The sequence below is a fragment of the Abrus precatorius genome, unplaced genomic scaffold, assembly GCF_003935025.1.
Source record: "Abrus precatorius isolate BTA unplaced genomic scaffold, Abrus_2018 Scaffold11, whole genome shotgun sequence".
NCBI lineage: Eukaryota > Viridiplantae > Streptophyta > Magnoliopsida > Fabales > Fabaceae > Abrus > Abrus precatorius.
In genome coordinates this window covers 1,518,796-1,638,045 of record NW_020874303.1, presented here as the reverse complement: position 1 = coordinate 1,638,045, position 119,250 = coordinate 1,518,796, and the positions used below count along the sequence as shown (strand labels likewise).

The 119,250-nt window shown below is 29.8% G+C and overlaps 10 protein-coding genes across 21 annotated transcripts; 4 read left to right on the top strand and 6 right to left on the bottom strand.

Moving 5' to 3' along the window:
• The first annotated feature begins 7,079 nt into the window (after positions 1 to 7,079).
• On the top strand, positions 7,080 to 15,110 carry LOC113856209 (LEAF RUST 10 DISEASE-RESISTANCE LOCUS RECEPTOR-LIKE PROTEIN KINASE-like 2.1). The gene is made up of 4 exons (XM_027487942.1): positions 7,080 to 7,962; positions 8,399 to 8,431; positions 12,751 to 12,774; positions 13,713 to 15,110. Exons 1-4 carry the CDS (start codon positions 7,092 to 7,094, stop codon positions 14,927 to 14,929), a joined length of 2,145 nt encoding a protein of 714 aa, XP_027343743.1. The 5' UTR covers positions 7,080 to 7,091; the 3' UTR covers positions 14,930 to 15,110.
• A 2,086-nt stretch (positions 15,111 to 17,196) lies between these two features.
• Positions 17,197 to 23,225, top strand: LOC113853958 (glutamyl-tRNA(Gln) amidotransferase subunit A, chloroplastic/mitochondrial). Its single transcript, XM_027484697.1, has 10 exons — positions 17,197 to 17,817; positions 18,974 to 19,285; positions 19,474 to 19,653; positions 19,775 to 19,869; positions 20,007 to 20,082; positions 20,220 to 20,297; positions 20,746 to 20,839; positions 20,928 to 20,977; positions 21,487 to 21,600; positions 22,580 to 23,225. The coding sequence occupies exons 1-10, from the start codon at positions 17,266 to 17,268 to the stop codon at positions 22,670 to 22,672; spliced, it is 1,644 nt and encodes a 547-aa protein (XP_027340498.1). The 5' UTR covers positions 17,197 to 17,265; the 3' UTR covers positions 22,673 to 23,225.
• A 2,720-nt stretch (positions 23,226 to 25,945) lies between these two features.
• LOC113854515 (transcription elongation factor B polypeptide 3) lies at positions 25,946 to 29,228 on the top strand. Its single transcript, XM_027485531.1, is given in 9 exon segments — positions 25,946 to 26,155; positions 26,967 to 27,156; positions 27,247 to 27,384; positions 27,679 to 27,757; positions 28,032 to 28,100; positions 28,229 to 28,304; positions 28,783 to 28,839; positions 28,996 to 29,053; positions 29,055 to 29,228. Coding segments are annotated over 8 exon segments (699 nt in total). The 5' UTR covers positions 25,946 to 26,155; positions 26,967 to 26,973; the 3' UTR covers positions 29,094 to 29,228.
• Positions 29,229 to 30,918: 1,690 nt separating this feature from the next.
• Positions 30,919 to 37,651, bottom strand: LOC113854514 (citrate synthase, glyoxysomal-like). The gene is made up of 13 exons (XM_027485530.1): positions 37,329 to 37,651; positions 36,475 to 36,655; positions 36,152 to 36,237; positions 35,395 to 35,499; positions 34,416 to 34,478; positions 34,102 to 34,211; positions 33,695 to 33,814; positions 33,462 to 33,537; positions 33,232 to 33,305; positions 32,929 to 33,049; positions 32,403 to 32,500; positions 32,172 to 32,295; positions 30,919 to 31,105 (listed from the first exon to the last, which is right to left on the bottom strand). The coding sequence occupies exons 1-13, from the start codon at positions 37,578 to 37,580 to the stop codon at positions 30,974 to 30,976; spliced, it is 1,542 nt and encodes a 513-aa protein (XP_027341331.1). The 5' UTR covers positions 37,581 to 37,651; the 3' UTR covers positions 30,919 to 30,973.
• Positions 37,652 to 50,242: 12,591 nt separating this feature from the next.
• LOC113853921 (protein MAIN-LIKE 2) lies at positions 50,243 to 55,923 on the bottom strand. Of its 7 annotated transcripts, none has more exons than XM_027484636.1 (7): positions 55,850 to 55,923; positions 53,676 to 53,825; positions 53,110 to 53,225; positions 52,347 to 52,991; positions 52,064 to 52,231; positions 51,578 to 51,967; positions 50,243 to 51,482 (listed from the first exon to the last, which is right to left on the bottom strand). In XM_027484636.1, the coding sequence occupies exons 3-7, from the start codon at positions 53,215 to 53,217 to the stop codon at positions 50,538 to 50,540; spliced, it is 2,256 nt and encodes a 751-aa protein (XP_027340437.1). In that variant the 5' UTR covers positions 53,218 to 53,225; positions 53,676 to 53,825; positions 55,850 to 55,923; the 3' UTR covers positions 50,243 to 50,537. The 7 variants fall into 7 exon arrangements, with proteins under 7 accessions (XP_027340437.1, XP_027340432.1, XP_027340436.1 ...); XM_027484631.1 differs by having other exon boundaries at positions 53,705 to 53,825; XM_027484635.1 differs by having other exon boundaries at positions 53,654 to 53,825; positions 55,850 to 55,899.
• A 1,392-nt stretch (positions 55,924 to 57,315) lies between these two features.
• Positions 57,316 to 67,817, bottom strand: LOC113854004 (serine/threonine-protein phosphatase 5). Of its 5 annotated transcripts, XR_003502717.1 has the most exons (16): positions 67,637 to 67,817; positions 66,608 to 66,757; positions 66,238 to 66,407; positions 66,079 to 66,150; positions 64,429 to 64,579; positions 62,520 to 62,693; positions 61,554 to 61,662; positions 61,346 to 61,463; positions 60,250 to 60,397; positions 59,754 to 60,002; positions 59,471 to 59,596; positions 59,297 to 59,397; positions 58,736 to 58,810; positions 58,390 to 58,537; positions 57,941 to 57,988; positions 57,316 to 57,748 (listed from the first exon to the last, which is right to left on the bottom strand). XR_003502717.1 is itself a non-coding variant. In XM_027484779.1 (14 exons), exons 2-14 carry the CDS (start codon positions 66,675 to 66,677, stop codon positions 58,478 to 58,480), a joined length of 1,623 nt encoding a protein of 540 aa, XP_027340580.1. In that variant the 5' UTR covers positions 66,678 to 66,760; positions 67,637 to 67,817; the 3' UTR covers positions 58,043 to 58,477. The 5 variants fall into 5 exon arrangements, 4 of the variants coding, with proteins under 4 accessions (XP_027340580.1, XP_027340582.1, XP_027340583.1 ...); XM_027484779.1 differs by lacking the exons at positions 57,316 to 57,748; positions 57,941 to 57,988 and having other exon boundaries at positions 58,043 to 58,537; positions 66,608 to 66,760; XM_027484780.1 differs by lacking the exons at positions 57,316 to 57,748; positions 57,941 to 57,988 and having other exon boundaries at positions 58,045 to 58,537.
• A 4,041-nt stretch (positions 67,818 to 71,858) lies between these two features.
• Positions 71,859 to 72,554, bottom strand: LOC113854212. Its single transcript, XM_027485103.1, has 2 exons — positions 72,291 to 72,554; positions 71,859 to 72,200 (listed from the first exon to the last, which is right to left on the bottom strand). Exons 1-2 carry the CDS (start codon positions 72,552 to 72,554, stop codon positions 71,859 to 71,861), a joined length of 606 nt encoding a protein of 201 aa, XP_027340904.1.
• A 9,563-nt stretch (positions 72,555 to 82,117) lies between these two features.
• On the bottom strand, positions 82,118 to 84,365 carry LOC113855382 (ATP-dependent DNA helicase PIF1-like). 2 transcript variants are annotated; one of them, XR_003502847.1, is made up of 2 exons: positions 84,250 to 84,365; positions 82,118 to 82,284 (listed from the first exon to the last, which is right to left on the bottom strand). XR_003502847.1 is itself a non-coding variant. In XM_027487005.1 (2 exons), exon 1 carries the CDS (start codon positions 84,068 to 84,070, stop codon positions 82,439 to 82,441), a length of 1,632 nt encoding a protein of 543 aa, XP_027342806.1. In that variant the 5' UTR covers positions 84,071 to 84,338; the 3' UTR covers positions 82,118 to 82,284; positions 82,391 to 82,438. The 2 variants fall into 2 exon arrangements, 1 of the variants encoding a protein (XP_027342806.1); XM_027487005.1 differs by having other exon boundaries at positions 82,391 to 84,338.
• Positions 84,366 to 86,648: 2,283 nt separating this feature from the next.
• Positions 86,649 to 88,301, bottom strand: LOC113854211 (ATP-dependent DNA helicase PIF1-like). The gene has a single exon (XM_027485102.1). The coding sequence runs from the start codon at positions 88,299 to 88,301 to the stop codon at positions 86,649 to 86,651; it is 1,653 nt and encodes a 550-aa protein (XP_027340903.1).
• Positions 88,302 to 111,816: 23,515 nt separating this feature from the next.
• On the top strand, positions 111,817 to 114,021 carry LOC113856631. Its single transcript, XM_027488548.1, has 2 exons — positions 111,817 to 111,956; positions 112,090 to 114,021. The coding sequence occupies exons 1-2, from the start codon at positions 111,925 to 111,927 to the stop codon at positions 113,282 to 113,284; spliced, it is 1,227 nt and encodes a 408-aa protein (XP_027344349.1). The 5' UTR covers positions 111,817 to 111,924; the 3' UTR covers positions 113,285 to 114,021.
• The last annotated feature ends 5,229 nt before the right edge of the window (positions 114,022 to 119,250 follow it).

Below are 119,250 nucleotides of genomic sequence, written 5' to 3'. Positions count from 1 at the left end.
ATTGTTTTATAAATTTAACGGTTAAAATAAACATATAATAAAGAAATGTTGATTTATATACCACATAAAATATATTTACTTATATAGTGTTTTATTAACATAAATTTTATGATAAAAAAATTAACAAATAATAAATGTAAAAATAATTCAAATACAAAATTAATAATATTTTGATAAATAGATCTGAAAATAGAACACAATTTTTTAATGAATGACGTAAGTAAAACGGTAAAGAAAGTAATACAATCAAAATAATTTTAAAACTATTTTATTTTATTTTCTAGAATCATTAGACAATTACTATTTTAATAAAAAATTATTATAATTGATTAATTTAACTTTTAAAATCATTAAATTACTGTTATAATTTAACTAGCATTAGCTTGAACTCTTGATTTTGCTTTCAGATTTATTGACTCACTTACTTTCTTGGGTTGATGTTAGTTATAGTAAAAGAGAAGAGATGTGCTTATTAATTTTTTGAATAAATATAATGTGATCTTTGTGTTTATATAGAAATAAAATAATATTTTTTAATGGTATTTTGGATGAGAGAGAAGTCCTAGATTCTATTATTCTGAGGTCTTGAAAATGATTATAACTTGTTAATAAAAAAAAAAGTTATTTTGTTAGCTGATTGGTATCTGAATCCACAAAATTGCATCCATTTTAACATTTCATAAGTATGTTTTTGCTTTTTATTTTCTTGAGTAAGTATTTTTTTTTTTGTATATAAGTTTTGAGTTTTCTTTGAACTCTATTTGATTATATATGTTTTGCTTCTGAAAAAAAAAAATTTAATACTATAAAAAAATATTAGAACTATTTTATTTTATTTTCTAGAATCATTAAACAATTATCATTTTAATAAAAATTATTACAATTGATTAATTTAACTTTTAAAATCATTAAATTACTGTCATAATTTAATTAGCGTTGGCTTAGATTTTCACTGATTTTACCTTTAAATTTATTTACTTACTTGTTTTCTTGTGTTGGTATTAGTTCTAGTAAAAGAGAAAGGATATGCTTATTAATTATTTAAGTAAGTACAGTATGGTCTTTATAGTTACATAAAAATAATAGTATTTTTTAATAGTATTTTGAATGAGAGAGAAGTCTTAGATTCTATTATTCTGATATCTTGGAAATGACTATTACTTATTAGTAAAGCTTATTGGTATTTAAACCCACGAAATTGCATCTTTCTTAGCTTTATATAAGTATGTTTTTACTTTTTTTTTTAGTAAGTATTAGTTATTTTTCTATATAGGTTTTTAGTTCCCTTGAACTTTATCTAATAATATATGTTTTGCTTATGAAAAAAAAATCTTTAATGTTATAAAAAAAGATATTTTTATCTTTAAAAATATCATATTAAATAGTTTATTAACTCAACTTTCAGGACCCTTGCTGGTTTCATTAAAATGGAAAGAAAGTTTTCCACAATTTTAATTTTTGGATTATATGAAAGGAAACATGTATCATGGAGACATTGGGATGAAATGCATGATTTTAAGTATATGTTGGATGATAACATGTTTTTGTTATGTTTGAAACATGATTTGTGATGTTTAATGATGTGTATGATCCTTGTTTTGAGTTTATATGTATGTATGTTGTGGATTGAGTTTGAGGGTGATTAACCCTTGGCAATGATTGATTGATATATGACGTAGTAATGAACTTGAATAAAATGGAGAAATGAAGGGATGAATAATATGATAGGAAACAGATAATGAGTTCATATTATAGTAAATAATGAGTTTAGGCCATAACGACTAATAAGAAGAGTAAATTCATAATGAGAAATGTAGAAATGAGATAAGTATGAAAAGAGAAATGAAAAGAGGAAGGAACATGATAAGAATAAGTATGGATAATTCAGAAGTACATTAGGGTGTAGAAGATGGAGGCGATTCAGAAATCTTGGAGAAATGAGGGTGGTAGATGCTTTTCTTGAATTGCGCATAACAAATGAGAGTAAGAGCACCACAGGCCTCACACTTATTTCCTGACTTATTCTCCTGATCATGTTTTTGCTAAAAAAGGTCAGGTCGGCACGCGTTGTATTCGTGTAGCTGCGGCTATCCAATAATTATTTATGCTAAGAAAGACCTTGAGAGATCCTAGGAGCAGTGAAAGTGTGAAATGAGAACTTTGAGTATAATAGAAAGAAAATATAATAAGCTGAATAATAAATGATTATTGTATGTATACGAACAAGATTGATTATTGTATTATCTTTGCTTGTCCTATTTAATGTAATTGTGAATGTATGCTTGATAATAATAATAGAGACTCATCCTTATAAAAACCTTTCAGGAGACCAAGATGACAGCACCCAGAAAGCATTAGGCTCATAGATAGCTTTGTACAGTATAAGTTAAATTATGTATTTAACGAGTACCATAGATTTTGTTATTTTAAATTGGCCTTGCATGTTGATAATGTATCTCATAACATTATTATGCTATAAATGGAACTATCCTATAGTGTACTTTTTTATTTTCCTGTAAATAATAGAATTTACTATACCCTGTATATGTACTTCTATCAAGACATAGTTAGGGGTGTTCATGGATTGGATTTTCAAAACACTAATATAAATCCATTTAAAATCCAATTAAATGAATTGGATAAACCAATCCATTTTATTTTCCTAAAACCAGTTTAAATTTGGTTTTAAAATTTAGATTTGGTTTAAAACCAGTTTTAAACTGTTTTTACATATGGTAAAAATATACTATAACTATCTTTTAATTATTATTAAATTATTATATTAAAAAATAATATAACATTATTTATTTATTTATTTATTTGTTAAGCATCAATATTTATTAAAGATAAAATATGAATACAGAGAGTACTCTAGTCTATTATATTAACAATACATGTCTAGAGAATATTTACGTATATTTTAATTTATTAATAATATTTTTTATTTTTATATTTTATTAAAGTAATAAATATTTAGATATATTCTACTTTTTATCATCTATTCATCACACAAATTAATTATATGAATTAAATTTTAAACTATTTTATTTTTTTAATCAGTTCAAAAATAGTTTTAAAATTTAAATTTAGTTTAAAATTGATTTTAAATTTAGTTCTTGTTAAAACTAGTTTTAAATTTAGTTTTACGTTGAATTAATTTTAAATCTAATTTTAAATTTAATTTTTAATATATTTGTGAATTATATTTTTAAGGTAAAACTAATTTATTATACAAAATATTGCATGAAATTAGTGCATTTCAAAAATATTTTAACAATATTTATTAATATATTATATTTTATAGAAGTATATAAAATATTTATTATTATTTTTAACTTATTTTTAATAAAAAGAGTTTATAGTAAAAATTTAAATTAAAATCTATAAAAATAAAAATTAATAATATAAATAATAAAATTTTTTATGTTATAATATTTTAAAAATTAAAAAAAATATAAATATAAAAATAACAGTGGTAATTAATTTAAAAATATTTGTTATATTTTAGTATCTTTAATTATTTTAAATATTTAATTTTAATTATAAGAATTAAGATTAATAAAAAAATATTAGTGGTAAAATATATTTACAATAAAATTTTGTAAACTAATATAACAGTGAAATTTAATAAATAAAGATATAAGGTTGCTTCATACATATGGATTTGTATAGCTAAAAAAAATCTAGTTTTAGAAAATAAATTTATATACTAAACTGGTTACACAAATATAGTTAATAAAAAAATTGATTTAATATGGATCTAGATTTTTAAAATCAATTTGACATTGGTTATGGATTGGGTTTATAAAATTAGATTTTTTGAACACCCCTAGGCACAATTAGAACTCCAGCAACTGTGACCTACCTGTTTACATATCATGATCACGATCATCTCAGAAAAATCAACTCGATGAACTTTTGAGCGAATTACTGGTAGGCAGGCCACTATAGATTCAGGTAATCGTTATCTCAGATCTAATGATGATCTAGATTCTGAAGACCTTGCGATGATAGAGAAGTGGCATGGAGATGACTAATATCTTTTTTTCAGTCTTTTGATGGATAGACTGCTCGTTAAGAGTTGTTATATTTTGTATTTTGTATTTTGTAAATATTGTAAATGAGTCATAATGTATTTTGATGTATATTTTGCTAATATCAACTTTTTATAAACTATTTAGAACAATATATATACGTTAATGTTCTTTCATGTTTCCTTTTTAATTTGTCTATTCTCATTTCTTGCTATTTAAATTTTCATGTTTCCTTTTAAGTTGAGTAGGACTAATATGGGGAGCAAAACAACTACAAGTTAAGCTGAAACATCTCCTTACCAATTGATCATGTAGTCAATGACAAACGTATTATATTATATTATATTATATTATATTATATATATATATATATATATATATATATATTTGCTAGAAGATTTTAATATATTTAAATTATAATCATTATATTATAAATGAGAGTCTATTATTTAAAAAATGAAATATTAGTAAATTTTTTCCTTTATAGTTCATCACATGTATATTTTAAGATTAAAAATGATTAATAAGTGATATGTAGAAATTACATTTTTTCTTGCTAAAATAATTTTTTTCCCTGATATCTTTACTAATCTTATTCTAAATTTTTTATATTGAAATTTATCCTTAATTTTCCCTTATTAAATTATATAAAATTTTCATAAATACTTATTTTTATATTTATAAATATTATTCTAATTATTTTTTTCTATTTTTCCAATTTTAAAATTTACTTTTGAGAGTCTCATCTCTTTTTTATAATAATAATTATTATCAATAAGACTAAAAAAAAAGCTCAAAAACACAAAGTAAAATTAACTAATCATTTTAAGAAAGCAAATTATCCTATTATCCTCTCTAAAACGGGACACAAGTTAGGAAGGAAGAAATCTAAAAACAAATAATCTACAAGTACTTGAAATGTCCAATTGACTAAAAAGTCCACGCAACAATTAGGTTCCCTGATCATAAGCTAATAATTCTACTAATTGAACTAAAATTATACTTTTCCTAATAATAAGATATAATTTATTAATTCAACAACCAATTTAGAATCTATCACTACCAAAAACTTCTTTTAGATTAGGGTTCTTAATTAATTTAAGACTTATTTATAAATTAAGCTATCTATATTGAGTTTAAATTTAAAAAAAGGAGGTGAATTTGATCCAGTAAAATTCTTATCCTTACAAGTTGTATGAAAATAGAAAGCGATATAACATATTTAAAGAAAATAATTAGAAGAAATATACATAACTCGACAATTCAGTTTATAAAAAAAAATTACAAATTCAATAATTTTTTAATAAAAAACTTGATCATTTGAATAAGTTTTGATAAAAATATTTGTAAGAGAAAAAAATTATATATCAAAATTTAATTTATGTATTTTTATGTTAAAATTTTTAATTAAAAATAAAAAATATAAATTAACTTTAACTATAAAAATTTATTTATTTATTTTATTCTATCGTTCGAATGTGTATAAGTCAATGCCCAATAAAAGTCTTCGGCGACGCCGTGTTGTTCCAAGTTTCCAATTATACGATTGAGATGTTTGCAGGACCCATATTTCTTCTCACATACTAATAATTACATTAATTTTAAATACTAAGATTATTATTTTTAAAATAATTATATTTTTTTATTTTTATAAATACTTTTAATTTTTAAATAAAAAATATTAAATTTATTTTATATTTTTAAAATAATAAATATATGTTTTTATTTTTACTATTTACTTTAGAAAATAATAAAAGTAAATAAATAAGGGGATATAATAAAGTTGGCTAGTAAAAGTGGTCGGCAACTCCAACACAATTGAAATGTTGCTAAGGTTATTCTCAATACATAATTGTTGAAAAATACATATTCTACTTTAATGGATTTATAGTACTAAATATTATATTTTTTTAATAAAAATATAATATACATACACTATTCTCAAGTGTATTGTTATATAGATTAAAAAAATTGTTAATAAAATTATTACCATCGATTAATTCAAGTTTTGAATTTATTATATAATTATCATTTTCATATTTAGCAATATAATAAATAATTACTGAAAAATATTTATCAAATTAAAAATGTCAGAATATAATAAATATTTTAATGAAATTTAATTAAATAAGTGTAATTACTTAAATTAAATTTTAAAGATTGAGATTTTTTAAAAATAATTATAAATTTTCATGCTTTTATTTTTATAAATATTTCTAATTATTAAATAAAAATATTTAATATTTTTTATATTATTATGATAATAAATACATATATATGTATATATTACGAAATACAAATAAAAGTATGAGAATAAAGTTGTTTGGCTTGACTCATCCCTTAAAATTTTCCAAAGTCTAAGTCATTGGCTAATAAAAGTCGTTGGCCACAGATATGTCCTTCCAACACGGTTGAAATGTTAGATATATTATTATTCTCAATACATAATTATTGAAAATGTACATTAATGTATTTATAATATAAATACTATATTTTTTAATAAAAATATAATATGTAAAAATTATTCTCTAATGCCATATTGCATAAATTAAAAAAATTAATAAATTATTATCATCGATTAATTTAATTTTTAAAATTATTATATAAATTCAATTTTAATATTTAATATTATAAAATGATTTTTATCGAGAAACATATATCAAATTAACAATTATAAAAAAATTAATTGAAAATTTTATTATTAATTACTTAAATTTAATTTTAAAGATTGGAGTTATTTTTTAAAATAATTATAATTATAATTTTTATTTTTATTTTTAAAAATATTTAGAATCACTAAATCAAAAATATTTAATTTTTTTATATTTTTAAGATTGTGAATACATATATTTTTTATAAAATAATAAAAATAAATAAATAAGAAGATATTTCTCTTGACTTGGCACTCAAATTTTACCAAGTGAAAGTCAATGGCTAAGTAAAAGTCCATGGGAACAGTTTTGGCATTCCAACACGATTGAATGTCTCGAAAACACGTAAACGAGAAACATAAGAAACCAAACCAAGCTTGCAATTCTCAGCATCAATCGATCAATCATGTGGACACGGAAATTCTTCTCTTCACACACTAAGGTGTTACTCTTATGGGTCCTTCAAATAATGCTGACACTACCACAACACAAGTGCGTGGCAAATAATCCCCAAACATGCGCACCTTCTTCATGCGGCAAAATCAGCAACATAAGACACCCGTTTCGGCTGAAGGGTGACCCAACAACATGCGGGGATCCCAGGTACGAGTTAGCTTGCGAAAACAACATCGCTGTGTTGCCTTTGTTTGCTGGTAAATACTATGTGCAAGCAATTCACTACAGTAACTTCACTATTCGGGTGGTGGATCCTGCTGTTCATGAGGCTAATTGTTCCTCTGTTCCTCGCTTTTTCTTATCCGCCTCCAATTTCACTGATTTCTACAACCGTTCTTCCGCCTATTCCACTACTCCTTATCAAGCTACTCGAGATACATCTCAAGGGTCTAGCATTCTATTCCAACACATAATATACTTAAATTGTAGAAATCCGGTGAAGGATCACAGATACGCGGATACTGCTCCATGCGTCAATTGGGGTTCCAAGGGCCATGCTTATGCAATTGTAGGGGACATTTGGCCTATGGTTTTAAAAGTTGGTTGCCAAGTGAAGATGGCTGCTGCCACATCCGTTTTTGGTTTCCAACCCTTTTATTATTTTGATGATTATGATTTGCTACGGCAGAATTTTTCCTACGCTGAAATTCATAGGATGTTGGGCTTTGGATTTGAAGTTTCGTGGATGACTGTTCCTTGTGAACATCTCTGTGAAAACACTCCAAACTGTTATTGCTTCTTCAACGAAACCAGCAAGCGTCCTCAAAGTTATTCCAGGTCTGACTACTGTTATAGTCCATTGGGATTTGAAGTCAGATGTGGTAAGGAGAATTCAATCCTCTTTTATTTGATATACGCACTCAAATTTATCGTCGTATAATTGGTGATTTTAGGAATTGATAAGAAAGATAAAATGATCAAATATAAGAACTGAGAATTGATTAAGAATATAGAGGATAAGGCAGGATACACACTTCTTTTTAGTCATCTACTACTTCAGCTTGAAGCTATCATCATCATCATTAGAATGTGTTAAACACTGAATTATATTTTATTCAAAGCCACTTGATAATTTTTTGGAAGAACTAAAATCCAATTGCAATATCCTTTGAAAGACCAAAAATATATTCAAATATTTTGTAAAATAAAAAATCTATTCACTGAAATAAACAACTGCAACAAAGTTCTTGTTTATTTTGTTATTTTTTATAAATTTGAAAAGCTAACATATTTTTTCTCTAACTGTTTACTTTGCAGGAAATATATCAAAGCAACGCATATTTGTAGAAGGTGATTAAAGAATTAATTTATACGTCTCTGAAGTTTTATTCTGTTCTATAACCCACTTTTTTTTTTTTGAATAATTATTATGAAAGTATTTTAAAAAATTATGAAAAAACTTAAATTTTGTATAATTTTTTAATATATGTTAATAAATTTATTAGTAAAATTGTGATAATATATTTATTTTTACAGTTATTTTTTGTTTTTTTAACTAAATATTAGATAAATATTTTAGTTTTTTCGTAACAAATATTTTACTTATTTTTATTTTATTAAGTGTCATTTTTTAATTAATATTCACTTTATAGTTATTATTGGCAAAGGTCATTTTTTTCCACCAACAACATTCAAATATAATCGTTGTCAAAGCTCTCCAATGGTTGCTATTCTGAGAATCCTCAATAGCTGTCACTAGCATTTTAACGTGAAATTTCAATTCAATTCAAAATTGGGATTATATATCTCAGTTGTTTATTTATCCTTTAGTATAGTTCATGTTAAATTCAAAATATAAATTTCTTAATTAGTCAAATTTAAATTCTTAAAAAAAATTGCAATTGAATATTTCACTATGTACTATTATGCTGTGGCATAACAATTGTAACATCCTAATTTTCTTTATTAAAAATATATAAATTTTTATAGTGAAAGGAAAAATAATTTTATTCTATTTTATGGATTTAAAAATTAAATAAAGATAAAATTTATATTTTTTCTTATAAAAATTTTATAAAATTCTAAAAGATTTAAAACTTTTAAAAGAATAATTTTGAGACTTTAAATAGTAAATAAAACTTAAATTTATTTCTAGTAAATAATGTGGTTCACTTGAGTACATATAAGTTTAAAATATAATTAAGAACATCTCTAAATTATTCATTATAACAATATTCACCGAAATATTATAAAATTTTAAAATATGACAATAAAGTAATATTTACATAACTTTTCAACATGAAATGTACTTAAGATAAAAAATCATAATTTATCAAACTATTCTAATTTTTAAAGAGCAATTTTTCTTTCAATACTACTAAATTATGATCTTAGAATGGCCAAATATTTTTATTTTTTCACTTTCATTACCTGAAAAATATCAATAAGGGTAACTATTTTTCACCTCACTAAATCTCTTATTTGATATAAAAAATGTATATTTATAAATATAATGCTGAAATATTATTTAATATATATGTATTGGATTTTCAATAACACTTAGAACATACACAAAGCAACCAATCAATCATCTTTACAAATATTTATAACATACATCTTTCTATTAATTTGTACATTATAATACATGTATTATATTACATCAATCAATATGTCACGATACATGTGTCCTGATCACACCCGTCGATGTATTATAACATGTATATCATGACAACATCAACTGATAAGTTACAATGCATATATTATAATCGTACAACTTCTATACTACTTCCTATTCATCACATTTCACATTAATTTAACTTTCATATTCAATGCTCCTAGGATCCTTTGAGGACTTCATAGTATAAATAACTGCTGATTAGCCGCAACAACACATATTACACACGTGTGTCGACCCAGCCCTTTTTAGCAAATGTGTAATCAGGGATTTAGGTCAAGAAATGAGTGTGAGACTTGTTGTGTCTTTTCTCTCAATTTTTTTATTAATTTTTGCGCAATCATAGAAAGACATCCACAACTCTCATTTCCTCCAGAGTTTGCAATCACCCCCGTCTTCTACACCCCAAGTGTATCTCTGTGACTATCTATACTTATTCCATTTCTCTTTCTCTTTCTTTTTCTAAGCATTTCTCATTCTTCTCTATATCCTTTTCATAAATTAACGTGTCATAATACGTGAATTTTGATTACATAACTTAATGTATTACAATACATGTATTATGAATACACCTTTTGATGTTCCACAACACCTGTATCCTAATAGCATCCATTAATCTATTTAACTTACGTATTACAATCACATTTCCATAATTCCTTCATCATGTCATATCATTTACTTTTATTCATAAAAACTCTTTCTTCTTTTGAGAACAATATAACATTTTTCATCAATAACTTAATTTCACCCATTTCAGCATACATCAATCATCAGCAAACATTCATCTAACACAAAAAGTCCTCAAACACTTTCACACCACACTGATGAATATAATGTGGCAGAAGTCAAACACCTTCAGACTCAGCCCAATCGTACAATCTAGCAACATACACACTTTTTCAGTAATAACAAAGTCGTCTATCCTAAACTTCAATGTAAATATCACTTGTTCATATATAAATAATAGTAAAATCTTAAAAATCTCTATAAGCTTAGTTACTCATTTTTTCACTATAACAGTTAATCTAAATGATCTTGTGTATTAAATTATTGGTTCCTCGTACCCAAAATTTCATTTGTAATAATAGAATTTAGAGAATCATTGGGGTTCTATTACCTAAAACAAAATACCAAAGTTAGGGTTCAAAAGGAGTTTTCATGTCAAACTCTCTATCACTACACACACACACACAAACACATATATATATATAAGAAAACTTTAGTATTCTAGAGTTCCAATAGAAAACTTAATAATTTTGAACCAAAATACCAAGAAGGAGTTAGGGTTTAGGATCAACTTCCTTTACCTGAAAATGAGTCTCTTAGATCAGGTTTCCTAGAGATCCAAGGAAAAGGCACGACGTCTTATAGAGAATAGCATCTTAAAGGTGAAAACTTCCTTGAGTATCACAAAGTACAAACCTTTAGATCGGATAAAATAGAAAAATAAGAATGAAGTTGGAGAACCAAGCTCAAATAAACTTACTTGGATTCAAATGATTGAGCTCCCAAGCCTAGATTCGAAGGAAGATTGAAGTTTAGAGAAGAATTTCTGAGAAGAGAGAGGAGGTCAAAATTTTTAGATCGTTATCTAAGTTTTCTAGGTTAAAGGTCCTTAAGTACCCCTTAATTCGTGATACTTTCGCTACAGCACGAGATTCTCACTATAGTAAGCCCTCCTCTCGTTATAGCAAAAAAAATCAGACAAAATTTCTCTTCGTTGTCTGTTATTCTAGCTACAGTGAGAGGATTCTCACTATAACGAGAGAGTATCAGAATGTCTGATTCTAAATGCTCTTTTTCACTACAGCAAGATACCTTGCCCCCAAAACTCATATTTTTCTATACAAAAGTCACAAAATTAAGAGTGTTATAACTGTCTAAATCTTATTTGATTAAATTTGTGATTTTGATATTAGGATACTAAATTATGATATCATCTAAATAAAAGTCTCATTATCTAGGACAAAAGTGATTAGAGAAAGACATAATTTTTTATTCAAAATACTAAATATAATTGTTCTCACATAAATGTCAATAAAGTTAAAACTTATTTAATATTTAGTTAAATTATATTTTATTTAATTTCATTTTAAATTTAATTTAATTTTTATTTTTTATTTTTTATTTTTTAAGTCATAATTTTTCTTTGACTTTACTTTGTCTTTTAGTTTAATATTATTTTTTTAAATAATAACATTTATTACCAACTATTTATTTTTATTTCTTTCTCTGTTGTGAATACCTAATTACCAATATCAAGTCATTATTATTGATCAAAACTCATATATCTATTATTTTTATTGTCAATTATCTTTATTATGAATTCATATTTACATCAAACCCCAAAATAATTGAATCAATAAAAATAGAAAGATGAGGTAAAGTTAGAAAAAAATTAAATAAAATTAAAAAAATTAAATTTAGAAAACTAAATTAAATAATAAAAAATTAGAAAGTAAATCAAAACTTTACTTAAATAAAAAAAATTATTTTAATCTTAATATTTTTAATGTGAACATCATGATAAAAAAAAAAAAAAAGAGATAAATAATCATTCATAACATCTTGGCTGGTTAATTAACCTTTTTCCTAATCAATTATCTCACTAATTTACAAAGAAGAGAAATTTCAACCATTTATTATTTATTATTATACTTAAGAAGAATACTTCTACCATGCATGTATTTAAACCAACAAAGGATTTGAATTTTACATGTAAAACCAACATTTCTAGCTATTTGTTTGTCCTGAGATCCTAATTCCTTTCAATTAATACTCACAAAATTTATCAAAGGTACGTTAATATATAAAAGAAGAAGAGGAAAAAAAAAGTCATATATATATATATAAAAGCTTTAATCAACATTTAAATTTAAAAAATTTGACTAAAATTTATGTATAAACCAGTTGTGTGCTATTACCTTTTTCTTATTAAATTGTAGTCATTTATATTTTCTTTTGCATTTATTGATTTTAGTATATTTTCTTGCAGATATTGTACACGGCATTGCAAAAGGTAATATTTTTTCCACATTGCATAGACTGCATTTTAACCTCAATAATATAGCATTTTATCTGCATTTTCTCAAATAAAGATGGTCATTTAATGTTCGATAAGATTTTTTTTTAATTGATTGAGTGTTACATAAATATTGAAATACTATGTAAATGGCATAAAAAAAATGTTTGAGCTTAATTATGTTTTTTATAAATAAGTGAAATTTTATTTTAATTACATTTTTATGAAAAAATTGTTTGATTTATTTATAATAATTTTTAAATTATTATTATTACTTATCACTAACATTTCTGCTACCTTAGTATGTGATGTAAAATGTCTAAATGCATTTTAGACCTGCATCACAACTTTTTAGCTATATATATTTTTAATGAATTTGATATATATTTATAATGAATTTGTCTAAGTTGTCACATATAATAAATAGCTTCAGCTTTGTTGAACTAACAAAATTTTGATAACATATAAAAATTTATATTAATTGTTTATATATAAAATATGACTTGTCTATTAATAATGAAACTATTTATGTATCAGTTAACTTAAACAAATCTATTTTTTTACGTTCAAATTTATGTTAATTTTAACAATTGGATGTATTAAATTATTATAAAAATATTCTGCAAGTGCAATATGATAATAATACTTATATTTCTTGACAACTAAAAAGAGAATTCACACGTGTACAAAAATTGTATATGAAAATTATCCCTTTTTTTTTAAACTAATTATATGTTTGATTGCTAGGATACCTTTAAAACTTTTTCATATAATCTTTACATTTTTTAGAAAAAAATATTATTTGCATGATTATATCGTTTCATTATTTAAAAGATAATTTATCTTTGTGCCATTTTATCTAGTTGTATGAGTGGTACATACTAATATTATGTACATGTATTTATTGTTTTGCAATTATATATTATTATACTCAGGCTTTCTACAAATAAGAGGCGTGAAAATAGGTCCCTCCACTGTGGGCTACGTTGATTCTAAACTTGCTATTGAGATAGGAAGAATCACAGGAAGATATGTCTTGCCACCATGCATTATTATAAGATTGATATTGACTTTCATAGTTCTCTTTGCAATCCTAATATATAAATGGCGAAGAAGACATATATCCATGTATGAAATTATTGAAAATTTTCTTCAAGGAAACACATTGGTGCCAATAATGTATTCTTACAGAGAGATAAAGACTATGACTAAAGGTTTTAAGTACAAGCTTGGTGAAGGAGGGTACGGTTCTGTGTATAAAGGAAAGTTACGCAGTGGATCTTTTGTAGCCATAAAAATGTTGGGTAAACCTAAGGCTAATGGACAAGAATTTATTAGCGAAATCGCAACTATAGGAAGAATACACCATGCCAACGTTGTGCGACTTATTGGATTTTGTGTTGAGGGGTCAAAACGTGCTCTTGTTTATGAATTCATGCCCAATGGCTCTCTAGATAGATACATTTCATCCAAAGAAGATAATATTTCTTTACCCTGTGATCAAATGTATAAGATATCTCTTGGAGTGGCTCGAGGTATTGCTTATTTACATCAAGGGTGTGACATGCAAATTTTGCATTTTGATATCAAGCCTCATAATATCCTTCTTGATGAGAATTTTGTTCCCAAAGTTTCAGACTTTGGTCTAGCAAGGCTTTATCCTGTTGATAATAGCATTGTTACTTTGACAGCAGCAAGAGGAACAATTGGTTACATGGCTCCAGAATTATTCTACCAAAATATAGGAGTATCATTCAAGGTTGATGTTTACAGCTTTGGAATGCTTTTGATGGAAATGGCAAGCAAGAGAAGAAATTTGAATCCACATGCAGATGATTCAAGTAAATTATTCTTTCCCTTTTGGATTTACAATCAACTGATTGAAGAAAAGGATATAGAAATTGGGGAACTTACCAATGAGGAAAAGAATAATATAAAGAAGATGTTCAAAATTGCCTTATGGTGTATACAACTGAAACCTAGTGATCGTCCTTCAATGAAAAAAGTAATAGAAATGCTCGAAGGAGATGTTGAGAGCATTGAAATGCCTCCAAAGCCATCTTTGTATCCAAATGAAATGATTCAAGGAGATCTTGAAACCAACTCAGATACAACCATATCAAATAATGCTGCCAGCTTAATTAGTTTATAGAACTAATGTATTCTACTTGTTAATTCAGGTATTTTACTTAATAATTATTAATAATTTGCTTTTGTAGTTATATTTCTTAGTTTAGTCATCAATGAAGAAATAACTTAGAGTGTACATGAGCAACATATTTCACACCACTTGTAAAATCTACATTAATATTTATTGTTTCTAAAATATTGTTGACAAATATGAAGAGTTACGCAATTTGTAAGACTTTATTGTATTTACAAGTATGAGTTGATTTATTTAGTAAAAAGCCTTGTTGTTATGTCTTATCGTAAGCAAAATTAGTCACAAACTATGACTAACTTGGAGCTAAAAAATATGTCTCTACATATCAAATTTAAATTCTCATTCTCAAATAATAATATTTTTAAAAAATATTTTAAACAATAGTACCTTGTAAGTTTTTAATTTCAACTTTAATTTTATTTAGCTTATTAAAAAATTATTTATTATTTATACTATTTTTTTATAAATATTTCTCTAGAAATTCACCTAAATAAGGCCTTGGTTTTATAAATTTTAAAAAATCATACAATATTTATTTTAATTTAACTAAAGGTATTTAATAAAAGTCATCATTCTTAAATAAAGATGCCTTCATGTGTTATTTTAAATTAAAATAATTTTAAGAACAATTATCTTTTTCAACATGCTATGTAACCTTTATTATCTTCATTTTTTATTAAATTTATTTTTTATAGTGTTTTTTTAATTTAATCATATTTTATTTTATTTTATTTTAATAATTAATTAATTTAAAAAATAGTTTAACAATATATTAAAAATTTTAAAATATTTTTATTTAATAATACAGATACAATATATGAAAAATTCATTAGCTTAATAATATTATAAGTAAACTCATAAATTAGTGTGCATGTTAGTCTTTTACTCTTTAAAATTATTTCCTTAGTCTCTAACACTGTAGTCTGTTGTGTAATTATGTCTCTGCCATTGACAAACAATTGAAATACGTTAACTTTTATTGTAAAGTGGCAGGTAAATGCTCAATAAGATCATTTCACACATTCTCTCATTTCTCTCTCTTTCCCTCTCTTTGGAGCCATGCCTTCACAATGGTTTGCATCCCTGAAAACATATCATTGCTTTCCACCCCTGCATCCTCATTGCCATAATCTCCATTGGCAAAGAAGTCCTCATCACAGTTTGCTAACATATTACTCCCTCAACCTCAGATCTCTACCTCGACATTAACAACGTTTACTTCTTTGTCTTCTTCTTCCAGATCCAACGTAATGGAGCCCGAACTTGTGGTTGTTCAAGGTGGGTCAAAAGTTTCATGGGTTACATATATGATAGTGTGAAGTGTGATGCATGAAAAAAGAATGAGAGTATGTGTTTAAGAAAGAGAAGGCTTTTAAGAATGTCATAGTTAGGAAGAGGGAATGTTAGATACCAAATCAGTAAAATTAGTCCTTGAAATTACGTGAAATAAATCATTTTAGCATTTAAATGTTACTTAACAACAAAAGTCATGTCAGAGATTAATAGAACGATTTTAAAAATAATGAATTAATATATACAACTACTTCTATTTAAAATACTAATTTAATGGTTTGTTTATTAATTTTTAGGTGAGAATAGAGGTGGCAAAGTAATTCAGCCTATTCTCCCTCACCAAAAGTTCACCAAAGTAATTTGCCAATCTCATCCTATTTTAAAAGTAGATTAAATTTTTTAGGCTAACTCATTAAGGTGTAGATTAACCAGCTAAAATTAACATGAAAATAAAATAAAAGTTACAAAATTCAATAAAAATTTAAAAAATATATTTAAAATTATTTAAATGATATTTTTATACTAGTAAAAATTAATATTTAATTAATAAATAATTATATTAATTTTTAAAATTTTAAAAATGGGCTCGAGGCTAAGCTACCTGAACTTGCTGTTGGCCTACATTTAGATGGGTTAGAATAGGAGAAGTTAAGCGAGCCTGGAAATATAGAAACTTCAACCTGACTGGTCATTTTCAGCAAAGTAGATGGGCCTAGGCCCAATTTGCGACTCTAAGTGGGGGAGTCCTTCTTTCTAATTTTTATATATAAAAGATAAAATCTAGGTATCATGTACACAAATAAAAATATTAAAAAATCACAACTATTAATTAAAAAAATATAAAATACATTTTCAAATTTATAATTACCACCTACAAATAATACTCCAGTATTAATGTATTATACACGAAATTCGTCAGATAATTTAAATTATAAAAGTAAAATAAAAAATAATAAAAAAGTGGGTGGTAGTGTTTGTTTGCCGCAGTTACACTCCCAAGTCGCTGCGCAGATTGGGATTGGGCGTGGAAGATGAAAATGCTATCCACACTTCAAACCCCTCGCTCCCTCTCTCGCCTCTCTCTCATTCCCTCCAACACCTTCACTTGTCACACGTTCACTTCACGCGCTTCCCTCACAGACCAATCCGTCACTACCACTACACCCGTGCCGCCGCAATCCCAAATCCTTTCCCTCCGCCACTCCCTCCTCTCCCGCCACCTCACCGCCGCAGACCTCGCCCGCTCCTACCTCACGCGCCTCCGCCTCTCCGAGCCTCACCTCCGCTCCTTCATCCATCTCCCCGATGACGACGCTATCCTCGCCCACGCACGCCGCCTCGACGCCAAAATCGCCGCAGGGGAGGAACTCGGCCCCCTCGCCGGCGTGCTCGTCGGCGTGAAGGATAACATCTGCACCGCCGACATGCCGTCGACCGGCGGGTCCCGCATCCTGGAGGGATACAGGCCGGCGTTCGACGCGACGGCGGTGAAGAGAGTGAAGGAATTGGGTGGCATTGTTGTTGGTAAGACCAATTTGGATGAGTTTGGTATGGGCAGCACCACTGAAGCTTCTGCATTTCAGGTTCTCTCTTTCCCAATACTATTTTTCCAAAATAGTTTTTTTACCATGTATTGTATTTTCTTACGTTTCGGTTTTACTTTTTGAAAGTTGTTATTTCTTCGGTTAATTCATGTGACATTATGATAATAATTATATATGTAATGTTTTTCACCATTTAAATATTTATAAATATGTAATATAACAGTAGTTATTTACTTATATTTTAAGGGTTTTGCTAGTCGGTGCCGGTTACTGGTTAAGGAAACAGAAGTGAAATTTTTTAACTTGTTGGAGTGTATTGAAAATCACTGGAGGAAGTTTATTAATTACATTTTAGAGGAAAACCTTCCACTTTTCACAGCATTTTCGATATTTTAAACAATGTATCATACGTTTAAATAAAGTAAGACGATAAAATATTAATTCATTTTTAATTTGCGTAAAAATTTGTGTACTTGATTTATTTTTTTAGGACTTCAAAATAAATAGTTAGATTGAGAAAGTTTACTTTTGATAGAAAATTATTGCAGAAATTATTTAATTCCATTCCCTCCGCCCCTTCTCTCTCTCAATATATATGTACGTATGTATTATTATTAGGTTTTGAAATTGAGAGATTCTTTGTTAGATACGTTAGTGGAAGGGTTAGTGGTGGATAGGGATGATTGATGATCCGGACATGGCTGGTGTGGCATGTTTTGATTGGTGTGATGTAAGAGCATTGTGTCATGCCAGGTGTGTCTAAGAATGTATCTTATCAAATTTCAAATGCCCGGTTTGTGTTAGTAGTAATGATTAATTTGAGAAGGGGTACCTTAATGTGGTTGCTTGTTTCATTCATTTTGTGTTCAGAAAGTGATATGTTGATTGCTGATTCTGTAGTGAAAGCAGGACTTTAGTGTTTGTTTGGGGAAGAATATGAGATGAATGAAGATTTTCAATGAAATGACATGATGGATGTTGTTACACACTGTGATGCATTGCTAATTGTCATTCCTCTTATGTTCCTTCCCCTTTTGTTATTACAAAATTTAATGAAAAAAAAAATTGGGTTTGTGTTGCCCCACATGTGGGTAGGCTAAGATTTTATCTTGTTTGGTTTCTAGCTTTATTGCTTATATTGCTCTTTTATAACTGCGATTGGTTTACTCAGGTGGTGCATATGTTCATTCAATAGGTGACTGCTAACCCGTGGGATGCGTCCAGGGTGCCAGGAGGATCGTCAGGAGGTTCAGCAGCTGCAGTTTCTGCCAGGCAGTGTGTGGTATCGTTGGGAAGTGATACTGGTGGAAGTGTGAGGCAGCCGGCATCTTTTTGTGGTGTTGTAGGTTTGAAGCCAACATATGGGCGCGTCTCAAGATTTGGACTTATGGCATATGCATCGTCACTTGATGCCATTGGCTGCTTTGGTTCATCGGTCGCTGATACTGGGATTCTCCTTCATGCAATTGCTGGCCATGATAGATTTGATGCCACCTCAAGTAAGCAGGTAAGAGTCTGCATTCTTCACCATGTTTGGTATAATTGTTCTAAGCCATCCAATTTCTCATTATTGCCTTCTTGGGCTGTTAAATCTGTCTTAATAAGATGGATGATTGGTGACATCACTCTAAGTGTTATTTATTTCTTGTTGTTAAGCCAATTTTTTTTTCAATAATGAATAGTTTCATTTGTCAGGACGTACCCAACTATCTATCTCATTTTGCCCCTGTGAGTTCCTTGGAAAGTAAGCCCTTGAAGGGACTGCGAGTTGGTCTGATCCGTGAAACTATTGATGATGGTGTTGATGCTGGAGTAATTTCTGCCATTCGTGCTGCTGCTTTGCATTTTGAGGAATTAGGATGCTCTGTGAATGAGGTCCTTATCATATTTTTTCTATAATTCTCAATGATTACTTCTATTGGTGGTATACAAGTTTGTGTTGTTACAGTTTATGTCTTCAGTGTGTCCTTTTCATTTGCCTATTAACTTATTACAGGTCTCACTGCCATCCTTTTCCCTTGGGTTGCCAGCATATTATGTCCTTGCTGTGTCTGAATCATCTTCCAACTTGTCTCGTTATGATGGTATTAGGTAAGCAATTGAGCCCCCTTTCCTTATATCTCCGCTCTGAATATACACACAACTGACCACAATGTTTCATTTTATGTTCTATATTTTCATTGCTAAACCATAATCATGACTTTAGTCCTTTGTATATACATATTTAGATATGGAAACCAAGTTTATGCTGATGAGCTAGATTCTCTTTATGGAGTTTCTCGAGCCAAAGGATTTGGTTCTGAGGTATGCACCATTCAGTCCTTAATTTCAAATTTGGCTATGGGATGTGTGATGACTTTATATATATACCTGTTCAAAAGATATGGTCCCAATTTATCTGCATTGCTATTTAAGCTGGCTTTCAATTTTCAATGTCTCAGGTCAAAATGAGAATTTTGATGGGGACATACGCCCTTTCAGCTGGTTACTATGACGCATATTACAAGCGTGCGCAGCAGGTACTACTAATATTATTTTACATAGTTTCTTGGTGGGTCTTACTAAGTCTTAACCTAATAATTATGAATGCAGTTTCATACGTTTGGTGTAGAATCAGATACATGTTGCTTTAAGAAGTTCTATGTTTCTAGAGTTAATCATTACTCCATGTATGTCCAGTTCTTTATGAGTTTCCTATAATCTACTATTACTAATCATGGTTACTTGCTACTACTGTGATAGATACACTTTTGATTCAACATGCAGGAAGATAGTAATATTGATGTTCTTAATTCCATCTTCTATGATAAATAATATTTATGAGATTTTGGTTTTTGATTGATTATAATGGTGCCATGTAATCAACCCCGACTAGTGGGATAAAGCTTTTGCTATTGTTGGTATTAATTTCATCTTTTCAAGAGGTTTAAGATTTCAATAAAGATATTTGTGAGAACTACGTTACAGGTAAGGACCATAATTAGGAATAGCTTTAAGGAGGCACTAAACCAAAATGACATCTTGATTTCCCCTGCAGCCCCTTCAGCTGCTTATAAAATTGGTAAGCATGTACATCTTTTTGCTTCTGCGTTATTGTACTTTAGTTACTGCATGTTAATTGTTTCTTTCTTTGCCTTTGGCATTTGCAGGTGAGAAGAAAAATGAGCCTTTGGCTATGTATGCAGGTGACATCATGACTGTAAGCATTTCATTCTTCTTGTGAGATAGATTTCTGTATCATAATTTTGATTATGTCAACCTAAAAGTGTTAGTATGAGGTCTTTAGACTAAGACTTGTGCTATTGAACTTCTTCCACTCCACTGAGCTCAAGCTTGAGTCATACATGAGCTACGAAAGCTTTAATAGTTTTTGAGCACATGAGCAGACCACATAACTGATGGTGATCAGATCTGGCAAAAATTGTGGGAGCCTTAGATAGAAAATCTAGATGGGTGCAAACCTATCCATGAGTTATCTTTTGCTAACAGTTAACAGCAGGGTTGGTTGCATTGCATGAGTTTGTCCTCAACATGTGCCAAGTAAGGGAATTTCCTATTGGAGTTAAGTCTCCATTGAGCGTAACTAATTATGTATCCAATGGTCTAGTTTAGTCGTCTTTGTGTATTGTATGAAATTTTGTTCATATACACATTAACATATCATGCACAGTGTTTGCCTTTCTTTATTGGTGGTTTGTCCTTTTACAGGTAAATGTTAATCTAGCTGGACTACCTGCCTTGGTTTTGCCATGCGGATTTGTTGATGGTGGGCCGGCAGGCCTTCCTGTTGGCCTGCAAATGATTGGTGCAGCATTTGATGAGGTATTAACTTTTCCTTTCCACGGCAATGGACTTGATGGAGTTCTCTATGTTACTTGTAGTCATGTTTTCTTTACTAATCTTTATTTCTTACAAATATAAAAAGGCAGATGCTGTTTACCTATTAGATTTTTTAACTTTAAGTTGAAAATGATCAAATAAGATCGGAGGAAGAAAAAAATTGAAAATTAAAGCTTCTGTAGTGCTAATGTAAAATTCTAAGGAAATTCCTCCCTTCTATCTATCAAATGAGCTATTTGTGTAGAAGGTACATATCATGATGATCTTATGTTTTGATGTTGATTTCTCTCTTCTCTCTTTCTTGGGATGGTTCTAAGGTTGTTGTTCCAAACTTTTGCTTTTCTGTGAGCATGGACACTATGCACCAAGTTTTGACTCAAATTCCTCACATTTTTTGTGATGCCACTCACTCAGAGAAAAGGTGCAGGACGATGTAGTAGCATAAAGGTTAAAAAGATCTTGAGCTGAAAGACTATCAAAATTTAAAAAGTGAATAATAAAGAGAGGAAACAGTACTAATCAAGTTTTAAGTATTCATAGAAAACAATTTCCACATGATTGAAGAACTTAACAATTATGGATTAATGTAAAATTTTATCAATAGATCTGTATGATAGGAACTTTCAATCCAGTGGTGGATTTGGGATAAAATTATTTGCTAAAGTTATTCATAGGTGTGATTTTGACTTGTACATATTTATAAGCGACTCCTCCGGTCTCTCTGTAACTATCCAACATTTTTAGGAAAGATACAGTTTGTCAGTCTGATTTCTTTGCTTCTAAGATATAAAGTATCGTATAGCCAAGGTTAACTAATTTGGTCTTACTGATATTTTGATTGAAAAAGTTGGGCCTTTGACTTCTGTGGAATAACACATCTAATGAAGAAAATGTGGTAGTCTTTAGTATATTTTTGACATTGAGCAACAGAATGATCCTTTGGCTGGGAATTTCATTGCAGGGAGAGCTGCTGAGAGTGGGACATATCTTTGAGCAAACTCTTGAAAATTACAGATTTGTTCCACCAATTGTAGCTGATGACATTGTATACTGAGTACAAGTTATCATCCAACATTTTGGTGATCCATCAATAATTCCAAGAGTTTCATGGCAATGAGGTAGCTGAAGCATGTGTTTTTGGGCAGTTCATTGTATGCTAGTGGGATTCAAATTAGTAAATTTAAGGACAGTATGGATTTTGAGTCTTTTGACACAGGCAATACCTCTTTAAATGTTCTAGTCACGCAACTGAAACTGGGTCAAGTGAGCTTGAAAATTCACTATTTGAAATTGAATATGTTCATAATAAACCTTCAAGTAGTTTTTGATGAGGGGGCTCGCCTGCAGTGGTTAGCAATTGTATGAATAATTAATATGTTGTGTTTATTCATTGTAAATCTAGCTAGATTGGTCGTGTGTAAAAGAGCAAAATGGTCTTTTGCTCTAAATTTTTTTTTTCCCTTGTAATTTATGCTTAAGGATTTATTTCGTTATTAGTTTCTTCAAACTTTTGAATAAGGATTTTTGTTTGAATTTTTAATTTCTTTTGGAATTTGCTTGAATACGTGGCTTTAATCAGTCTACTGTTTGCACCGGTATGTGCTTGTAGCCACCAAACTCTTCAATTTGTCAGCCTCTAATGTGACAATTTTATAAGGATGTTCAAACCGTAATTGAAGAATAGAGAGTACATAGCCTTGGTATGATGAAGAGATACAAATTTTATAGGTTTTAAGAGGGAAATTTATATGGCTCGAAAGAGAGAAAAAAGTTTAATATAAAGTATCCTTAAGGCAAGCTCAAAACTATCTTTGCCTTTTATATATTTAAATTAGAATAAATTATTTTCAATAATCTAAATTTGTACCATTTTTTGTTTAATAATATTTATAATTAGAATTAACTGAAATACATTAACATTTCCCAAGTTTTTTTTATGATCATCTAATAATAGACTATTGGGTAAATAAAAATTGTTGATTTTTTAAAATAATTACTTCAAAAGTCATAAATAATTAGAATGAGATTGTTGTAGTGGGACTACTGATCTTCAGTTTGAGTTTTGAGTATGTAATCGTATTAAATATTCAAACAGTAAGTTTTCTCAAACATAAAGTTTTTTTTTAATTTATTTATAATGGTCTTACTAACTTGAGTATAAGTTATGTATATATATAGAGAGAGAGAGATAGAGTAGTCCAAATAAAAAAAATCATCAATAAAAAACTAATAATATTTAAAACATTAATTCAAGAAGATAATAAAAAGAAAGAAAAACTTGTCAAAGGTGAGAAGTATGTTTTACTAAGAACATGCTAATGGCCAAATACTAGTTTTGTGAGAATAAGATTAAATGGCCAGTTCAACCAATCCGACTGCAAACTTGAATTTTAGCTATCGTTACACTTTAAATAAATATACAGTTATATTAGTCTTGACCAATTAAAATTCAGTTGGACTCACTAATATATAACCAGTTGAAGCAATCGAAATCCAAACTTATTTTTATTACACCAATCAAACTCTAAATTCTTAATCCTTACACCCACTGTTACTTTCATTATCTATTTTAAATTTTATTAAAATTAAACAAATTATAATAATATGATCGAATCATTTTATTTTTATATGTTTTAAAATTTCAAACTATGCTAATTTTAATATTCATGAATAAAATATTAAATAATTTTGAATTGATTTAAAATTTTGCAGATATTTATAAATCATAGGATTTTTTAAACAAATGATTGATTTTATGAAAATTTTCCAATCTCCTTTCATTGGTGAAGAGATGCTGGAAATAACAACAGCACAGCATGGGCATTGTAGTCATTTTCTTTCTTAATAATGTTGACTTGTAAAATTAATTATCTAAATTATATTTTTTTTCAAGCAAAAAATCACCAAACACAAAAAAAAATTTAAAAAAAATTGCCACCACAATTATTGTTTCTGAAAAGTAATAGATCGCTGAATTCTCGACGAGGATTCAATAAATTTATCAAATATTATTTCTTTATAGGGTAAAGTAGTCAAAATGGTAACGTAAATTCATTTATATTATCTTATTTTATTTAATAAAAATATTTTTTAAAAAAATTATTATAATTTATAAATATTTATAGTTTTTAAATTTTAAGTTACGGCCACTAAATATATCATTTTACATTTTCAAATACTTCAATTATTTGTTATATAAATACTTTTAATTCAATCAATAAATTTATTAACATCCAACTATATTTTAAAATTTTAATTAACTTATCACCTTACTTCCTTTAATAGTGGTTGGTGTATGGAGAACATAGCAAATTCTATTTCCCTTTTTCTCTACAAAAAAATATATAATATTTTTAATTTTTGTGTTCTGATTGATATTTTGTTTCATTTCAATTTAACATGTTTTCGAAACATTACCTTTATTCTGTTTATGGTCTATACTGTGCTCAATCCAATTTATGAAAATTGAAACGGATCAAACTCTTAATCGAAAAGTTAAAAATTGAAAAATAATTTTTATTTAGTTTGGATTGGTTTTTAGTTCCTGTTTTTAAAATTGAATCAAATCACATTCTTCTATAACATTTATATATTTTTTAAAAAAATTATACTAAAATCGGTTAAGGAAATTGTTTATATTACTTTTCACCGAAATGTTAAGAAATGAATAACTTGTAGTAATATATTCTTAAATTATTATAGGTACTGTGTCTTATTTTCAGGGTGAGTAATGAGTAATAATATTTTAAAATAAATTATGAAAAAATAAATTTTAAAATAATTTTAAATTAAAAATGCATAATGTAATTTACTACTTAATATAATGAGGAAAATTATTAAAAATTCCTTACTTCAAAAATTAATACTCATAAATTATATATAGTGGTTGATTTATTTTAATTTTATCTCATAATTTTCCAATATTTATATTTTTTAAATCATTTTCCTGCACAAAATTTAAAAAATGCAACAGATTAAAAATAAGATATATTTATATTTTACTATTTTAATTAAAAAAAACCTAATTCAAACAATTTGTGATAGTATTGTTATCCTCTTTCCTTCCAATATACTAAAAATCAAATGAATAAAATGAACAGAACAAAAACAAGAGCCTGATTGGAAATGGCCAAGAATTGATTATAGTTAAAAGTAAAAAATAAAATAAAATCGTATCCACTTAATCAAATTTCCATCTTTTCTTGTTGGTAATTTTAAAAAAGAAAAGGTTAAATAATAATAATAATAATAATAATAATAATAATAAGGAAGGCAGTTAAAAAACGCGCCAGCACAAATATTTATCGGCACAGCGAATCCTCATCCATTTCACATTGACACGACACTCCCTCACGGCGCATGTTAGCATATTCGGCGCCGATAAAAAAACAAAGCGCGTGAGACCCACGCGCCTCGTCTTCCTCTTGCAACCATTGTAGACACTCTCTTTCTCTCTCTATCTCCGTTTCGATCGTGTCTTTGATTCGTCGACGTTCCTGTGCCCTCTTTCGGATCCTTTTTCGTTTCGATCGAATCTGTAAGCACATCGAAATTTTTCTGTGCATCTTTGTTTGAAATTGAATGAATTGAGCTTCTTTTTCGATGATCTTAACTATCATTCTTCCATTTTTTTTTCAATTTTTAATTAAAATTGGAAAATATGTGGTTTCTTAAAATTACCTGTTTGACAGATTTTAATTGGGAATTAGGGGTTCGTGGGAACTCTAATTTTTGTTTTTTGTGACAAAATACCCAAATTTTCTGCAAGAAGGGGGTGAACCTTATAGTTATAGATCTTCTGTTTTTAATGTTATGAATTAATAAATGATGAAGGTTTTCGTGATCAAGCTCAATTTTCAGTTACCTTTTTACTTAATAGATTTAACCATATTGATGGTGTTTTTGCTTCATAAGGATAGTTCACGTGATTGTTTTGGGTGAATTATTATTATTATTATATGGGTGCTGCTGCTGATTTTAACTGGTAATTCATGTACCAAAAAAAAGGGTGGTACTTGGCTATGTCAGGCTCAGCTTACTGAGAAAGTGCAAATTAGAGGAATTATATATATATATATAAATTGTTTTTTTTTTAACTTGGGCAAACCAATGCATCAAAAAGATATTTTGTATAGTAAGGCTGTGTTGAATATTAAAGAATTCAATACATTAATACCATTAATGCTACAATTTTCAATAAAAACTTACTATTTATTAATTTCTCATTATGTATTCTTTTGCTCAGGTTAGAACAGCTGATATATAAAAGCTGAATTTAGGTAGTTTTCATTGTCGCTTTTTACTTTTTTTTTAATGCAATTGTATTGTATTGTTTTCTTGGTGATCAGTGTTGTTATGATGAGAAGAGATCAAATTTCTGCCCGTAAGATGCCAACGCTGGTGGACCTTTGTGTTCAGAAAGTGATAGACAATATAAGGTACCTTGGAAATGTTGGTTGTGTTGATCAGCATCTGCTCGAACAAATTTTGCCGCACTGCACTCTTGATCAGTTGAGGCATGTGGAGAAGTCCACTGAAGTAAGATGAGATTTGTTGTTTTTGTTAACTGGAAATGAAGTTGGAACTAGAATAAAATGGTTATCTAATGTGCTTGATGTGCTTTTGCAGGGCAGAGATCTGACCCCTGTAACTGATAAATTATGGAAAAAGTTCTTTGAAATGCAGTTTGGCGTGAATTGCACTAATGAAGTAATTAGGAGAATGAGAGAAAAAAGAGTGTCATTTAAATGGATGCAGTTGTATGAGGTATTTTTTATTATTTGTTTTGTTGTTTTTACTTTTTAGGTTCAGTTATATTTTATTTAGAAAGGAAGTATATAATGTACCTTCTCTTATTTTTTCTTTCCTAGCTAGGACACCATTATCAGTTGTGCTATGCTAATTAGCTATAACTGACTCATGGGTGAGTCGTAGTTTAGTACTGATTGACTCTAATTTTAGTGAATGATTAATACTGTACAATGTATATAGTATAAAAATATAATTGTATGGATTGACAAGTCTCAGTTTTTCCTTAAATCTCTTCTAATTTATACACAGGCAAAAGTTAAGGAGATGGCTCAGGTAGAGAATGAAGCACTTGATCGAATCAAGAAACTGTACGAGAAAGAAGATGCCAGTATGACCCTAGCCTTTTTATTTATTTATTTTGAGGGGCGGGTGGACTTGTTTAAGTTTTTAATATTGCTTTTTCTGCTTTATTTATGGTGACCGTCTCTTCCTTTACCTTCTTTGTACTTATTTATCCATCTAATTAATATGCTTGTTTTTATTTTAAAAAATGCTCATATAACTATTAATTGCTTATTTGATTTGATGAGTAGCAATTATTGTATGCTTATATTTCTTCTACCGCTAGTTTAAAATATTTACCTAGTATTGGAACTCTGTAGGAAAACAGAGTAGGCAAGTAAGGCTATGCACCAAAGTTCCACCTTCAAGTAAAAGAAAATTTTGGGGAGGTAATTCTTTAATATTCTTATTTTGTTTCCTTCTTGTTCACTCTACGACTGCACTTTAATTAAGTGCATTTGAAATTTTATCAATTTATAGCTTTTATTTATTTTTCATCTTTGAGGATCTGTTGTAGATAATGGACCTGGATACAATGTATCAAATGTGAAGAGCAACATAATGAAGAAGGCAAAGATAGAATTTCTAAAGAGGTAATCTTTCTTTTATAATTATACAATGCTTTCTAGGATCTCAGGTTCAACGAAGACTTCCATCTAATTAAGTCGGCAAGCTTTCTGTAGGAGGGGATGCTTGCTTTTTCAAATAAGAAATAATTAACTATTTTTATTTACTTTTAAAAAATTATTTGGAAACTACGCTTACTTCTTGTATCATGCACATGATTGCATTTAGTTATTTATCATTCATAAGCTTTCTTACTTCACTGTAATTTTCTTCTTAGGTTGGAAACATTTCCTTAGAATTTCATAAAATACTACAAAATTTCCCTTTGCCACCTAATAATATTAAGTTAACTGGAGCAAAATATTTTAAAAATATTCAGACCTCATCGTATCATGAAGCTCACAGGAATTATATTTGGTATAATTCGGTGTTGTGACATGCATCTTGAAGCTTATATACTCAACTGAATATTGACTTCAATCTTCTTTTCTGAATTTCTTACAGTCAGGAGGTTAAAAATCTTGCAGCAATGAAGAAGAACTCTATCCAGAGTCGTCCTAGGTACATATAATATCAGTTTTTCAGTAGAAACTATTTCCTGGCATTCACTTTTGTCCTTGTTTTTTGGGTTTATCAGGTTGAACTATATTTAATCCTTGTTTTTTTTTTTTTCTCTTTTCCTCAACAATTCTCATGCTGTTGCTCAATGTCCTGTAGTTCATCAAGCATCATGAAGAGTGGAAGTATTTCTGGAATTGGTTCAACTTCTAAAGATCCCAAATCTACAAAAAGGATATTTTAGGGGTAGACTGTGAAAGATAGCAATGCCATGTATCATGATTTGCTTTTAAATTGTAATAATTTTTACATTTATCTCCATGATAAGAAAAATTGGCTTCAATTTCCCCGCTAAGCATTTTATTTGTGATTGCATTTATGTTTGCCGCATAGATAGCATCAAGGTATGCATGGTAATTATTGTAATGTATTGATTTCCGTGTATAAATAAAGTTCCTTTAATTTGCATATTAGATTGTTATGGTTTAGCTGCAGGCATGGGAAAGTCTATATAGTTTTGTTCACCAATTAGTGAACTAGTTTCAACTTTCAATTTAAATAGGGTGGAGGGAATTGGAATTGCATGTTTTATTATTATTTTTTCTTTAAAATGTTATCTCTTTTTAAGTTATGAACTTGTCTTTCTCAACCTTGATTTGTACAAATTGTATTCTTTGGATGAGCTAATGAGAAGGAATGGCTGCATGCATATAAAATAACCTGCAATTTGAATTCATTAATGGTTAAACTATTTCTATAATTTTTTTTTTCAGTACAATGGCTAGGAACTGATAAAATTTATTCCTTTTTGAAGTTTTGGTACCCCCCTCCCTCCTTCCTTGTAATGAACTTTTGCTATATAAATGGATAAAAATATCACTTGTGAGATAGTACGGAGATGCATTCAAATATCATGGTAGAAAATTTGTTACTGGTTTACATTTTCATTAGGGGTTAGCTTTTGTTATAAGAAAAGTGTCTTTCATAATAAAGTTTTTCCAAAACACAAAAATTGGCAAATGCCTTGTGGTTTTCACTTCTAATAATACTGATATATAATATTAAAATTTATTTTTACAATAAAACTATTTTTATTTTATTTTGAGTTTGGAAAGGGATGTTTTAGAAGAAAGGGAAAAATAAAAAAAAATATTTTAAATAAATATATTTAAACTTATTTTTTAAAAATAAAAAATATAAATTGATATATTATCATAGATTTAATATATTAATAATGTATTTATCAACATAAATAATATACACAATTCTCTTAATTTAAAATTTAAGAATTTAAAATTTTAATAAAAGTCCTCTAGGCACTCACTTTTCAGGAAAAAATATAAGCAAATTAATTTGAATAATATATAATTTATTAACAAATTATTCTGAAAAAAAAAATTTGGAGCCTTCCCCACGAATTCATGTAATAAAATAGCATCCTCCTCTCATACTGAACCACGACCCTTCCCCCAAATTCTTGAAAATAATTAGAAAATTTTAATATCAACTTTTAAGATTTATTTTAAATATCTAAAACTATTTTTATTAAAACGGATAATTTATGACATTGAAATTAAATTCATTCTTATTAACTTTATATATCCCAGCAATCAGTTTCATTCAACATGTAGGTCACTGCAGAAAATTTTTCCCTCAAACTAGAACCTCTTTCATCCACCCTTTTAAATTGTGCTCTTAAAACTGAATTTAAGCTTTTAAAAATATTTTTTATTAAAAAAATTCCATTAATTATGTTTTACATATTTTCAATGTTATAAATGTTTTTTATCTAATAAAAAAAATGTTATCACTTTTCAGGCTGAGGTTTATACTTCTATAAAAATTTTAGTGCACAATTATAAGATCTCAACATTGTACTTGAAGCATTTCATTTTTTATATTTTATAAACCATCAAAATAAACTAGAGAAAATATTTTTGTTTTTTTCTGAGAATAAGAAGTACTTAAAAAAGTAGTCTAATTGATTTAATGATGTTATTCATCTATTTGATATCATAATTGTATACAAAAACAGATAGAATTATTTTTTTATGTACCAGAAAAAAAATATTCTTTTCTCTGGACTTATTGATAAATTATACATCACCTCATGACAATTCACTAGTAAATCCAAAGGCTATATCCCAGATCCAGTAAGTCGCCTCTTTGAGGCATTTGATACAGCCAATTGACCAAGTTTGTCCGCGTCACTTGATACAGTCCTTTCTTTGATTGGTGTATAATGCCTCAACCATTCTCCAACATAAGCCTGGAACATATAATAGATTTGTGATATCAAAGAACAGAAACACAAAGGCTGCTTGAACCAGTCTGTGGAAGGGAGAACATAAAACCAGCCATAACAATAATAGCTCAAAAGAACCAAAACCTGTAAATTTGTAACATTTTCCTAGGCCAATTTTTAGTTAAAATGTTAATTTTGAAAAAAAATAAAATAATAGGGTAAAATATATTTTTAATCCTTGTAAATATGGTAAACTTTGGTTTTAATCCTCCAAAAATATTTTTCTTGGTTTTGGATCTTATAAATTTTAAAACTTTTAGACATGTCACGTATATGTCACCTCAAAGTGGTAACTAATGTGGCAAGATGCATGCCACATCATTACTAAGTAGTAATATGGACAATTTTCGAAAAAATCAAAATTTATGAGAAACATAACCAACAAAAAAAATGTAGGAACAAAACTAAACACATTTATATATTTACTGGAACTAAAAATATATTTAAGTCAAAAAATTAGAACAGTCCAGTTTAATGTGAACAGTCAAGTTATAAGACAATTTAGGATCAATGGACCAAGTATGTCTTAATTTTCTGTAACACTAACTGCACAAAGCCACAAACTAATGATCTATGCATTATCATTTCATTCATCAACTTCCAAGAAAATAACAGTGTAATATTATACCAACCAATTTACTATTTCCAAGTATAACTGAGTTATAAGATTGGTTCTATAACTGTCAGTAGAACCTATCAAATCTAAGCCGCTAAGAGATATAGCAAACTACCAGGTAAAAGGCTTCTGTAGTTTTATTAAGATGGTATAACTTTATCATTTGCTTTTGTTTACCTGCTTAATGGAATGTTAAAAGGGGCTATGAGAAAAGGTTGGCAGAAAGCCAACTCTGCCATTTCATCCAAGACTCGCTTGTGTTATCGGCTACCACATCAAGTCTGATGTATTTTCAAATATTTCCCATTACTAAAGAAAGATATAATTCAGCTTCAAAGTGATACAAGGCAACCATTTTCAAGGACACCAAATGGTAAACTAACACATACATATGACTTAAAGAAAGGAAATAACCTGTTGAGGTCTCATAATCTTTGTATCAGGATCATCCAAGGATTCTCGCCAATGTGCCAAGTATCCAGCCATTCGAGGAATAGCAAATAAAACAGTGAAAAACTCAGGTGGAAACCCCATGGCCCTGATTGCATAAAACCACCAGCTCAATCCAAATCATATATAATCTGGAAAGGAGTAACGTCTTCTACTCCCTGATTAAAAAAAAAGGTGGATGTAATACTGGGTTACCTATAAATCAATCCAGAGTAAAAGTCAACATTTGGATACAGCTTCCTCTTGATGAAATACTCATCAGACAGTGCAATCTTCTCCAAGGAAACTGCAATCTGAACAATAAAATACTTTTATATAAAACTTTCAAGTTCATACTAAATATATTGAACTAAGTTGACATCATAGTGAGCAGAAGAAACTTTCCTGGTCAGATAATCACTATTGATTGAAACTTAATGATATGCTTTAAATTTGAAAACAAATGCCTTACAAAGATTTTGGCTGAATTTTAGTAGAATTAAATTAAAATACTTACACATATGTACATTATATGTAAAAACTATTCAAAAGAATCTGTAACACAAATTTATAAAACAAAAAAAAAAGTCTCAAAATAATACAAAGATATATTTTCAAAATGTACGTTTTTTTATATTGTATTCATAGTCTAATTGTATGCCTTGTGAACAGTATATTCAGTTCAAGGAATATACAACAGATAAACAGGTGCACAAACAGGGAATACAAAATGGATACACACCTCTATAAGAGGATCCCGGCCAACAATTGAAAACACTTCCTCTGTCAGCTTTCTTAAGACCTTTGCCCTGGGATCATAATTTTTGTACACACGATGTCCAAAACCACTCAGCTTTCGTTTCCTGGAGAAAAAGCATCAGACAATAATATATTAAAAAAAAAAAAAAAAAAACTATCATTTTCCCTGCTTGCTGTGAAGTGACCCAAAATATTGGAGGTGAAAAAGAGCAAGTCACCAAACCATCACCACTCTTTATAGATAGGGGAAAAACAAGACTCAGGAGAAAAGAAATGTAATTGTCACCTGGCTTTAACACCTTCGATAAATGCTGGAATGTTCTCAACAGTTCCAATTTCACTCAGCATTTTGAGGACAGCCTACAAAATCAGAGGTTACATCAAATTAACACAACACAAGTATATGACACAAGTATAATCAAAGGATTCATTTCTACTTTGTTTGTTTTCAGCTTTCCATATTTAAATTGGCAGTAGAAAAATGATTATGAGAGTGTCCTAAGCCATTTGCATCACCTCATTAGCTCCACCATGAAGAGGTCCATACAGAGCTCCAACAGCCCCAGCAATAGCAGTATATACATCAACACCACTGCAAATAAGGTAATAGTTAGGAAAATTTGACAGGCTGTTTCATTATGCTTGGAAAATTGCTATCTAGACCAAATTGTGTCTGCTCAAAAGCAGCCCTGGCAGACTCAGTAAGTTTGATTAGCAGGACTCTTTTGGTCAAGTGGTAAGATATCTACCTTGATGCAAGGTGACGTACAGTGGATGTAGAGCAATTCATTTCATGTTCTGCATGCAGGATGAAGATAATGTCCAGTGCACGAGTTAGTCGAGGATTAGGTTTATACGATCGGTTGCCTCTGAAAACAAGAATAGAGGAGATTGTTTGAGCTATGCTGATATAATCTCCCAATAACAAAAACCAACTAGTGTTCGGCTAACATTCTACCATCGTAGGTAAATCATCTTACTTTGTTTTGTTGGTGAGTAATCATGTTACTTTTGAAAATATTTAGATTTTGTTATATCTTACGAAAAGAAAAAAGAAAGCCATCATGAAGATCAGAAGAAAAAATAACTTCAAATTTAGAAAACAAGTTTAGGGTATTCCAAATAATCAATCCCACTTTAAAACAGTAACACGTACGAGGAGTCTAGCATGTATAGGAAGTTCTCAGTGTAAGAAAGTTTATTGGATGGAAGCACAGGTGGCCTTCCTGCCATTCTAAGATTAATTGCAGCAGCAATTGTTGTTATCTGCAGTCAAAATAGAAAATGATGATGCAACAAAGAAATTGGAAAGACTGCAAATAAGCATAGAATTGCTTGAATAATGCCCAAAAATTCAGATGATAAAGGCTTAGCCAATATCCAGTGCAAGAAGCATTCAGAATAATTGGATTACTTATTACATATACCAAAGACAAAATATCTAGAATAAAGAGAACTGAATAAGCATACCTTTCCAATAATCCGTGCTATTTGCTTGTCTCTCACTTGCTTCGAGTTGTAGATATCAAGACCCTACATTAAAATATAAAAAAGCTTTAAAAGAAAAAGTCAAAGCTGAATCAAAATGTAAGAAGGCAACAGCATGTTAAATTCTAGAAAGAAATAGAATACTGCTCAGTATTCACTTGTATATTGAACAAAATGAGGGAAAATGTAATATCACATGTGAATCATTTATCAAAATAATGAAAAGCATCAAATCTATAAGAGATGCAGGCAGGTAGAATCAACAATATGTAAGCCTTGGTGTACCAATTTTTGAAAATATAACTAAGCATTATCTGATGGTGGCCATAGTTCTTTTGATTACTTGCCTCATAAAACGCTTAAAGAGTGCAATCACCTTAGGGCTTAGGCAATAACTACTAACTCAGAACTTAAAGCAACTTCCAGAAAAATAACAGTAATTTTAAAATTGCCACAGGAATTCTGACTTCTATTTTGAAACTAAAATTTTCACAGTTCATTTTTGTAGAATCTATTAGAAAATCTAGAAGGATATCTCATAATATCATGATGATATCCTTAGAATAGTTTAGAGTATCTTAGAAAATCTCTTAGGAATAGCTTCCATAGCTCTTCATGATTTGTTTCCACACTTCATTAGGATTAGGAAATCCTTTAGTATCACATTCAATGCATCATTATATACAAGAGAACATTACTCAGAATCTCTATTCTTTCTCTTCCTCCTCACCAACCTAAATCTTTAATCTCAATAGAATCAAAGTTTGTTGCTGTAAATAATACTCATAAAAGTCAAAAGGAAACAACAGCTAATATATTTGCAAAATATGGAAAATGGGAAATATAGGAGGAAAAGTTCTACAAACTTAAGTTAAGAACACATTTACATCACAAAAGTATGGTATACAAAATTTCCATATTATGTTATCATTGTAACTTGACCACAGTTTGTCTCACTTACTTTGAGAGCAGGATTTGCATCAGGATGAAAAACAGATAAAGCGCTTATGGCATTAACAAGCATACCCATAGGATGTGCATCATGAGGCATTGATTGAATGATCTCCTACAAAATAAATGTATCACACAACAATTAGATCAATACACTTGTATTTCTTGAAAAGAAATTAATTACCTGATTACTCTCTTTTATATGATTACAACAAAAGATACACAGTTATTGCACAAGAAATTCTTAGCCTTATAAATTTGAACACAAACCAGTCTGGTAAAGGGGCATATACATAACATAAAAAGTGAACAACAATAATACTGATAAAAATAGACACATCTAACATTTATCAACCAGCCAGTTAAGCAAGATAACAAAGTGCTTAATGCTATCCTAAGTTTCACCTGGAAAGCATCACTAACTCGCATCTTCAAGAGTTAAGATAATGGGGTATAATACCCAAATAAGACATCAAATTTTTTGAACTACTTGTAAAATGCATTGCATGTGTGCATGCTGTTACTGCTTAATATACTCTGATTGATTACTTTAGCTTTTAATCAGCAGTCCTTTCTGACCAAAAAAATAGACAGCAGATTTTTGGACAATGTAAAATACAGTCAGCTTATTGGATTTTAAGCAGAATACAATTGATATAAATTGCTTAAAAATCTAAATGCTGTCCCTGGCTGAAACCAGAAAGTTATCAGATAGGAATTTGGGTCCTTAAACCCACAGTAAGTTATTTGATAGCAGAAAAGCTCACCAAAACTCCTTGTGGCACAGCTGAATGCTGAGATACAGCGAATTCCCATTCAGCTAACTGACTTTCGGATGGCAAATTCCCATACACTAAAAAGATAGAGAAAGACAGTTAATAAAATCCAAAGATACTAGTGTTAAACATAAAATGAAGCACGTAATTAACAGATTCATGAATAAGGACTCTACACCCACTCAAGTGTGTGCATCTTCACTGACAAAAAATTTGTTTCTAAGCTAATCATCAGTGAAAAGCAAAAAAGAACTGGTTTTTCACTTATCATAAACAAGGGAGACAAAAGTTTCATGCACAACAAAAATACTCACATATGAGATATGACACTTCCATAAAGGTGCTTTTCTCCTCCAACTCCTCAATGGGGTATCCCCTATATCTAAGGATTCCTTCATCACCATCAATATACGAAATTGCTGATCGGACAGGAGCTGTGTTCGAATAGCCAGGATCATAAAGTTTGAGTCCCTTATCATTCTTCCCAGTAGATATCTACAAATAAAAAATTAGAAAGCCCTATAATCAAATAACAATAAGGATGCAGTTAGATATATATAACTTAATTAAGCACTAATTTATTTAATAAGATCTTTTACATGACATAAATTTAACCATGAAACTTATTAGGATAAGCTGAAAAAACTTATTTTAATAAGTTAAAGTTATACCAAGAAGTTCACTGAAATAAGCTAAAAAGAATTTATAAAAGTCATATACTATTTTTATAAGTTAATCATAAATTCTTCCAAATCGGGCCTAAATAACAATATTAACATACACAATCATCAGTCATCATTGTGTAGAATTAATCACAAACCACCCCTACGATCTCAGCATGTAACTATGAATAAAATACATAAAAAAAAAAAAAAAAACCTCGATGACAAAAGAGAAATACTAATTCCAAACAATTCAACGAAGCAGAAAGGAGCGAAATTGATCACAACCCAGTTCGCCAAAAATCGAAATCCTTTCGAGGGCCAAGCCCGAAAACGAAAATTCATCGACACCAAAAGAACAAAAATATCAATCAATACACATAACAAAAGCTGATTCAAAAAGAAGAACAGATCCACATGAAACGACTCAACGAAGGCAAAGTGATCGAAATTGATGAAAACCCAGTTGGAGAAATTGAAAAAGGAAGAGAAAACAGTGGCAGTACCTTTTTGAAGTCAGTGGCTTTGACTGTGCCTTCTGGGAAGACTTGGATCTGGTACTTCTTCCCGGTCCTCTCGTCGACGACGGTGAGGGTGCCGTTCAGATTCGCCGGCGGCGAGGTTCCGGCGGGAGAGGAGAGGCAGAGAGGGTGGAGGATCGCGGCGGCGTTGGCGGTGGAGGGAACTAAGTGAGCTGTGAGGGTGGCCAAACGGTTGCGTGCAGTGTGTTCGGAAGTTGTTGTCGTTGACATTGTCATTTTATGTTATGTTGTGTTTGATTCTTTGGGGAATTTGAATGATTCGGATTCTAAGGAATATGAAAACTGACGTTGCACCTGGAAATTGAAATTGGAAATTCGATCGCTTTACATGTTCAAAATATGATGCACGTGCTCCATTACCATTCCAAATATTAATTTTCTTTTCTTATTTGAAACGTTTCTTTTTAAGAACAAAGTAATATATCTTTGGCACCAGAAATTAGTGGTTTTAATAAATCGATGGAATATGGTATAAACGATAAAAATTGTATTAAAAGAACAAACTATTTTAAATATACTAATTGTTATTCTCGATTTTAATAATAATTAATACAAAAATTATATTTATAATATATATATATATATATATATATATATATTAATTAACCCTAATAGACTTTTGAGTGGTCTAGTTAAAAAAAAGAAAAAAAAATCAAAACTAGATCTAAATCAAAGATTGAAAGCCTTGGTTGAGAAAAGAGAGATAAGTCCTAAAAAATAGATCTAAAGTTTCCACCTAAAGAATAAACTCCCATCGACACAGGCATTTAGACCAATAACAGAAGAATTTTTAATCAAATGTTTAGGATGTGGAAGGAATTCAATAAAGAAAATTCCATTCAAGACTTACTAAGTATAAATTTAGTAAGTCAAAGGCAAGATTTAATTTTTGAATACAAAGAGCAATATGATAGGTCTCTTGATATAAACCTCCTTTTGGATATAAATGACCTTAATCATTTTAATAAATCTAAAATATAATTTTCTACTTTGTATGAACTTGATTAGTAGAAGATAACCTCTTATTATAGCTCACAATATCTTTCAAATGACTATTCCTTAGTTTTTCTTATGAATTGTCTTTTTTGGAACGTGTTCCGAGGACAAGTGTATCAATCGAGAAGTAATAAAGGGTTCTTAAATTAAGTTCTCGAAATATCGTCCAACAAGAATTGATTTCCAATTACTAAGAATTTCTTAATTCAATTGTTTAAGCTTGAAAGATACGAGATTAATTAAAAACAAGAATTTATAAAATCAATTATAAAACTGAGAGTAAGGAATACAATGCACGTCTTGGTTAAACTTATCGGAGAGGAACCTAGGGCATATGGATTTTCTCATTCAATCCTTTATGTTATATTTCTATTTAACTCTAAATCCGATTTCCTTGTGATTACCAATCATTCATACGAATACTATTAATATCCAATGGTCATGCAATATTAATATTCTTTTCTCTAAATTAATATCTCCAATGGTCATGCAAGACATCAATTTGAGAAAGCTTAAGGAACCTATAAACTTGTTAATTTAATAACGATTAGAAGAGAAAGATTGGCTTGGTCCACCTAATCTTTTTTCTCGTTTTATCCTATAAATCTATTAATTAACCGAGGTACGGTCGCCTGACGATATAATTAATTAGGATTAAAAAAGAAGTGTAATAGGATAAAATTTAATCACAAAACGGAAATCAAATTTAAATTAAAATATCAGAATTTCCTAAATTCATGAACAATAGTTCCCATAGCCCTAGCTATGGACTTAGTTACTCATACTAAAGAAAAGAACTAAAACAATCATAAACAAAGTCATAATCAAAAGAAATAGCAAATTAAAGTGTGAGATGTGTTCCCGGTCTTCAAGTACGATCGTTCGAAGCTCCAAGTCTTTCCAAGCATGTGCCAAGGATCCCGTGCAAGAGAGACGAGATCAAATGTATTCTAGAGCCAAAACCAAGATGTCAAAACGGTGTTCCTAATGGTGCCTCAACTCTAAAAACTCTTTATAATTGGGCTTCCCGCAGATGAGCACGACCGTGCATGGGCTTAAAGCACCCCCGTGCTTGTTGGAAGGGTCTGAGCGTGCTGCCTGCTGCGAAACTCTAATCTTTTATCAATTTGGGTCCAAAATCTACTTGCGGCCTCTTTATATCAAACTACACAATTAATATATAAATTAGTGTAAAACCCAAATAAAATAAAGGTCAAATATGAATATATGAGCTGTAAAATAAGGCTTAATTATTGACTTATCAGAACAGTAATATGACTTTCTCTGAATTAGTTAATGACTTAATTTCCTTTATAAGTTAGACTTCGTAGTTATCTTTAAACCTAGAGTTAGCTTAGATAAGGTTGATAGGATAATTAAGGCCTTTAAACTAGATGGTAATGAGAAAGTAGATGTTATTGGTTTCTCAAGTAAAATTTGGTGTTGTTGGAATACTAGTAGGGTCCAAGTTTCTATTATTTTTAAAACTCAATCTGTCATCCACCTAAAAATTAGTAATTTTGGGATAAGTGAATAGATTCTATCCTTAATATATACTAGTTCTCGTGAAAATTTGATACCTACTTATTGGAAGGAATTAATAAAGTTCAGTGTTTCCATTAATCTTCCATGATGCTTAGCTGGAGACTTTAATGCTATCCTTTTTCAATATGAAAAATTAAGGGGCAAACTTCCTATAGCAAAATTAGGTAATTTGCTAACTCTTTCTTTCACTTTAATACAAGAAAGATTGATGGAGTTGTAGTCAATGAATCTTGGAGAACTATTTTTCCCAATTGTACTGTTATCCATACCCTTATTAAAATATGATCATGCAAGCCTCTGACTCAAAATTAGGGGCAAGAACCCTGTAATTAATAAACCTAAACAATTTAAATTTTTAACTCCCTAAGCTACCCATAATGACTTACATATTTAAGTTAAAAATACTTGGCTTAGGTTTAGTTAATGGTATGAAAATGTTGAAAGGTTTGGAATAACATCTCTGACTAGAATACTTTTGTCTTTGGTAATATTTTTCAAAAGAAAATGAGAATGTTTAGTGGACTGAAGGGACTCTCCCATAAATTGGCTAATGATAATTCATTCTTGAGAAAACTTATGGATTCTTTCTAGAAAGAGTATAAACTCTTACTTGACTAAGAAAAGTCATATTGGTACCATTAATACAAGGCTATTTTGGCTCTTTTTAGGTGATAGGAATACTAGATTCTTTCACTTAGCTGTCATTGTTCATAGGAATTATTTTCCTGTTTTGAGAGATACTAATAAAGTTTGCTTAAATGTTGAGCTTTCTATTGAAGAGGTGAAAGTTTCTCGGTTTTCCATTAGAAATTTTAAATCCCCTAGTCCACATGGACTTCATGCATTATTCTTTAAAAATTAATGAAAATTTCTTGCCCCTTATATTTTTAAGTTTGTTCAAGATGTCTTTCATAATCATGTCCTTATTTTTGTTGTTAATGAAACAAACATCTCTCTTATTCCCAATTTTGAAAATCCTAGTTCTATTAAAAACTTTAGATCAATCTCTTTATATAATGTGAATTCTAAAATTGTTACTAAAATTAAAGTTAATAGACTAAAGGATTCCTTACCTCATTTAATTTTAGTCAATCAGTGCAGCTTTATCCTTGATAGACGAATTGATAAATCTATTATCCTCCATGAGTTATTACACTATTTTTCTATGTTGAAAAGTAAAAGTGGCTATATGATTCTAAAACTGGATTTAGAAAAAGCATATGATAAACTCATATGCGACTTCATTATTGACACTTTCACAAAAATTGGTTTTAAATATGATTTTGTTAATTTAGTTCATCATTGTATTTCTTCCTCTTCCATGCATTTAAATTTACATAAAAAAATTTCTAATAGCTTTAAGCCATCTAGAGGGATTAGGTAGAAGGATTTACTTTCTCATAATATTTTTGTTATGTATATTGAAAGACTTGCACATTTATTTAAAGATAGCATTATAGAAGGTAGTTGAAATTGATAAATCCATCTTTTGTTAATATTTTAATTATCTTTTTAATAGATTTTTAACAAATAAATGAAGTTAAAAAATATAAATACCATAAAAATATCATTTCTGTAATTAATTTCAATTTCTCTAAATTAGTTCAGTTTATTTAGTTTTATAGTCCTTTTTTGTAAATATGCTTATTAGAATAAATGTGCAGGAGTTTATGAACAATGATCCATAAAAATTAAGCTTTCAAAGAGAAAATTAGGTGAAAGTGATCACTTTTCCCTTCAAAAGTAACAACTTCAGAACCCTCTAAGAAGAATGCAGTTGTGCATTGACACTTCCAACGCACATAGTAAGTGTTCTAGAAGGCATCACCCAAGAACTAATTGCGCGTGGACACTATGAGTGTCCATAGTGAATGTTCTAGAATCACTTTCAAGAGAGCAGGATGTGCGTTATCACTTTCACCATCCATAGTGAATGCTCCAGTCATGAAGCACTGCAAGAGGTCTTCTGCGTTGTCACTTCCACCATTCATAGTGACAACAACAGGAAAACGTTGATTTTACTATAAATAGACTTCCAATTAGAATAGAGGGACTTTTTTTTGCCATTTTCTTGTATTTTTCATTTCTGAACCTTAAAGAATTAGGGTAAGAGTTTTAGGCGGCTACCAAGAGCTCAACTTTAGGGTTCCTACTTTTTTCCTTTCTTTCACTCTATTTTTTTTTTTTAAACATTGATTGTTTGTAATGTTGAATTCAACCATTAGGGTAGTTCACAATGGATTCTTGAAGTTTAAGTTTGATTGTTGATAAAAAATTCCTTTTGCATGGATTTTATTTTTTCTAATCTCTTGAAAACTGAGTTAGAAATTGAATAGGGATTGTTTGCTTAATTCAATCCAAGTTCCTTTCTTAACAAGGGTTTCATAGTTCAGTTTGCTTAATTCTAGATAAGATTCTAGATTTGCTTAATTCCAAGAACTAGAGATTAGAGTTCATATAATTTGCCTAATCTTGAATGAGAAATTAAGAGTTAATTGACACGTGTTCCAATTAATCCAAATATGTGAGGGAACTAGTATCTAATTTTTGATTAACTAATGATGGAACCAATTGTGAATGAACTAGGGATTAATCTATTTTATTGATTGATTCTCTTAAATTCAAATTTTTGCTTTAAATGATTGAGGACTTTAAAACCAAAACCAAATTGCCGTATTTTCTGAACTTAATGCACAACATATGTTTGATATTTATTTTCTCACTCAATGATTTTTAGGTGGATGACCTAGGTTAACTTGGCCTAATACTACACTTAAATTACTCATATTTTGATAAGATAGCAATAGTTTTCATCAAGGATCCTTTTACTGTTGGGAATCAAGGCCCTAAGTTGTCCCATTTGTTCTTTGCTGCTAACATTCTCTTAATTGTTGAATCTGATATAAAGCATGCAATTATTATTAAAAATATTTTAGGGAAATTTAGTGAAGTCTCTGGTTTAATTGTTAATAATATCAAATCCTCTATATTCTTTTTTAAAATATTAATATATCATTAATTCAATCCATTTATGACTTTTAGGATATTAATTTTTTTCTCTTAGCTTAATAGATATCTAAGCATTCTTGCTTCTCATTTAAAACCTACTAAACATCAATTTAATTTTCTTATTAATAGGATTCAGAAAAAAAATGTCCCTTGGGAAATTAAAGACTCTGTCCTTAGCTAGTGGACTCACTCTTACTTAGTCTTGTATTATGAGCATTCATGTTTATATTATACAAACTCAATTAATTCCTATTGCAGTATGTAATGAAATTAATAATATATGTAAAAAATTTATTTAAGGACTCCTCCGAGAGCAAGAAATGTCATTTAATTTGTTGACAAAAAATATGTAAATCTTAAAAGGAAAATGGTTTGGGTTTTAAAGATTTGCACATGTTGAATAAAGCTTACTTAATGAAACTTTGCTAGAGACTAATAGACTCTCCTACTGATTTGTGGGATCAGGTGGTTTGACAAAAATACAAGTTCACCTTAGGTAAGCAATCTAGTACTAATAGTGGCCAACACCATTTTCTTTATGGAAGAGTCTTATCTTTGTCTTGCCTTTATTTTCTCAAGGACTTAGATGGGTAATAGGGGATGGAATGACCACTAAATTATAGGTTGATAGTTGGGTTCCCCAATTTGGTAATCTTAGCAAAGTTGTTGTCCAACATGTTATAAATGAAGATATTGATCTTCATGTTAGTTTATTCTTTGATAGGGGTAATTGGAACTGGCATAAGATCAAAACTTTGCTCCCTAAATGTGTTTGGCAGAGTATAACTCAGATTAGTTCTCATAATACTACTAGGTGTCAAGATTTATTCTATTGGTATCCAACTAATAATAGGGTGTTCTTTATTAAAACAGTTTACCAAATGATTACTAATAAGCTACAGCCTTCTACTCCAACAAATGATATTTTTAGCCTAGTTTGGAAATGGGAGGGCCCTCTGAAAATAATTTTTATAGAAATTAGCTAATGATAAATTATTAACTAATGAAAAAAGATTTACAAGAGAAATGACTGACAACTCTACCTGTCTTAGATGTGGTGAGGCTCTGGAAACAACCATATATGTTATTTGGGATTATTTTTATGCCAATAATGTTTGGTATCATTTTATTTTGTCTAGCCAAATTGTTCATTTTTTTAGTAATGGATTATCTGATTGGTTCATGTTGAATTTATCATCCTTTGCTTTTAATAAGATTAATGGCTTGAATAGATGTTTTGATATGATTGTTTGGCATATTAGGAAAGACAGGAATGCTCTCATCTTTCAAAATTACTCAGTCCAACCTAATAGTTTGGTTCAAAAAATATATTATGATCTTGCTATAGGAACAATTCCAAAAACATCTCTAGGCTGGTTTCTGATAAGCATCACATAAAATAGATTCATTCATGATCTGGTCAGGTCAAACTTAATGTGGATAAGGTTGTTTCCATTGCAAAGGGAACTGCTACATACTGAGGACTTGTAACGAATTGCCACATCATAGCTAGTTACTACTCAACAATTGAAGTATTTTGTTGGAAGTTCAACTGGTATTGCATAAGACTTTCCACATGATGTGGATTGAAAGTGATTCAAAAGAGGATATCTCTCTAATTATTAATGTTCAAATTTGATTCCAACCTCCATATGCTTTGATCAATAGGATTAGGAAATTGTTGAAATCTATTCAATTTGTAAAATTTACTTACATTTGTAGAGAAGTTAACTGTTGTGTTGACAAGTTATTCAAATTAGGATTAAAGGAGGAGCTGTGCATTTTCATGTTTTTAAAGAAGCTCATTTATCTTTGTACCTTTACTTAAGTCTTGAAGCCATTGGTAGTTTGACTCCTAGAGGAGTCCCCTAACTTTTGTTTGTTGTTAGGCTTTTAGCCTCCTTGACTAAAGAAAAAAAAAGTTATGTTGTATGTTTTTTTTTAATGAGAGAATATTTTATTTTATTTTAATAGAGGATGAATTATTTTTTATAATAAATCAGTTCCAAAATTTAAAAACACGATAAGCTATCTAATCAGCCTTTATTTTGCTAACCATAGGAGAAGGAATAACTTATAACATATGAAGGGTAATGATCATCTTAAAGAAACAAGTAAAAAAATGATAAAGTTTAAGAATAAAAATTTATTAAATTAATAGTTATATTAAAATATATTTAAAATTTTAAAATAATTTATAATTAGTAAGTTTCAAATGGTAATTTAAGCAGTGTCTTATAAACTAAGAGGACATTTTATGCCTTCTCACATATAGAATGATTATCACTTTAATTATATATAAATAGACAGTGAAGTTGGTAATTTATTTAAAAAAGACATAAATATCATTTAATTTTTAAAATATTAGAGAAATCATAACCATCAATTTAGAGAAGATATATTATGTCCTTTCTAAGTTCATGAATACAGTAACAAGTACCTTTTATTTATTTAGAGATTATATTACATGAATAAAAACTTCAAAAAAATAAATTATCACCATATAATTATTTAAATATATATTTAAAGTGAATTTAGATAAATGACTCAATTAAACTAGTATTCAATAAACTTTTATTATTTTTAATTTTATAAATAAATTTAATCATATTGTTTTAAAAAATACATTTAAAAAACTTATTTTAATAATTTTTACTTAAAAATTTATTGAAATAAATGTAAAAACTTATAAAAATCATAAGCTATTTATTAAGATACCTTTTTTTTATTGGCATTCCTTTACTTCATAATTTTATCTTAGTTTAAGATGTTGTAGATGGCAGCATTGACATTCCTTTACCCCATAATGTTATCAATTAGAACTTTCTTCTCTAGCATAAAAATATTTATTCATCCAATTGGAAGGGATGCAAGGGCTGAAACTTGTTTGTAAAATAATACTACATGTTAAGTTTAAATTTATTTCCAATTCTAATATTTTCATAAATTTTTAGTTTAAGTTTTTTATTTTAGTTTATGCCATAATTATTAATAGTGGTCATAGTGGCCATAATTGCAGTGCAACCCCTCTAAGGTGACCTAATAGCATCACGATTCAATGTTGTCACTATCGTGTCACAAATAATGGCAAAAAATGATGGAAATCACAGTTGTCACGACTGTTATGCTCTCCTCTTTGAAAATTTTAAATTTTTCCTTTTTTTTAATGTTGAGCACTTTGAAGGGCGTAATCTTGAAATTTCACCACCTTATTTTCTAAATCTTCTCCCTCCCTCTCCTGAGCCCTAGCCTCTCAACTCCTCTCATCTTTCCTCTCAGTTCTCCTCTCATTTCTCTTTTCATTTCATCTTTGTTCTCTACGTTTCAATTGTTGGAGTGTAGCCTTCATCTCTAGCAAGACATCTAACAAATTGAGACGTTCTCCAGTCATCTTCTTCATCTCTAGTAAAGCCTCCAACGTGACCCAAATTCTTTTGAATCATTTTCTTCATCTTTAGTCATCTTCTTCAAGGTCAACAAAGCTTCCTATGTCACCCAGACATTTTTCAATTATCTTCTACATCTTTGGCGAATTGCACATTTTTCAATGATCAAATATTTTTTCTATTTTTGTTCTATTTTTTTATCTCCTTCTCAGTTTTGATTCTCATACTCTATTTTGTTTCAAAATTTAAAGCTTAAAGTAGAAGCAATGGCTAATCTTGCCAATCAATCACAAGGAACCGCCTTTGTTTCAATTTCATTTATGCATTAGTGAAGCCTTTGAAAAATAATTTGGATATAGGTTGACAATAGAACAGTTTGAAAGACATAAATAATAAAAAGTATTACTTGTGACTTTGTGGAAAAACAACCACCAGTGGTATTACTCAAGCAAAAAGACACTAGATAGGAGTGAAGGGAGATGTTGATAACTACCCAATGATTCCTAAAGAAATAAAAGAAATACTAATAGCAGCTCATGAGAAGAAGAAAGCTAAAAAGAGATATATTTACTTTAGCTTTATGAAAATGATGATGAGGAAGAAAAGGTGCAAGAAATTCAAAATATTCGAAGTGGAAAAAGATTTGCAACCTTAAGTGTTGCATCACCTTATGTTAGTGGTTGTACTGCCACCAAAAAAGGAAAAAAATGTTAAGGGTCCCTTGGATTTATTGTGGTTGAAGAGTTGAGAAATAAGCATCAAATTAGCAAAGGCGAAAAGACAAAGAAGTATAAATTATGCTTGTGTCAAGGAGACAAGAGCAAAAATAATTCACTACATAGAGCTTGTAGGAATGGAATTGCTTTCAATGTTGTGCACTCAAAAAATTTCAAATTAATGGTTAAAGCTATTGGAAACTATGGTCAACACCTAAAGCATCCTAGTTATCACAAGTGTAAAGTTTCCCTTCTTAAAAAAGAGTTAGAGTATACAAAGGAAATGTTGAAAAGTCGTGAAGAAGAAAAAGAAAAGTGTGGATGTTCAATTATGTTAGATGCGTGGACGGATAAAAAAAATTAGAATAAATCAATTTCTTAGTAAATTGTCCAATTGGTTCTATGTTTTTGAAGAGCATCGATAGATCTGCTTATATGAAAATCAGAGAAAAGTTGTATAAGCTCTTGGTTAGTTTTGTTAAAGAGATTGGAGAGAAAAATATTGTGTTAGTTATTGACAATAGAAGTAATTACGTGTTAGCCGGTAAGAATTATTTTTAACACTCAAGTAATATCATTTAAACAGTTTGTATTCAAATATGTTAATTTCTAATTTAAGACTATGTAATTCAATTTTAGGTGACTTCATGTGCTATAAACTGTATTGATTTTATGTTATAAGACATCGAAAAAATACCAAAAGTTAAGAGAACAATCCATAGACAAGTTATTCTTATGGGTTTTATTTATAATCATTCATTGACTTTGAATATTACGAGGAGGTTTACAAATAAAGCTGAATTAGTTATATATATAGAGTGACAAGATTTGCCACAATATTCCTCACATTACAAAGGTTGCATAATTAAAAAACAACATTAGAAAAATGTTCACTTCTGATAAGTGGTTAAAGTTCAAAACAGCCAAAGAAGCTAAAGGAATAAAGGGTAACAGACATTGTACTTATGCCTTCTTTTTGGAATGAAGTGGTTTTCAGTCTTAAGGATATGGGGCCACTAATGTAAGTTTTGAAGCTTGTTGATAATGAAAGAAAGCCTACAATGGGTTGTATATATATATATGAGGCAATTGGTAGAGTTAAAGAAAGCAATCAAAATGCATTCAAAGGAAATGTAAACAAATATAAAGAGATTTTTTCTATAATTGATAAAAGATAAGAAGCCAACTTCATCATCCATTGCATGTTACAGGTCATTATCTGAATCCTTAATTTTTTTTATAGCAATAAATAAATTGAAAATGATCTTTAAGTTGTGGAAGGCCTATATAAATGTATTAAGAGACTATGTATAAATGAAGATGATATAAACAATGCTCTAGTTTAATTGTCAACATATAGAATAACTTAAGGTCTCTTTGATTTTAGTGGAGCTAAAAGACAAGGGGCTACAATGGCTCCTAGTAAAAGATTTGTTTAATTTTTCATTGTAATATAATTATGTAAATAAAATACAAAGGGCTAATTAGTTATTGCATAACTTGCAATTGAATGATGGAAAAATAATGAAGTACGTATGCCACATTTTCAAGATATTATCGTTACAATGTTGAGTTTGACTTGTATTTGGATGTGAACGAAATTAGAATACTTTTGAGCACATAAGTAAATGTCAAGTAACTTCAATTTAAAGTTCTTGATCTAATATTGAAAGTGAAAAACTAATATATTTTTTATAGTAAAATAGATCCATTCTAAAAGATAAGCAGACTTGAGAATCAAAGGTTGCAAGACTTGATTTTTATTAAATATAATCAAGTTTTTAATGAATGTTTTGCATGTTTTGACGTGGTGGATCCTAAAAAGATATTGATGATAGTAATGATTGGTTGTTACAAAGAATTGTTGGAGATGATGAAGATGTTGTAAATGAATTAGTGTTTGATAATGATAACTTGAGTTGGGGAGCTATTGCCAATGCAATTAGGGCTAGTGAGCCTATAACTTACACTAGACGACAAGCTAAATCAAAACTCAAAACAACTACAATTGCTTCTTTCTCTAAATCTTAAAGAAGAAGAAAAGAAATTATGTAAGAAGAAGAAGGATCTAATGATTAAGACTCTAAAGAAAAAGAAGAGGAAGAAGAAGTCTTCTACAAAAGTAATGATGACAGTAAAAATAAAAAAGACCTACCGGATCTTGGAGATAAAGATAGTGATAACTATTAAAGTATTTGTATTTAAATTAAGTACTTAGTATTTTGAAACATCTAAGTATAAGAAACTTAAATTTATTTGATTTCTATATATTGTTGTTACTTATTATTAACATTTGAAATGTGTTATGTTCTTAAAATTTTGTTTTTAATCATTAATATTGCATGTCTTTAATTTGAGTCTTAATTTTATATTTTTTAACATATATATGTACCTTAATTTTTATTGGATATATATATAAAATGTCTAAAATAATAGTCATTCCGCTGTCTCGCTATAGCATATTTTGAGTCGACTGCTCTACGCCACTATTTAAGACGGACTACTATAATTTTTATATTTTTGTATACTTTTAATTTTTATCTATCTTTTCAAGGTAGTCTCATAAGAAATTGGTAACAAAGTTAGATAATGTAATGTAAGAGTGAAAAGACAATTTTCTATCTTAGTCTGCTTCTTTTTAACTCAACTCTTGTAGGATAACTTTTGGACTAACGAATGCAATTAAATAAGCAAATATCATAAACTTTCATATTTTATTGACCCATCTATAGTTACAAAGTTGTATAATGCAATGTAAGAGTGAAAAGACAAAATTTTCTATCTTATTCTACTTTTTAACTCAACTTCTCTTGTAAGATAAATTTTGAACTAATGAATGCAAGAATGCAATTAAATAAGCAAATATCATAAACTTTCATATCTTACTCACCATCAAACTATAGATTAAAAATAAAATATAGTAACTTACTTTGTATAAACTAAAGTATATTTAAATAATCAGCCTAATTAAATACTTATTTAATAATCTCTTATAATATAAAGGCTTACAGCATAAATTTTATTATAAAATTTATTAACATAAATTAAAAAAAATTATTTAGATAAGCTATACTAAAATTATTAATATAAATTAAAAGAAAGAATTTATGAAAATGGGGTTATTTTTATGATCTTATCATGAACTATTTCGAACGCACCCTAAATCTTTCCTATGTTAGCTTCTTATTGAACTTGTTTGTAAAAGCTACATACTTAGAAAAGAATGACAAAGATAAATCGAAAATTTTTCCTATATTTAGTACGAGAAAATTCTTCCTTTTGAAATCCAAGGAAGATTATCAAAGAAAATTCTACTGGTAGATGCATGATGATATGTTCTAGTATGGTATTGGGGATGCCTGAGCAATTAAGTTGCATGTCATCCACCTTAATTCAATGGCATAGAAGGAAATGCAAGCTATGCATCAAAAAATGAATATAAATATACATGGCAAGATCACATCTTCAAATTGAGTCAGCCTAAAAAATTTTGCTTCTCTACAATAGTGTAAGCTATTCCTCTATACAGCAACACTACAATCACCTTTTTGTGAAATATCCTCATGACTTTCAATAGAAGAATGTTGAGATACTTCCATTGCTGCTTTAGCAGAGGGTGGTTCACTTTCAGTGTTAATGTGAGAAAGTTGAGAATTAACAATATTGTCAGTTGAATTGCTTTGTTGTGGGTTGAGCACACTTGAGTCGCCTAATTGTGTGTGATTCACTTCTGCAGCGGCATCTGGAAGCGTTACATTGTTGATCTCGTGACTAACATCACAAAGCTGTGAACTATCAATCACCATATGATCAGAATGTTGAACATCCTGAATCTCATTGGCTGCATTCAGTTCCTCAATATTTTCCTCCCCAGTAACATGGTTAAGCTCTTGCTTTATTTCTTCACATGCACTGTGCTTTAGTTCTTCGTGTCTAAACTCAGCAGCTACATCATCCGGCTCCTCATTAGTTTCTTCACCAGCTGCATAGCCTAACTCTGATTGATCAACCTCAAGGGGTGTATCACAGAGCTGCAGATTCTCACCATCAGCATCTGCATGAATCAACTGAACGGCAGTAACTGCATTGACTGCATTGTCGACAGTACATAATTGTGCATGTTCCATCTCCCTTTCAATGTGACTTAGATGTAATTGGCCAATCTCAATAGCAGTGCCATAGTATTGAGGTTGATCATCCTCACTAACAGCATTATATTGAACCACACCATCCTTCCGCATTCGCTTACCTGCTCCTCCTTTTCTTCTTACCCTTTCCTTTCCTCTTACTCTCTTTCCTAGTTCAACTTGGGGGTTTCCCGATGCTATGACCGGACCACCAATTTGGTCCCTCAAACATTCATGGGCAATGAATCTTATTCTAGATATTGATTCAATTTGTTGTGGATCTAGTCCTTTTGTTGAGAAGGTATCTGCTATGTGTGCAATATCCCTCAGACCAGCATTCTGCAAACATTTGTTTATTTTCTTTAAAAAGCATTTCAAACTTAATCTATAATTGCTATAAGAATTAAAATTAAATTCATGAAACATATCCTTACCGTTCTCTGGAACTCAGATGACAGAGAAATAGGCCTCCCTATGAACTTCCGAGTAATTCTCAAATACCATTCCATATACTCACTTTCATCTACACCCTCATCCCCATCAACAATATGCAGCTGCCGGTCCATCCATTCAGTAAGCTCTGATTCCATTTTCCCTGACAAGTCAACCCCCCCATCAACTCCTCTACTCTTCCTTTCCCAACGCTCCACATCATCTGGAATCGATTGAAGCATGCCATATTGCCTTAAGCATCGATTTGGAAGATGTCTTTCTGCCTTGTCAAAGCATATCAACATTGTCTTTGACCTCCCAAGAATTAAAGTACTTTTGATATGATCTGGAATTACCATACTGTCCATATTTCGGTAGGGGAGCCACTCCACCTTTACATTCATGATAGTAAAATTGGATTCTATTCTTAAAATATATCAGAATATCACCAGATCAGCATTAAACGTACAAATGAAAATAAGACTTACATCACATGGTTTTAGGGAATCCAAAGCCTTCCGATAAAAAACTACATCTCGATTTGCAGTTGGGCCACTTTGTTTTCCTTTCCATCTAAGCACAAAGGGAAATCGATCATGCATCAGATCAAGATTGAGCTTTGGTCGCCCAATATTTAGGTGAAAGTAACTCCAACACTGCAAATGCATAATAACCAATTAAATCAACATGTTGAAGAAATGAAAACTGCAGTTTGAAAGAAACTGATAAAGATGGAGGTGTTAATGCAAGGAGAACATTTAAATAAATTACCTGTAGTAGTGTTAAACAGCCACTAATGGTGCTTTGAGTTTTTAGCGAGGCATTGCCCAGTGCTCTATACAAGAATGCCAATGCTGCTGAACCCCAGGCATATTGCCCACATCTATCAAAATTCTCAAATAATGGCAAATACATTACAGGGACTTTATTTCCTGTAGTGGTGGAGAATATGGTGCTACCTACAAGATAAAGAAGATAAGCGCGAGTATGTTGCTCTATTACTTCAATCGGAGCATCTTCAGGACAGCGAGAAAAAAATTCCTTCAACCAACTTAGCTTCACCATTCCACCACTTGTGTAACCAGATTCTGGTGCTCTTCCTAGATACTTTTCACAAACAGAACTGCATGTGGTATATGTAATACCTATTACAGGTTCTCCATCAATTGCCAGCCCAAGTAAGAGAGCAACATCTTTAAGGGTTACTGTCATTTCACCAACATTCAAGTGAAATGTATTTGTTTCTCTTCTCCACCTTTCAACTAGAGCAGAGATTAGTGGATTGTCTAAACTAATAGCAGGGATTGACCTTAAGTATCCAAATCCAGCCTTCTCTACCAATTCAATCTGTTTATGAGTAAGTGTCCACTGATCGAGCTTTGAAGTGTGTTCGTGACATCTGAGGGCACCACGCTCCTGTTAATGCATTAACAAGAGAACAATTATGTAAAAACCAAGCTATTGACAAGAATTTTCAGAAAAGAAAATGAAATTAAAGATGAAACAGAGGAGCTTGTAAGCCAACAAACTGCACCTGTCCATCCCAAACTGCTGTAGAGACATGCTTGTCTTGGTCATACAGAACTGAACCATCAATTGGACCTGGATTAGTTGTGTAAGGGTCCACTGCTCCTACTTCCATTACTATGACTGAAAATCAACATCCAAGAAAGAAGAGACATAAGTTATAAAAATCTCAAATGTTTGGTATAGAAAAAAGAGCAATGCAATGACCTTGGATAGTACATTAGTACTGCCAAGTACTAAAAAGAAAAAAGACGGAAGAAGGTATGAAATTTCACCAACAAATCAAAGACATATAGCCTACAAATCGTAAGGATTAGAAGTCCCAACTTATTAACCCATATGCAACCTGGTCAAATACATATCATGTTGAAACTTACACAGCAAAATAATTACTATGCAATTGGAATAATTTAAAGGATGTCCAAAAGTGAAACTTGACAGAATTCAACAATTTTCAACCCATAAAGGAATGACATCAAACTAGTTTTTCTTATTTTCCACTGCTCACAGATCTAGACAACTAATATAAATTCAAGATAAATTTTCTTTACCAGGAAAAAGAAGAATTTATACAGCAGATTTTAGGGATTGATCCTTCCTACAATTTAAAGGAAGTAAAGGATAAGCCTCAACTTTGACTGCCATCTATTCACGCTTCATTGAGTTACAAAATTCTCTTTCCTTGTATGAACAGCATTTTGTAGGAAAATTCCCACAGGATATCTGATGAAACACAATATTAATGCAGTTAGTTGACAAGTAACAGATGTGAAAGATTACAAGCAAAAGGAAGCCAAAGGATCATCATTTATTGCTTTTCCCAAAAGTCTAAAGGGCTTGAGATTCATTCTCAAAAAATAATGTCACAGGAAATAGAGTGTGGTATAGAAACAATTCCATGAAAAGAAATATGCTGAAAAAAATTTACAATATTTGGTTGAGCATGCATGATGTATGTTGGTATTGAATAACAAGTGACCATAAATAAAATACATAATTGAATTGGTTACAAGGCAATATCATGGGGTACAAACGATTAGCTTCTGACTTCAGGTTCACCATCCACAGTTCCACACTACTCCTTCATGAGAAGATTATATCCAAGAAAAACATCTAAAACTATCTGTACCGAGAGTTACACAAACTCAAAGCACTTCAAATTCATTTAACCAATAATTATCAATACATGCTATAGTGGTACTATAGCAGAGTGGGCTACAAAATGTAATGTGTGTTTTTGAATAACAGCTATAGAAGCTGCAATTGTGGCCATAGAGGCACTAGGGCAAGGCTTTTAAAAAACAGACATTTTTGCCTCAAAACAACATTTTTTTAGGCAAACGGTTAGAAGCAAAGCTGAGATCTCCACCCTCTTAAGAATTTAAAAAATCCTTAACAATATGTAGTTTTCCATTGTTGTATCTAGTGTGTAACATACTGTGCGACCAACACCCACCCGGCCATCTCATGCAATATTTCCAGCAACACTCACCCACATTTTGTGAACACTCACCTTTGTTCTGAACCCTCAACCTCCTTTGTTCTTTTCTTTGTGTGACACCCACCCTCACTCTTTATTGAATGTTTAAGATGTCATACAATTGAAATATGAATATACCTGATGAATTGTGTTTGTTTCCTTGACATCTATTGTTATTCACTTGCATCTTTTGCCCAAGACCAATGACTTTTTATTGTTAATTATGAATATGTCATGAATTTGGCTAACATTTTAACTTTTGAGCATTTATATGTACATAGAAATCTATATAAAGAAATCCTGAATGGCGATCATCCCGCCACGTGATATCTTGCTATAGGGTTTTTGGGATTGGCAGCTAAGCTTCACTACCAGATATTGACAACTATGAATTTTCAAACCACGGGAGGCATCATTCTGATACAAAAAGAGGAAAACTAGAGAAGTTTCTAATAAATAGTTCCAAACTGTCTGAGTTCCACTCAACAAGTATACAGATAGAAAGTTCATCCATTTGCTCATGAAATTATAAAAACAGTTCTCTTAAGCCTCATCTATTGAGTGTTCCTTGAACTTAACATGATTCTTCAACTTAAAAGGAAAACCCTACTCCTTCATATTACCTATCAACTGCTAGTCCAGAATTCCAATAATTTCACATTTTTATCTCATTTCAATCTTCTGAATCACAAATTACAATTCCCCAATCCCCTTGAACCTTAACTTCCACAAAGCCAAGAACAACTGAAGACACAACCTCAAAAGTACAAACAGCATATTCTTCCTCAAAGCTCAAGCTCAAGACAACAACCCTTCCTTCCCATTTCATTGGAGTCCATGCAACTCACTCCAAGAACACTTTAACAATCATCTCCAAGGATCAATTGCATTACAAGCAACACCATTTTGGCTCAAAAACGCAAACCCCATCATGAAGAATTTCCTCATCACACCAACAACACATAGAAAAACAGTGAATCACACAAAACCACCCTCACCCCATAAAAAAAGATACAAACTTTGGCAAATTGAACACAAGGGTCCAACTGGGTCATCACCAAAAATACTCAGATAGAAGAAGTACTTGGGTCCCACATGGAATATGGACCCCAGAGAGAGAGAAAGAGAGAGAGAGAGAGAGATGCACAAGAAGAAGGTGAGAAGAGATCTGCATGGCTTAAGATTTTGGTTCGTAATTGCATTGCGTTTAGAATAAAAAGAAAAAAAACAAAGAAAAGTGTAGAGAGAGAAAGAGAAAGAGGCTTACAGTGAATGGAGGAGAACACGATACGACTTCCACCGTCGTCGTCGCTTGGTTTAGCACTTAGCACAGGTTTGTTTGTTTGAGGGCAACAACATTAAAGGGTATTTGTGGAACTCACAATTGGAGATTGGGCTTCAGCCCGGGTTAAGGCCCAAAGAATACTACAGCAGGGCTAGACTTCATTGGTTGGCCTATTATTGGGACCAAATTGATGTGGGTCCATGAGTGAGATTAATTAGTTGCTGCTTTTCAGCTTTTTTATTTAATTTTTTTAAATTAAATTTCATAAAGATTAAAACACGTGTCAAATTTTTGTTAAATTTTTTGTGTACTAAAAATGAAATAGTATTTTTTATAATATAATTCAAATTTGAACAGCTAAGATAATATGTGGTGCAATTCCAATCAATTTCATCCCTAACATAAACGAAACTTTGTTTTGTCTTTTTTTTAGAGGCGAAATTTGCACTGCACAGTAGAGTGCAACACATGCTTTTCCACTTTAAAGGAGAAGAGGTATTGGCGGCCAATGTAACACTAGTACATATTTTAAATCCTATGTAGGTTAGGATCTGTAAGTTATATAGAGATAGGTTATTTACTAAACATTTCCATTATGTATAATTATAATGATCGATCTTCAAAATTATGTTTGCATAAAATTACACATGAATATATATAGTTCTAGGTATTGCATTCTAGGTCTCATGCTCCAAGTTCTCCATTATTGTAAGTATGATGAACAACACTTTGAAAAGACAATATGATAAAAATGAGAGAGAATAGAGAAGAAAACTTATTACCTCTTTGTTGTACTTTGAGAATATAGAATTCTATATACTTATCTCTCTTATTTGGAGAGTTAATAATGTTAGCATTTGAATTGGACCCAAATTTAGACACAAGTTATCGGAGGGAAGGGTGCTTAACGTGTGTAGAAAATCATTTTATCATAAAAATTGCTTATCATGTCAGTACCAATGTCTAATATCACAAACACCATTATTTTTAACTACTCCATTACTCTGAAATTTTGAAGTTAGAACCATTGCCAGAGATCAATTTTAAAAAATTAAAAATTTTGGGACAAAATCAAAAGATGAAAATCAGTCTTAGAGATACAATGCTTTATGATCTCTATTAATCAAACATATAGTTAAATACTCCGTTTGATTTTGACAATTAGGTTTAGTAATAAATGTAGGCACGATCGAATTTAGTTGTTTTATTTGATTGTCGTAAATTAGAGATGTGTTATTAAAACATTCAATGATATAGAGTAAATATAGATCCCTTTTCTTAAACCAAAAGTATTTAGCTTCTGACATCATGTACCATTTATGAACAATAAATCCAGCACCATTTTATTCAAACATCATAACTTACTAAACAAAGGAAAATTAAACACTTTTCTACTTGAAATGATCAGTAAAGTAAGCCACATTCTCGAGAGAAAAAAAAAATGTTAGCAAGGAAAGATGAATAGAATTGATACATTAATTCCTTAATGCGAACACACACCATAGGGTGCTTACAGTTCTAAAATTTACTAATCTGAACTATGTAATATTTGCTACATTAATTGATACATTGATTTCTAATATTTGCTAATAAGCTTGTCAACCAGAAGAATCTACATGAACTTGTAAAATCTCCATAAACTCAACTCATAATCTTATAATAGTTTTCATAATATAAATAATATTTAAAAAGAGCTAATATATCATTCACACAGAATTTAATACCATATGTAATATAAATAATCAACATTCCTTGGACCTTGTTTTTTGGTAACTTGGTTGACAACTTCATTGCAATTCGGTTGAAGTCCGTAATTTTACAACTTTATCACTCTTCCCTGTCTGGCTTCACATTGGGGAATTGCCCGTTGATAATTCCAATCTATTGTTTAGAGCAAAAATATTGCCTTAGAGTAAGTGGCATATAATCTTCAACCCCAAGTTAGGAAGGAATTAAAGATCATATAATTACGACTTAACTTTAGTATGTGCTTTTGAGTAAATCTTTGATTAGTGCAGTGACTGTGAACAATCAAGTCTATATAACAAAATGAATATTAGAATATTATGTCACCATCATGGAGCGCCGCTAGTAAGGATAATTTAAATTAATTAGTCTACCCTGAAATTTGCGAAGAAATATTTTAGTATCTGATAAATAAACACAATTATTTTGGTAAAACAAACTACAATTTTATACTCAAATCACTCATTCAAAGTCAAGCTGACAGTCAAGTAATAATCAACAGCTAGATACTAGCACAAACACAATTAAAGCGGTCTTGCATCCACCTTAGCGTGATCCACGTAATCAGTTTCAAGTAAACATTTTATCACTAAGAGTTTCACGAAGCTAATCAAGATGCAAATTTCCTTACACTTGTTCACTGAGTGATAAAAGGCAAAAAACTAAAAGGGGCAACATTAGGGGGGTGAAAAAATGAATTTTAATAAAATGTTGAGCCAAAAATATTATACAAAACAACAGTGACCAACATATACCAGATCTTCTCTAGTCACCACCTGAATCTTGCCCTTGTTGGGGCATAACGTTGACATTGCAAAGCAGCACAAAGCATTGGCAGTCTAGGCTACTAGTCAGCTATAGAAATTATTGGAACATCCGGAGGAAGTTGTTTGCATAGGCCATTGGCTTGACGTCAGGATGTGGCTGCAAATTAACAAAGTAAATCAGGCACAAGTATATCACCACCATACAACTATACTAATTGACAGATAAGTTCTAATGAATTTGAACTTGATGTCCTAATGAGAGACGCATAGGATCATGATGCATAGGATCATATTATTTTTTTGAGGATGACAACATGATATAACATGGCATACTACAAACAAAAATGATACTAACCACAGCTGAGAATGTGACAATGTTAGGTTTCATATCGGGTGCCTCAAATCGAATAAAGGCACCTTTGTTACCCATCTGCAGCATACAGTGAAAAAACAACAGTAACACCAACATCAAAATATACTTTATAGAAGGAAAAGAAATTTCTTAGATATTAATATAAGCATGCCATGCACAGAATCCATGCAAACAACAAATGGTAAAATGCAAGATGGTGAAACTGTTTTCATTCACACTTAGTATGACTGGAAAACCATTCTGGTCAGTCATGCAGCATGCCCAACTGCCTTCACTCCTAGAACTCGTCTCAATAATATGTTCACATACACAAGCACAGCCTGAGGACTGAGCCTAAACCAATGATTAAAGAATAGACTAAAAGGATAAATCACAACATTCATTAGTTTTTCTTTCTCTTTTTTTATTTTATTTTATTTTATTTTATTTTTGGGGGGGGAGGGGTGCACACCCATCTCTCTCCCATGAAATTTTATGAGACAATCAAGTAAGCAAATGCCATAAAATTACTAAAAAATGTGATACCAGAAGGGAATTGATTACCTGGTCACAGTAATTTGGAGCAGAAAACACAGTTATAAGTTTACCATCATGTTCAATCTCATAACCTTCGTCCTTTACTTCATGAGACCGCACAACTAAATCTGTAAATAGGTAATTTGTGTGAAGCCACTGATTAAAGAACAAATAAAGTATCAGCCCAATGACCAAACATACCTAAATTATTTTCCTGCAAAAACCTTTTTGTCACATCTGCACCAAAAGAAAGGCCTACACCACGCTTGCTTGGGCCTCTTCCAGGCTGAGGTTGTGGATCACTCCATAGCAATTCACACATCAACCCTACACATACCAAACATAGATACATAAAACTACGATGCTGAGGGATGAAAAGCCAGAGATTTAGGTCTATGAAGTGCAAGAATGGGAATTTTAGAGGGATTTAGGTATTTGCTATTTACTCTGAGATCAACTAAAACTGAAAAAGGATGCATCTAACCTTCTTCAGGAGGCTCACAAAATCGATTAATTGATCGAATGTCAGAGAGTTTGACCCCATCAACACTAAAAAGACCTCCATGAACTACAAAAATTTTCTCGTTGATAACATGAGCCAAAGGTAAACAGCAGAAAACTTCAGCAAATAGTTCGACAAATGTGTCATTCAACTTCGAGCGCACCTCACCCTCAAAACCATATATCTTGTTCATGCTCTTGCTCTCATGATTTCCCCTAGCTAAATATATGGCTGAAAATCATATGGCAACAAAATAAGTTACAACATCCCAGGAAAAATAGAATAATATTCCTTCAAACAAGTGAACTGGAAAAAGTAACAAAAGAAGTAAATTAAGATTTATGTAAAGTAATAGAATTATACAATTCACTTGAAAATAAAGTAAATACTGCAATTTATTAAGCTCAACTTCCAAATAAATTGTAATAATCCAGAAAATGATAAAAAACTTACAGACTGATAAAGATATATGGTTTACCTGATGGAGACATGCACTTAAATGCAAACAAAGTGAGGATAACTTCCAAAGAAAAAGATCCCCTATCCACAAAATCACCATTAAATAGATACGGATTCTCTTCTGAAGGAAGCCCATTAAGCTCAAAAATATTCAGAAGATCATAGTACTGCAGGAGTTATGGGGAAAAAATAATCAATTTGAAAGGTCAAAGTTCAAAGAAACACTACAATAGGAATGACATGGACATACATAGTAAACCATGATATCTTAGTTTTACGTCAGTAAAGTGGTGACTGGGTTATATTTCAAATTCCAGAGTGTTCTTTCTCCCCTCATCATCCACTGGAAAGGTAAGATGCTTTATTTTACAACAGTTAAGAGTGGTCTGTCAATATTTTTCATAGTTTTTCTTTAGCTTACGTTTCCAAATGCATCTGAATTTGAGTGGCAATTATAAGTTATGTCATTTCCAAGGTTTTGATAAGATATATATGGGAAAAGCCATGAAAAGGAGTGCACTAAAGACTATATAGGCTGTAAATTAGCAATATTGATAGGAATGAATGCCAAAATTTCAAATGAAAAATTTTCGCAGCTGTTTTTAATATGGGATAAAATCATTATTTCAAATGGGTTTCTTGATCAAACATTCAAATGAGAATTTCTTTTTTCTGCTCTGTATTTTTTGCTCCTCTCTAAGAAAGACTATTTATGCATGTTTTTGTGCTATTTTCTTTTTTCTCTTCTAATAAGACTCCCTCTTCTATCATTGGTAAAAAAAGATAAAAAAATCCAAGACAGGGTCTTAAATTCAACATGGCAGTCAAAGTCCCCCTCTGAATGAATATGCAAAATATAATGGAAAAATAAATAAATTACAAGGTCAATATATGAAATATGGGAGGAAAATCAAACAGAGGCTATAACAACAATCCTACTCCCTACCTAATATCTATAAGCATCAAAAGTCACATTGAATGATTGAAGGGATAAGCAGCAAATTGTTTTACCTTATTAAGAATTCACCTATCAATTTCAGTAGTGCCTAGGTTCAAAATCAAGTATGTGACACAAAATATTATAAACAAATCAAAGATTATAATAAACCAATTACCTGACCATGCACATCACCACAAACAGTAAAATGTTTGCCATCAGGAACATTTATGTCAACAAGAGAAGGCAAAGCTTGCAACATCTCTCTTGTTTGCAATACAATTTGGAATGCATACCTACAAAATTGAAGCAGGACAAGAGAGAAGACAATTCAATAACTCATCTAGAAACAGACAGATCCGCAATGAAATTTCTTCCTTCAGTACCGTTTATGCAAGCACTTCTGATTCTTGAAATCTTCCATCATCTTCTTTACAAAATCCAAAGTAACAACATCCCCTTCTATTCTTGCTCCTGAATATTGTGGCTCGACATCTAGCATTAAAATGAAACACCAAAGTTTGTTCATGTCCATGAGTGGAATTAAATTCTACAGTAGAACTTGAAATTAGTTTAATAATAAAAATACAAACTAGAATAAAATTAGGTCATTAATTTATAGACAACTGACAATACAAAATTAACAAGAATAGTTATTGATCTTTCATATTAAATTTTTTGTTACTGGTCCCTGAAATTATCAATCCAATAAAAATGAAGGGGAGGGTTTGATGATCAGGAAATTACACTATCTCTATTGAATCCAATGACAATTATAAAATACACAACAATCTTTCAAATTACAGAAGTTCGTAGATGCCAATCTTGGTGGCAATTGAACACCTCAAAAGAAAGAAAAAATCAAGGAAAGTTGCAAGCAGCTGAAAATAGTAAAACTAGATGTAACACATGCATTGTTCTATATTATTCTGATTAGGGGGATAACCTATCACTCTTACAGTCTCAGATAAAATATACTCTTACAAGTAAAATGAAAAATACATAGAACCTACTATCCCTATCAGAAAATATACCAAACTTAAATCCACCCAAAAGAATTAACCTATATCAGTATCAGAAAGCCCAATATCGGTAATAATCATATTCTAATCAACTAGTATCTTAAGAGACACAAGAGATGTTTTTCATTTCTAAAATATAACTTGTTCCAAAAAATAGCCAATATAAAGCATTATGTTCCATTGTAAAGAACAAAAATTATTCTCTAATGCATTATCAACAATGATTCACGATACTGTTTGACTTAAATCAAAATTCTCAATTTTCTATATTCTAGGTCTTAATAAATTTTACACTAAGACCTGGGTTATGTAAATGACTCCTAAATGTACCAGTATCGTGGCCAGTCCACCAAAAAGCCCCAAGGAGCAACAGCAAACCAACCACAATTGCAACTACTATTGTGGTCTTTGATGTCCTGAACAACATCACCGCTGCTGCCATAACTGCTACTGTCACTGCTGCTATGGCCACTTCGGTTGGCACCGAAGAATTGCGGCCCTTTCCTATAATGATACAATATATACAAAGAGTGATGATTTATACTGAATTATGACAAACATTCATAAATAGACAGGCATAAAATATCCCTAGAATTTATGAAAAGGGATTTAGGAGGGAAGAAGGACGCCTAAGGAATGTGATGGAATCATGAAAGTATTCACTACTGATTTGGGGAATGGAAAAAAAAAAAAACCATATGCATCAACCCAGAGGTAAAAAGGGTGTGGTCACATATACAATTGTGATTATTTTTTAAACTTTTTGACCCTTCTAAGACATGTTACCAATGAAAAGGAAGGATGTCAAAGGAAACTAGAGACAGAAATGAAAAGTGCATCAGTGAAAACAGGAAAGGGAAAATGAACCATGTGTTTGGCTTGGCAAGTCCATTCTAGTTTATAGATTGACTAACCAACTATCAAATTAATTGCACAGTTAATCTACTTAACCAAGTAGCAAAATATAGGACAATTATTGGATAAATTAGTTTATGGCCTTATGCTTGGTTAATGAGTACACAAACTGAAATGGATACATTGTCTTCAATGGTAATTAGCATGTTCCTCAGGTTAAACTATATCATTATATGGTTAAAGAGTTATTTAATGTAAAACATCTTGGTGAGCAAAACTTCTGGGTCATTTTCCCTACTAGAAAATGTAAGATAAGGCCACATAGAATAGAAACTACATACATGGATGGTCAAAGGTTGAAATGAATATGTAAAAGGAAGATACAATAATATAGATGAGAGCATACACCATCAATAACTTTTTGAAAGATACTAATCATATTGATAAGATGTTCTTGACTCTTGAACCATTAAGGAAATGAAATAGAAACAAGCAGAAGATATAATCTCATGTCACAATGCACCAAAATTTCTGACTTATGGTTCCTGTGGTTGTAGAAAGTTTAAGCACTGGACTGTTACATATTACACTATTTACCCCTTCCTTTTCTATCAACTTCAAACTCCATGTCTCTTATTAAGATTGAAAACAAATTCCATAAGGAAATACATAAGCAATCAAGAACCTGGGAAGTAGAAAATAAAATACACAAATTCACAGCATAATGGTCCATTACTCAAGAGTCAAGATCACTACATAACTACTTAAACAGTATCAGAACCAAATACAAATTTCACTACAAAGTGTGGAAATGAAATGAAACCAGATAGTGATTGGCATCTTATTCCATCCAAACTACTACATAAAAATAACCAGGGTTCAAAGAAGGAAATCCCATCAACAACCCAATTAAATGGGGAGAATATTAAGGACCATATCCAATCTGATCAAAATCTGAAACTCTCACATATAACATAATTATTGAAACGACAATTCCATGTTATTGCATTAAGGATGCTAAGATCCTTGAAAACATGAATTTATATATGAAAGGGTGCTAGTTTACAGTAAAAAATAACAGGAGATGTTGTATTAGGACATTCAAATAATTAAAACAAAGCTATAGTTACACTCTTAAGGGCATGTTACATATTATTTGAAGCATTACAACATTAAAGCTAAATAGTATCAGTACCCTTAGAATTAGAATACACACAAGATCCAAAATAAACAAAAGTTAAGAGATATAACAGCATGGCTGCATGAAATAATACAATGAAGTGTAACATACCCAAAAAAAAAGGTGTGTACAAGGGGAGAGAGACAAACAAGAAATATGAAAAATATCATACATTAGTGCAAGAAACCATAATCAAAATAGTACCTATCGAATGGAAATCTATGGATTCTGCTACTGAACGCCTTTGAGACTCTGGTACAGCAATTGCTTCTTCAAATTTAAGTTTCATAACTGCTTTTTCACATTCCTTCAATTTCTTTGTTGCATCAGGATCATTTGGACACATTTTTTTTACCTAATCAATAAAAGTATATTAAATAAGAAATGTTTACACATTGAAAGAAGTACATGTTCCAGAACAATAAGAGTGAGTTAGTCAAAGTTATTTTGAAGGAAAGTAAAAAACTAAAGGTAGAGGTTGGGTTAAAAGATATCCCAAATAATATCCCTGAATAACTGCATTAATTCATCTCTCCACTTTCTTTGGTTACTCCATCATTATCACCCACTTTTCTTGCAACAATCATCTTTTTCCTTTTTTATTTTGTTTCCCTGTACAGTGGCTGTAAACCACATTTTCTAGATTGATATCACTGGTATTAGGAAAGGAACCAACAAAGTATATTCAGTATATAATACCTATTTATAGTTCCAGTTTCTAGTAATTAGTATAGTGGATTTGAAGATGGAAGCAAGAGTAGAAATGGCAGAGAAATATCAGTTCCGAGAGAAACTTGTGAGATGGAGAATGGAGAACCAAGAGTATTAAAATATTCAGGAAGCCCAACTTAAATTACAGCAAGGAGTTTTGAGCAAAGCTGCTGCATCGCACATCTGATTTTTGCAACAATCAGATTTATTTTGGTGCTGGGAACGCCTTTGCAGCCTCTGCACTCAGAGATTTGTGACTCCATCTGCAGTGAGATGCCTACCCATGCTGAATGTGTTTGGAGCTGCTGGGTGGAATATGTTGGTGCGACATCCAGCAAATTATGAGCTCTGTTCCGCAAGTGTTGTGATAGCATCTACTGTGAGGTACCCATCCTAGCCTTGTCAAGTGTTTGAGTTTGAGTGCTACATTTGTTTGTCAGTGTTCTGTTTTAGGGCAGTTTGGGTGAGTGGTAATTGGTTCTATTCTGGCTGTAAGTGAAAATACAATGGGCTGGGAACGATAGTGGGTCTGAGAAACTGAGATTCTAGCTGCTCATAGGCATTTAAAAGTCATTTTGCTTATTTATGTAATTATGTGTGTGTGTGTTTCAATATAATTTTGCATTCTAGGTAGGATCTTAATCTTGACAACATTGCCTGCAACATATCTTCCTTTTTTCCCCTTTTTCTTTATTTTCTATCCTTTCACAAAAACTGTAACCCATTTTCCAGATGCATGGCATTCATATAAGACAGGAACTAATAACAGAGCATATATTCAGTGAAAAAAATACTTATTTCTGGTTCCAGTTTCTATCACATATTCTCATGTTTTAGCACACAAGATCCTCTCTTAAGCTTCTTTCAAGTATCAATATTAGAACTGTTCCATAAAATATACTAAATAAATAACTTTAGAGATGGTACTGCCTACAAAAGTACATATTCTTTTTGTATCTCCAAATTCTCGTTGGTATTGTAACCTACATGACTAATGAATATTATTAATTTATCAATGTTCTCCAACATTTTTGCAATGCAACAGATCTACTAGAATGAACATGTTATTTTCAACCCAGGTCCCTGCATTCCAATATTTTAAAGACAACAGAATAATAGATATTTAAAATTGCATGTAGTTACCTGCTGAAAATCTTTCAGCGCTTCCTTGAACTTTCCCAGCCCAAGATGAGCAGCACCTCGCCTGTAATAACCCTATAACAACATACCAAAATCAGGACATGCTTTTATTATAGATAACTAAATACAGGAAAGCCTCTAGTGTTTTCTGACTCATGGCACCTTTGAATATTTAGGATCAATTTCAATAGCTTTTGTAGCATCTTGTATTGCACTACCATATTCCTCAAGCCGAAGATGGGCAAAGGCACGATTAGCCAAGTAAACTGCATTTTGACTGTTTAGCTCAATTGCTTGTGTATATAGATCAATGGCTTGAGCATATTTTCGAGCTGGAAAAGGAACTCACAGGATCAGCAAGCAATCGCATAGAAATGTGTTGAATTAGTACCAAGTCAAAAACAGTACTAATGCTTATCAAAATTGAGTAGGATTCAATGATTCGGCTAAAGCCTACCACAAATTTCACTGCAATATTGAAGAAAGTAAAATGAATCACATCACAAAGAAATAGTCCATGAGTATTAATTACCATTGAATGCTTCATTAGCAAGGAGTTTAAGTTCTTCAGCCTTTGAAACATTAGACTTTTCACTTTCCATTTTGGTTAAAACTTTTGTGATAGGAAATTCAGAACATAACAGAATCAATCTTCTCACTTTTTTTCTTCAGATTAATGGACCTGCTACAGTTAAACAAAGAAAAAAAGATTAGCAATATGGTAATAACCAGCACAGTATACTCAACCAGCAAAGGAACTATATCAGAATTCATATATGAAAAATACTAGTACATAGCTTTTGGCTTTTATAATTTATCATAGCTAATAGCAATCTCCCACATTCTCAATTCATATCCAATCCCCGCATAGACACAAACACACAATCAATTTACAACTGCATAGAATATTAAAATCCAATTATAAACACACAGAAGGTATGGTATTAGGGTACCCACATGACCTTTTTGTCTTGTTCTAATGTAAACAAACATCAAGTTAATCATTGCAATCACATTACTATCACCATCATCAAAATCTCCATTTCCCACTTCAAACACCACACCCTCATGATTAAATCCACATTTTCCATATCCCAAAACCGTAGTCCCAAACAATCAACTCTCCAAAACCAACCACATCCAAGGGGCATCAGAATACCCAGCCCCAACCCTTACCAAAATACATTCTAGACAAACAGATCAAAACTTGATAAAAGGGCACCCTTAAATTTTTCGTAGTTACACACAGAAACACATGCATGATTATGAATGATTGAAAGAAACAAAAAAAAAAGCAAACACCTTTCAATAACGGTTAAAAGGGGTGAAGAATAATAAAATAGAAGGTACACATGCAAAAATAAACAAATAATAATAAAACTTATGAGAAACTAACTTGTAAGGCCAATGGGTAGGTGAAGAAAAACACCATACCACAGCCACAGGGTAAATAAAAAAATTATTTAAACAAAAAAAGATCTGGGCATGGGTTAATTGCACATGCGAAGAAGAAATATAGAATGGGAAAGAAGAAAGAGAAAGAGAGGGTTAGGGTCCGTACGAATAGGAGTTAGAGAGAAGGTGGAGGCTGAATAGTGAGAGAGTGGGGTTTATGAGTTTGGAGGAGACACAGAGAGAAAGCCCACTCTTCTATTGTCTTCTACTTCTATTTCTAAACACACATAACACACCCTAATTAATAATCATGGATTCATGACCCGCCCCTTCCTGGCTTCCTCAACTTCCACACACATCCTTTGACCCAAAAAACACTATACTTATTACACACAAACATTTCCATTTCCTTTTTCATTTCAACTATATTATCAAATTAAAATAAATTTTTAAATTAATATATTAATTATCTTAACATTTAATAATTCCATAAATTTTAAGACTATTGTTATATGTATAGTAAATATTTTATTATATTAAAATTAAATAAAATTTAATATAGATATAACTTTTATATTAAAATAATAAATTAAAAGATATATATTAAATTTTAAAAACATGCCAAATGTAAAGACATTATTTATGTAAGGTTACAGACGGATTGAAAAAGAAAAATTTAAAAAGAGAAAAAAGATATTAAAAAAGAAAACTAAATTTGTATTATAAATTTAATCTAGACAAATACATAATTACAAAGTCTTATATAGGCATAATAATGAGATAACAAACAGAGCAAAAAGTAATTGAATTAGCTAATTGTACACTAGCCTAACTAACTTTGCTATTATTATAACCAAATTTAATTTTATGTTTTATAACCTCTCTCGAACTAAGTGGGGAGAGAAACAAACTAAAGACAATACTTAATGGAGACTTAGTTAATAAGTTTACATATTGAAACTGTAAAGGAATGTGTTTGACTACAATTTGTCCTTGAGAAACTTTCTCTTTAACAAATCTTAAGTCCAACTTAAAGTGTTTAGACTTTGAGTGTAAAATTGAACTGGTTGTCAATACAACTATACCTTGCTTGTCACACTAAATTAGGGGAGGTTTGGAGGGTTGCATTCTAATCTCACAAAGAAAAGATCACAAACACTAAATCTCTATGACAAGTGCATGCTTTAAAACTTTGCTTTGGTGCTTGATTTGGATACAACATGTTTTTTAGCAACCTATGAGACTATATTCTTGCCTAAGAATAAGCAAAATCCTGAGGTACATCGCATATCAAAAGATTTGAGGCTCAATCTAAATCACAAAAACCTGTAATATCAAGATTGGTTGATGGTTGAAATAGAATTCCATGATCAATAGTTTCATTTAAGTATCTTAGTACCTGTTAAAACTTAATGAATATACACGAATAACACATTGAATATGTAAAGAGATTGCACACTTTATTCAATCATCCGAAAATGGCTTTATAAGCCTTACAGACTTGACTCTCAAAATATAATAACAATAAAAACAAAAATCACAAAACTACATGGCAGCAATCTAGGCGTAAACTAAGCAACTAATTAGACCCAGTCAGTCCTATAAAGTAGGACTATTTATTGACACGTTAAAATAACTAACAATCCATTCGTTAAGCTTTAGTTTATTTCATTAACTGCAAGTACTCCAAGCATACGTCTAAGTTTCTCAAATTGATCAAGCTTCAAAGCTTTTGTCATAATGTCAGCCACTTGCTCATTTGTATTGCAGTACTTCAGTGTGATAATTTGATCATTAACTAAATCTCTAAGAAAGTAGAACCTTACTACAATATGCTTACTCCTACAATGAAAAACGGGATTCTTAGACAGTTGTATGGTAAACCTATTGTCACAGAAAATCTCAGTAGCTTCTTTTCCTTCTACTCCAAGATGCTCTAGAATTTGTTTGAGCCAAATACATTGACATGCACAATATGTTGCAGCAATATATTTAGCCTTAGTGGTAGATAGGCTTACCACAGGCTATTTTTTTTAAGCCCAAGATACAGCTGCAGTTCCACTCATGAACACTGATCTAGTAGTGCTTCTCCTATCATCTGAATCCCCTGCATAGTTGCTGTCACTATAAGCTGTGAAACTCATCTTCTTTCCCTGTTGATAGAAGAGACTGTGTTCAACAGTGCCTTGTAGATACCTGAAAAGTCGTTTTGTTACTGCCCAATGAGACTTCTTGGGATTGGCTATGTATCTACTGATTAAACTAACTCCAAACATCAAATCTGGTTGTGTGACTGTCAAGTACATGAGACTGCCAACAGCTTGTTTAAACTTTGTAGCATCTACTAGAATTCCTGCATCATCCTTGGATAAAATGGTTCCTGGTACCATGTGATTTCGTACTGAGTTACTGTCCAACATATTAAAACGTGCTAGGATCTCATACGCATATCGCCTTTGGCAGATGAAAATGCTTGCTTCATTCTGTATTACTTTTATTCCCAGAAAATGTCTCGTTTTGCCCAGATCTATCATGTTAAACTCCAACTGCATTGAGTGTTTAAACTCTTCGCATATAGCTCTGCTATTTCTAATAAAGATTAGATCATCCACATATAAGCTAACTATTAAAATATTGTCTCTAACCTGTTTTGTGAACAAAGTGTGTTCATTGGAGCAACATGCAAACCTTTCTTTGGCAAAGTATGCTTCAATTTTACTATACCAGGCTCGTGGGGCCTGCTTAAGCCCATATAGAGCCTTCCTCAGCTTGTATACTTGTCCTTCTCTGCCTTTCTTGATAAAACCAGCAGGTTGGTGAACATAAATTTCTTCTTGAATTTCACCATGCAAGAAAGCACTCTTCATATCAAGCTGAAACACTTCCCACGCATTTTGAGCAGTCACAGCTAACAACACTCTCACTGTATCAAGTCTAGCAACGGGAGCAAAGACTTCTGTGTAGTTGATTCCATATTTCTGAGCATACCTTTTTGCCACTAATCAGGCTTTATATTTTTCTACTTGTCCTTTTTCATTGAGCTTTGTTTTGAAAACTCATTTCACACCTATGGGTACCACGCCTTCAGGTGGATTTACTAGATCTCATGTGTTGTTTCTTTCAATTGCTTTCATCTCAGTGTCCATGGCCTCCTTCCATTTCTGACTCTTACTAGCTTCCTCAAAGGTTTGAAGATCCTCAGAATCAGTCGTCAACATTGCTAGCAAGCTCTCCTCGTTTGCAAATAGATTGGTTTCATAATCTGTCATCCACATAGGTTGTCTCCGAGTCCTTGTTGCCCTCCTTTTAACTGGAGGATCAGTAGATTCAAAATCAGAAGCTGATTCAAGCGGTTCTGAATCTAAATTGCTACCTCTAGCTACAACAAGTTGAGGTGTAGAATCAACATTGTCACTCCCTACTTCGATTTTGAACATGAACACACCATCTCACTCCCTCAGGCAAGAAGGACTTTGGAACTTGCTTTACATGAAGCACAGCTCGTATTGCATTCATGATGGTGTGATTTTTGCGCTCTACAACTCTGTTCTATTGAGGGGTGTAAGCAGCTGTCAGTTGCCTGGAAATACCTCGATGAGTGTAGAAATATGAAAACTCCTTGGATGTGAATTCCCTTCCTCTGTCAGTTCTCAGACAAGCAATATGAGTTCTAGCTTCCTTTTCAACACATGCTTTGAAGTTCTTAAATGTATTAAAGGTTTTAGATTTTTCATGCAAAAAATAAACTCACGTTTTACGAGAATAATCATCAATAAAAATCAGTATGTACCTTTTGCAGCTGTTTGAAGCAGGTGAGATGGGACCACTTACATCAGCATGAACTAACTATAATTTAGTCGATACGCGCCAAGAACTTAACTTTGGTATGGTATCACGGTGCTGTTTACCAATAAGACATGTAGTGTATACAGCTGTGAAAATTTTCAGTGAGGGTAGTCCGATCACCATATGCTTTTGTGCGAGTGTATTGAGTCCTCTGAAGTTGAGATGGTCAAATCATCTATGCCATAATTACGTTTCCTTTTCTAAGATATCTTCCACTTGGAAATACTGAGAATGTTGAAAACATATTGCGCTGACAAATAGAACATTCAGTTCCCTCGCATGGTAGTGTGAATAACCAATCCTCTGTCTGGATGAAATATTTTGCATGCACCATGTTGGATCAGAATGGTAAGCCCTTTCTCTTGAAGTTGTCCCAGACTTAAGAGGTTGGTCTTGAGTTCTAGAATGTAATAAACATTTACAATAACATGAGCAATATTATTGATCTGAACCCGAATGCTTCCTTTGGCAGCTACCTCCAATGTAGTATCATTACCAAGCTTGACAATTTTATGGAGTCCTTCTTCATGTATTTCTGTGAACTAGAGCTTATTTCCTGTCATATGATTACTGCAACCAGAACCCAGAAACCAATCCTCCATCTGAACAGAATGTGTCACCTCTGCATATGCTACTAACAAAATCTCATCCTCGACTTCGGTTGCCTCTTCAAGCGTCATGTAATGGGCTTGTTTCGCAACTCCAGGGCATTCATACTGAAAATGGCCCAGCTTATGGCATTGAAAACATTCAATGAGTGCCTTGTTGAAAGGCTGTCTTCCACGGCCTCTCCCACGCTTATGATTTCCGCGGCCACGACCACGACTGACTCCTGCTCTATCATCATGCGTAACTTTCAGGACTTGTTCCTCTGGTTGAGAATTCTGCATTCGTTATTCATGAACGAGCAGACTGCCATGAAGTTTATCAAGACTCAAAGTGTTCAAGTCGTTGGACTCCTCGATAGGACATACTACATAGTTGAAGTTTGTGGTTAGAGATCTAACTATCTTGCTAACCACTATGCTGGAACCCATTACTTCACTATTAGATTTCATTTTGTTAACTACACTAAGTGTGTGCCCCAGGTAGCTGTCAACCTTCTCGCCATCCTTCATCGCCAGTAGTTTGAACTCACGTCGAAGAGCTTGGAGTTGAGCACGTTTGACCCTCGTTAATCCATGATAATTCTGTTGCATGGATCTCCAGATTGCCTGTGACGTGCTTTTGTCCAACATTGTTTCAAGAATTTCTCGATCAATAGCTTGAAACAAGAAATTCTTCACCTTCAGATCCTTTAGTTATGCATTGGCTACACTCCTTCTTTGTGCCTCAATGGGTGTTGCACCAAGCGTTGGTATTCCATCTTCCACGAGCTACCATAGTTCTTTGCTACGTAGGAAATTTTCCATAGTCATGGACCAGAAGTCATAGTGTCCATCAAACCTTGAAATGGCTGGTTGAACAAATTTTTCTGAGGTAATCATGGCTTTACATAGTTGTATTAGCGTTGCACTCTGAATCAAGATGCTCGCTTCACTCACCCCGGATCAGGCTCCTAGCGAAGCTTTGATACCAATTGTTAAAACTTAATGAATATACACGAATAACACACTGAATATGTGAAGAGATAGCACATTTTATTCAATCATCCGAAAATGGCTTTATAAGCCTTACAGACTTGACTCTCAAAACAGAATAACAATAAAAATAAAACCACAAAACTGCATGGCAGCAATCTAGGCGTAAACTAAGCAACTAACCAGAACCAGTCAATCCTATTAAATAGAACTGTTTATTAACACGTTAAAATAACTAACAGTACCATCTTTGTTGCTTTCCAGTGAAACTCAAGAGGAAAATGCATGAATTGACATAGCTTGTTTACAGCAAATGCGACATCTGATCGAGTGATTGTTGTATGTTGCAATGCTCCAATGACTGATATATATAATGAGGGATCTGAGAATGTATTGGTGCCATTAACAACCAATTTGGTCCCCAATGCAACAGGAGTCTTAATAGCTTTAGTATTATGCATATTAACCCTTGTTAATAAATTTGATTGGTACTTAGACTAAGTCAGCAAAATGCCTTCAGTTGTTGTATGCTTAGACTCAATCCTAAGAAAATAATGGCAAGGACCTAAATCCTTTAAAGGAAACAAAGAATTGAGTTTGTTGATAAAATTTTGAACAAGGGTAGGTGAGTTTCCTGTTACGAGGATATCATCTACATATATTAGAATCTAGGTGATATAAGATGAATGATGTTGGATGAACAAAGAGCTGTCACATTTTGCTGGATGAAACCCAAAAAATTTATAAGTTAAGGCCAATTTTTCAAACCAAACTCTAGAAGCTTGTTTGAGCCTATATAAAGCTATATGCAATCTGCATCCTAGATTAGGATCTTTACATTGAAACCCTTCAAGTTACCCATATAAACTTCCTCAGTTAAAAACCCATTTAAGAAGGCATTATTGATGTCTATTTGCCTTATTAACCAACCTTGAGTAACCGCAACGCTTAGGTCAATTCAAATAGTTACTAGTTTTACCACAGAGCTAAATGTTTCAGTATAATTCAATCCTTCTTGCTGGCTAAAACCTTTAGCCACAAGACAAACTTTATGTTTGACAACTAAACCATCTAGGTTTCTCTTTATCTGCAATATTCATTTGCATCTTATGTCTTTTCTATTGGGAAGTAGAGGCATTAATTCCCAAGTTTGATTTTTTGTTAGAGTCAAGTGCTCTTCCTACATAATGGAGTGTAATTCCTTTAATGATAAAGCCTTTTGTACTAATCTTAGTTCAGTGTTAGCAATGAGAGCTTTATGCTTAAAAATTCTCATCTTAGCTCTAGTTACCATTTGATGAGTGTTGATAGGCATAGTTGATGTTGCAAGGGTAGGTAGGATAGATGATTGTGTAAGTTGATTTGGTAAGGTTCCATGTGTAGGAAGGAGGTGTTAATGGTCAGATTTGTGAGAGTAGGCTCAGTTGTAGTTTGATTAGAAGTTTCCAAATGTTGAGATTGAAAAAAATGAATGACTTGGTTGAAATTTGAAGGTTGGTGATTTATTATTAGAATTGATGAAGGATGAGGCAAAGGAAGAGTGATGGTAGAAGGCACAAATGTGGTTTGAGTAATTTGTTTGAATCGGAAGCATAACTCATGAAATAACACATGTTGAACAATGTATAGTTTGCCTGAGGGAGAAAGACACTTGTATCCCTTGTGACTTGAGCTATATCTAAGAAATAGGCAAGGTTTGGACCCATCTTGTGTTCAAAACTCCATATTATGCTTATTGTAGGGTAGTATATAAGGAAAAGACTTACAGCCAAAAGGCTTGAACAACTTATAATATGGAACATTTGAAAATAGAACCTCAAAAGGATATTTAAATTTTATTACAGATGAAGGAAGTTGATCACAAATGTGGCTGTTGCAAAAGCATCATCCCCAAAACTATGATGGTAGAGGTGAAGCAGCAAGTAAGGTGACTCTAGTTTTTTGTTATGTGTTTGTGTTTACGTTCACCTTATCCATTTTGCTCATGAGTATAGGCACAACTGAAACTATGTAAAATTTTATTTTCTGCAAGAAATTTGAAAAAAAACAACATACTCTTCCCTGCATCTATTTGTAAGACTTTAATTTTCTTGCCTAGTTTATTTTCAACCTAAGTTTTGAATTAAACAAAAGTGAACAAAGTTTGAAACCCACTGTGCAAGAAGTAAACTCAAGTGAACTTTAAGTAAGCATCTAGAAATAGATATAGTACCTATAACCATCCTTAAAAAGGAATGAAGATAGTCCCCAAATATTTAAGTACATTAATTGAGTGGTTCATTAAAGCATGTATCGAATTCATGAAAAGGTAATTTATGTGATTTTCCTAAGCAACATGAAAAGCATAGAGTTTTATTAATATTTGAAATAGGTATGTTACATTGCCTCATAACATATGTACAACTTTATATGAAGTGTAAGCTAGTCTAGAATGTCACAAATCATCATTACTAGAATGAACAATATTAGAAAATGCATAAATTAAATTTCAATAAATAGGATAAATAAACCGCATTTAATCAAATGCATATAAATTATTCTTAAAGTTGTCTTTAAAGTACCACTTTCTTGGTGTCCTGAGATTTAACAAGGCGCAATTTAACACAGAATTCAAAAAATACATTGTTGCACCTTGCAAATTGTGATACACTAAACAAGTTTTTAGTGATTTAAGAAACATAATAATTTTTTCAAAGAAAATTTAATATCTGAATCTTTAGAAATAAAGCTAAAGTTTCTAGCATGAATAATGCCAAGAATGTTACCTTTCTAATGCGAACACATTATGAGCCAAGATAGTCAGACTTGATTGTCAAATTGTTAAGGTTAGGTGTTAGATGATAGGTAACCCATGTGCCTAGATACTAGATATCATTATAGTTGGAGGATGAATTTGCAACAGTAAACATGACAAAGACACCATATTTAGAATTTAATGACTGAGCATAATTGCTTGAGAGGTTGGGTTCTTGGACTTGATCATCAAATCTATACCAGCAATGGTATGCAAAATGCCTAAGCTTCCCAAATGACATTGACTCTTGGAGCCATGTCTTGAGTTATTTGTTGAATTTGATCGGCCTCCAGCATCTTTGAAACCTTTCTTCAATTGAGATTGGTTCTGAGCAAGATTAGCCCATATAAGTGTTTGATCACGTTGTTTATGCCTCCCTAGACACTCTTCTTAGTGCATGAGAAGCACTTCAATTTCAGCAACCAAAAAAGATTTTGTCCTTGTGAGGTAAGAGGTGGTTAAGCCATCATAATCCTCTGATAGACCATCGAATATTGCATCTATATCTTCTTCTATAGTGATTAGAGAACCAATAACAACTAAAGTTTCAATTATTTGTTTTACTTGAATGAGATACTCACTGATATATATGTTTTCTTGACATTTCGAAGCTGAATTAGTAATTACTACACACATGCTTTTGTTTGTTATGCAAAGTAGGTCTTTAGAATGTTTCAAATTTGATGGGACCATTCAAATCCAATAACACACTTTAAATTGTGTATCCATTGATTCCATTAGCCAAAATTTGAGTAAACAATCTTGTTCAAAATTGTTGAACTCAAGATTGAAAACATTTTTTACTGCATCTTTGGACAAATATTTTTCTGGAATCATATTAGCACCAAGAATATGCTTTTTGAGTTTGAAACTTTTGATGGTAACGTCAACATGCTGCATCCATCTAAGGAAGTTATCTTCATTTATTTTGCAAGAAATTGCAATGGAGAATATTTGAGACACAAAACTTTGTGAAGCATAAGCTATAAGGATCATATAGCTAAACTGATACCAAGTAAGGTAATAGACAGATTGAGAAAGAAGAGTTTAAAAAGAAAAATAAGTTTGAATTATGAATTTAACTTAAACAAATACACAATGATAAAACCTTATATAGGCAAAACAATGGGTTAATAGAATTAACAAAAAGTAATTGAATTAGATAATTGTACGTTTAATTAACTTTGTTATTATTATGAACAAATTCAATTTTATCTTTTACAATTTTATACATGAAAAAGATAATCAATTTTTAAAAATATTCTTAACTAAGAAAACTTCTAAAATAATTTTTACTTATTCATAATTAAAAATACATTATATAACTATTTTAAAGTTTACTAAATTTTTAACAAGATAAATATTATACTTTATTAATAATAAATATTTTATTATATTAAATCAATACATAGGTTTAAATTAAATTATAAAATTTAAAAAATGTTAAAATAAAAAATTAAATAATTAATGCTAAAATAAAATTATTTGAGATAATAAAAAAGAAAATTAACTATTAAAAATATTTACATTAGAGAAAATTAATAACAACACTTCAATTTAATAATTTATACTTGTTCGTAGGTAAGTATACTAGTCTAAAAATAATAAAGAGTTATAAAATAAATTTTCAAAATATTATTCATAAAAATTGTTTCTAAGTATCTAAAATATCTTAATTTAATTGTTTGAACTTAAGATATACAAAATTAAATTAAATAAAAATTTAAATATAAAATTAACTAAAAAAAATTAAAACAATTCAACCTACTACGATTATCTAATCAAAATAAATTGTAGGGCATATGATTTTACATTTACACTTTTCTATATTCAATTTTATATTAATTCTAATTTTAATTAATAGTTATGCAATGCTATGAATATTTTTCTTAAGCTATTACTTTTAATGGTCATGCAAGATAAAAAAAGAAAATATAAAGAGTTTACAAGTTATTAATTTAATAACAATTAAAAAAAAACTAAATTTTGTCTACTTAATCTTTTGCTTCATTTTATTCTATAGATTCATTATTTATATATAGTATAGTCGCTTATAATATAATTAATTATAATATTTTAAGAGTTACAATTTCAAACATACAATTATAATGCAATAGAATAAAAACCAGTAAAAAATTAAAATTATCATTAATTACAAAAACCACGTAAAGTTATATAAATGATTCTTCATAATTCTAACTATGAATATAACTAGACATAATGTAATAGGAAATCAAAACAATAATAAATCAATTCATAATTATTTGAAGAGTAAAAGTAAATTAGTGAAGCTCCTAATAAAGAAGAGAATTCTTGATTCTAAGACACATTCCCAAAATTTCAAAAGTTCTTAATGATTGACCAAAACTATGATGCTAAGTTACGATAATGTCCTATTTTCTATCCAATTAGATTCTAAAATGCATTTAGATCTCAATTGTGATATTCTAATGTTAAAATAATATATAAAGATTAAACTTTTTCATTTTTTTAAATTTAAAAAACTCAAAGTAAAAAGTAATGGTTAGAGAATTTATGTTAACATGCTTAGTGTATTTTTCTTCTTAAACTCTAGTATTTAAAAGTTATATTGAATATTTATTTATTATTTTAATAATGATTATATTATTGAATAGATAAATTCATTGATATAAGCTTAACTTGTGATTTTAATTATAAATTTTGTTAAATATTAAAAAAATTATATATATATATATATATCATAATTTATTTCATCTAAGATCTGCAAGCTCCAACTTGCAAAACTTTATCTTAGCTTACTCAACCAACTACTTGAAGTTGAAGAGCTGGTACATGATACTGCTTACAAATATTTTATTATGTTTAATTTTAATGGAATAAAATTAAAAATTGATTTAAATTAAATAAATATTTAAAAAATTATTTTTATTTTTCAAAAATAAATTATAAATATTATCATTTTTAAATCTGTTTCAATAAATTTTACAAATAAAATTTTATTAAATGAGTACTTTATTTTTTAAAAAAACATACGTTAATTTAATTTGATATAAATGTTAATAAAACATATGTTATAAAATAAAAAAGATATGTGAAAGTATGAACACCGATAAATATATAAGCTATTACATTTTTAAGAATAAAAACTTAATTTATAAAATAAAAGATGAATATATTATATATTAGAATGTGACACATTTTTTAAAATATTTTTTATTATTAAAAAATATAATAAATAGATGAAGATTAAGTTATTCTCAAAAAGTAACTTTCGTTAATATTATTTTTCTTAATAACTATTTATAAATATTAAATTTTATCAATTTAACTATTAAATAATATGATATTAGCACGTTATTATGCATGCTAAGATTTAAGTAAATTATGTGATTATAAACATGTAATTTTAACTTCTATATTTATTTATATTTTAAAAAATATTATAGGTTAAATAAAATTATTAGGTGAAGTGATTATTAAAAGTTTATTTATATAAAATTTTGTAAAATTAATTTATTTAATAAACTTTTTAATTTATTAACTAAATTAATAAAATTTAATGTTTATAAAAAAATAAATAAAATGAAATTGATAATTTTTTTAAGTAACTTGATTCCTCCCTTTATAAATATAGAAGAAATGACAAAAAAATAAGAAAATAATGAATTAGGTAATAAAATATTATTTTGCTAAAAAAATTAAATTAAAATACTAAAAAAATTATTTAAAGTTATTAATTTATAAAAATCGTATAAAGTAATTCAATGTTAGAAAATGCATTAACAGTGATTTTAAATATTCCGTTATACATAAGGATAGACAAATTTAAGTACTCTCCGTTTCATATTTTTTTTATTGTTTAAGGTTATACATATATACTAAAAAATATTTAACATATATATATATAGTCTTTATAACATTATTAAAATTTAATTTTAGTTTTTAACTAATTTTTTATTCTCATTTTTATAAAATACAGAAATGTGTAGTTTTAATTTTAGATAACAGACTAAAATCATATGATTTTTGTTAAATGTAACTAAAAAATAAATAAAACTTAATCAAATACTAAGATTAAAATTTGATAATTTTATCAGAATAAAAATATAGGTTTATTATATTTTAATTAAAATACCTCGATTTATATTACACCTGTTTCATCAAAAAAAATTTTCTCAACTTCCCACAAACACACACTATAGTAATTAATTGAAGTAGCTCTTCAAAGGGTATAATTGAAAAAAGGTTAAATTAATCTTATATTTCTAAAAAAACAAAAAATTGAAACATAAGTAAAAAAAACTAACTGATATAGAACAAAGAAAGAGTGTTAATCATTTTGGTCCTTCAAAAGATTAGAAATTAATTAATTTAATCCTTAAAAGATGTAAATTGGTTTTAGAGGCATTGAATTTTTAAATACATTGGTAACAAAAGTGCATATCTAATATGTTATGTATCATATAACTATAACATTTGCGCGTTCCAACCAATAGGACATTTTAAAATAGTTAGTTATGATAAATGTATTAGTTATTTAAAGCTGCATCATTATTTTAATTAATTAGTTTGTCATATTTGTTATAATCATTTTTATTATATAAATACATTTTCTTAGTAATGAATAAATCAATTCAGATTTCTATCCTTCCATATCTTCATATACTGGGAATAGAATTAATAAAAACAAAAATATTTTGATATAATAATAATAATAATAATAATAATAATAATAATAATAATAATAATAATAATAATAATAATAATAAATGAGTTTATTTTTGGTATATCTTCAAGAACAAATCATTTTTATATTATTAATATTAAAATATATGATGGATATAACTTTTAAATTAGTATTATAAAAATTAATAGTTTTCAAAAATGTAATAATTTATATTTATAATAAGATAAAAATATTTATTACTGTAAATATATTTTAATTAAATTTATAAAAAATAGCATTAGAAAGATTACGCTGTCAGCATTCGTATCTCATGCATTACCTGAATACTTGTAAATTCATGTAATGTATAAAAATTCTAACTTAAAAAGTATTTAAGATAAGATTGGTTTAATTAACAAAGGCTTATTTTGTTGATAATTTAAAAACGTAAATCAAAATAGAAAAACACAGCAATTGCAAAATTCAAGTTAAAAAAAGATTAATAGTAAAAATAAGTAACACTCTATTAATATCAAGTGTTAACTTTCAACACTTATAACACTTAATAACAATCATGTAAAATTAATCAATTCAACTATTAAATTATTATATTAACTTTTAATCGCATATATAAGAACCTTCACACTAATAATTAAATTAGTTAATCTTGTATTTTATTAAAAATATTAAGTTGTGTAAATTGTCAAATTTAACATTTAGTGTCGACAAATTTAGACTCAATGTAAAAATTAAATAACTATGCAATAATAAAAATAAATACAAATTTATCCTATTCTAAAAGATGAAAACTCAAACTTGATAAATAAAAATATAGATAAGAGTATCATGTTATTGGATTTTTATTCCCTTTTTTTATTGTTGACTTAATTCAAATAAGCCTAATGCCACAATAGAATGGATTAAATTATAGAATATTTTGTTTGGAAGATAACAGTGTTACATGATCCAAAAATAAAAAATACTTACAATTTTGACATAATTCAGCATCATTAAGTGGTAATCATTCGATAAGATGAAGTGCCAAAGACTTTGATAAGAGGACCTATCTTGCCTTATCCTATGTCATTTTCAAGATCTCTATATTAGAAATTTGGATACATCAAGATTAATTTTTGGTAGGGTAGCCAAACTAATACTAGTAAAATTCATTTAGTTAAAAATGAATTTTCTAGCCTACAACACCTAGAGCATGAATTTGGTAATTTGCAATATTTTAATTTGGTAATGTTGGCTAAGCATGAGGGATGAGGACTCAGTTGTTTTCTTAATTCCATTCTTGCCTCCATCTTGTGTACTTACGTGGTGGATCTTGTTCAGACAAAATTTTACTTACTATTAATTTCTTGTGAACTTATATGAGTTGTTCAGACAAAGCTCTCAAAGGTTAGACTAGCAGATAGAAATGACTTGAACTAGCCTAGCTCAATAGTCAAGTTACTGCACAAACATCGTAGAACCACATTATTTCAAGGTCATATTGATGGATTCAGACAATATGATGACAAAACATTTGCACAAAATATGAATTCAAAGATTAAATTAACCTTGGAGTAGAAATTAGATTGATAATTCCGGCTAAACACAAGGCATTATGTTTGCATCCACCAATAATAATTAGAAATGGAGATTGAATTATCATTTTATTGTATCTTTGTCCACTTAAAACCAACACTAGTTCACTTTTAGTCTTTTTGCTTTTCCTTCTTTCCTCAGAAAGTTAAGCATAATTACATATCAAAATTGTACAAAAACGAATGCTAGAAAATTGGAAAACTTTTATTTACTTGCAAAAGAAGACGTCAATGATACTTGTCACACAAATATCAGATAATAATATCCTTCATTTGAACAAGAAGAATGAAAGGTCCATCATTGCCAAGCTTTCTTCTCACTTTAAGGGCAAAAACGTTTTTGCCCTTCAAATCCTGCCAAAGTCAACTTCAGCACCCACTGAATGAAAGCAATAGTTGACTTATGACTTCAATTTGTGTAGATATACTATCATGAGTCATGACAATTTCACTGAAGTACCATGGTAAACATTTTGAAAGGATAAGGAACATAAATTAAGAGCCATCTTCAAGATCTTTTCAGGCGTCTTGCTAGGAATTCAGAGAGTGAAAAATAGCACTTTGTTTCTACAAAGCCTGCTTTATCTGAATCACCAGTTACGCTACTAGAGCTATCTTTACTCTCAATACAACTATTGTGTAGATCTTTGCTATTGCATTGCAAGGCCAGATTTCTATAGAACTGTGAAACCTTAGGGTCGGCTAGAATCTTTGAGGGCTTAAAACCAGATAAATGAAGATCACCTAAGTTTTTAACACGAGAAAGTGCAGTATAAACCATTCCACAGCCAAATGCTTTTGACAAGTCAATCTTGGCTTTGTCTAGGGTCATTCCCTGGCATTTGTGGATGCTCAGAGCCCAAGACAGTATAAGTGGTATCTGTTTTCTTGTAGCAACAACTTCATCTCCATCCATTACATGCCACTCTTCTGGGTTAATGGTCAGAGTTTTCCCTGAGTCAAATTTGACTTCTGGCAGCAGCTTATCAGAACACATATCACCAACATTCCCTGCCTCAACAAACCTCATGACCGTACCAGTAGCTCCATTCACCAACCCTTTCCATGTATGCAAATTCTTGACCAGCATGACCCTTGCCCCTTCGCAAATGGCAATCTCACCAGGTGCTATCCCTAGCTCAAGCTGCCTCTTCCAACGACTCTTACCCTGATCCTTTTTTTTCAACTTAGCGCCCTTACCTTGATCCTTAAAGCTATCAACAGCTCTATAAACAACAACATCCTTTTGCAAGCTTTTAAGCTTCTCCTTATTCACTGTCTCCACAATTTTCTTCAATGGGAAGAGCTGCACTGCAGAGGGATCACACTCAGTCTTGGAGCAAAACTTCTCTAGCAATGAAAAGTCAACACGATCACTCTCCCCCATCCTTATGCCCTGAAGCAACTGGATAAACAGTGGATCAGACTGCCTAAATATTTTAGTAATCTCTATCTGCAAATCAAAGCTATCATTCCAACAATCAGCTTCAAAAGCATACATCACACCCTTGGCTCTTCGATCAGGAATAGGCGGCAACTGGCAGAAATCCCCAACCACAACCAGCTGAATCCCTCCCCATGTTTCATCCACACCCTTCAACTCTTTTGCAACAAACTCTAAGTTATCAAACAACCTTGCATCCACCATGCTAATTTCATCTATAACCAAAGCCTCAACCTTTTTCCACCTCCTGGTTGCACTCCTGTTATCCCTAATCCCTTTCAAAAAGTTTTGAGGATCATCACTGGACTTACGGATCCCAGCAAAAGAGTGCAAAGTTTGCCCCTTTATAGCAAATGCTGCAACCCCAGTTGAAGCTGTGACAAAAACCTTAGATGGGGTGTGCAATTTCTTCAGCAGCTTAACAATCTCACTGAGCAATTTGGTTTTCCCAGTCCCAGCTGAACCTGTGATGAACACACTACTTCCCTGTGTTACAGCAGACAACACGCTCCTTTGCTCCTCTGTCCATTGAATTATAGGCTTAATTTGTTTTCTCTCTGATGATGTCTTGTCCTTGTTCTTGTACTTGTACTTGTACTTGTTGTGAAACCCATATAAGGGTCTTGAAGAATAGCCCTTTGTGCTCAAGTTTCTACTATATGCAGCAACAACTATTCCAAGGGTAAAAAATCTCATCTTTTTTTTTTTTTTTCTAATTCTCACATCCCCATATGGGTTATTGCACAAATTTGATGCAGAAAAATATGGGGGGTGAAATAGAAGTGAGTTTCTATCACAATTGTGGCATTACATTCACTGAAAGTAAAGGGAATTTAAAGCAAGAAAATTATAAAATAATGGAAAATTTTGATTACCAAATTGATAGTGTCTTCTATGAAGAGCATTTGGGGGTGAAATCAGTAGCTTCACGGATCAATAGAGAATTTGAGAGAGACGGAGTGAGAAGTAAAACTGAAAGAGCCGAAATGGTCGTTTGAGGCCATATCTGTGTTTCATGGGTTTTGTTACGTTAGGGTAGAAGATAAACAGTTAATATTAAAATTTTATGAGAAAAAAAGTATTTATTATATTTTTATAATTTTAATATAATAATTATGTATTTTTTTTATAAATTTTTATTTATTTATAAATGATTAAATGGATTGAGATTAATAATTTTTTAATTAATAAATTAAGAAAAAGGATAAATAAAATTCCGCATTGCGTCGATCAAATCCCCATCGTTTTTTTTACAGGTTCTTTTGTTTTGGGCTTTTAGCTACATGTTTCCATCAATAAAATCGAAAAAAATATTTTAAAAAATATTTTTTAATTAAACAGGCTTATAGCAAAATTTTAATTATAAAACCTAAGAATAAATTAAAAATTTATAAAAGTCGTGAGTTCTTTTTTTGTAAATTTTTTTAAATATTTTTCTTAATTACTTAGTCATGTAATTAAAGGTTTTATTTTAATCTTAGTTCTTAGAACTGAATTTAGACATCTAAATGCAGTAATTTTTTTTTATTGTAAAATTATAAAAAAATATTTTGTAATAAGATTTTATTAATTTGAGTTGCTTAAACTCATTTTTAAGAGTTAAGGTTAACTTATTTTATAATTCATTATCGATTAATTGACATATGATTATTGATATAATATCTTTCATAGGTTGTTCAACATGGTTTAGAGGTCAAGTTAGAATAATGTTGATATATGTGAGACAAAAAGTGGCATATGAACTTAATAAGAGTACTTCAACATTGAAGTCAATGTTTGCATATCTAGAGTAATGGCTAAGCATATCTCTCATAATGACATTGGTTAGCTCTATGTAAGGTTGATTCAGGTGATGCATGACTAAAGTTATCATATTTTATTTACATAATGAAATGACAAGACTCTATTTTATTATCATATTTTTTAAATATATTTTATTAATTCTTGTTCATGTCAAACATTTTTTAGCTTCGAAATTAATTAACGAGGGTAACTCAGAAGAATTATAAGAAAAATTAAATCGAAACTGATCATATATTAAGATAGGTTGAGTTGAATTTTTTTTAAGATATGTTGAGTTAAATTGTAGTTGGTAATAGCACAAAAAAAGAAAAGAAAAGATATAACTTACATGCTTGAACCGTTAAGCCAATCCAATCATAAAAAAATTATATTTATATGTTTCTTATATATTATTAGAATAGGCTTCGGATTATCGACTTAGATGTTTCTTTGTAATTTATATTTATAAAAAATTAAAAAATATGCAACCAAAAAATTGTCTTTCACAATTATAAGTTATCCAAACCCGTAATCATTCCCAATTAAAATTCTCATTGATAATTTAGATATTCAAAAAAAAATTCGTATGTGCTGAAAGCGAGAAGGAAGTCATAAATTTTTTATTTTTTTATTGGAAAATAAGTATTTTTTGGGGATTTCTAAATCTTTTATATACATATTTTTATAATAAATCAAGAATGAATGTATTATTTTACTCTCAAATATAAGAACAAAGCAGATACAAATTACCAAAATAATTTATGAACTTTATTCGTTTACAACAAATAATGACACCTTAGTAAATATGTCAACATGGCAATACATGACAGCATATTAATTTATATTTTAAAAATTATCTATTATGAATAAACATTTTAAAACTATGCACTCAGAAAAAATATTAAAAATATAATATAGTAAGAAATCATTTGAAAAATGAAATAATTTTGCTGATGATTTAAAAACAAAGGTGCAATTTCAAAAAAAAAAAAAAAAAAGAAAGATTTGAACTATAAAGTTATACATTATAATTTCTTCATGGTGGATTTTCAGTAGCATTTTTCTCAAGAGGTCATTCATGTTCAAAAGTTGTAATCTCCTTAATCCTTAGCATAGTAAAACATTGGCTTAGCAAGCTCACAGATGTGTTTATCTGATTAATATGCTCTACGCAGGTTGAGGCTTCAAAGAAAAACAGAAAGAGAACTTCATAATATTAACATTTACTATTTACACTTTATACTTATCATACCCATATAAGAAATATAACAAATGTCTAGATTAGTAGTAAACTAGTTTTCTACACAACAATGATTCTGAAACCTCAGCTTTGTCCTAGACTTCAATTTCGATCAGGATGAACAGCTTCAAGGTTCAAAATAATACTAGCAACTACATTGCTTTTCCAAATCTTGCATTAGTCTGATATAACACCGTCTTGAGGGAAATTTCACTTGAGGACTTCATTACAAAACATCATCCTCAGATCAGTTCAAACAAGACCATAGTATGACATTGCAATAATAAGAAGAATTACAACAAAGTATTGAGCCTCTTTTTTCATTTTCCTTTGGCAAAACCAGGACATGTACTTTGCTCTGCCATTACTCACTTTTCTTGAGACACCATTGATTCTTTTGGAGTGAACTTTTCTCTTGCTCTTATCAACAACCATAACCTCCGTACTCTTTTCTGAAGCCAAACTCCTGTAGAAGCTCGAGACCTTTTGGTCCACTTTAATCTTTGACCTATTGAAAGCAGATAAGTGAAGTCCTTCCAAGCTTCTAACCCGAGAAAGTGCCACATACACCATGCCACAACCAAATGCTCTAGACAGATCAGTGTGAATTCTATCAAGAGTCATTCCTTGGCACTTGTGAATGCTCATAGCCCATGCCAATATAAGTGGTATCTGCTTCCTACAAGCAACAACTTGAAGTCCATCCATTACATCCCATGTTGCTGGTTTAATTGTCATGAATTGTCCTGCATCAAATTTCACTACTGGCAACACTTTATCACTACACATTCCATCAAGATCTTCACCCTTAACAAAGGACCACGAAAATCCAACAACTACACCAGTAGCCCCATTTACCAATCCATTCTCAGTGTCCAAATTCTTGACCAACATAACTCTTGCACCTTCACAAAGAGAAATTTCATAAGGTGCTATCCCACAACTAAGCTGCCCCTTCCAATGCCCTTTACCACTATCAACAGCTCTATAAACAACAACATCCTTTTGCAAACTTCTCAGCCTCTCCTCATTCACCCTCTCTACGTCTTTATTCAAAGGGAAAAGATTCACAACACAAGGATCATACTCATCATTCCCCAAGCACAAATGCTCTAGGGACTCCAAATCTTGTCGATCATTCTCCCCTCTCCTTATACCCTCAAGCAACCTTGTGAGTCCATAATCTGATTGTCTAAACACCCTTTTGAGCTCAACCTGCAAACCAAAACTGCTATTCCAACACTCAGCTTCAAATGCATACTTCACACTTTTAGAATCCTTGTCAATGACAGGTGGCAACTGAAAGAAATCACCACTCACAACAAGTTGAATCCCTCCCCAGGTTTCATTCACACCCCTTACCCCTCTTGCAACATAATCAAGGTTATCAAAGAGTTTTGCACTCACCATGCTGATCTCATCAATGACCAAAGCCTCAGCCTTTCTCCACCTCTTGCAAGCACCCTTGTTGGACAAAACCCTCTCCAACAAATGCTGAGGATCATCATCAGTGAAGATGCCAATTCCAGCAAAAGAGTGCAAAGTTTGACCCTTTAGAGCACAAGCTGCAATGCCAGTGGATGCTGTGACATAAACACCAGATGGGGTGTGCAATCTGTTCAAAAACTTGATGATTTCTTCAAGCAAAAGGGTCTTGCCAGTGCCAGCAGAGCCAGTGATGAAAACAGATTTTCCCTCAGATATGGCACAAAGAACATGCTTTTGCTCTTCTCCCCATTCAATCTTGGACATGGGGTTTCTGCATTGCTCCACTATGGTGTTGTGCTTGATTTTGCGATTGATGAGAGCCCAAGATGAGGGTTTTGCAACCCCTTTGGTGCTGAAGTTTCTGTATGCAGCAGCAGCAGCAGCTACTTGAAAGTTGAAGACTTTCGTGGCTTGCATTTTCTTTTTACATATTGGAAAGGGAAGACACATAATCCATCCAAAAGGGTAGAAGATTCAAGCAGTTAATTCGAGATGGAGATGGAAAGTTGCAGTCATGGTGCTGATGGGGGATTGTGTGGGTATACACCTCTTGGGCTTGGGTTAGTGTCATGACGTAGCCCAACGATACTATAGACGAGTCACCGATTATGGGGCTCAAGCAAAAATCTAAAACTATTGTTCTAGTGAAGCAGAAGGGAAGTCTAAGCAGATGAGAAGTTTATGAACAATGGGTGTAGGGAAAATAGTATAGTAACGAAAAATGAAAATGAAATGGGAAGGGGAGGGAGAATATCTTGTACTATTTTTCATAATTATGCCTTTTGGTTTGGGCCAATTAATTGGTCCAATAGAATGTTTAATGAAAGTTTATCTTGATGACAGTTTGAGCCTGTTTAAGTGATTATGTCTTATCTTTATTTTAGGACTCGTTAAGTTTGACCTATTGTAATATTATTACCAAATTTTTATGTTTGTAATTGTGGAATAAATAAAAGCAGATTGGTGAAATTGTATTCAACAGTTTATAAAGAGACCCAAAGAGGAATAAAGCAATGAAAAATTGATGGAACGAAAGGGAAAAAGAAAGGCTAAAATATACCCATCATTGGCCATAAAACGATGTGGAAACATACATATTGAATTGCCCAAAGTGATCAATCTCTTGCAGTCGCAGATCACAATCTCTTGCACATATTCACAAATATGTGAGACCAAGAAACTAGCTGGTACAAATTTTATATTTCAAAACTGCTGAATAACATGGATAAATAGGCAAGCTGAATATTGCATATGCATGCTTTACATTTTGAGACAAATTAAGGACAAATTGCAATTGAGTAATGTTTGCAAAACTTGGTGGCAATTATTAATTGAACCTCGCTGCATGTGGAGCTAAAAAACTTCTCAACTTCTGAGAAAATTAATTAATAGTGCTTTTTTGAAGAGTTAGAGAGTTAATTAGGGGTGAAATGTTATAGTTTGATGAATTGATTTTTGGTGAATAAAGAGTGCGAAACACTTTTGTGCAATAGTGGCAGTACCACTATTTCCTCACTTTCCTACATCTTTATTGTTTCTAATAAAGTTAATTCAACATATTTTCTCCTTGCCAAACCAGCAGACACTTGTCAATAAGCTATTTGTATAGATACTTGAACAGTTAAATGGATAACCCTATGGTTGCATAGAGCCATGGAAGAAAATGTTACTTATTCTAAGCCCACCAACAATTAATAAAAAAGTTTAAAAAAAAAACATTCATACATTTAAATATAGATTATAGATTATTTTTGCCAAACCAGCATACACTTATCAATAAGCTAGATGTATATATTATTATCCCTACTTGCCGTGCATTAAGCCTTCAGATATTTGATAGTTGCTAATTAACCAACGTGCTAGGCAACACATGCATGTTTAGATTCGTGTTTAAATGTTTATAGATTCACCTTTATTTCAATGCTATTACTTGTATAATCTTTGCATTAATTGAATCTATGTTTGCATTTTTTTAACATAAATTGAAACACATTTAATTCCAAAATTTTGTTCATAAGTTTAAATTCAAGTAGCTATCAAATTTAAAAATGAAGCAAAAATTCAGTGGAAAACCATATATATGGTACAATACAAGGTGATGATTTCTTAATTAGAAGGTTTTCTTATCATAAATCCAGCAGCTAATTAAGATCAATTAATATGCAGGGTGAAAATGCATTTCATTGTATCAATCTAATTTGGCAAAGGCATAATTGCCTGAAAAATAAAATTTTATATACGAGCAACTTCCAGGAATCAAAAGCATATAGTTAAATTGTTTTGATCACATAACTTGCCATGCCACTGGTCCATATATATTATTCTTGCTATAGTAAACTTCTAGCTTCTACCAAAACACAAATTGCATAGTTCTGACATATACGTGCATGCGTGAATACACACGCATCAAATCAATAACAATAAAACACAACCAACCAATTTGTTTTTTTTGTTTATTTGATTATCTTTATTAAAACTTGTTGGAGAGTTAAATTTAGAAGAAGAAAAAATGTTTGATAATAATCCTTACGTAAGAATTTTTAAATGTAAGAAATATTTTGATAAATTTTCTAAAAATTTCATAAATTCATGTTTTTAATTAAACTTTCTTGAATTTAAGAAATTTTTGTGTTATTTCTCTCTTACTCTTCAAACAAAGTTTAAAGATACTTGATAATTATACAACTAAACTTCCAGGATAGTAAAGAAAGGAGTGGATTAATAACCATAAGAATAAGCAAAAACTGAGCAAGGAAAAAGAAAATCTTCAGTTCCATACGTACAAACAGTGACTCTGAAATATCTGACTATACACAAATGAAAATAATAGTAGTTTAGTTGTGAGTTCTAGTCAGAACTGCAGGCCTGTGTAAAGACAAAGACACTTTTGGATCACATGTATCGTTAGAGATTTGCCTTTTCAATTGATTCCTACAAATTAATTAGGTCTGAAATAATCATTGAACGAGGTATTAAACTCTAGAAATGAATTTAAAATTTTTCCTTTTTATGAAGAGAATTAAATAATCTTTTTATGACTACGAAGACCAGTAGAATACTTTTTGTCATACTTTTTCATAACAAACATTTTATTACTATTTAAAATTTATTAAAAATTATTAAATTATTAAACTCATTTTATAACAAGAAAAATTGTTTAAAATTGATTTTGTTTAATGTTAATCTTAATTATTTATGCATGATAGTATGATAAAATAACTTGTTTATATGATAATTGGAGGCTTCTTCATCTTGGTCTCAAAATTGTCCTATAATATATTGCATGTCTCTGAAGATTTCATTAATGTGAAGCACAGGACAGAAGCAAAAGTTCCAAGACAAACAACAAGAAGGACAACAAAAATTGAGGGGTTCAGATACCGAAGCCACAACAATGTTGCTTTTCTTCGATGTCTTCGTTTTGGTAACTTGCAAGTTCAGTTATTGGTTTGTTTGTTTACATCTTTATATGGGTACTTTTTGTGGCTGTGTCTACGTGTAGGTGTGTTAAGAGAAGAGGGTGTGTGACCCATGCATATGGTAGGGATAAATAAAATAAAGACAACAAAGAGAATAGCTAAGGAAAGTGGTAGTGGTGTTTGTAGGGCCAATGTTATAGGTTCTTAGCTTTTCACTATTTTGGGAGATGGATAAGCACGCATCCCTTTCCTACACTTTTTGTTACTTCATTTTGGCAGCACAAGTACAGGCCTGTTTTGTTCTATCCCTTTTAGCTACTGTTTCAAAATTAATAAATAATAATATTTTATTTAAATTTTAAGAAATGTATTTTTATCATATGAATAAAATATATGTATGAGCTCAAAATATACGGATTTTCTAGAGCTATATATATAAGTAAATGTAATGAGTAATATGATGTGATAAGATAAGATGACAAAAATAAGAAAAAGGTAAAAATAAAAATATGGTAATATATATAATTGTTGAAGTTTTACACGTACTTTCACTTGGTTTTTGTGGACGAACCATATTCTTTACTTGTATGATACATGTGTGTGTGTGTGGATTTGTTTAATCCTGTTCATCTTTGACTTCCTTGCAAATATTCTAACTTTTTCTTTTCTGTTGTTTATCAATCAATCACAGTCACATATAAAAGGAAATGATGGGTAAAGCAAGAATAAATAATGCCCAGTGTTAGAAGAAAAGAAGGTCCTTGCATTCTTTTTAAAATTGTAATTCATTAACCAATTTTTTATATATATAAAGAAGAAAAAAAACAATAAAGAATCTATAGTTAGAAACATAAAAAAAAAAAAAAAGTAGTTGGAGGGTCATTTAGAGAGAAATTTTTAAAAAAAATATTAAATGAGTAAATTTATCAACTGTTGAATTAACTTTATGAAAATGAGAATAATATTATATAAAATAATAAATATTTTATAAAATATAAAACATTTTAAAAGAAATCAATCTTAATTTTGTACGAACTTAAAGTTTACTGTTAAAATATTAAAATATTACTTTTAATTCAGTTAAAAAACATATTTATTATTATATAAAAAATTAAACTATGTTAATTATCTATTATTACAACCTTATATCTATTTTACGTTTGTTTTCAATCTCGTATAACCAAATTGATATATATACCATCAATTTGACTATTTTAATAAACAAAAAATATATTGTTTTAACAATGACAAAGTTTATGGAAAAGTAATTTTTTTCCAAGATCAAGAATAATATAAAAGAAATAATAAAATACTTATAAAAACACAGGCAAAAAGTGTCATAATTTAAAACTATCGTAATTTAAAAACTTCCTAAATAGTTTTGTTCCAATGGACGAGATAATTTAATCCTCTAAAAATAAATTTTCAGAATTCAATTACTTTTAAAAATTAAAATTTGAAACTCGTTTCTGGAATTTAATCTTTGAAAAGGATTAGAAAACAAAGTCAATTTTGCTTAGTGTCTCACTTTTTACAAGGACAAAATGAAATGAAAAATGACATTTAAAGTGAAGAATAAGACCATTATTATTGTTAAACCCTACCAAGAGTAAAAGATTAGACCTAACCATTGCAGAAAAAGTACATTAGCAAAGAAGGTACAAAGATGATTCCTACACATGAATATTGTATAGTGGGTAAAACAATGAAGGAGGGGATTCCAGTAGATCTTCCCTTCCCCTAAATTGGTCTTAGTGCTGGAAATCTCACACAAAATAACAAGCCATCTCAAAGATAAAACTTTGTAGGTAGCCAAACATGGCAAGAGACATTTAAAAATAGAGTTATCTACATTAGTTGCATTAAAACCATGAATACATATTAATGAACTATTAAGGGTAGAATTAAAAACTTGAGAGTTATAGCCCAAAAACCAGAGCTCAAGTAACACCAAGCACCTTTGAAGCTACTTGATTCATACTAATATCATTAAAGTTAATATTTAACATTATTTGATTTTATTTTTATATAAATTATTTATAAAAGGATAAATAGGATATAGTTATATATTAAAAAAAAAAATTTAATTTCTTCACCATTATACTTGAAACATTCCTTAGAAAAACCCTTTAAGATAAACAACTTTTGATGAGACCCAGGAATTCAAATAAGCGAATTTTGCAGAGGAACAGAGAAAGCTGGTTCTGATGGAGTAACCTCAATCACTATCAGAATCAATCCTGATTTTGTGACATCATAATAATAATCCATCAGTCATAATGTAAAGTAGCCTCATTATAACACTTCTTTTCCTGTACTTCTATTATTAGCATTCAAACATGGAGAACCACACTCACTTAATCAACCACTAAATTTTTTCTTTTACAATTATAAATAATGGTTTTAAATTTTAATTTATCAAATTTATTTATTTTTATTTATAAAATAATATTTATCTTCTTCTACTCAACTATAGTTCTGTTCGAGAATAAAATAACTGTAGCAAAAGAAACAAGCGACTGAGCAATAAAGACTGAAGTAATGATATACACCACAGCCTTGTGGCAGTTCAAAGCATGCATTTGCACTCGAGCTTTTACTATATACATGGTCTTGTCTGTATATAAATAATTTTTCATGTCATCAGTCTATAAATAAATAAATTTATTATTTAAATTATTAAAAATTAATATTATAGACAATATTGCTTATTAATAATTTTTATTGTTGAACAATAAAAAAAGTCTTGCATTAATTGATTATCAGTACATCAAATGTTATATAAGTAAAAGAGTTTTAAGTTTATAAAGTCTAAAATTTGAGGTATTTTAAATAAATAAATTATTAAAATGATAAATCTATTCTCAGATCGAGTTTATATACTAAAATTTTAATAAAGTATCAAACTTTATGTAAAAAGAGACTCAAAATTAAAAAAATGAGTTAAGTATACACAAAATAGACCTATAGTATAATTATTTTTTAAAGTACAAATTCAAACAATAAAAATAAAATAAAATTTGAGGTAAAAGACTAGAACTTGAAGATACAAACCTAAACAAAAAGAATAATTAAAATATAAGTTATAACTAAGTCAAAACTAATTGAATTACGATAATTAGATTTAGAGAAAAGTGATAAAATAATAAAATTTCATGTTAGCGAATTATTAAAAATAAAAAAATACATAAATAAAAGATATTTAAATCTAAATTGCCCTAAAACATTTTTAAAAAGTAAAGCACTCAAACTAATACATATCTTTTCACTCAAGCTAAATTACATATATTTCTCTACAAAAAAAAAAAATAAAAAAAAAATCGTTGTTTCGTTACCTTCCTTGAACAACAAATGTCATATGAAGTTTTATTTAATTAGTAATTTTTTTATGCACCGTAGATGTATTTTTAAATTAAAAGTTTTAAATAATTAATTAAAATATATTATATAGTTATTTTTAAATTTAATAAATTTCATAAATTTAAAATAAGGTATAAAAAATTTAATTTTAATTAATATAAAATTAAAAAATATATACTATAAAAACTTACTTACAAAAATAATTCTTAGAAGGTAAATTCTGTGGTACTCTTAAAAATTTTTAGAGTACTGTATATGAAAAATTCTAACTAATAATATTTATACGTATTTAAATAATAAATTTATTTAATAATAAATTATTATATTTTTTATAATTAAATAAGTTAAGAAACGTTTAAGTTAAATTTTTGAACAAGATCAAAATGCAATTAAAATTAAATGAACTAAAATTTAAAAATAAAATAATAATATTTAATTATTATATTTATATATATTATGTTATAATTATTTTTATTTATAATAAATAAAAATTATATTTTATTTAAAACTAAAAATATTTATATATGTGTTTAAATAATAATTTTATTTAATAATAAATTATTATATTTATTATATTTACACAAGTTAAAAAGTGATTAAATCTTTAAATAGAAACAGAAACAAGACGTAATTAAAATTAAATAAATTAAAATTTTAAAAAAAATAATATTATATTAATATATTTTTCATATTTTTAAGTTTATTATTATTAATATTCAATTATTTAATTATTATATTAATATGTTATGTTATATTTTTTTATTTATAATAAATAAAAATTACTTAAATATAAATATATTTTATTCAAAATTATAAATTTATAAAAAATATAAAATACAAAATTTAATGTACAATATATATATATATATATATATATAATAAAACTACTAAATAATATAAATAATATAATTTTAAATAAATTATATATAATAATATATTTTTTAACTTATCATGTGTTTTATTTTTATTAGTATAAAATTTTTAAGTACGATACACCTAAAAATATTTTAGAATCCCACATTACACACCTTAAAAAAAATACTTTCATTCGAGTGTTTTTAAAGATTTCTTATATCAACGTTCTCATCGAAGTTTTAATACTCAATACAATTTATATATAGAAGTTGATAAACTTCTTCAATGCTTCTCACATATGCCAACCCCTCCGAGATCATTGAAGTAATATTCAATTTTGTGTTTGCAAGATAGTGTTTTTGGGTTATACAGAAAGAACCAAAAGCTTGTGTCTTATATGAATTGTAGTACTATGATTTTGTGTTTTTTCAGAAATGTTATCTTCTGTAAGGATGTGATTCTCTCTTCTTGAATCACCCTAAGTTACCTCAACCCTTAAACCATGAAGACCCTTTATTGTCTTCTTGTTCACCACAAACTATATAAAAACACATCCATATATTACTCATCTAGCCCCATCTCATTTCACGCAAAATCAAATCCAAGGCTTCTTTGTTGCAAGTGAAATTTCAAAATTAAATTTCATTTAGATGGGACAATGGAGAGGTGCAAGTTGATCTAAATATATATATAATTATCAAGTTATCGATTATATATATATATATACACTACAGTATTCTTTTATCAAACTGTATAATTAATAACTATTTAATATTCTTTTTATAAACAAACTTAAAAGCCTTATTCTATTTTAATTTTAATTATTGTAAGATCTTTTCATAATTTATACTACTATAGTAAATAATGAAAATTAGTTTCCACATGAGATATATGAATACAGTGGACTTGTGAGTAGTCACCTAGATATATCCTCTCAAGTCTTAACCTTCATCTTTTTTAAAAGAACGGTGAATTAATGGATGAATATTTATGTAAAATGCTTCATTTTGATAAAGGAAAAATAGACATTATTTGAAGAAGAATAAGCAAATTAACAATAGTGAGAGAGGACAGTAATATACCTTCAGGATTTTCTTTTTAAATTTAAAACAAAATAAATATCAAACTTTATAAATATATTTTATTTCTATAATTTGTATGTAAATCATATCACCTTTAAATAATTAATAAACGAAAACAAGACACGTTCATAAATTCCATTAGTCTTGTCTTGTACAAACACTGACATGTTTGCGAGGTGTGTTTATCTCTACATAGTTAGTATTTGTTTTATTTTAAATTAAAAAAATCGGATACCTTCCACGCTTATTTTTCTATTAGATGCTGACAATTAAAGGTTAAAGAATTTCTTTTGGTGTTAAAAGAAATATAAATTTATGTAAATTTAAATAAAAAAATCAAACATATTTTTTATTATTAAAATGGTGTTTTAAGAATTTTCAACAAGTTAAGGAAAAAAAAAGTAGAAACAAAATACATAAAAAAGAGTTAAAAGTGAAAAATTCAAAAGTGAACTATGTTCACGCTACAGTGCGGTTTTCACTTTAACCTTTTGGGAGCAGAGCAGAAATCAGAGAAATGGGTCATTATCAAGTTGGCAGATGTTCATAGAATCATAGTGTGTGGGTCTCTCTTGTGCCCTTTCCTAATGGAACGCTTGTCGTTTTGTATGACCATATACATTTAAAGTTTGATGGATACTACTCAAATTATCAATATATGCCTAGACACATCTTTGTAACATACATTAAGGTGCTGGTCAAAATAAATAATTATCACTTATTTAATGACTGTGTATAAATTTGATTTTGATTCATTATCTAAAAATCTTATGCTTTTATTTTTAATGCATTTTTGTATTCACACATATATATTTTTATATAAAATTTTATGAAAAATAAAATTAATTAATATTTTATTATATTACTTTATTTTAATCAATATTATATTTTTAAAATATAAATAAATTTTAAATTTTAAATAACATAAATTTGCAACAATAAAATTAATTAATCTTATATTTTAGAAAAAAAATTTAAGTATTATAAGTATACATTAGTGCCAACATATCTTAACTCTCTTTCCATTATTATTACACGTAAGCAGAAAAGAATTATCTTACATATCTTAAACTCTTTAGTTATTATCCAGTGATGTGTACATTGTCATACTGATAATATGTGAAAATTAAACTATTAATATTATAATCTATTCATACTTATATAATTATGTCAAATAAAAAATAAAACAATGTAACATGCCTTTTTTTTTATATACTAATCTCATTATTCAATACCCATTTAAATTTTTTTTTATCTTATTTTCATATTGGTTATTGGTTTTTTCTTAATTTTTTTTATTTCACATTCTTTTAACCAGCACTTTTCTGAATTATTGTGTATTAGTGAGTATTTGGATTAGTTAAAAAATATTATTTTAAAAATTATTATTATTATTAATTATATAAAATATTTTTCATATCTAGATATAATACGTAAAAAATAATGTTACAGTAACTTAGTTTATTTAACCTTTTTTTAGACTATACGTATCTAATTAATTAAATTATGAGCAAATATATCAATATTTTTATTTGAATTGCATATAATCACTGTGAGTAAAAGATAATTAAATAGTCTAAAATAATTTTTATAATTGTATAAAAATATATGAATGCATTTATAAAATTTTCTTGTACATTAAAAAGATACGAATGCATTTATAAAATTTAGTTACATTTTTAAGTCTCTAATGCAATTTTTGGGGTGATTTTAGTTCACCTAATTTTCTTTTGCTTGATTCCAGTCCTTTTATTTTAAAAATAAAATTTAGTGCACAATTAGTTTCTCCTCAATTATTAACGGAATTTGCTAAAATAGATAGAACTTGAAAATGACACGACTGGTGTTATGCATAGTAGGTTAATGAAGTGTCTTATAAGTTTTACCTAAGGGCGAGTCTTAACTCTTGTGTGAAAAATAGACTCTTTTTAAATTCAACGTTGGAATTTACGGTGAGAGAAGAAAAAAAGAGAAGTTACATATAACTCAAACAGTTCAGTGCCTCCATTGTTACAAACCTAGCTATAAAGCCTTTGTGTAGTAGTTTCTGCATGTTATGCACTTTGAGAATATTGAGATTTAGTGGTCTTGGGTGGGTTACAATATTCCCATGTGAGTTGATCTATGTGTGACTATTAAATGGAAACAGTTAGGTGGTTAATATATTACTTCTTTTGGTTAATATATTAAGGATATACCATGCTGGTATGCTTGTTAATGAGACAAACCTTATGTATTAATTTGAAGGGTAGTATGGAAAAATATGATAAAGGATGGGATATAGATGAGATTTTTCGTATTGATTTGACATAACTATTGTTATATGTTTAAGACATGTCTTTTTCAAGTGCATGTGGTACATGCATCCAAAGTTCAAGCTTTTTAATGGGTTAAGGCCATTGAACAACAAACTTGATGGGCAAAAGTTTGCAACAGATGTAAGAACATGCAGACTCATAAGTGGAATTCGAGTAGAAGTAAAGTTGTTAATCATGATTGTGTATAAGGAAGCTCAGAGAAAGAGAAAGAAGAAAGTGTTTACAATGCGGTAGAGATTGGGTTTAGACATCTTAGTTATTAATTTTTTTTATAAGCAAAATAAATATTATTATAGAGAGTTCAAAGGAAATTTAAAACCCATATACACAGAAAAAAATTACTTACTCAGAAAAATAGAAAGCAAAAATATACTTATACAAAGCTAAGACGGATGCAATTTCATAAGTGCAAATAACAATCAGTTAACAAAATAGCTTCTCCCTTACTAACAAGTGATAGTCATTTCCAAGACCTCAGAATAATAGAATCTAGAACTTCTCTCTAATCCAAAATACCATTAGAAAACACAATTCTATTTCTATGTAACCATAAAGACCACATTGTACTTACCCAAATAATTAATAAACATATCCTTCTCTTTTATTACAGCCAATACCAACACAAGAAAGAAAGTAAGTCGATAAATCTGAAGGCAAAACCAATGAAAATCCAAGTCAACGTGCAGTCAAGTACCAGATTTGAGATAAAATTGAGCACGTTAAAAATAAATGAGTTGAAAGTTCCTCAAAACCATGACAAAAGAAGCAAGTTATATTATCAATTTGAACACTACGATCAATCAGCAAACCTTAATAAGGAAGTGCATTCAAGAACAATTGTCAAGAAAATACCAGAAACTTAAGAGGAACCTTTCCTCTCCATAGCCTTTGTAAGGCATCTGTTGTACACTAATCTACACTATTAGGACCACCAAAAAGTTCAAATAGTTATGAATACGCAGATTGCACTGAATAACAACATGAAGAATCTACCCTCTATACCCATTTATCTTCTTGTAGTAACTTCATAAAAACTCCATCCACAAGCTCCAACAAAAGATTAAAGCTTGAGATCTCATGTTGAAAGAGTCATCTTCGCCAACTAACATCCCAAACCCACCTATTGCCATCATGAAAACCATTCTCCAATACACATAATTCAGCATTTCTAGCCACTGCAAACAATCGCGGAAATGCTTCACACAATCGCACCCCGCCTACCCACTTATCTCTAAAAAAAAGAGTGTGTAAACCTGCACCCACACTCCTATCAAACTTCTCATCCAACCATGAATTTTCTTGATGAATAACCTCTAGCAAATCACCCTACCACAAAGAACATCTGTTATGAACTGATGAGCGTTGAATAGAAGAAGCTAATTTACCATACCAAGATTCCAACACTCGCACCCACAATGAAGTAGAACAATTAACACCTCGCCACATTCATTTACCAAGAAACGCCCAGTTAAACCACTGCACATTCCTAATGCCCAAGCCACCATTCTTCCGCGGTCTACATAGCGTTTCCCATTTCACCCAGAGAATTTTAGATCCATCCTTAACACCTTTCCATAAAAAATTTCATTGGATAGTGACAATCGCCTTTATTACCTTAAAAAAGGATAACGAGTGCAATGACATAGAATTAAGAACTTCATTAATCAAAGTTACCCTGCCTCCAATCGATAAATATCTATACTTCTATGACGCTAATATATTTTTAAGAGCCTCTAACACACCTTTCTATGCACTAGGCTTTCTCGGGTTAACACCTAACTGTAACCCGAGATACTTTAATGGAAAACTACCAATCTTACAATGTAGGAACTCCGCAGCCAAGTTTTCAAAGTCATCACCAGTGTTAATCCCTAATACACAAGATTTATGAAAGTTAATTTTCATACTTGACATTAATTCAAAGCTACGCAATACTGCTTTCAAAGTCCACAAATTCTGAACCGAAGCCTCTCCCATAATCAATGTGTCATCTGCAAACTGCAGCAAAGAAATATCTGGTCCCCCTACCCTAATCTTCACACCAGAGAACAACCCACAAGCCACTGCCTTCCGCATAAGAACTCCTAACCCTTCCGCTGCCACAAGAAAAAGAAAAAGGGCAAGAGGATCCCCCTGTTTTAGGCCCTGCTCAATATGAACTTCCAATGTAGGACACTCATTAATCAAAGCTGATAGGCTACCTCCACACACACAAGCTTTCATCAAACTGACTCATTTTTCTAAAAATCCAAAGTTACGAAACATAAACATAAAATATCCCAACTCTACCGAATCATAAGCCTTCTTATAATCAAGCTTTAACACAAAACACCTCTTGTTATACCTCCGCACATAATCAACTGCTTCATTAGCTACAAACACACTATCTAACATGTTCCTTCTCGGGATAAAGGCTGATTGCTCTTCTGAAATTATTGAATCCAAAACCCCTTTCAACCCATTTGCCAAAAGCTTGGAAACAATCTTATAAAGACAACTTAATAATGAGATAGGCCAAAAATCAGATATCTGTTATGGGTAAGACACTTTTGACACAAGTGCTACAAAGTAAGATAACAGAGATCTAGATAGTTTTCCATTTCTACAAAATTCAGTAAGCATACACATCACTTCTTCATTGATCACTCCCTAAAACCTCTTAAGGAACACAAAATTGAAACCATCAGGCCCAAAACTTTTATCCCCCTCACACTCCAAAATTATCCTTCCCACTTCTTCCTCTGAAAAAGCATTAATAAGCCCCTTATTCTGTAGATTAGAGATTCTCGGTAAATCATTAACATCAATAGTAGATCGAAGCCAACTTTTACTACTAAAATGAGCCGCAAAATAGGACACCACACTTGCTTTTATCTTATAACAATATGAAATAGGACATCTTAGTTATTAATTAATTATGTTTTATCTTATAACAATTAACAACATACCTCAAGATGGTCCCATTAAAGACAATTTTAGGATTCTTGACCTTGGCTCATAGGGACTAAGCTACTAGACAATGTTAGCGACATATGGTTTAATTTGAGACTTTTCATGTAATAAGTTGTATTTCAATTTAAACCTTGTTCATTTCATCTTTATTATTTTTAGTCTAACTCAAATATAAGAGTTCTGGTGTGGTAAAGAACACCGTAAATAACATTATTATAAATGTTGATTTAGAGACAAATTAGAAGCAAAAGTACTTTGTTTCTATTAAACATAAAATTGAGACAAATTTTGTAACTTAGAAACAAACTTTAAAATTTAAAATAAAAAATATATTGAATGCGTTAGAAATGGATGTTAGAAAAGGATATGTTGTGTTTATGATAAAATCTGTCTCTAAAATCAATTCTATTTTAAAAAAAATCAAAATAAAATATATTAAGAGAAAAATTTAGCAAGGAAATTGAGTCATCTCAAAATATTTCATTTATGATTTTATCTGTTTAGTCAACTTAAATAAAAAATTTGTTAGAGACAAAATTTTTTGTAACTAACTTTATCTTTATTTTGGCAATTGTTTAAAAATTAATAAAAATTATCTATAAGTATAAAGCTTATTTTAAAAATAATTTCTATTATTTTTATTTATTGTTTGCAATGATGGAAACTTTAAGTTTGTAATTTCAAATTAACATGATTAATTTGTATTTTTAAGCATTTTTATTTTTAATTTATAATAATTTTCAGTCAAAATATAGTCATTATTATTATTATAGAAAAAATAAAATATAAATTACTTAAAAAATAATTTAAATGATAAGAAAATATTTTAAAATATGACAAATATATTAAGTTACTTTTTAAATTGTATTATGTTTTAAATGGCTGTGTAGATTGAATTACTTTGAATTTAATTTTCATAATTTTAAAACATGATTATTTTTTATTGTGTAAAATATTTATAAAAAAATATAAGAATTGTTGAATTTAAAGGTAAAATTAGAAAAAAATATATTAAACTTAGAGTCAAAATTTACTTTACATCAAGAGGTAGAATAATTCTAAATTCAGAAACTAAAATCTCTTAATATTAGAAATATATTTAGAGACCACATTATGTTTCATAAATAATACTGAATTTAAAGATGTATATGAAGATAAACATATCTTAATCATAGAGACAAAATACATAAACTTAAAAACGTTCACATTTGAAATTAGAGACAAAAATTAATATTTAGAAAGGAGAAAGTTCTGTAATTAAGTAGCAGCAAAATTAAAATTTCGTCTTTAATATCTTTGTAATTCATGAACTAGCTAGTGATAAATATTTTTTCATCGTTAATTTTGTCTCTATAAAGAGTAATTATTTAGAGACATAATTTGTCAGTTTCTAAATTTGATTTTTTTTAGTAAAAGGCTGTGAGAGGGAAAGGATAAGGGGAAGTGGCTTGGTCACGCAAGGCTTGGAGGACAATTGAGAAAGTGAAAAGTTCCAAAGGAAAACAAAGCTACTTAATTACATTGGTGGCTTTGTCTCTTATGATTTGCACCGCGCAAGAGGAAGTTAATTAACATTCTTGTAACATATGTATAATTAACTTCTAACTTGATATTTTTATTTTCATGTATAAGACTTTGGAGCTTAATAGATAATCCACTGCTTTTGATGTTTTGAGCAAGACCAAGAAGAATCAAGAAGGTGGGGAGATTAATTGTTTTAAGTCTTCTTATACCTTCCAATTTGAAAACCAATCATTTACACATATAAAATTATTTAAACTACTTCAAACACTTATTATTCATTCTTTTTCTCCATAGGAGTACATTCATTTACCAGAGAAGAAGGTTGCACACGCAAATCTTTTGAAGGAGTTGACAGTGATTTCTCTCCTGCCAATGGCAACACCATCTTTTTGAAGGTTGAAACAAGGGTCACATGTATGAGTTAGTCTAGCTGGGTGACAATTTTATTTGCCTTTATTCAAAAGAGTATCTTGGCCACCTCTTGTCATTCTATTGACTATGCAAGATTATCAACATGATGAATGAAAAGCAACCAGGGAGAGTTGTAGTGATTCGTCACTTTTATCCCAAGTTAGACAAGACTTAGGGCCTTCCGCAACAATTTCTCACTCAGCTCAACATGACACTGATCATCCCACCTCCACACGCCTGCATATATATATATATATATATATATATATATATATATATATATATATATATTCATGGAAATTTAGTTTTTTTAACATACAATTGTGAATAGTTTTATATTTACATTGATTTGGGATGTTAACATCATTGTAATCTTGTATTAAGAATTTCTACACTCATTCCTAGTATTTTAGATGTTTATCTGTGTTTCCTGGGTACATGTTTAATTCGTTTTCATATTTGAAGTTAAAAATAAAAAACAATGACATAAAAAATATTAAATATAACTGAATATGTGAATCAATTGATATAACTTAAACACATAATCTCAAGTTCAAATTTTAGTGAATATAAGTATATTAAATATTAAAAGAAAAATTTTGTTATCTATAATAGTTCTTCTTGACTTGAATAATTTAGTGATAAAAAATGTAATCAATAATTAATAAAAAATAATTATAAGTTAATAACATTTGATAGCTTTGTGATTTGATTGCAACCTAACTAATTAATTTAGCAACCTATTAACAAATTTGTCCTTGAAGATAATAGCAACTAGGGTTTTGGCTACTACTTCGTGTCAATAATTTTGCTCACTATTTAACTTTTTGTTGTTGTGAATAACCAACAAATAACATGCCAAAACATCATACCACAATGTTTTACTTTTAATTAAGTCACGATGCTGCAAATAGTGGGATGTTACCATTGAAGGTAGGACAGTGTGGAAATTCCAACCATTCCCATTTTTTTTGTGTGTGCAGGAAAGATATAGTATCTTCTAATTATTTTTATACAAATGACTGATAACTAAACTCCTGTCAGCATGCATAAATTGACTCAAATGAGATGGGCATGCTGCATTTATATAAACTAGTTAGCTCTATCTTCTGTAGCAAAAGCACAAAATACATAATGGAAATCCGTGTTAGCTGCCAACACATTTCTTTTTAATAGATTGATCTTTGCAGGACTTCGTCCACAATCACTTATTTGGAGATCATGTTAACACTTGGAGGGAGTTAGTCCTTTCCAAAATTTCATAAAAATTATTAAACTTACATTGTTTACCAGAGAGTTTGAATCAGATAAGGAATTAATTTTGTTGCGAAGCATAAGTCAATCTGGTAGAGTAGCAACCCGAATAATCTCATCCCTTTTCCACTCATCACTTGTTCAAAGATATTGTATATTCAGACTATATTTTACTTGTGTGTATTATTCTAGATTTATTTTTCTTAGTTAACGGTATATTTCAATAAATAAATCAATGAATTAATGTATATCTATACTCTATTTATGCTTTTTTTAAAATAATGTATGCATAAATGCCTTTAGTTTTCTATTTTTTTTCTTACACGAAAGGAGTGATGATTCTTACCTTTTATCTTAATCAAGATATTATTTCTATTAATGATGTTCTTACTGTAAAAAAGTGAAAAATTAGACAAATTAATTAAGCGACACATTAGAAATTACAAGAGCAATCTCTGATGTTTGTATACTCGAAGGCATAGAAAAAAGGTTGAAAACGACTTGAAGTTTATTATTCACAAACAAACAAGAGAGTGCCCATTTCATTGGGGCCAAGAATTAAAAAACTACTGATCAAAATCAAAGTCCTCGCATTCATGTATTTTGTTTTGTTTCAAATGTCTTTTCTGTTTTTTCTTTTTTGAATCATTTCATACATAAACTTTGTTATTTTTGTTGGCTTTTGTAATGAAATAATCTGTGTACATTCACCGTTCACTTAGTTCTTTGAGGGTTGAGACAACCATGTAAGGTGCCAGATTATAACTTGTTACTGATAGATATTGTCCATACTTCAAAAGATATACAAAAAGTAATCGTATATATTAAACTTAAAAGAAAATACGGCATATATGGATTTTCTGATAGCTATTCTTCTTGATATCGACTCTCATTTTTCAGGTTATAAGAGATTTTAAAATAATGTTAGATTTTAAAATGTTATTTTTGAAGGTGTTATATATATATATATATATATAGGCTTTTCTTTGAATGATTTGAGGAACTTTTTATTTGTCTTTACAATTCGTAATTAGTCTGGACTTTAAATATGGATTTGAATATTTCTTCTATTTCGTTAATTATTATTTTGATTAAAAAAAATTCTAGCTAGCACATATGAGCTAGGAACTAATATATATATCTTTGGTATAAAAGATAATATTGTATATAAAAATAAATATTTGCCATTGAATTAAGAAGATCAATAATACATAGAATAATTAACAGACATGCAAATTTAAACATTAAATTTTTTACACAACAGTATACTTAGATATACATATAATTAATAGTTAGGAAATTAAATATAAATTATATTGTTTTTGTAAAACATTGATTACATCATCACCTAAAAATAATTTTATTTTAAAAAAACTCTCCATTGAATTTTCCTCCATTAGTTTAACTAAACATTAATATTTCTTGCCCCCTCTCCTCTTTATTTACCCTTGATGACTTCAACATAGTTGTTGTGTACTGCCATGTCATGGACGATTAATGCAGCACATCACAGTGTGACCCCTGTCTATATGATCTATGTGGTCCATGTTTGAATATAATTACTCATCAGCTAGTGAAGGCTGTTGCATTGTACTACCCAGCTGGAATATTTGAAATATGAGCATTGTAATAATAATGGTTACTTCAAAAACCCCAACTTTCCCCACATTGTTTTGCACAGGTAAGTAGTCACGTACTACGGCATGTGTACATAGGACCAGATGAATTCAATAACTTGAGAGTGTTGTTGTGGCAACCTAAAGTTATTCCTCCCTATCAGCTTCTTCTGGGTGACTTTTCATTTTCAGTGCTAAGTAATTGTTGATATGTTGTGAATGGACAAAATATAATTATTATGAACACTCTTTATCAATTTTCAAGTTTGTTTTTTGGAATGAGTTCAAGTTTATTTTGATTTTTATTAATTACTGATTTAAAACTATTAGCACAGTTAAATTATTCTTTTGTATGATATATTATTATATTGTTAGTAAAAATTCAAAGTATTTATATTAATAATTCAATTTTTATTAAAAATATGTATATTATTAGAAGCTAATTATATAATAATTTTTTGCAGTGCGTTCTTGAATTTACTGAAAGCAAAATTTTACACGTATTATATAATCATGATATTATTCCTTTATGAATTCAAATATGAGTAATTTATACATGCACGAGTTACTTTCATCGTACTCGTGGTAGGGTTAACAATGGCAAATTCTTTAACACCTGCATAAGACATGCAACGAAAAGAAAGGAAGCTGATCTTCAAGTGTAAATCAAGATTTTTAATTGCAATATTTTTTATTTTATTTTTTATAATTCTATTTTAAAACTACTTGTTAATCTGAAACAACCTCAATTGATCCACGCGGTGAGTTTTTAATATTTTTTAATTTTATAATGAAACCACATTTATGCAATACGAACGAAGACTTTGACATATCCTAATTGCATCGACGACATTTGCCAGATTTTTCGTAGTGTCAAAGTCTTTTTGCAGAAGTGTTAGACCGTTATTTAAATGCGTTAATAATATATAATTTTTATAACTTTTCAATATATTATTAATAGAATTTTTTAAACCTATTCTAAAGAAATTTAGTTAAATATATGACATAAGTTTTCATGTAAAAAATTATTAAATAAATACTTAATTAAATTATGTTTTTACACGCATCCTTAGAATCTAGCAAAACACTTTATATATCAAGAGCACACACTAAGCACATAATATGCAGAAGATCCAAAGTCTTTTAATGTATTAAGTATAATTAAGTTTAAATCATTAAATATAATTAATATATAGGCACGATTTTTTCACACTAACGTAAATCTAAAATATCATCTCCTTGGTCACCATATATACTAAAATGTCACCCTTTACATGAACTGATGCATCAGCATCCATAAAAGTTACAGCATCAAAAGACATATGTGATCTTCTTCCATTTAAGCAGGTGATAATGTCCTCGATTTCCCCCAATCTCGTCTCAATCCCCTTTTCCTTGGAGCATCTCATGTGGGACCTTCGTTATCAATTCTAGCTGCAAATGTTCATCCAAGGGTCGATTTCACAATTATAGTTCCCTTGGCATGGTCTATAGAACTTGAATGCGTTAGATATAATAATATCTTTTCAGAAAATATTTAGTAGATTTTCCAAGTGGTTTTCACATCCAGAGATAATTTCTTTTTAATATAATATTATAGAAAAAGAGACAAAGAAGATGAAAGATATTAAAATGGTATTGTCACTGTTTGAATATCTAACAATCGAAGTGTGAGCAATACGGTTGGCTAAGTATATATTAATGAAATTAAAGTATGAATCCAAAATTAAATAAAATTAGCAACGAATTTTTGAATAAATAGTTGTGAATGATGAAATTTTGTAAATATTTTCTAATATTTAAGTTAGAATAAGAGTTTCGCAAGTGCTGAGAATATGTGTACAATTAGATGGTCATATCTATAAGCTCTACACCCTTATATATATATATATATATATATATATATAGTAGTTACTGTTGATAAGATAAGAAAAGTAAAAGAATAATAAAAGAAAATAAGGTTTTATCCTCTCATGAAAATAGTTATAAAATTAGACTAAATTGATCTGTTCTATTAGTTGGGCAAAAATTGTAACAACTAAGAAAACCAGCAAAAGAAAAAGTCTGAACTATTTTTTTAAAAGTTTCCTAATTTTTATTTTAAATCATTTTAAAATGAATAAAAATTCATATATAATATTTTTTTTATTTCTTATCCACTTTAATTTGGATTCAATTTGAATCGCGCATTTAAATATATAATATTTATATATATTATATAACACTAAAATATTTTTATTTTTATTGATGTTTTTACTTGCAAATAACTGAATTCATTTTAAAATATTATTTATAAAAATAAAATCATTTATTGTCAATGAGATCAAGATAAAATATTACTATTAAGCAATATATAATGTGCAAAAAAAATAAAATAAAATTCAATAAAGGTTTTTTTTTTTTCTTAAATGTATGTGCTCTTCAAGGCTCGAGCTTTTGCCCAGATGCTTTATACACTTTCTTTATTTTGTCATTTCATTATATTCTACGAATACAAATTACTAAATATAATATTAAAAATCATGAAAAATTGTTTTAAATATAATAATAAGTTAACAATATATTTTTTTTTATAAAAAGACTTTATTTTTATATCTTAATCAGTATTCTTAAAATATTAATTAGTTATTTTTTTTCCTTTAATATGCTATGCTTAACAATGACATATATAATGACTTGTTGAAATGTGTGCACGTGATATTACTATTTTTATTAACAAGAATAAATGACACAGCCCTTACAAATTAAAGTATCCATGACATACTGATCTCGATAGTTCAAACAGAGATAAATGAGTTGCCCAACGGACCACGATTTCTGCAATTTTTTAATATATGAATGACCTACAATTATTAAACTAAAGGTTTAATTTTTATTAAGTTTAATAGAAATTTTAATTTTATAAAATATTTTATATTAGAACGTAATTTTTTTACACTAATATAATTTTAATATCTGAATTTTTTATTTAACTTATATCAAACGAATTATAATTTATTAATTTATTGACTATTAAATATAAGTTAAATGAAAGATTAAAATTTAATATAAATTTTTTTAAATTTATACTAGTGTGAAAACAATATTTTCTTTTTATATTTACACACGTAAAACAATTTAATAGAGTTAATAATTTATTTAAAAAATAAATATTTTTTTTAATTTTTAAGATATTAAAAGAATTATAATTATTAATTTTAAAAAATAAAAAATATATATACAAATTTTTTCAAATTTACAAATATTGTTTGGTTACTCACCTAGCATATGTCCTACAAGTGAGTTGGGATTGATCATCGTATTACTTCTCTATTTAGAAATCCACTGTTATGGAGCATGCAGCATGCATAGCTAATGGCTTTTGTAATCCAGAAAACTAAGAAATTGACAAATTCAGAATTTTCATTCATCTACTTCCTTTAATCAAAATAAGAACACCTTGTTTCTATGAAACCATGCGTGCCACTGTAACATTTTTTATAAATTTGATATATTGACAATAAACTACTAAGTCTACGATTTTTAAAATAAATAATTTACTCTTATAATTTTATATGCTTTAATTTCTTTTGTCTTTTATAATCACATTAAAAAGTAAGGTTAATAAGCCTAAAACCATCACTAAAGTTGTCAAAAATATAAAATAAGAGATAAATATTTTTTTTTAAGAGTAAGTCTTAATTTATTCTACTTAATAATTTTTTATGAACATTAAATTTCTTTAACCTTCATACACATCAGGGCTCAACTCTACAAGAAAAATCAAATGGAAATAGACCTAAATATAGTAAATAATGTCATTGCAATAAAAAAGAGCTCCACTTCACTTTTTTGTCATAAAAATTTATAAAATAACTATTTAATTAAATTATTTAGCTACACACATTGCTCCTCACATTTGTTTGATTAAAAAAATTGAACAAAACATGAGACTACTTTTTGTATATTGTAAAGTAAGAAAGACACGCATTTTAACATGTACTTTTTCCTTATATTTTTGGATATAAAAAAGTGTGAAGAGCTAAAAGTAATATATTATATATCAAATAGTATTAACCTAATATTATTTTATAGTTTTGTCGAATAAGTACGCGTAATTTTATATTGTTAAAGTTTGTATCTCTAGTTATGCGAAAGTTTGATATCATTATGAAATTTTTTCTCTCATTTCTATTAAAATGATTATTATTTAAAGCAAAAAAAAAGTGAAGAAATATAATTATAATTCATTATGAATTTAATTTTGAGACAATTCAAGTATCAATTTTAATTAAAAATTAAAAATTCATTTTACTCTCTAACGCCTTAAGTTTTGTTTGAGAGTTTGGAGGGAGAGGAAAGAGAAGAGTTTGAAGGGAGAAGGAGGTTAAACCCTTCTTTTGTTTGAATGCTTAATATTGAGAAGGGAGAGTGACAGGGGATTTAATTATATAATTATATAAATAATTTTAAAATTAATATTTTTATTTTTTAAATTATTTTAAACAAATTATCACTTGAAAAATTAACATTTAAAAAAAATTAAAAAATCCTATTTATAAAATAATATGAAAGAGTAAGAGAGAGAAAATTTTAAAATAGAGGAACTCAGAAAATAAGCTTTTGAAGAGTTTTGAAATACTCTCAAAACCTTCTCCTCCTAATTTAGTAACTCTCAAACAAGAGTAATCCCTTTCCTTTCCCTCCTCTCTCCTCTCTTTCGCTCCCAAAAATAACCTTAGAAAAATGAAAATTTAATTTCAGATGATAAATTAGACGATCATTCACACGAATAATACTCGTACATTTTGGATAAAACAAATGAAAAGTAGAGAAAATAAAAAAATATAAAGTAATTTGTGAGTTGTTTTACTTTTAAGTGATTTAATTATTAATGATAAATAATTTATTATATTAAATTTAATTAAATGAAAGAGATATAAGAAATAACATAATAATAGATCTTAAAATAGTTTAAAAGGAAATATTTAGAAATATAAACGGTGAAATGGTGATGTGTTGGGATGCATGTGTGTGGAGCGTGAGTGGCGAGAGTAAGTCGCTTTTTGAGGCTGGGGTCGCACTTGCCACTCTCTCATATGTCCTTTTCGGTCATAAATTAAGATGAACATAAAAGTAAAATGCTACGGAAAATCACACTCACAACACACCCTCCCTCTTGAGCGGGAAACATACTCTCTAATACTGTTATCGCCATTCTCTCTCTTCTTCATCTTCTTCATAATCTTCATCTTCCTCTGTCACCAATCATGCCACTTACGTTCCACGGATTCTCCATAAGGCACATAGTTATTTATCTATGGACATATATATTTTTTATTTTTTTTGTTGGTTTTAATTTGTTTCCATTGTTATCACTGTCACTGTAACTAATTGTGTCTCTTTCTTTCTGCGGTTCTGATTCGGTGTGGCAGGGACTACACTTCCAAGATGAGGTCCGTCGACGTTTTCAAATGCTGGCCATTCGCCGCCGCCGAGGTTAGCCAGGAGGACATCGAGTCTTGGCTGCCTCCGATGACTGTTCCCAAGTCTCGCTGCTGCTCCGACCAGGTCGCCGGACTGAGATCCAACCTCGACGGAGCTGGCGGAGAGGAAGGAACGGAGAGTCGCCATGAGGAGGTGGTTTCTCGAAGCAAATCGGTCGACGAGGATAACTCTTTTGCCGGGGTCGGTGCGTCGGAAAAGGAGGAGGAAGAGAAGATGGAGATGGTTTGTCCGGTGTGCCGCGACTTCAACGCGGCGACGCTGACGGCGGTGAACGCTCACATCGATGGTTGTCTCGCGGAGACGATGAGGGAGGAGCGGCGGCAGATGAGGAGATCGAAGTCGAAGGCGCCGAAGAAGCGGTCCATAGCGGAGATTTTCGACCTGAAGGAGGATGAAGAAGAGGAGGAGCCGCCTCCGGAGATCGAGACGGTGTTGAAAGTCTGGCCGTTCGACGCCGACGAGGTTTCGATTACGGTCACGAAGTTCCAGTGGCTCTCGCGGCGACTTGAAGCGCTGAGATCCAACGGAATTTCGCGTGAATCGGCAAAATCTGATGAAGGAAACTCGAATTCTGCGGAGGAAGAGGAGAAATTGGAGATGGTTTGTCCTGTTTGTAGGGTTTTCAACGCCGCAACCGTGACGGCGGTGAATGCGCATATCGATGGTTGCCTTGCGAAGGCAATGAAGGATGAGCGGTGGCAGATGAGGAGGCTGGGTTTGAATCCCAAGCCCAAAGCACCGAAGAAACGCTCGATTGCGGAGATTCTCACCGTTGCGCCGCAAATCGACGCCACCGGCAACGGCGATTTCGTGGCGGAGGCTGAGGAAGAAGACGAACATGAAGCGAACAGAGAACAATTCGTGAAAACTGGTTTCTATGGTGCCACAATCAATTGCACGAGAAAGAGTTCAAACAAAAACGTGTCAAAAAAGAAAAAGACGAAGTTTACGAAGAAAAAAAGCAAGGTGGAAAAACCACGTATTTTGCCTCTGAACAACGAGAGTAAGAAGATGAATAAAAAGAAGAAGGCACAGAAGAAAAAATTGTTAAACAACGAGTTCACTGCAAAGAAGGTATGTTTTTCTGCATGTCTTCATGTTATGTGTGGTTTCATGCCATAAAATATAGGTTAATCTTTCATGTACGCATGCTAGTTCCCGTACTTTGCAGCTAATTTGCATTTAAGCATAAAATATAACTCAATACTGTAGTTTCTGTGTTGATTAAGCCATGCGATAATAGGTTTGCGAACTCTATATGTTGCTTTTTCGGAATAAAATTGATGCCGAAATAGCTGGTTTTGAGAGACAGCGTCACGTTCGTGATTTGTGGTAGAGACTGAGGGGTTTCTAGTTACGTGCTTATGTGAAATTCGTGGAAAAGAGCGTTATAAATATTGAAGATGAGGGCCTATTCGTGGGTGCGACATGCGCTGCAAGAATGTTGATCCATCTGTGAGCTGTTTAGTTGGTACAAGTTATCCTAGCTAGAAGGGGCCACCCATGGGTTACTAGGTAGAAGACCTGAGAGCCTAATGATGAGGGGTTTTCTCTGCCTCGTCACTATTAGCTAATAATTTTGGGGTAATTATCATATGGGCCACGGGTAGATAGCTAGATAAATGTATTTTCTCTTCTGTGATGATGGCTAGTTTTTCTGACATAGGTTTGGATACAGCTTGCAGCTGGATAAGATATGGGTAGTGCGATTATTTGGTCAGTTAGTGAACACCAGAAATTATGAAATGATGCGGTTCAGTGAATGTTTTGTTATGCAATGCGAGATGGACACCTCGTTTGAAAATTTGTAGTGTTTTGGAGTAATGTAGTAGATCTTTATCGTATGGGCGTTATCCGGTTAATTTTATGCAGTAACGTTGGGGTGGGTGGCCATCTATTATTCTACATCCTAATATCCCATATGTATGATTATTTTGGTGTTGTGGATGATAACGTGGAAGCGAGTCTCGTCTGATTTTTATACCGAAGGTGTTGTGCGATGGTCTATGGTGAGAATAGCTCAATGTCTATATCTATGTCTCAGTCACAAGCCAAGTGGCTTGTAGTTAGCGCATTTTTTCTAGTTGTATTTCTTTTAATACCGTCATTCAATATTATTATTATTACATTATTCATATAACATTTTTAAAATAAAAAAAAATTCTAATATAAATTATTCGAAGGAAAAAAAGAGTATAAAAGTGGTGTATGAAATGAGGTAAATAATCCTTGTTTTTTAGATAAAATTAAATCAATGAGTGGATTACAGATCAAACCTAGGCGGAGAGTGTATAATGCTACGGAAAAAGATATGCCCGAAAGTGATATCGGTACATGGTAATTCGGGCTGATATCAATTCATGGAGGTTACACAATGCTGATATAAGGTGATATTTGGTTGGTGCTAACTTTTTCCCTAGACTAGACATGTACCCAAAAACCAGATGATCACATTAATGCAATGAAATTCCAAAGTTGGACTCGACTGGCCTTACTGTTAGAAGAAATGATGCCTGTAGTATTACTTTAAATCTAGAAGTTTCAAGACTAATTTAGTTATACTTCACATTCCAGTCATCCAGTAATGAGTTTTTATTGATGAAAATAGAGTGAACTACTGAACTTTTTGGTATCGAGACTCTATATATGGAAGTCATTGAATTTCGAACGGGATGAAAAACATGTAATTCTTATTTTATGGAGGTGCATATATATTGTTCACTGCATAGAAGCCCCGAAGTTTTTGAGAATTTAAAATATATTTTAAACATATTCATGCATTTGCTTTAGCCCGATTTTGTAAATTTATTATTATTACTCAATCTTCTTCATATCTTGTGTAAGGAATTGCAATAATCAATTTTTTACCTCAGAAATGATGCTCTACTTATAATTTTTTAATTTTAAATCTCATTTTTATAACTATTGGTTATTTCTTTTCCTCATTTCAACGGATTCATTCATCTCGAATTTTATTTCTAAAAGCTAAAATGTGCTTGATAAAAATGTATATTTAATAATGCTTTTTATGGTCGTTAAAATTACATAATTTTAACAAATATAAATTATTTTTATCATAAATGTATAACTGTATTTTTGCTACATATGTGTTTTTAATGTGTTAGCGTAACTACTATAAATATAATCATTTGAACAATTGGTAAGACTGTATTGTTCTAAAATAAAACGTACCTTTTACCAGTATATTAAAGAACTTCGTATAATATTTCTTTCAGACAGAAACTTTCCCTTTATGATTCGTCAAAGTGAATATTTTGTGATAGAATACGATTATTCAGTTACTACAAATATGGGTTATTTTACCATAAAATGCAATAAAAATTCGAAGTAGCAAAAGCTGTCGTTAGGACTTAAAAGGTACTGAACTGAAAAGTATAATATATATAATTAGTTCGAATACGTTGATTTTAAAAAATAAAATTTAAAAATATTTAATAAAAATGATTTAATTATTAAAAGATTGATTTATTGTTAAGGAAAAATATAAACCAAAATTTTAAAAGTTACATATCTTTATTTTTTAATTTAAAAATGTTTTAAAATTTGCTTAATCTATGAAGTATGATTTTAATAGGGATTTACACTATGCCATCATACATAGAGTTGACTGGAGAAATTTAGGTGTTGATGAAAATAATTAAGAAAATTAAAATTTTATTTAAAAAGCAAAAATATGAATTTGATTTATAATATAATATAATATTATATATATATATATATATATATATATATATATATATATATATATATATATTACTTCATGCATGAGCTTAATTTCATTTACAACTAGACGTTTTCAAATTAATATTATAGTAAATTGAATAAGCTCGTTAAAGTTTCTTCTGTTAACTAAAGCAGTTTTAGGGATATGTAGTTTACACTTTACAATATTAGTTAAAATAATTCTATTTTTTCTTTTCTGTTATAAATATGAAAAAGTTGGAAACAAAGTTCTAATACATTGCGCCAGTTACATATGTATAAATAAGATATGTAGTTCTATTGCAGTTTAATTATGAACAAATATGTATTCTTATATTTATAATTATGGTTTTAATTTTCATGCACTGAAAAATATATTACACGATGATTTTTTAATAATCAAATTATTGAAAGCATTTATCATATCAGAAATTCATAATCACTAGTTAGGAAATAGAACTTTTGTATTGGTTCATGTTTGAACTCATTGAAAAGGCTTTACTGTGAAAATGTACACAACAATTGAACTCTAACTTGTGTCTGTATATTGTGTATGATATAACATCATTTAATGATTTTTATAGTTGTCAACATAATCAAATTCATTAAACAGTGTGATTCTACATCATTGGTCTGGAAATAAAAATGCATCAAGTTAAACTCATCAATCAATCATGTTACACTATGCTAAAAATATTGGCTGTTTCTTTTAAAGAGGGAAAATAATGTAATATATAATCACTAGTGTTGCTTTATAAATATCAGCATGCCATGGTCGAGGGTATTGATCACTGCCCGTTGTAAGTTTTTTTATTTTGTGTGTAGCCTGCTGTTATAAGTGTTGCCACTAATCATTTGTTTCTAATATTTATATAAAGCGGAAGTGAATAAAAATAGCCAGGGAATTATTCAAAGACGTCCCATGTCTTTTCTCACACACATGTAGTGGTAGTTAGAAATAGATTATACACTCTTTACCTATCTCTATCAAAAAGAAAAAACCAGAAATATTTGCCCATAATGAATATATTTACCTCTTCTGAAAATAAATATTAAACAGACTAATTTCAATAGTTTTGTTCTGATTACTTGTGAAATTACATGAGAAGGGAGTTTTGAAGAGAGAAGGAAAAATAATTTTTATTTTGAATAAATGTATTTTAACTTAATAATTTTTAAAAACAAAAATAATAAATTGACATGAATTTAATATATTAGTAATTTATTTAATTTGAAACAAAAAAATTATCCCTTTCTCTATTCCCTTCTAATTTTTCTCAAATCACCCCTAAAAAAGAAAAATTTATTTGCGCCTATCACATCCCTTGCACTGGTTATTTGTAACCATAGTACAAGAGATTTAAAAATATAATTTTAAATCTTACTATTTTTTTATAAATATTTTTAATTATTAAATGGATAAAGTATTTAATATATTTTATATTTTTAAATAATAGATATATAAATATTTTTATTAAATAGGTTACAAACATTTTCATTTTTATTTTCAGTTTGTATCAGATTAGGTTACTTTTAAGTCCATCAATAGAGTTCGAGATAAATTTTAAAAATTGCATTCATTTAATGTGAAACAGATAAATTTTAAATGTTGAAGCTACGATTATTTAAGCTTAAGAAAAGCTATTTTATACTATGATTTTCTGATTTTCAAAGAAGTTTTAATTTTAAACTTTAGAAAATAGTATTAAGATGATATTTTTAACGTTTTATTTTGAAATAAATATGTAATTGCTATAAATTTTTAACATGTTTTAATTAAAATAATATTTTCGTCTTTTAAAAAACACTACAAAACGGTTGCCTGCCTCAAGGAGCTTCCCTTTATTTTTTTCTTGTCAGACATACCGTGTTATTTTACTCTTATATCATAAACTTAAATTTTTATTCTTAAAGATGATCTTAATATATAGTCTCATTTTTATGTTGTGATACCTTTTTTATTTTAACTATCCATATTTTATTAATTGTACATGAAAGAAAATTATTATTTTTTATTTATTTATCTGATTAAAAGAAACTATGTTTTTAAATTATTTAAATTAACATTCAAATTCTTCAATCAATATTAAGTGTAATGTAATATTTACAAATACTAGTTAAAATAATAATATTTTATTAATAAAATTACTTTTTGGTAATTTTTAAAATAATTTTTTTAATGCTTTTTGTTTATTTTATTACTAGAAAAATAAACTTTCCTTAAATATTTTTTAAAGTTATATATATGTTTTTCACATTTTATTTTTATTTTCAACTATTGATGGAATACATGGACGGTATGTTGCTAGTTTTAAGAACTGGAATTCCTCAGCTTGAAAATGGCAGAAGCTTAAGAAAAGAAGAAAAGAGAGAAACAAAACGTTTGAAAGGAGGAAATAAACCATTTTGAATCGAAAATTTGGTTCCATTGAGTTACTGAAGTCCCTCCCGCCCCTCTTTCCGTTGATTGCATATAGCAGTTGAAATCTGCGCTTACTCTCACGTTACTTTTTTGTGTTATTTTTATTAATAAGCTTAATCAAGTTGGTTAATTTTGTGTCTCAGGAAGGTGCTTATAAACGCAAGGTGCAAAAGCCAGTATATAATTCTAGAAAGTTAGATACTGTTGGGAATAAAAAGATTAAACTTGATGACATTGATGCTTCTACTCATGAAAAGAAATTGGATTTAAAGATCTTATCAGAAGAAAGGAAGGAAAAAATTTGGGACTCGGTTGGAAAGCAACAAAAAGCAGTGTCTCCCATTCGTGGCATTCTTATGAATCACAAACATATTTCTGGAAGTACTTCAAGTGGTAGTAACATTCGAGATGCGACTAGAGAAAGCCAGTGTGATGTTCAAGTGCCATCATCAGAAAGACGTGTGAGATTTTCCGCTAAGGATTTCGTATTTGCTAAACAAAATAGACACTCATTTGATGAAACTGTGTTCAAGTTATCCTCAGATGCGCTGGCTCCTTCATTTGGAAAGGAGCAGCCCTCTGCAAGTGATGAAGGAACTGCGAATTTAGAGGAAAACATAATTGACGTAAACATTGCCATTAACACAGATAAGAGAAAGGAGGTTTGTCCTATAATTGAAAGCAGACAATTCTCTAACACTCTGGGACAAGTTTCTGTACAAAATTTCTTGAAGCCATGTACCAATCAAGAGAAATCAAAGCAATTAATAGAGAAGTCTGAATCATTGTCCAAGGAGGCGTTCTGTGATCATAATTTACATCGGTTTGATAGAGGCAGCACAACTACAATGCATGCTTCGCCATATGCTGACGTTTCTACATCTCTTTCAGCATTTCAATCCGGGCAGACTTGTGGTATAAATACACAAGCGTGTGAATCTGA

Excerpts from the sequence above, each read along its gene's own strand:
- LOC113855382 (XM_027487005.1), bottom strand. The coding sequence starts at position 84,070 with ATGAGATTTTTTACCCTTGGAATAGTTGTTGCTGCATATAGTAGAAAC.
- LOC113856209 (XM_027487942.1), top strand. The coding sequence starts at position 7,092 with ATGTGGACACGGAAATTCTTCTCTTCACACACTAAGGTGTTACTCTTA. Across the intron at positions 7,963-8,398 it reads GGGATTTGAAGTCAGATGTG|GAAATATATCAAAGCAACGC; the intron begins GTAAGGAGAATT and ends TTTACTTTGCAG. Across the intron at positions 12,775-13,712 it reads TGTACACGGCATTGCAAAAG|GCTTTCTACAAATAAGAGGC; the intron begins GTAATATTTTTT and ends TATTATACTCAG.
- LOC113854004 (XM_027484779.1), bottom strand. The coding sequence starts at position 66,677 with ATGGAAAGTGAAAAGTCTAATGTTTCAAAGGCTGAAGAACTTAAACTC. Across the intron at positions 61,464-61,553 it reads CAGAAGTGCTTGCATAAACG|GTATGCATTCCAAATTGTAT; the intron begins GTACTGAAGGAA and ends TCAATTTTGTAG. Across the intron at positions 60,398-61,345 it reads GTGGTGATGTGCATGGTCAG|TACTATGATCTTCTGAATAT; the intron begins GTAATTGGTTTA and ends TAACTCCTGCAG.
- LOC113854514 (XM_027485530.1), bottom strand. The coding sequence starts at position 37,580 with ATGACAATGTCAACGACAACAACTTCCGAACACACTGCACGCAACCGT. Across the intron at positions 36,656-37,328 it reads AAGCCACTGACTTCAAAAAG|ATATCTACTGGGAAGAATGA; the intron begins GTACTGCCACTG and ends TTTTATTTGTAG. Across the intron at positions 33,050-33,231 it reads ATCGAAGGTGTTAAAGCCAG|GAAACGAAAGCTGAGTGGTT; the intron begins GTGACAATTACA and ends CTTTTTCTCCAG.
- LOC113853958 (XM_027484697.1), top strand. The coding sequence starts at position 17,266 with ATGAAAATGCTATCCACACTTCAAACCCCTCGCTCCCTCTCTCGCCTC. Across the intron at positions 20,083-20,219 it reads CCAAAGGATTTGGTTCTGAG|GTCAAAATGAGAATTTTGAT; the intron begins GTATGCACCATT and ends TCAATGTCTCAG. Across the intron at positions 21,601-22,579 it reads TTGGTGCAGCATTTGATGAG|GGAGAGCTGCTGAGAGTGGG; the intron begins GTATTAACTTTT and ends ATTTCATTGCAG.
- LOC113853921 (XM_027484630.1), bottom strand. The coding sequence starts at position 53,747 with ATGGCAGTCAAAGTTGAGGCTTATCCTTTACTTCCTTTAAATT. Across the intron at positions 52,232-52,346 it reads GCTGTTTAACACTACTACAG|TGTTGGAGTTACTTTCACCT; the intron begins GTAATTTATTTA and ends ATGCATTTGCAG. Across the intron at positions 51,504-51,577 it reads CATCTGAGTTCCAGAGAACG|AAAATAAACAAATGTTTGCA; the intron begins GTAAGGATATGT and ends TGCTTTTTAAAG.
- LOC113854212 (XM_027485103.1), bottom strand. The coding sequence starts at position 72,554 with ATGTTGGACAAAAGCACGTCACAGGCAATCTGGAGATCCATGCAACAG. Across the intron at positions 72,201-72,290 it reads CCACAAACTTCAACTATGTA|AATTCTCAACCAGAGGAACA; the intron begins GTATGTCCTATC and ends TAACGAATGCAG.
- LOC113856631 (XM_027488548.1), top strand. The coding sequence starts at position 111,925 with ATGCCACTTACGTTCCACGGATTCTCCATAAG. Across the intron at positions 111,957-112,089 it reads TTCCACGGATTCTCCATAAG|GGACTACACTTCCAAGATGA; the intron begins GCACATAGTTAT and ends TCGGTGTGGCAG.
- LOC113854211 (XM_027485102.1), bottom strand. The coding sequence starts at position 88,301 with ATGCAAGCCACGAAAGTCTTCAACTTTCAAGTAGCTGCTGCTGCTGCT.